Source organism: Anguilla anguilla, chromosome 13 (genome assembly GCF_013347855.1).
Source record: "Anguilla anguilla isolate fAngAng1 chromosome 13, fAngAng1.pri, whole genome shotgun sequence".
NCBI classification, from domain to species: Eukaryota; Metazoa; Chordata; class Actinopteri; order Anguilliformes; family Anguillidae; genus Anguilla; species Anguilla anguilla.
Window position 1 is genome coordinate 4,917,795 of NC_049213.1, and position 142,357 is coordinate 5,060,151.

The following is a 142,357-nucleotide window of genomic DNA, read 5'->3' on the forward strand; positions in this document are numbered from 1 at the left end:
TATCTTGCAAAAACGTACATCATTAGGAACAACTGTTCATACACTTAATTTTTAAGTATTTCCCCATTTTCATCTGTGCCATAAGTCCCTATTTTTATATTTGTTTAGCCGTTCGTTTTACAGTATTGTAAAACGCATAAATTGAGAAGGATTTGGGCTGAAAGGATGCTCACTTGCTTCCCCCGAATTTGCATCGCAAGAAAAACTACAACAACCAAGTAACTTGTTCTGTTCTGTAACGTCATGACGACATTGATGCCACATACGCTGATTGGCCACACGGTAATTTTAAACAATGTGCGCGGCCTTGTTTGTCGTGATGGTTGTCATTTGAATTGCAGTCAGTTCGTACATTGTTGTGTATTAAGCGAGGCAAAGTACCATCCTAGAACCAGACTTTAGCTAGTTTCACGTATTTATTGAAGTTTTTAGTTTATTTATGTTTTTAAAGGGAACGAGTACTAGCGCATCGATGTCCCGAAAAGCAACGGTAAGTTACTGTAGTAGTTTATAAGATATCTAGCTAGCTACCTCGATTAAGTTTCCAAACTGGTCATGAAGCTTTAACGTTAAATCACCTTGCTAGCAAAGTTAATTACTTGGCATTAGCCAAATGTGTGGAGATAACACTAGCTAGTTGACTTCCTGCAATTAATAACAGCTACGATAAGTAAGAACAAGCATTTGTAGTTGGATAAAACAGCTCTCGATATTTTGTTTTTGAGTGTTGACTGTGGTGTACACCGGTAGCTAACTATAGTATCGTGCTGGATTTGGCTAGCTTGAGCCACCATGCATTAACTTTCAACCAGAAAGTATATTTATGCTATCTAGCTGGCTGAGTGTTAGAATATGCTAAGATATTTGAATCGCACTAAGTTGTTTATTAGTTGCGTCGATAACATGTGAGTTGTCGGCTAAATTACTGTAGTTATTTACTCGAAGTTGATTCCACAGTTGTGAAAAAAAGCTGAGAATGAAGTGTCTGAAGGTGGAAGATTATATCAGGCGCACAGCTTGTCCGGATGAAACGCGTATTCTCTGCCGTGAACTTGAGGTAAGAAGTGTGCATCCGACCAGGGCAATTCGAAGTCTGTCAAGTCTTGAAAAGTTGTAATATATTGGTGTTCTTGGAGAGTCAATGTACTTGGCTAGGCTGATTAACCAACAGAGAATGAAATGCGTCTTTCTTGCCAACTTGCAAAGCTCGCCGGTATTTACAGTTCTCGTGAACAGCCACCAGTCCCTGCAGAGTCCTTGCTTGCTTGTAAACACAATACTTTAAAAGTAGAGAGTTTCCTCCTTATTGTCACTGTTGAAAAGTTGTTCTAATTCCTAAGGATCCTTAAATTTAATGCATGTATCCTTAAAATACAACTGCATATACAAAGTGTAAAAGTTTATACAGAAAATAAAAATCTCTTTTGAGAGGGGCCCCTGTAGTAGACATTGTTTAAAAAAAAAAAAAAAAAATTTTAAAAGGACTTAAATGAAACGCTAGCTGCCAATAACTGCCTTGCCTTGGACAGAGCTTTGTGAAGAATGGGCTGGGAGCGGCGGGCCGGACGGTGTGTGACCGCGTGATCCGGGCCTGCAATGAGCGGCTGGGGGCTGCTTCCCTGAGCGCCGAGCACCTGGACTGCCTGATGGGCCTGGTGGAGCTCGCGCTCCGCGGCTATGACAGCAGCACGCTGTCCGCGCCGCAGTGCGACCCGCTCTACATGGAGAAGATCCTTTTCCACGTACTGAAGAAAGTGGCTACGCGTGGTTCCCAAGCCTGGTGCCAGTTCCTGGGGGACTTGCTTTATGACAGACTGGCCTTGGCTGCACTGGTAAGGGAGGATGAAAGTGACGGGTGGTGGGCCTTTTGTAATTTATTTAGTTATATTTTTTAAATTATTTTATTGCTGCTGTATCTCGTGCCAATCCAAATGATGATATAGCTCACTGTGCCAAACCTAGTTCTTTGGAAGATGCATGTTCTGCTGCTGTTTGTTTCCCCGTTTAAATAAGCAACTGCTTTACGCCCCAGTAGGTGCATGAGCTGCATTAAAGGGGAATTGCATCTTAAAATTATATTAACCTCATTTAACAGATGAATGCGGGACTGATTAAGCACCTCTTAGTGGCTGGCCAAAGCAATCTCTGTACAGAAGTAGCGTATGTGAAATGTGCAAATTTGGTTGAGGTATACATCATAATGACATGCACCTGCACCATTTCTCATTTTTGAAGACCTACAATGGGCAGCAATGCCTCCCCCAGCCTCTCGCACTCGGCAAAGGGGGCATTGACCGAGCTAAGAATATATAAATCCTGTGTTCCTGATCCTTTGAGCTGAACAGCCATTTTGGGTGGGCAGTGCATGTTTTTTTTTTTTTCGTATGCTCCGTTTTGATTGGTTAACTGACCGGGAAAGACGGCACCCCTCCATCCACCTGCCCACACTCTCACTCCTGAAAAGCAAACAAACAGACATGGTGTCTGTAAATCATATGCTGCCCCATGTATGTTTGAGCTGGAGTTGGATCTCTAATTTAAAGCCACAGAGGTAAACCAGGGCCCTGCAGGAAGTGTCCGAATGGTAAGCTTTTTCCGTCCAATCACAAGCTATAGGTTGGCTGTTGCACACCTAGCTACTTGGCTAGAGAGCTGCGAGGCACTTTGACAGCTCGCTGTGCAGGCTGTCTGTAGCTCCTTCGCCACTGTCCTGCAAAACATACCGGGTCCGCTTTGTCCCCGACCTCCTCTTCCTTTTGAAGGCTGTGCAGTGTCGCGTTCGTTGACTGACAGCCTGTCACAGCGCATTTTACGGGGCCCGTTTTGCAAGTCTCGTCTGAAATCCGGCTCGCTTATTCGTTTGTAATTGCACTCCGCGGTTGTCAGTGCTAAATCATGAACAGGTGGGCGTTGCCTTATTCTTTTGAGCGGCTTCCCACGGGTGGTGGGGGAAAAAAACCGGCAAATGCCCCGGTTCTCCCGGACCAGGTTTGGGGAGCCCTGTTGTGGGCAGCTCCTCAAACGGTGGCTGTATCCGGAAACTCCCAATTTTTCTGCCTTTACTTCTTTCGCGCGAGTGTAGACGGGTGAAGGATATTTGGCATAACCCTGGCCTAGTTGATCAGTCCTGGCTGAGATGGAGGAGCAGTGGGAGGTAGGAGGGTGTGCCGCTGCATTTGGACAAGGCCCAATATGTCTTCCTGCTTCCCCACCCCCCACCCCCTCCCCAGACTGCTGATCGCCTCCTGCTGGCACAGAGCTGTTTTGCGGTGCTGTGGAATGAGCCCGCGGGGCCCGGAGGCGGCGGCGGCGGCCCTCAGCAGTCCCCCGACCGCTGGATCGCCAACCAGCTGAAGACGCTGCGCTTCCTGCTCCTGCAGCAGCGGGACCCCCAGGCCCCCTCCAAGGTGGCCAAGCACGCCGAGGACGCCTTGACCAAGTACGCCAAGGCCCGCGGGGTCCTCGGGGAGGACGACGCCCGCCACCTGCTGGAGCAGGTCCGGCTCCACCTGTTCGGGCCTCGGCAGCGGGGGGAGGACCGGGGGGGCTGGCCCGCGCTCTGCGAGGTCTCCCTGAGCGTCTGCCGGCTCCTGGGCCAGGCGGGCCTCTGGGACCTGGCAGCGGGGCACCTGGAGCGGGACGCCGGCTGGATGCGGGGGTCCCCCTGCCTGGCTGTGGCCCTGGACCTGGCCCGCAGAGCCGCCGAAATCCACCGCGCCCCCGGCGGGAAGCGCGGGGCGGCGCTGACCGAGTGCGCCCGCGGCCTCCGGGCCCTGCCGCCCGAACCGGGGCACCAGGAGCGCCACGCGGTCCTGCACGGCTGCCAGCTGGTCGCCTGGGTGCTGGAGGTGGGCCAGTACGGGCCACTGGAAGGCTCGACCCTCCTGGCCTGGTTCTCCTTCCTGGAGGGATACCAGGAGCTTTTGGAAAAGCACATCCAGATGGTGAGTACAGGCCGCCTGTTTTAGGGAAACGTAACAGACCTTTCAAATTTTAGCCTCCACATCAGTGTGGGTTGGAAAGGACTACGGATTTCTCAAAAGTGTGTTCCGGTTGGGAAGTTTTGTGTTCTTCTCAAAAAAAAATAAAAAAAAAAATAATATATATTATGGATGTAACTCAGGTAGGAAAATTGGCATTGTATCATAATCTACAAAAAAATTGTTCTGATGACAAGCTGTTTGTTATAAAATAGACCTCATAAATTTGACATTTCTTTCCATCTGTTCTCACAAGTGCTTCTGATACCACCTAGAAGAATAATGGGTGCTGCTGTTGCTTCAGTCTCCAAAAAGAAGCTAGTGTGAAGTTTTGTTTGGCCCGCATTGTACAGATTTGTAGAGTTCCCCTGAAGTGCAGTTAAATGTTTTTTTTGGCCCTTTCCCTAATTACTGTAAAAATGACAAGCCTAAACAGTTACATTGTACTTGTGAATATGGACTGCATGAGAAGCAGATGGGGTGCTTGATCCTTTGTCTGAAGCTGTTATTTGTTGCTGTTTTGCCCCAGTCTCCAGGGTTTTGTTTGGCTGAAGCTGTTATTTGTTACTGTTCTACCCCAGTCTCCAGGGTTTTGTTTGGCTGAAGCTGTTATTTGTTACTGTTTTACCCCCAGTCTGCAGGGTTTTGTTTGGCTGAAGCTGTTATTTGTTACTGTTCTACCCCAGTCTCCAGGGTTTTGTTTGGCTGAAGCTGTTATTTGTTACTGTTTTACCCCAGTCTCCAGGGTTTTGTTTGGCTGAAGCTGTTAATTGTTACTGTTTTACCCCAGTCTCCAGGGTTTTGTTTGGCTGAAGCTGTTATTTGTTACTGTTTTACCCCAGTCTCCAGGGTTTTGTTTGGCTGAAGCTGTTATTTGTTACTGTTTTGCCCCAGTCTCCAGGGTTTTGTTTGGCTGAAGCTGTTATTTGTTACTGTTTTACCCCAGTCTCCAGGGTTTTGTTTGGCTGAAGCTGTTATTTGTTGCTGTTTTACCCCAGTCTCCAGGGTTTTGTTTGGCTGAAGCTGTTATTTGTTACTGTTTTACCCCAGTCTGCAGGGTTTTGTTTGGCTGAAGCTGTTATTTGTTGCTGTTCTACCCCAGTCTCCAGGGTTTTGTTTGGCTGAAGCTGTTATTTGTTACTGTTTTACCCCAGTCTGCAGGGTTTTGTTTGGCTGAAGCTGTTATTTGTTGCTGTTCTACCCCAGTCCGCAGGGCAGCAGATGGAACAGAAGCACTACCACACCCTGTGCTGCATCTTGCAGCAAAGCCTCGTTGATGCATATGAGAGTCTGGAGGCCTCACAGGTAACTGGAAGGAATCTGCTCCTCACCAAGCACCACTCTCTTCTCGTCACTAAAATCCCAGTTTTCCTCACAGACTTAAACCAAATGAGGATTTGACCCCTTCCCTTGTAAACTTGGAAAGTTCAGCCTTGAATGTGGAACATGCTAGTTTTCGTGCAAAAACATTTTGCACTCCACAGCAGAACACAATGATTGGTACAGATTGGGATATCGCTGATAGCATGTGATTGCTCTGGCCATTTTTGGTTTAATGAAACCTCTCTCTTCCAGAAATGCTCATTACTTTAGTAGAGTCATGGAAGATTGTCTGAATTTTGTGGGTTGTGCATCTTTGTTTATGGCCTGGTTATACGAACAAGTCCAGCAATATTAGTTTATTGATGGTGTAAACAAATTTGGTGGCTTATTGGTATACATGAATTCACTACCAAACTTCATTGGTTTCTGAAGATAAGTGTACGGCCTTGTATTATTTCTACAAAATAATGTGCCTCCAAATGTACGTCCACCTTGCAGAACGGCCGCCATATAGCTTAAGACTTGCACAATAAAAATGTTTCTGACGATGTTTCTTTGAGGAAATGTGATTTGATTGGATGTGGCCTGCGGCTGTTGTTTATTGGCTGTCCCTGGTCCCTGCAGCTGGAGGAAGCGGAGTCTCTGGAGCGCGTCCTGCTCTACTGCCAGTCCGCCGCCAGCCGGCTAGTCGACGCCCTGCGGAAGCTGGCCAATGACGGCACCTTCGCCAAGGCCGGTAACGTACATCTCATTCGCTTCCCTGGTGTTTCTCGGGCTTCCATTGGCTGTTGAACTCGTTTCTGCTGTGTTGTGTATATTGTGTACGTATAGCATTGTGTCTGCTGTGAGTCCAACTCTGTTTAGACACAACTTTTTTCATTGTGGAGCGGTCTGAAGACTTGATGAGGAAAGTGCTTTGTGAAGTTATTGAATGGTGTAATTGCTCTGCGCAGTTGATTGTGCGGTTCAGCTTGTTTCTCTGTGCTAATGCGTTGCTTCCTGTTCGGTACCTGGCCCTTGGGCTTGTGGCTTTTGTGTTCTGTTTGTGCAGTGCCTTCTGATGAGGGCTTTGGAAGGCACTCTGGGTCTGTGTGTCTGCTAGATGAATAAATAGTATTGAAACTGTAGGTACTGGCTCACATGTTGACTGAATATATATTGACCCCCCTGTGCTTAAAGGAAAAAAAAAAAAAAAAAAGAAAAGGAAAAAAAATAAAACTCACTCCCAAGTCTTCTTTGCATGTTCTTTCTGCTCATAAGTAGCTTGATGTTTTGTATTTTTTAAAATGTTATTATCAGTGTTTGTTATGAATCAAGCAAATGCAAAAAAAAATTGGAAGTACGTCCATTTTATTTTGGAGTACAATTTAGAAAAACGTTACAATGTTTCTATAGTTCATTTGTATTGAGGACAGGCTCCCAGAGGGACGGAGGTTAGGGGCTTTCGGGGACCTTGTTCAGAGTCTCGCCCCAGGCCGCTGTGGAGCTGATGGACGGCGTGTTGTAATCCGTGTTCGTCTTTGTCTGGGCAGTCTCTGCGGTTAACAGCGTGGTTCGCGGGCTGCACAACCGCAAGCTGTACGAGCAGGCCTTCTCTCTGGCGGAGATCCTGTGCCAGGAGCTTCGGAAGGACCGCCACCCGTCCCTGCCCGTGGAAAAGGTGAGACGCTTCTGAATTTAGCGTTTTGAGCTGAAGCTCTGAATCGTATCTTATTGAACCTGTGTTTTGTAGTTGTCCATGACCATGAAATGCACTTCTGTACGTCGCTTTGGATAAAAGCGCCTGCCAAATGTAAACGTAATGCATGTGTGTTTGTTATATTATGGTTTGGTATATTGTGATTGTGTTCGTTTGATTTCATATTATTGGGTTAGGTTGTCAGTACAGTAACCAGTACTGCGTGGAAGTTGTTCACCCAAACCCTGAATTGCAAAAATCTATTGATGTGCTTGATCTTATGTTAGATGTGATGCCTCTCCATTGGGAAAGGTCTGCAGCTGCTGTTAGTCTGTATTCTGAGCACAAACGCTGATTTCTTTTAACGCCCGACGCGTCGCCTGCCGTCCCCCAGCTGAACCGGACCTTCATGCTGGCCGTCCTATGCTCCCGGAGGGCCGGCCGGCTGGAGCAAGCCCTCGACTGGGTGGGGCACTGGCTGCGGGCCCTGGGGGGCCGGGTCCTGGATCACATGGCCGAACCGGTGTCCCTGTGGGCCAAGATCAAGGCCGACGCCGCCCGGGCGGGCCAGGAGGACATGCGCCTTCGGTAGGTGGGGGGGGGTTCTGCGTGCGTGCTTGGGGGTTCCTGGTGCATTTGTGCTAGTGCAGCAGTGTGGTATAATGGCTAAGGAGTTGGTCTTGTAACCTAAAGGTCGCAGGTTCGATTCCCCACTAGGACACTGCCGTTGTACCCTTGAGCAAGGTACTTAACCTGCATTGCTCAGTGTGTGTGTGTATGTATGTATATATATATATATATATATATATATATCTCCAGCTGTATAATTGGATACAATGTAAGTCGCTCTGGATAAGAGCATCTGCTAAATGCCTGTCATGTAATGTTCTGTGGTTTGATGGAGTGACTGCTTGGAGTTTATTCTCCCTGGTGCTGCTGTTGGAGAGTTAGAAGGTCTGAGTTTTGTGTTCACTGTAAATTTGGCAACCAGCTCAGATTTGAAGAAAATCAGTGAGCGACTTAACTGTGTGATCAGCTGCTTTGACTGATCGATTTAGTGGCCCGGACATCGGGGGGGAAAACGGTGAAACTACTGAAGAGGTTTAGTCGTGTAAGCGCTGTACCAGGGAAGCCAGCACCGGCGTTAGCCATTTTGTGTCTGGGACGAACCCGTTGATCCACTGTGACCCGGTCGTGTTCTTAAACCCCTCCCACCCCCCCCTCCTTTAGGACCCTGCGGGACGGCCTGGGGCAGGACCTCCCCGGGGAGGCGGAGGCGATGATGTGCCTGCTGGAGGAGGAGCTGCGGGCGTACCGAGCCGGCGGGGGCGACACGGCGCAGGAGCGCTACAACGTGCTCTGCGACCTGCTGGAGCTCTGCCCGGAGGGCGGCGCCCGCTCGCTCCGCCGCGCCGTCTACCTCTGCGACATGGCCCAGGTGGTCTGCTTCCAGGACTTCAGCGAGCAGACGGACTGGTAGGCCCCGCCTTCCTGCCCCCAGGACCCCCCGGGCCGGCTCGCGCACGGCCGCCATCGTCTTTTAAAACGAGTTGTTGTTGTTGTTGTTGTTGTTGTAGGCATGGAGTGACTACTGAACTTTGAGTTGACTACTTTATAGAAAATGAGTTTGTCAATTTCATTAGCTAGCTAAAAGAGGAGAAACTAAGAATCCACACGACGGGGAACCTAGAAGTCTCTATTGCCGAGCTTTGTAATTGACCGTGCGGTTGTTTTTTCTGTTTTCCTGACACTGCTCGTACTGTACTTAAAATGGGGCACCTCCCAAGGGATGGGCCAGATTTGGCATCCACGCAAGGGGTTAATGGCAAAAAAACAGGCTTATTGCTTTTTTCTTCCTGTACCATTTCCTCATTGCTGTGGTCCAGTTCGGCCGTGGACTTCACCCAGGAGGCCCTGCGGCTGCTGGAGGAGGAGCCGGAGACGACGGAGAACTCTGATAGGCTGAAGGATCACAAGGCGCAGGCCTTGCTGTGGTTCTACGTCTGCACCCTGGAGAGGAACTTGCAGGAGGTACGACCTTGCATGGGTCTCTCACGTCAGTTTAGAAATGCCCTTTGGGTCCCAGAGTGAGAACTTTAGAAAGTAACACAAAAAAAAGAACCAGCACTGAAGTAATTTTTCTGTCTTATTATCCTGTCTCCTGAGTGTTCACTGTGATATGCTGTCTCACTTTCACTGCTGTCTGAACCCATCTCAACCAGAGGTATAACCATTACAGACATTGACTGTAGGTTTGGAGGAGTCATGTAGCTTGTATAACCGCTACAGAACTGGACTGTAGGTTTGGAGGAGTCATGTAGCTGGTATAACCCCTACAGAGCTGGACTGTAGGTTTGGAGGAGTCTTGTAGCTGGTGTAACCCCTACAGAACTGGACTGTAGGTTTGGAGGAGTCTTGTAGCAGGTATAACCGCTACAGAGCTGGACTGTAGGTTTGGAGGAGTCATGTAGCAGGTATAACCGCTACAGAACTGGACTGTAGGTTTGGAGGAGTCATGTAGCAGGTATAACAGTTACAGAACTGGGCTGTAGGTTTGGAGGAGTCATGTAGCTTGTATAACCGTTACAGAACTGGGCTGTAGGTTTGGAGGAGTCATGTAGCAGGTATAACCGCTACAGAACTGGACTGTAGGTTTGGAGGAGTCATGTAGCAGGTATAACAGTTACAGAACTGGACTGTAGGTTTGGAGGAGTCATGTAGCTTGTATAACCGTTACAGAACTGGGCTGTAGGTTTGGAGGAGTCATGTAGCAGGTATAACCGTTACAGAACTGGGCTGTAGGTTTGGAGGAGTCATGTGGCAGGTATAACCGCTACAGAACTGGGCTGTAGGTTTGGAGGAGTTTGACCGTACCGAACCCCCCTCTCCCCCCCCAGGCTAAGGAGAGGGAGCAGAGGCTGGCTGCTGCTCGGGAGCAGTCGGGAAGCCTGGAGCCCCTGGGGACCAACGACCTGGACTATGAGGACAAGCAGAAACGGCAGGACAGCCAGCAGGTGTACGAGAGCCTGCGCTTCAACCTGATGGCCCAGAGCAGTAAGTCTTACATGAACGAGTCTGTGGAATGATATGCAGTGTTTAAAACTGACATTTTCTAGGGTTAGGGTCTATAGTGAGGGAAAAATGGTACAAAAATGTAATGAGAATTAAAAAAGGATAGTCATGATAGGCACTACAGAAAAATAATCTCTCGGAAAGCTGTTCCACACAGGGGGCAACGCCCCTGGGTTTCAGTTGATGCAGCAAGGTTCAGGGCCCAAATAGTTCTGCCGCTCTGTTTTTCTGTGCAGCCATTTTAGGTAATGAGTCCCATAGAACAGGACAACAGGGCTGAGTTGGATCAGACATACATTACAACAATGCAAAAACAATTTACAAAGACAATAGCATGATTTATAACATTTTCTGAATGTACAACTGCATCATTGTTTTAAGAGCCCTGTGGGCAGTGTTAAATTGGCTGTCCTCATTAAATATTTTATCTTTTATGTATTTTTTTTGTGTGTGTGTGTGTGTGTTCCAAACTCTGACCAAGAAATGGGACTGGAGTTACTGGAATAGCTTTGTGTGCTTGTATGGGCCTTGATTTCTGGTTGGATTGTGTGTGATTTTGCCATTGGATTAGTGCCTCGAATTGAGCCCATTGACTCTAGTAGCAGAGTGCAAAACCTGGTACATTTATTGAGTGTCTGTACTGCTTTGACAGGGAGTCAATTGGGTGTCTGTACTGATTTGACAGGGAGATGTGGTATGTGTCTGTACTAGGGCTGGGCAATATATCGATATTATATCTATCGTGATATGAGACTACATATCGTCTGGGATTTTGTATATCGTGATATGGCATAAGTGTTGTCTTTTCCTGGTTTTAAAGGCAGCATTACAGTAAAGTGATATAACTTTCTGAACTTACCTGACTGTTCTAGCTGTTCTATTATTTGCCTTTACCCACTTAGTTATTACATCGGCATTACTGATGATTATTTATCAAAAATCTCATTGTATAATTTTGTGAAAGTACCAATAGTCATCCCCACAATATCATCACAATATCACGATATTTTTGACCAAATACCTCTATCGATATTTGGTTTTGTCCGTATCGCCCAGCCCTAGTCTGTACTGATTTGATGGGAGACGTGATATGGTGTGTCTGTGCTGATTTGACAGGAAGACGTGATGTGTGTCTGTGCTGATTTGACAGGGAGACGTGATATGATGTGTTGTCTGTGCTGATTTGACAGGGAGACGTGATGTGTGTGTGTCTGTGCTGATTTGACAGACACGTGATATGGTGTGTGTCTGTGCTTGTCAGAGCAGTGCCAGTCTCTGGACCGGGCCTTGGAGCTGTGGAGGGCTCTGCTGGCTGCAGGGCCCAGGCCGGCCGTGAGGAGCAGCAAACAGACTGGCTTTTCCATCGTGCTCATGGCGGCCCTGTACAAGCTCATGGGGAAGGTGAGGATGCTAAAGGGAATCTTGGCTGTTTGTCTCACTCAGGTTTATCATCTGAAAGTATTGTGAACCTGGCCTGGTTGCCACTGATGGTTCTGCCCTTCTTGTGGGGACGTACTGTAATGAAGATCCTGATAGCTGCTTCTGAGGGGTGGTCTAATTTGCACTAAATATTGTTCCAGCCACTGCAGGCGCTGGAGAGTTACCAGCTGGCCGCTGGTCTCGCCCGCGGAGCCGGCGACGCCCATAACTGCGCCAGCAGCCTGTGCCAGAGCGCGCGCCTGCTTCTGGAGCTGGGCGCCCCTGAGCTGGCACAGGTGAGTGCCCGGTCTCACACTCAAACCCGCCGCTTCCTCTCTGACAGCTGGGTTCCTGTGTCCTGGGTCTGTTCACAAGAGAGCCAGGCGCATTAGTAAACTTTTAGCATTTACATCTGAAAATCTCATTACTTTACAGAGGGAGGGAGGGGTTGTGCCTTATTTAGGCAGTTAAACTGGTTTCCCTGTGCGAGTGGATGTGATGAGACTCCTATTAGAGCAAAGGTTCCGCAGGATTTGGAAGCAGAGAAAACTGTAAAAAAATCTGTGACCCTGATCCCAGCGAGCGGAGCTGTTCTCTCTGACCCTGATCCCAGCGAGCGGAGCTGTTCTCTCTGACCCTGATCCCAGCGAGCGGAGCTGTTCTCTCTGACCCTGATCCCAGCGAGCGGAGCTGTTCTCTCTGACCCTGATCCTAGCGAGCGGAGCTGTTCTCTCTGACCCTGATCCCAGCGAGCGGAGCTGTTCTCTCTGACCCTGATCCTAGCGAGCGGAGCTGTTCTCTCTGACCCTGATCCTAGCGAGCGGAGCTGTTCTCTCTGACCCTGATCCTAGCGAGCGGAGCTGTTCTCTCTGACCCTGATCCTAGCGAGCGGAGCTGTTCTCTCTGACCCTGATCCTAGCGAGCTGAGCTGTTCTCTCTGACCCTGATCCTAGCGAGCAGAGCTGTTATCTCTGACCCTGTGATGCGCAGGTGCAGCTGGAGCAGGCGGAGCAGCTGCTGCAGCCGGGCAGTCCCGGTACAGAGGGGCCGACGCCTCTGGACGTGCAGGCTGTACTCCTGAGGGCCCAGCTCTGCCACAGCACTGGCCAGGTAAGGGGGGAGCAGCTTTGGGGAATATAAGCCTTTATAAAGCCTTTAATGGAACACTACATTAATGGGTGAGAATTGGCAGTCTTAACGGAGAGGTTAAGGGTGATTCTGACTGTGGTGCCTGGGCTCGGCTGTCTCTCCCCAGGTGGAGTCGGGCGTCTCCCTCCTGAACCAGGTGTTGGAGAAGGTGGGGGCGCACCCGAGGTCCAAGGCGTGGTACCTGCTGCGAGCGCAGGCCCTGCAGACGGTCGGCTCCTACCTGAGCCTGGACGTGTCCGCGCTGCCCCCCCACCTCCGCCAGAGGATCGCCGATCACGGTGCGTTAAACGTCCGTCTCCATGACGCCCACTCCCCCCCCCCCCCCCCCCCGCCTCTGTGCAGTGTTCGGTAAAGATGCAGTGCTGGCGGGCCCCCCCTTGGGCTCCCCCTCGGGCCCCCTCAGCCCACCCTCGGCCCCGGTCCCCGGGCCCCGGGCCCCGGTCCCCGGTGGCTCCCTGTGGGTCCGTCGGCCTGACCTAAGGTAGTCCTCACCCAGGGCAAGGTTCTGATTCCGGAGCACCTGAAATGTGCGGTATTCACTAGCAGCTTTGCTTCAGGCTTGCTCTGAGGGCGTTTAGGCCAGGGTAATTAACCTAATTAAGTACATACTTAATCCAGGCATATCTCTGCCTCTCCAGGATCTCTGCTTGCCTAACTGTCCTGAACCGATTTTTCTTCTTTTCCTACTTTTCCTACATTACATTACATTTATTTAGCAGACGCTTTTATCCAAAGCGACGTACACAAGTGCATTTCGTGGTCATGGACAACTACAAAACACAGGTTCCATAGCTCATTAACGGTATAAAACCAGCTGGAAAATCTTTGGCGTTGCATTCCTCCTCATGAGTTTGGTTTAAAAAAATAAATAAATAAACGAACAAAAAATCCTTCCCGTGACACTTTGGATGCTGGCCTGCGTTGAGGTGAAGGGAGGGCGTTGCAGACTGAGTTTGGGGAAGGGGAGGGCGTTGCAGACGGTGAGTTTGGGGAAGGGGAGGGCGTTGCAGACGGTGAGTTTGGGGAAGGGCAGGGCGTTGCAGACGGTGAGTTTGTTTGTTTGTTCTTCTGCGTTTCAGGCTTGAAGACTGCTGACACGGCTCTGGACGAGAGCATGAAGTGGCTGTGCAGTCTGGTGGTGACCCTGCTGGGGAACGGCCTCTACGGGGCGGGGAGCGCCGGCGCCGACGCGCGCTTCGTGGATCAAGGTGAAGCCGCGTCGCGCGTAGGTCTCGTGGCAGACCAAGGCGGAGAGACGCCTGGCTGATGATGATACGTTTTTGGAAAACCTTATGGGATTATAGCCATGTTCTGACCAGTCGGGTGTTCTCTTCTGTGGTTTGAATAGACGTGAGGCTATTATAGATTAGTTTTAAAAGTTAGCACTGTAAAAATTGGACATGGATGGGGACATTTAATTTAGAAATCTGTTTTCTCATTTTAAAAATAAATAAATAAAATTTTCCACCTTTACATTCACCAAATCACACACAACTGTTCTATAAGGGCCAAGTTAGCATCTTATTTAAAGCTCAAACTAGTACTAGGAGTACTAGGAGCTTGACCAGGTTGACCCCTTGATTTAATACGGGTCTGCCCTACTTCCAGAGATATGCCTTGCTAATAAACTATTAGTTGATTTACCTCTGGAAGAATCATTTTGTGTGACTGAGGTTCAAATTTGAGGTCTAAATCTAGGCCAACTAAACCCTTGACCAGGAACATAATGCTGACAAGCAGACTTGTTGGCACCAATCTGGTTGCAGGACACTGATGTTGTGAAGCGTAACCTCCCTTTGCCGATGCTGTGGGGTGCAGAGTTGTGGTGTTGAGTCAGGGTGCAGTGGCTGATGCTGAGCACTTGTGCCTGTAATGCAGGGGACAACGTGCTGCTGAAGTGGCAGGTGCTGTCGGAGGTGCTGAGCTGTTCGCTGGGCGTGGTGGCGGTGAGGAGCCACTGCGGTACCGTCCCCGAGGCCAAGGCTCGCTGCCTGGAGGCCCTCAAACTGGCCACCAAGCTGCAGACCCTCAGCCAGTGAGTTACGGGTGCTGGGTTAATAAAGCCAGTGGCATATGGGTGCTGGGTTAATAAAGCCAGTGGGTTATGGGTGCTTGGTTAAAACTAGTGGGTTATGGGTGCTGGGTTAATAAAGCCAGAGGGTTATGGGTGCTGGGTTAAAACTAGTGGTTTATGGGTGGCGGGGTAATGGAGCCAGTGGTTTATGGGTGGCGGGGTAATGGAGCCAGTGAGTTATGGGTGGAAGGGGAGAGAGGTAGAGGGTGAGTAGGGGAGAGAGGGTGGTGTGTGTGCAGCTCTCTGACCGCTGGTGCCGCCCCCCCCCCCAGCTGTGCAGAGCTGTTGGTGGCGAAGGCTGAGCTGGAGCTGCAGATGGCGGAGCTGGAGCTGAGCGGGATGGACCTGGAGCAGGTGGAGGGCCTCCTGGACCTGTGCACCGGTCAGTACCGCTCGCATGCACAGAGACGCCACACTCCGCTACACCAGGGGGCGCTAGAGAACCGCGCCAGCAAACCGCTTTGCCATGAGGGTCTGAACGTGGTGGAGCTTTGTTCATTTCCATTTTAACGAGTTAGACCAATGCACGTTAATTTAGAACGGTGACAGAACCTTTGCAGGCGCTACTTCGTAGCCAGGCGTGTTCGGAAAAATGATACAATGTCCCCGCCAATCAGAATCCAGTTTCCAGCCAAACCGTTGTACGTTTGTTTTGTGTCGGACAATATTTGTGAGTTGAAGAAAATTGTATGTGTGATATCTGACACTGACTGTGTTTGACGCGATAGGCTAAGCATCAAGACTCTATTATGATGGAAAAACTTGGGTACTATGTGCATTGTTACTCGTGTGGAATTTCTGTATAACAAGTGGTGACACCCGACCAGGATTCTTTCAAAAAATGTGTTTTCCCGTGCTAATAGTCGATTTGGAATCAATCCCATTATGTGGTCACTCGACCTGTGGGGAAAAAAAATGGGAAATCACCGTCCCTAGAAGGGAGTGATGACGCAAATTGCATCACGTGGATTCAAAGGTGTAAATGAATAAACTGAAAGTCACGCGGCTCTACTCTATTTTGCACTGCATTTTTTCCAAGGAGCACGTGCTCCAAAGATGAAGAATTTTGGAGCACACTAATGTAACCGAATTAGTTTTGCTCCTGAATAATTTTTCCGCTTGGCGCACGTGGGTTTTCCGGAGCAAATGCTCCTGAAGTGGGAGCCCTGTACAGCCCTTATCCAGCTTAACCCCTAAGTGCACATGCCAAATCTGTCCAATCCATGCCCGTTTAGGGGGTACCGACCACTAGGGGGGGTGTGCGCTAAGACGTTAAAGGCGTATAAATAAATGTGATTTCCCCGGTGCTTTGGCAGATTTCGGGGGCACGGAGAAGAAGGCGGGGCTCAAGATAAAGGCGCAGAAGGGCCGGCTGCCCAAGAAGGCGTCCCTGGCCCCGGGGCCACCGTCAGAGGAGGGGGAGGAGGAGGAAGACGGCGGCGCCTTCCTCCGCACCCGGGCCTTCCCGCGCGAGCCGGCGGAGACGGGCGGGGAGTGCGGCCTGTCGGCCTCCCCGCCCCTGAGGGCCCGGCCCGAGCGCTGGCTCTCCTCGCTGGGCCACGCGGCCGGCTGCGCCTGCCCCTGCTGCGGCGAGCCGCGGCTGGGCCGCGTGGTGGTGCGCTGGGCGGCGGCCCGGGCCGAGCTCACCCGCCGCCTGCGCCGGGACGGGGCCGAGGGGCGGAGCCGCAGGCTCTTCCTCGCCGCCCTGTCCCGCGCCGCCGCCGCCAGCGCCAGGCTAGGCGCCGGGCTGGTCCGGCTGGTGGGTCCGAGCGGCGGGGGGCCGGGAGCCTGGCAGCCCTCCTTCCTGCACGACCTGACCGCCAAAATCTACCTGCGCATGGCGCTCTCCGGCGTGGAGCCGCAGGCGGGCGGCGGCGGCGGCGGCGGGCGCTCCTGGGAGCCGCTGGAGTCCGGCCTGGCCTTCGTGGGCTCGCGCCCCGCCCCCGAGCTGGCGCTGGTCCGCGCCGGGCTGCTGGCCGCCCAGGCCCTGGCCTCCATCCTCGCCCTGGCCTCCAAGCAGGGCTGCCGGCCCGAGGACCTGTTCTCCCCCCGCTGGGCGTGGAACCCTCTGGCCTCGCCCAAACACAAGCCCGCGCCCTTTCCGTCGGCCAAGAAGACCAAAGAACCCAACGCGCCGGAGGCCAAGAAAGCCAGGGAACCGGCCGCCGGCGCCACCGCGGTGCCCAAGCTCAAGATAACGTTCCCCTCCGGCAAGCTCAAAGCCGCCAAAGCCTCCCGGGCCCCCCCCAAGTCCGCCTCCACCCCTCGGGACGCGTCCCTCGCCTTCGCCTTCGACGACGAGGTGCCCCGGATCGCCGCGTGCACCCCGGTGCCCAAGGTGCGGGCCCCGCGTCCGGCGGGGTGCGGCGGGGGGGCCGCCAAGCCGGGCCCCAAACTCCAGTTCCGGGTGTACGACGAGTCGTCCCCCTCGGTGGACGGACTGGGACCCGTGCCCGCCGCCCCCAAACGGAGCACCAGGTCCCGCTTTAAGGTGAGGAATGGGGGGGGTACTGCTGAGCCCGGTCCACAGCAATGGAAGACGCTCCTGAGGTGTAGATCCTCCTGGTCTGATTGTACAATGGATCAATACCATGTGGACCTGATTGATTGGTTCAATGGTGGATGGGGTGATAGATTGTTGGTTCGGTTGATTGGCTGGCTGTGTCTGTGATTGACAGGCGTTTGCGCCGTCCCTGTTAACAGGTGGAGTTCAGCGAGGAGAGTGACGCGGAGGCCGACGCCCCAGCGCCGGCTGGTCCGACACGCCCGCGCGCAAAAACCGCCCCCGCCCCCGCCAAGCCCAGCGCGCGCGCCCCGGCCCAAACGCCGGGAACCGCCGCCCCCGCCAAGCCCAGCGCGCGCGCCCCCGCCCCCAGAAAGCCGGGCCGGCCCAAGAAGAGCACGGCCCTCCCCGCCGACTCCGCCTCCTCCGCGGAGGACTGCGCCCCGGCTCGCTCCGCCCCCAGGAGGGGCCGGCCCCGGAAGCCCGCCGCGGGCGACGAGGAGCCGGAGAGGATGAGGAGCATCCGGGAGGAGGAGGCGCGGCAGGAGGAGAGGAGCCTGGAGACGAGCGTGGAGGAGCTGCGGGCGTCGGACACGGAGGAGCAGGGGGCGCAGGGTGGGTGCGGCGGTGCCCTCCTGGTACACTCCACACCAGACCTGGGTCAAATACGTATTTGTTTTGGATTCCAAGTACTTTTTTACGCTTTACTGATCTTGTCTGGTGTACTGGAACCAGTCAAATACTCTCAAAAAGTGCAAACCCTGCCTTCTGGTCATATTGGCAGGCTCGGTTACGCCAGGCAAGATCAAGAACCATAGCACAGAAAAGTATTTGAATCCAAAACAAATACGTATTTGACCCAAGTCTGCTTCACACCAAAGGAGTCCATTTATTTTACACCGTTTTCAACAAAGAGTTGAGAAAAAAAACAACAATCACGGTGAAATAAACTAGGGGGAATCCTTTGTCTGTGGGATAGAAAACGGGTTTTAGTTGATCTGAGAGTTGATTGATGCTTTTTTTACAGCAGACTTTGCACTTGGGAAAACTACAAATCCTTAGTTTTTTTGCAGTCCATGCATGTTGGAAATGAGAGCTGCCGCATTTGTCCTGCAAGGCGTCTCTTGACTTAAGTTATTCTAGCGGACACCGTACCTCTGTAACTTACAGCTCAGTTACATATAGCGCCAAACAATGCCTTGAGGGCTTGATGCCAGATGCAGCTCATTTGCCATGTAACACTCACCTTGTGCACTCATGAGCACCACTGTGAGCATTTACACGGACCTGCAGTTTCACAAAAGCCAACACATTTTTTGAAGTCAAAAAGGTTTTCAAGTATTCTCTAACCTGAAAGTTTAGCTAGATGGTGCGCTGAGGAGCTTGATGGAGCTTGAAGGTTGAACCTTTACTCTATTTCATGTGTTTCTCATGAGCCTAATGGCAGTGCTGGCTCAAATTTCCCTCCATCGTTTTAACAGGGTTTAGTCAGGGTTGGGGCGACATAGCTCAGGAGGTAAGACTGATTGTCTGGCAGTCGGAGGGTTGCCAGTTCAAACCCCGTCCTGGGCGTGTCGAAGTGTCTTTGAGCAAGACCCCTAACTGCTCTGGCAAATGAGAGGCATCAATTGTAAAGCGCTTCGGATAAAAGCGCTATATAAATGCAATCCATTTACCATTTAGTCAGGCCCCAAGATGTCTGGTTCTCCTCCTACAGTCTCATCCCATGTCCCAACAGGTGGTCTACTGGACGTCCCGGACAAGGATTTTGAGGTGTTAAGAAGGGAACCGGTGCCGCATCAACCGATGGAGGGCCTTTGGGAAATTAGGGGTGGGGTGCCCTCTGCCCCCCTGCCCCCCCACGCGACCTACCCCAACACTGGGCCTGGTGAGACCTGAGCTTTGGGATTAGTGTGCATATCACTGTGTCGTGCAAAAGCCGCCACTCGAAATTGCTGTTGAATTGTTCAGAAGTACCAAACTTTAATGCCCAATCACTGTGGATTAGTCACATGGGCTTTTGAACCTACCAACATTTCTTTTTAGTTATGAGACATTTACTGTAGATTGATTAGTGGAGGGCAAGTAACTAAGCAAGTGTAAACATTTGTTCATGACCTTTAAAAAATCCACACAAAAAAAAAATATATATATATATATTCCATATTGTTTGAGACAGACGTATTTTTTCTTGATTTGGCTCTGTACTCCACAATTGTAGATTTGTAATCAAATGGTTTGTGTGCATTAAAGATGCACATTATGGGGTGTGTCGTTAAAGATGCACGTTCTGGGGTGTCTCGTGGCTTAGCCTGTAGAGCACTGTCCACATGCTCATTACGAGCCGCGACGTCGGCGGTTCGAGTCCGACCGCACGACCCTTTGTCGCACGTCTCTCCTGCTCTTCCTGTCTCTCTACACTATTTTGTCCAATAAAAGCTGAAAAAGCCCAAACAAAAGCACATTCTCATCTTTTAGTAAAAGGTACAGCTTTTTATTATTAAGTACAGCTGCTTGATAATTCAAATGGCCTGCTCCTCCAATCATGGCTGCTTTAAGGGGTGTGACTGTCCCACAGGTGGTCTGTCTCTGGATGGGGTTCAGCACCTCCTGCAGGAGGCGCTGCTGTCCCTGCAGCACCTCCCCCCTCCCGGCCTGTACCCCCAGCTCTGCGGCCTCCTGGCGCTCTGTCTCGGGCAGAGCGACCCCGTCGCCACGGCGATGCTCCACGCCCAGTCCCTGGGCCTCACCGCCCGGCACCACATGATCTGCCATCTCTCCACCCGGCTGTGGTGAGCACCTCGGCGGTGAAGGCTCATGGGATATGTATTACGGGGTGGGGGGGTGAAAGTGTACACCATCAGTGCCACTAAAATATGTCAACTTGCACTGATTTGCGGAAATCTGTCTCCCCGTTGCCCAGGAAACTGAGGAAGGCGGCGGCCCCTGATCTGTCGGCCAGGCTGAGGGGTCTGAGTTTGGACGACCCCGTCCCGCTCTCGCCCCTGCAGCAGCGCCTCGCCCGCCTGGAGGCCATCTTCGCCTTCCCCACCGTCGAACCCGAGGCCTTCCCACACCAGCTGGGCCACGAGTTCACACAGCAGCTCCAGCACATCCCCCCCGGTGAGTCCACAGCACATCCCCTACAGCACATTCCCTCCCGAGTCCACAGCACACCCCCTACAGCACATCCCCCCCGGTGAGTCCACAGCACACCCCCTACAGCACATCCCCTCCACTGAGTCCACAGCACATCCCCTCCAGCACATCCCCTCCCCTGAGCCCACAGCACATCCCCTCCACTGAGTCCACAGCACATCCCCTCCACTGAGTCCACAGCACATCCCCTCCAGCACATCCCCTCCACTGAGTCCACAGCACATCCCCTACAGCACATCCCCTCCACTGAGCCCACAGCACATCCCCTACAGCACATCCCCCCCGGTGAGCCCACAGCACATCCCCTCCAGCACATCCCCTCCCCTGAGCCCACAGCACATCCCCTCCAGCACATCCCCTCCCCTGAGCCCACAGCACATCCCCTACAGCACATCCCCTCCAGCACATCCCCTCCCCTGAGTCCACAGCACATCCCCTCCACTGAGTCCACAGCACATCCCCTCCAGCACATCCCCTCCACTGAGCCCACAGCACATCCCCTACAGCACATCCCCTCCACTGAGTCCACAGCACATCCCCTCCAGCACATCCCCTCCACTGAGTCCACAGCACATCCCCTCCACTGAGTCCACAGCACATCCCCTCCCCTGAGCCCACAGCACATCCCCTCCACTGAGTCCACAGCACATCCCCTCCCCTGAGCCCACAGCACATCCCCTCCACTGAGTCCACAGCACATCCCCTCCCCTGAGCCCACAGCACATCCCCTCCCCTGAGCCCACAGCACATCCCCTCCCCTGAGCCCACAGCACATCCCCTCCACTGAGTCCACAGCACGATCCCCCAAGCCTCTTGTCCACCTAAAGCAGCAGATGGGCCAGAGGAGGCGCTGTTGCCCCCCCTGAAATCCCCCCCCACCGCGGCAGCCTGTTGACTCTGACCATCAGACATTTTACATCTCCCTCTCTGATTTCTCATCTACTGTAATAAAAATGGATACAGCTCTTGTACAATCAGTGATAATGTAACTGATGATAACCCTCCATGTTTCTCTGACCTCCCCAGGGGTGACTGTGTGCCTTCTGTCTGTGGTCAGCGGGCAGTTTGGGGAGATGGGGGACACCGTCCTGCTGTCCCGTCTGGAAAGGGGGTCCCCCCCTATCACCATGCGCATCCCCACTGCGCAGTGCGAGGTACGCAGCTCCCGCACCCCTGCCTGCCCCCATCACTAACACTGTTTCTGCAGAGCCCTGTGAGTGCTGTGCTTTAGGACATTAACACTGTTTCTGCAGAGCCCTGTAAACACTGCTTTAGGACATTAACACTGTTTCTGCAGAGCCCTGTGAGTGCTGTGCTTTAGGACATTAACACTGTTTCTGCAGAGCCCTGTGAGTGCTGTGCTTTAGGACATTAACACCGTTTCTGCAGAGCCCTGTGAGTGCTGTGCTTTAGGACATTAACACTGTTTCCGCAGAGCCCTATAAGTGCTGTGCTCCAGGAGATGGACAGTGTGCAGAAGCAGCAGAAGGTGTTGAGCAGCGTGGCTGACAAAGCTCAGTGGTGGGAGGGACGGAGAGCGCTGGACCAGAGAATAGAGGTAAAGGAGAGAGTGACAGATGGGTTAATAGGGAAGGACGTAGAAGTGTAATTTTACGCAAGGATCTGCATTTTTTTAAAATTTGAATAAACAAACGAGTTCGGATATTTTTAGAAATCTGAAAACCCATCTAGACTTGACATTTTACCTCCTGTCGAGAGCGGAGGTGTCCAGTTTTATCCGAAAAGGGCCAGTGTGGGTTCCGGACTCTGTTTTGGCCCAGGAGTTGAACACCTAATTCTGTTTAAGCAGGTCTTGATTGAAGGCCATGATTAGGTCATTCCTGATGCTGGTCCCAGTGAACCTATTAAGTGCCATCATATTGATGTCCCCTGTTTGGCTAGTACTTTCTTGTCAGTCCTTCTTGTTCAACTTGACATTTGAGGTAGTCCCTTTTGTTAAACCCCCCGCACCTTGGTCGTCTTGCTGTGTAACATTTTTTTTTTTTCAGTGATCATATTTTAAAGGAGGCTTGTCAGGGAGTCCCCAACCCATTGTGCTGTGTGCATATACGCTCACACGCGCGCACACACACACACACACACACACACACACAAACTTAATCCAGCCTGCCTGTTCAGTCCAAATAATTGATCCGTTGTGCTGAGTAAGTGTGAAAATGGGTTAGGGCTCCTCCTGTGACTCTCTGGGCCCAGTGCTGGGGTCCCCTGCTGTATGTGACTGAAGTCTGAGGGTGAGAGCGTGAGGTCACATGATTGGTTTCTGTGCTGAGGGACAGGAGTAGCTTGCCTCTGATTGGTTGTTTCTTTGCTCAGAGGCTGATGGATGAGATGAGGGACATTTTGGGCTGCTGGCAGGGCCTACTGCTGCCCCTGACCTCTGACCCTCGGCTCTCCGCCCACGCCGAGGCCCTCCTCAGGACTCTGAGCGAGTACGGAGCGCAGACCACCGAGGAAACGCTCAAGGTTTGGGCCGTAGCTACACACCCCTGCCGTACACCCCTACCGCACACCCTACAGCACACCTCGCAATGAACTCAAGGTTTGTGCTGTAGCTACACACCCCTACCGCACACCTCACAATGAACTCAAGGTTTGTGCTGTAGCTACACACCCCTACCGCACACCTCACAATGAACTCAAGGTTTGTGCTGTAGCTACACACCCCTACCGCACACCTCGCAATGAACTCAGGGTTTGTGCTGTAGCTACACACCCCTACCGCACACCTCGCAATGAACTCAAGGTTTGTGCTGTAGCTACACACCCCTACCGCACACCTCACAATGAACTCAAGGTTTGTGCTGTAGCTACACACCCCTACCGCACACCTCGCAATGAACTCAGGGTTTGTGCTGTAGCTACACACCCCTACCGCACACCTCGCAATGAACTCAGGGTTTGTGCTGTAGCTACACACACCCTGCCGTACACCTTGCAATGAACAATCAAGGACATGTTCAACGAAGGAATTGATCCCATTTTATATTTTCTGTGCTTTTCAGCAGCTTTACCGTGACTGCTCTGTGACTTTAGCCAGTATTTTCCATGACAAACACAGAGCCTTGATGATTCCCATTCCCTTCCAGGCTGTGCTGTCTGCTTCCCCGCTCCTCTCTCCACGAGACCTGCAGTCTCTGGCCCGCGGCCTGTGTGCGGGCAGAATGGAGGAGTCCCTGGCTGCCCTGCAGGGGGCAGTGTCTGCCCTGAAGGACAGGACTGAGCCCCAGGGCCATGTCGTCCTGGTGCTGGACAAGGTATGATGATGACATCGGTCTTCCCCCTTTTTTTCTTAAAGTGTGCAATCTCCATCATGTGTCCTAATGGGGATTTCAACATAAGTAAACGAAAACACTAATTTTTTTTTTGTCATTAGTCTAGCATATAAACTAAAGTAGTGAGATTTATAACCACCTGGTTGTCAAGAATAAGCCAAAGACAACCATATTGGGGGAATGCGTGTGTGTGTGTGTGACCCGTGTTTGTCTGGGTACAGTATCTCCAGAAGCTTCCGTGGGAGAACATCTCGTGCCTGAGATCCCGCACGGTCACCCGAATGCCGTCCCTCCACTTCCTGCTGGGCCACTGTGCTCTGAAAGAGGTGAGCCTCTGGGCCGAAAAACTCCATCACAGTGCGTGCGTGCTGACACGCCCACTGACACTGCTGCTATGGGAACAGGGGGTGCAGTCGTGTAGTGATGCTGCAATGGGAACAGAGGGTGCAGTCATGTAGTGATGCTGAGGGAATTGGGGTACCTGGGACTGCAGGTTTTATGCACTGATGTTGGTGCTGCCATTGTACCATGGCACGAGGAACTTTGCCTGACCTTGGCTAGAAATAGCTGTACAAAATAAGTATTGTATTTTATTGAACCTGTGTTTAGTAGTTGTCTGTAACCGTGAAATGCACTTTTTGTACGTCGCTTTGGATAAAAGTGTCTACCAAATAAATGTAATGTAATGATCTGCTTCAGTACATATTCATGTGTGTAAATGGATTGTGTGGTAGGAATGTAAACGGTGTCACTCTGGATCAGAGCATCTGCTAGATGGATGTTGTGTAAGTGTAAAATATGAACTGCGATTGAGTGCTTCTCACCCTGGCTTAGGCACAGCGGTGGCTTGCAGGCTCATTCCATTGGTTCCACTGGGGGATGAGGAGGTAAAGGGTTACTGAAAGTGTCATAATGTGCGACGTAAAGATGGATGTACCTCTGTGGGCTCCCTTCAGCTGGACCCGGAGTCTGTCCTGAACGGCGGTGTGGATCCGCAGCAGGTGTACTACGTGCTCAACCCCGACGCCAATCTGAAGGACACGGAGGAGCGCTTCAAAGAGTGGTTCACCAGGTGAGCGCGAGAGGGCGGCCGACAGGGGGCAGCTCGACCAATGAGCACCGCTGTCCCCGGTGACCAAATTCCTCCCGTGTATCCCACGGGCGTCGCACAGCCGACCGCGGGCTGCCCCCCGAGGTGTGCTGGCCACCCCGGGGTGGGATTCGACCCAAAACCACGGCGCTCGCTCTCGCGCTGCCGGTGGCGCTCTTACAGTTCTGAAACGGAATTGTCGCATCTGTTGGGTCAGATTATTTTTGAGGAAACGTCAAAATCACCCTTGGGTGGTTTCGCACAAGATTAATAGAGCTTGTTTTTATTCTGTCAGATAACATAACGACTCTACAAATGCAATATTTATGGCGCTGCTGGGTAGCTCGCTCGGTGAGTGAGCTCCGTGGTCTCGGATCGAACCCGTGCCGGTGCTGAGTGTGGCTGGCAGCCCCAGGGGAGCGGTGCATGACTGGCTTTGTGTCGCTCTGGGACGTAGGAGGGGCACAGTCGGTAGGGATGTATAGCACTGGTCACTGCTTGAGCGAGTTCAGCTGGCCGTCCGGGCTCCTGTGGCTAGCACGCTGGTTCATGCGCGGGTGTCTGATTGGGTCTCCTCCGCCCCTGCTCTGTGCGTGTGCGGCTTGTGGCTGCGGTGTGAAAAGAAGCGGCTGGCTGACACCGTGTGTATAAGAGGAGAACCGCGGATTGCCCTCACTCTCCCAAGCTAGCATTGGGGGCTGCATATGAGCATGCTTATACATTGTTGGTAAATTGGACACTCTAAATTCGGGTGGGAGTAAAGGGAGGTGGGGAAGCAATCCATGATGGAAAAACTCCTTTATCTATCGATCTCAAGATGAGCCACTGAACAATGTTACAAACGAGCTAAACTACACTGCAGCGACTTAATCAGGGTTAATAGCCAAAGGGTTCAAGCATTAAACTGTGAACCACATGCCGGGCCTAAGTTAATAAATGTGTATGACCACAAGGAGTTTTTAATTAATATATTAAAGTCCTCTGCTCTGACGCTTGGGTAGGTTAATCTTGCGTGCGCTGTAAAGGGAAGGGTTCCAGGGGAAGAAGCCCTGTGGATGGGAAAGAGGCCGCGTGGATTGGGAAGAGGCCCTCAGAGCAGTAGTGTGGGGCTCTGGGGGGGCGGTGCTGGTCTCCCGGGCCCACAGCTCCTCCTGAGCGCGGTGCAGCACGGTGTACTTCCAAAGTTCAAAATGAAGAAGTATTGTTGCTCTTTAAGTTGTAGGATATATGGTGACCATCCAAAACTGCTATTGCAGCCAGTGGAAAGCATTGTACTGATGTAATTTGGATATGACATGCCAGAACTGTGTAAAATACTGGTTGTGTTTCCTCAGAAGGTTGATTTTGTGTGTAACTAGCCCTCCTCTCCTTTAAGTGAGTCTGCCTGGCAGGGTGTGTGTGGAACCCCTCCTTCTCCAGACCAGCTCCAAGAGGCCGTTGCCACCAAGGATCTCTACATGTAAGTGTGTCACTTTCAGTTTTGCTAACAATTTTCAAAGTTGTAATAGGAACATCATACATATGTTTTAATTAAATGCACTTTATTTCCACTGCTCCATATCTGGAACCCTCCTTCTGGAACCTTCTTCCTGGAACCCTCCTTCTGGAACCCTCCTTCTGGAACCTTCTTCCTGGAACCCTCCTTCTGGAACCCTTCTTCTGGAACCTTCCTTCTGGAACCCTCCCTCCCTTTCTGCAGCTACCTGGGCCACGGGGCCGGGGCGCGGTTCCTGGACCGGCGCAGGCTGCTCAGCCAGGAGCTCCGTGCTGCCGCCCTGCTGTTCGGATGCAGCAGCGCGGCCCTGGCCGTCCGTGGCGAGCTGGAGGGGGCCGGCGTGATACTCAACTACCTCATGGCTGGGTGGTAAGAGAGGCATCCGTGTTCTGTACGCTCGCAGATACTCACACGGTCCATGCTAAAAAAAAACGGGCTACGTAAAACAAAACGTGTATTTCTCCAATCGCTGTAGAATCCTACTTATTTTCTTGCGGAAATCTTTACAATTTTGCTGTGCAAATACTCACTTGCCTGTATTCAGTTCCCTGCTCATAAGCTGTCCAAAGACGGTCGACACGTAAAGTGCTCTTCAGGCGCATTGTAGAACCAGTCGCATCCTCAGCCAATCGGTTATCGGTATCAGCCGATGCTGTTCGCGTGGATTCCATATCTGTATCGGTGCTAAAAAACGCGGATTGGAGCGTCCCTAGTTCTAGCCTCGTATAGCAGTATTGTGATCAGCACTGTATCTGTATCCACATTGTAATGTTGCATCAGTATTTTTACCAGCATTGGACAGGAGTCTCAGCATTGTGACTGGCAGTGATGTATGACCTCAGTATTGCTGTGTATATTGGATTAGTTTCATTATAATGATTGGTATCCTATGATGAGCTTGGGTATGTCTTCTCTTCCCTAATGGCTGTGCTTGTGTAAGTGTGTTATTTATGTGCGTTACCCCAGCCCGCTGGTGGTGGGGAACCTGTGGGACGTGACGGACCGGGACATCGACCGCTTCACCACGACCCTCCTGCAGTGCTGGCTCTCCGCGGGACGGGGGGCGGCTCTCCTGGACCACATGGCCCCGTCCCGCCAGGCCACGTACCTCAAGCACCTGATCGGGGCGGCGCCCGTGGTGTACGGCCTGCCCGTCTCTCTGAGATAGGGGAGTGGCCTCGCTCCGAATCCTCCACCCCCCCCTCCCCCAACAGTTTCAGTGATTTCTCTCTCGATCACATCGTCCTTCATGTGTCTGTAAATCAGAGTTTATCTCATTGCAAATGATGCCTGGTCTACATATTAGTGGCATTTGCTAAAAAGCCAAAGGGAGGCGTTTAACGTTCATATTAACAGTGTGGCAAGCAATATAGGTTTTATTTTTTGACCACGGATGGGAAAATAATTTTGGGTCACACTGTCTTCCCTTAATTGTGTATACTTTTTTACTTTATTCTGATTTTACCAAATCTATTTTATCATTCAGTTCCTCTTCCAGAAGAGATGGAATTAATACTTGGAATATGTATTTCGTAAATAAGTTTTATTTTTTGTTGATGTAACTTTTATTTGCCTTTTTAAAACACCATATAGTCCTGGTGGCTTCAATTCATTTTTAAATGGACTGAGACTTTCTTTAATTGCATGCATTTTGAAATGTACATTAATGTATTAATAAACTCTTGTATTAAATACCTAAGTGCAATGATTACTGATTTTGTGCATATGTCAGTTTATTTATGATGAGAGGTGCTTGATGCCCATTGGATTGATGCAGCTTTAATGAGTGTGTGTGGCACAATAGAAGTGCCTATTTAACTAGACAGGAAAGCACGCCTTCAGCTAACCTAAGCTTGTGAAGTCCCGGAAGTAAGCCTGTACTGTGCATGCAGAGGGCAAAACACTGGAGCTCCCTTTGAAATTAATGGAGAGTATCAGGAGTTTTGACGGCAAAATGTAACTTCCACAATGGTACTCTGAAACTCTTAATGGTAGTTATATTTCATATGAAAAGCTACCATCTCCAGTTCCTATGTATACTCTATGGCCTGGCTTCTTCATTCAAAATCAAGGTCACCTGGGTCTGCTAGCATTTCTATACATGCCACAGAGCTTGATAGGATGTTAATTGCTTAATTGTATCATGCAGTACACCTGTAAGGAAGCATCTGCATTTATGTTTCTCTACTCATTTATTCAGGTTTTATCTTTTATTTGTTACCTGTCTGTGTATATATATACACACACACATATATATATGCATATAACTGCTAACCAAGTGAAATGTCAATCCTTTTCTCACATTTGCAAAAACAATAGTCAAAAGTGGAACTTTATGGTTGACGTGGGTTCCATTATGTCTTCCGTAAAGCAAGTACAGCATTTCACAATAAGAATATCATGCCTAGGTGGTGTCAAACGTGGTGGTAGTGTGATGGTGGGGGAGGCTTTGCTGCCTAGGAACATGGACAACTTGCCATTACTGACGGAACCATGAATTCTGCTCTGTACCAGAAAATAAATTCTTAAGGAGAATGTACGATCCTCTGTCCATGAGCTGAAGCTGAAGCGTAATTGGGTTATACGGCATCTGCTGAATGGCTGAAACAAAATAAAATGAAAGTTGTTGAGTGGCTCTGTCAAAGCCCTGACTTCAACCCAATAGACATGCTGTGGCAGGGCCTGAAATGAGCAGTTCATGTTTGAAAACCTGACAATTTGTCAGAATTATAGCAGTTCTGCAAAGACGAGTGGGCTAAAATTCCTCCACAGCGAAGTGAAAGGCTGATATCAAATTATAGGAAGTTTAAGGGGGCAATGGTTTTTTCACATAAATGACATGTGCAAATGTTTTCAATTATAAAAAATAATCATATCTTTGTGTGTAAGAACATATGTGATTTATTTTTCTAATATAATGCAATACATTAATATTTGAGTGGAAGTGCTTCATTTTTGCTGTCAAAAAGGAATTGAGCTCAAGGGGGAAACTGGCTATTTGAGAGAAGAGCATAGATATCAGCAGGGGGCGACATTACATCCAGTGTTGAGGTTGAGAATCGAAAGCTGGCCAGTTGAAATACTGTGCTTCCGGTTTTCGGACGGTTTATATTTGCGAACGTTTTCTGTCAAATTAACAGTTCTTTAGCGGTATTAGAATTCTGACCACAGCTGATGCATCACAGGTTACATTTACTAGAATTATGAGAGTTTCCGCTTAAATCCTGAAACAACTTAAAATCTGTGTTTGTAAAACTGCACATTACTGCTTTCATGAGTTATTAAATGAATTAGTTATTAAAACGTGTACATTTTACAAAACATCATTTTTTTAACTTCATGGATATAATTAATTCATGTTTTTTTAATATTGCTTTTTATAATTATAATAAAATATTATGGATTCATTAAACATTGTATCAAGGGCAGGAGCGAAGCCAGCTCAACTTGTAGTGTAAATCTTTAAATATATACATATTATAGGAAGCTAAAGTAGAATATCACAGGAATAGCAAATTCTTAAATGTTGTACTCTCAACATTACTAAACTTGCTAAACTAAGTAAGGAAATTTCTTAATGTATTTTCTGTAGTGCTTATTGAATGTGTGGAATTCAAAATCTTAAAAAACAGGAACTAAATCATTGTGGTGTGATGAATCTGATTTTTCTAAATGTCTAGTTTTTAAATAATTTGTTGGGGTTTCTCACTGCTGTATTACTGTACAAATTGTTTCTGGGTGGGTTGTAATTATTATCTCCATGCAAATATTTCTCTTCTGTAAAATCAAAGGATTCTAACTCAGTAAGAATGTGGTGGAATGGGTTCCTTAATGGTCTACTATAAAGATCAGACAAGTTTCAAACAATATCCTTAAGCCCTAGGAATTATGACTGGGGTTTAACTACATCCACACTCATTTGCATTTTAGGAATCACAAAAAAGCAAAGAATTCAAAATTTGTTAAACCCAACAGTATTGTAAATTGCAAGTTCTAAGGGTATCTTTGATGTGTATTGTGCGATACTGGATAATATTTGATTTAATTATAGGATTGTTTATTGATCACAGGGCACGTGGTTCATTTTACCTCATAATTTTGCCATTCTATGGAATTTAGGAAAGAGTCTTTGATCCGCCACATCAAAATAGGATCTGCCTCATCAAAAATGGAAGAAAAAAAAAAAAAGCACGTCTGGCAGAGGCACCTCATATCAATGGCAGAGGATGCTACTTGGCTATGACGGGCATCTGCATCAGCAACATGGTCAGGGCAGTTGTACCGATAGTTTAAACTCCAACCATAATTCCAAGGGTGATGGAATTAAGAGTAACCCAAAACAGAGGGGCTAGTGACTAGGAGGTGAATGGGGACCCGGGTAACAGTAGACATCTGAAGAACCCATTTCAGCCAACTGACTGTGTTACAATTCTTTGCATTTCCTAGAGAACAATATTTGTTCTGGCTCACAGACTATAGCCAAATGTTGCATTAATAATAAATTTGGTTAACCAATTAATGAAATTCATTTATGAAGATTTGTTTGCTGGCACAAAAACTTGGAAAAAGCCGCAAATGTGAGCTACTATTGTGAAATTTTCTTCTCTCTCGCGCGTAACGGAAGTTACTTATCGCCTGCTTCACACTCCTCAGGCGTTCAACATGGCGGTGAATCTAACCGAACTATCTCTCCCACAGTTGGAAGGTTTGAAGGGCCAGCTGGAACAGGTACTTATTCACAAACATCTTTTTCATGTTTGATTTTGTGATCAGGTTAAATAATGCAAGAAACAAACGAAATTTTAATCGACGACAGATTCTGTGTGCAACAAATTGAAGCTGAACCCGGCCTCTACTTGGCTAACATGTCAGTTGATGCACAACGTGCTTGGCAAACCAGCAAAAACGATATAAGAAACCTTAGCCGTGAGTTCTCTTGATCATATTTATCATCTCCTCTTGATTGTGAGCTGCCTAAACAGTGCGCTATCGAGTCATTCTGTGTTCGGCGAACTGTGAAGCCAAGCCTGCCTGCTTGACTGTGTCAGTTGATGCACAATGTGCTTAATCTAGCAAGCAAGCAAAAACCATATCGTGCAGGAAACCTTAGCCTTGAGTTCTCTTGTTCACATTTCTCATGTCCTCTGCCTAAACGGTGTGCTGTCGAGTCATTCAGTGTTTGGTGAACTGCTTTAACTAGCTGCCTCGTTAGTCAGATAGGAGTGGTTTATAATACAGACATTAAACGAAATTATTCCCAAGGCAGAAATTCTATAGTGAGCTAGCATGTTAATTTGTCAGTGTATATCAGTATTTTATGTACTGTATACAATGCTTGGTAAAATAGCGTGCGAGTTTCCCAAGTCAATGCATAATCATCCTCAGTGACTTGTGATTAATTTAGTAATCTAATGATCATTGTGCAGGTCGTCATTAATTTCGTTTATTTCACAGCTGTAAACGCATAGTAGACCGAGCAAGCATACATGAAGTAACCACAATGACTGCTGTCCAGTGGTTTTATAAGCAAATTAACAAAACTATTTTACAGGAAATCGAGTTCTTGACTTCTTCAATTGGTCAACTGAAAATAGCCCAGACAAAGTATGTGGAGGCCAAGGACAGTTTGGGCGTTCTCAACAAGGACAATGAAGGTGGGCCATTACGACCAATTTGACAGGATGGATAATGTTACAGCTGTACATGGCAGTGATCTTATCTGAGCAGGGTACTGTGGTACTGTTATCAAGGGCAGGAGCAAAGCCAGCTCAACTTGTAGTGTAAATTTTTAAATATATAGGCTACATATTATAGGAAGCTAAAAAAAAAGCCAAACATTGCTAAACTTGCTATATTAAGTAAGGAAGTTTCTTAATGTATTTCCTGTAGTGCTTATTGAATTTGTGGAATTCAAAATCTTAAAAAATAGGAACTAAACCATCACCTCCCATTCCTCTTTCTCTTCACCCAGGAAAAGAGCTTCTGGTCCCCCTCACCAGCTCTGTATCCTTATGAATTCTCTATGCCATATGGGCCCTGCAGTCTGGCCAGCCCCAGCTTGTCAGACTTCGGAGTCTGAGATGAGCGTGCCTGCAGTGGGTTATGGGTAATATGAAGAGGAATGCTTCCACTGTGGATGATTTTGCGAGATATGGGCCAGTTGGTGTCTTTTTAGTGGCTGAACATAATGGTTTTTGGGTGGGGGGACACCATTGGCACTCTGGACACAGTTATGAGGGTTGTTCGTGGATTAAGGCTGTAATATTTTGTATTTGTCTTCGGCCTGTTTATTGTCCAGTTTCACTCTAAACTGCATTGGAAAGAGAAGGTGTGTGATGTTACAAATGTTTATGCTGTCAAATAGAAGCAAGTCGGTATCAAATAGACAATAGCTTTGTGATAATAGTTTTCAACTATAAGTATCAAATCAAATCAATTTTATTTGTATAGCGCTTTTTACAGAAAGCTGTCGCAAAGACTCTTCTCTGCTGGGGTGCCCGCACTTTTTTGACTTGTGATCTACTTTTCCAGCGATAGCTTTTCACTATGTCATGTCTACGCTCAAAAAAATTAATCTGTGCTTGCACACAAAAAAACAAGTTCAAGAACACACACTACAACTCCATTAAATTAAGAAATATGTACTTTTAAGAAGATGACAATGTAAGTAAATAATACAATCATTTTGAAGGTAAACAAAAATACATAAGAAATAAGGAGTAAATAAAATAAGTAAATGGAAATTCTCAGAAACAGGGAAACTGTAGGATCTTATCAAAATTCTTGAGAAAACATGCATTCTTGCAGTTGTCAATAAGTCTCAAGGAGTCCATAACTTGCGTAAAACCAATTTAAAAAATATTGACTTAAGGTATATTCTTTTGGAATTTTTGCTTATGAATGAAGAATTTAGCTGCAAGTACAATACTATTTGTAATCTTCTCAATTGCTTGATTACTATAACGAAAGTAGCAGACAAGGTTTATTAGCAAAAGAAGGCTGTGACAAACTGATTAAGTTGAAGATGTCACATATACTTAATTGCATGCAACCAGTGTCCACAATTTTATTAAGTAAATCTAACAATTAAGTTAATCTAACATGCTTAATATGGCTGAATGTTCATAGTATGTTTCATTTTGGAGGGCATTGTCGCTTGGCTTTAGATCGGCACTAATTGATACGTGTGAAAATTCTAAACGCGTTTGTTTATTTTTTATTGTTTTGTAAGAGTCTGTCCCATAGTGTTATGGAAGTCTTCAAAGCGGCATTGTGTCCCTTAACCCTTCTCCTTAAGATGTATGTTCCTGGGACTCTCAGTGATGTGGAGCACGTGTTGGTGGATGTAGGAACAGGCTATTATGTGGAAAAGGTGAGATGAAAATCTGAAACTACCTCCCGTATTGACTGTGAGAAAAGGAGTCTCAGAATATGGGTGAATGCATGAGTACCCAACTAATGCCCAACTTATGGGCAGATTAGATCGCTGGTTTTGAACATTCCTGTCTCTGATTGTATCTGTTTTTGATCTTATCTGTGCTTGATTTTATTTATTTTATTTTATTCAAGTTATTATTACATACTATGTTGGTTTTACTGTTGCTATATTCTGTGATCTTTTATTATACTTATTGTGTCTTAAATGTTTTTGTAATCTTGGCTACATTGATAATGAGGGCCTGGCCCTCAGTTGTACCTCCGAGAATTAAATAAAGGTTATGATGATGATGACATTGTCATTGCACCATATCATGGCAGGTTTTACGAAGCTTAGCCCAAAATTAAACCATATTCGTTTATTTATTTGAATAAATTTGGCACCCAACATGCTGCTATGCATGTTCAATTCACACCTTTATTTCAAATGCCCATCTTTCTACAGCTGAAGCTGCATTCACACACAAACCCCCCTGCCGATTTGGGAGGGTGAACTGCCGTTCTCCTCTGAAACACTCTGGTGTTGCCAGATGCTTCTTTTCGCACTACACACCACAGTCCATAGGTCCCCAATCGACCTAGGGGTTGCTGCTAGATAGTGTTGAAACACGGACCCCTAACCGACTGAACCCTCCTGTACCCTAGGCAACACAACCCCCAGTTGCATGATGCCCTGTGGACTAAACTATGTACATAAAAATGGATGTTGATTTTCTTGATTGTTTTACCCCAGAACGTGGAAGAAACCAGAGAATTCTTCAAGCGCAAAATTGACTTCCTTACGAAGCAGATAGAGAAGATTCAGCCGGCCCTGCAGGAGAAGCATGCTATGAAGCAGGGTGAGATTTTTTTTCTTGTTTCTTTAGCCCTCTATGAGCAGTTATTCTCCAGATTTAGAATGCTGAATCATACTTTTTGGCCCTGCTATTACTCCAGCATCCAGTAAATAAGATGTTTGTTGACCAATATTTTTGGGAAAAAGCTACCAGTGGTTATATGCCAGTATTCCATGCTATTAAATGTAAATGTCAAACGATTTACAAGAATGGGGACACAAAACTACCGTCAATTGACATTGACGTTCATTTTAAACCATAAGATAAAAAAGTACATAGAAAATCAATTTGTGGTCAAGTGCAATGCAATCCCCTGTAGTCTTTTAGTCTTTTGTGCAAAACTACTTGGAAAGTATTGATCATTGAAAAATGAAATGAATTTTTTTCATGGCACTGTTATCTAATGAGCCTTGCTATCACAATGATTTTTTTTTTGCTGTGTTATGTACTGGAGCTTTATATGCGGGTTGGGTATTCATGAATTTTTGAGTTCTTTGTGGGAAAAGATTGCTGCTCTGTTTACAAAATGTGTGACCTTTTTGTTCAGATTATTGTTTATTAGTCTACAGCTCATTAATTTTGGTGTACATTCCTATCTTTTAAGAAATACACATATATATAAATAATTTTAATGAACATATTAAAAATAAATATGAGCAGATGAACAACCAGTAAGTGGCAGCATAGACTGACAGTTTGTGACAGTGTTGCACCTAAATAATTTTCTCTGTTTCTTATTTTCCAGCTGTAATTGAAGTCATGAACATGAAGATTCAGCAACTGCACAGTCAACAGACATCACAAGCTGTGACTGCCAAGGCCTAAGAGAAATTCTGGGTGTGGGAGGGCCAAGGGAAGAGGGAAGGCTTATTAAAAAGTAGTTAGCGGACTTCAACACAGAATATTGCAATAAATTGTCATTGGAACAAGTAACACTCAGAAGAAGAAATTGCACTCTTTCAAGCTATGTTGGTTAAAGACAAGAGCTGGAATGCACACTGTTTAAGTCAATTGTCACTGAAAATGCATCATTCAAAGGTGTCCCAGGACATTGTGTAAATAGTCCTGCTAGGGCCTGATAGGAGTTGAGTTAAAGAAGTATCCCCCGTTCATAAGTATGTGGGATGGAGGAGCAAAAAAGACTGGAGAGGAAAGAAAGTTACCATTTCCTTTCATTCTTACTGTGTATTACATCTGAAACAAAAAGGTTCGCAATGGGGGGGAAAAAGTGATGTTAACACACTGAGGGGCAGGGTCTTGAGTTATTTGACAGTGTTCAATAGCATGGTCATCTTGCCTAATAAACTCTAAAGCCACAGAGACTCACTACATATAAATGATAATGATGCACGTCCTCAGTCGGTTAAACAATTTGGTTGGAACACATGCTCCCATGTGGTTATGTTTAGTTTGATGAACAAGCTGTTCTGCATATGTGTATCAGATGACATTGTTTTTGCGTCAGTGCTTTTGTGGCCTGTGGAATGTGATTAAATATTGCTGTCACTGCAGTCCAGTCATTTAAGAATTTTCAATTAACCTTTTTTTATTGTTGTACGTTTCTGTGTGAACAGAGGTGGGATGGCTCATTGCACTCTGGATATCACGTTAAATTGACAATATTTGGTGATTTCTTCAGCTCTTGACTGTTATAATACACTCACAATTGAATGCAATGTCTGAAGTTGAATAAAATGACTGTACTCTTATGTTCTTGTATGTTGAAACACCTGAAATACAGCAATGGACAAATAAAATTGCTCAAGTTTATTTCGAAGGTCCTGTACTGTACTGTAATGTAATGACAAAGATCTAATAATCAAAAATCTAATAAGACATAGAAGGACACTTAGTAAAGTCATTGTTGTGAAGGGAGGTGTACAAAAGTATTGAAAACAGGTGTGGCAATAATTTTGACATGTCTTTTTAGGAAAGAAAATTGTTGAAAACAAAACTTATTCTCTGAAGGATTGTATTTGTATAAAATGGCATTTCCCATTTGTAGCATTTGATATACACTACATAGCCAAAAGTATGTTGACATCCAATATCTCATCCAAAATTATGGCCATTAATATGGAGTTGTTCCAGCCTTTTCTGCTATAACACCCTCCACTCTTCTGGGAAGGCTTTATGCTAGATGTTGGAGCATTGCTGCAGGGATTTGTTTCTATTCAACCAGAAGATCATTAGTGAGGTTGGGCACTGATTTGGTGATTAGGCCTGGCTTTTCAATTGATCCCAAAGGTGTTGGATGGATCCAGACACTCAAAATAGTAAACCTGGATCTATATTTCTCTTCAAGATCATTTTGATTCCCTGTGATTCAAGAGCACCTAGTACTCGCGTTTGATACTGTTTTCTCCCATGTGAGCGCTTGGTTGTGCTCTCCATTGCCTGGTGTTGGATGGAGTTGAGGTCAGGGCTCTGCAGGCTATTCAAGTTTTTCCACACCATTCTTGACAAAACCATTTCTATATGGACCTTGCTGTATGGCTGGGGGCATTGTCATACTGAAACAGAGAAGGGCCTTCCCCTAACTGTTGGGGAAGCACAAGAGTCATCTAGAATGTGATTGTATGCTGCAGCATTAAGATATGCAATTCACTAGAACTAAGGGGCCTAGCCCAAACCATGAAAAACAGCCCCAACCCCAGACCAAGGGGTGACCAGATACTGTTAGTCATATAGTGTAGTTTATTACTTGTGTTGCTTATTTAGGCTTTTTTGCCATCTTTATCATTGGCCCCAGTAATTCTGGACCTGACTGCTATCTGAAGGTACTTTACATACATGTGTATATTGCCAAACCTTGTATACGTGTGTATATGTAACTAAAAATATTACATAAACAATTGGACTAACATACAGATCCTCACAGTGAACATTGTACAGTATGAATTTAACCCTCTTGTTCTGTTCATTTTTTAGGTACAGCAAAAATGTTCCCGGGTCAATCCCCATACAGGGGGGGTTTGCAAATACATGAAATGAACCATTTTCATTTAAAATGTTGATTACACTAATTAAGGCCAGTAGAAGAAGTTTCATACTGAAAAAATAATTTTAAGTATTTTTCCTAGATTTTCAAACTTTAAAAAGGGTCAATTTGACCCGCAACATAACAGGAGGGTTAAAAAGTAAGGAAAACCCCATTGAGGCAATGTGGGAGAAATATTCCCTGATACTTTCATTAACAATCGAGGCGGACCTGCCTGTATGACCATCTCTGCATATAATTTTTATTGAACACGACTGCTAAATGATTTCCAAAAGATAGTCGTTACAACGTTAGTCTAATAAAACTTTTAATACATTTTAAACGGCGTACTAATATTCCTGCTACATAATATAACTAATGTGTTTCCCCATTTCTTTTCACTAGATGACCAGCTTGATAAACCGAACCGACCTGTATAGCTTTGCATTGCAGAAAGCTGATGGTTGTCGACTGTCGCTATGCGGACTGGAGAAGTGGCTCGTACGTTGCTATGCGGCGTTGCGAGTGTTAGACGGTTGCTAGGGAAGGGAGCGAGAGCGAGGGAGGGCTTAACTGCGCGTTGTGTGACGGGATGGTGGCGGAGTGGGAATTAGCGTCTTATCGGTAACGTTAGCACTTTTCTGTGCTTAGGAAAGGTGTTCGTCCCCTGTGCCTGTTTCGTTGTCCGGCCATGAATGCGGGTGCTGTTTGGTAAAAGGAAATTAACCGACAACGCGTATTTCTAGTTGCCTCCTGTCCCGTGTTCACTATTTGGCTGGTTTGTTAATTTCGTTGATTTTTATCGCTTTTGGATAAATAATTGAAGACTAGCTAGCTAATTGGTTAGAGTAAAGGGCTGTTGCATTCGCCCGGAGAGAGGTGTAGAGCCGAGAGGAGAGGGAGCGGCAAGTGGGGGAAACGGGAGAGCGGCCGATGAGTTCGGAGCAGGGTGGTCAGCCGCAGCAGCAGGAGGAGGCCGAATTGGGACCGGACACCCAAGGGGAGGGGGATAAAACACCCAAAACCGGCAGAGAACAAGGCGACATGGTGAGTTGGGCCTTGCCCTGAATTAGTCTAAGTAACGTTAGCTAAGTAGCTGCTAAGCTAGTTGGCATGAGGCAAACTCTTATTAGCAGTACCAAACGACAGTAGCATAGCCCTTCCCACCGCCAACCGCCGATCCGACTGCAGTCGCCTTTTCCAAATATAGTTAAACTGAGCAGGCGGAACTAGAATAACTTGATAGCTGGCTAGCGCAGCTGTTATTCGACAAGTTATCTGGTAGCTGGCTAAATGACAATATGTAGATATTTTCCCCCTTGGCTATGGACAACTTATTAGCTAGGACGGTATACTAAAAGCAAACTTGTGAATCGACCTCGCTAGCTAACTAGCCACTGTAGCGCACTGAAGGTGATGTGTTCAGCTAGGTAACACACGTTTGCTAACGTAACGTGTTAGTTAGCATTTCGGTCTACGCCGAATTAATGTAGAAGTGACCGGCGTGTTTGACATGCATAATTTCCCATGTGGTAACGTTAATTGAGAACTAATCTAGCAAGATATTGCGGAAATTCCAGAAAACCCTGTTCTATGATTTGTAACCGTTTGCCGGCTGCCTAGCTAGCTTCCAAGTCAGCTGAACTAACGTTAGTCTAGCTAACGTGATTTTGTAGCGTTCGTTCAATGAACGCTTTAGCTAGGAGCAGCTGTTACCACAGAAGTGTCTTTCACGACGTTACGAGTCTAGTCGAAGTTGTCGCTTCAAACATTAGACACGATGTTTGTAATAAAAATTTAAAAAATCTATAACGGTATTGGCTGTTTAACTAAATGTCTGACATATAGTGAACATTTTGATTTAGTGTTGAATTTGGAGATTAATAGTGACAGTGCGCTAGCACGCCACAGAATACAGCGAACGCATTGCGAACTTCTAGTTCAGGACATTCTCCTGCACGCCACCCCCGTACCCTCTTGTGTAGATTTGAGTCGCAGTAACGATTATATATATTATTCATTTATCAATTAAATGTATTTTACGGCAAGTGTGTCTCGGGAATTGGCTAATAATTGATCAGTAGGCCTCTCCTTTCTCGGTAGGCCTTTACTGCTAAGTACTAGTTGAACTTCAGTAGGTAGCAGCTAGTAGTTTTGTCTCTGGGCATAGCTAAATAATAAGTCTTTTTTCAGGACTAGTAAGTTAACTGGAGTTTTGAACTTGTTTGACAAATGGTAAATGATATCTGACGTTATTAGCAACAGTAGGAGTAATTTCTTTGAAAAGTGTATTTGCATGACAGAAGCTGGTGCACGTTCATACGTGATGTGTCAAACGTGTTTCTCATTGTTAGCACTTTAACATTAGCTTGCAAGTTAGGCTATGCTATTTGCCTTCCTCGTGACTTACATTTCAATGTCAGTGCGTCTAGCAGTGCAAGTTGCAAGGTCCATTCTACTATTGAAGGTTAAGTATGGCTGCAAGTCATAGTAGAAACGCTGCATTGCATGCATATCTCTACTGGATGTTAAAAAAAAAACTTTAGTTAACCTGACATGTACACAAGATCACTGTAATCAGTTCAATCCACTATGCAGCCCAAGACTTGAGTCAAATGGCCGTTGGACTATGTTCTGGTTCTGTCTCATATTTTTGTCAAAACTAGGTATTAACATGGGGATGCTATTTGTCCTGTCATTTTGTTATTTGATTGATGAAATGCCAGAAATAACATTTTCTTTGAAACCATTGATACAGTACAAAACAATGCAATGCTATGAGACATAAATTAGAACTGGATATCTGAAAACTGCTAAATCTTCTGATTGAACCCTAAAGGCTTAGTCTAAGCTGTGGATGTGCATGCCCTTTGCATTACATTTATTTGGCAGACGCTTTTATCCAAAGCGACGTGCAAAAAGTGCATTTCATGGTCATAGACAACCAATAAACACAGGTTCAGTAAGATACAATACTTATTTTGTACAGCTATTTCTAGCCAAGAATACAGTTTAGTTCACACAGTGAACACTATTCAGACCTAACCTCTGCAAAGCCAACAAGGCAGAAGAATAAGCTACAGTATTAGGACAAATACAAATTACCAAAAAGTGCTGGGATGGGGAAACATGTAACAAGTGTCATGAAAGAAAGGGGGGAGGGGGGATTTAGAGTGAAATATAGGCCTACAGCGTGGTGGTGGTTAGTCTAGGTATAGTCTGAAGAGATGAGTCTTCACGCCACGGCGGAAGATGCGTAGTGAGGGGTAGGTTCGGAGAGGGACGGGGAGTTCGTTCCACCACTGGGGAGCTATGGTGGAGAAGCTCTGTGATCCCTTTGGTCGGGTGGGAGGGGTTACAAGGCGCCCTGCTGCCACAGAGCGGAGTGGTCGAGCAGGGACATAGGATCGAATCATGTCCTGCAAGTAGATGGGGGCTGTCCTGTTGGCTGCAGTGTAGACAAGGGTCAGGGCTTTGAACCGGATCCTGGCAACGACCGGTAGCCAGTGGAGTGATCGCAGCAGAGGAGTGACTTGGGAGAATTTGGGAAGGTTGTAGATGAGTCGGGCAGCGGCATTCTGAATCATCTGTAGTGGCTGTATGGCACAAGCTGGCAGGCTTGCAAGGAGAGAGTTGGAGTAATCAAGGTGAGAGGTCACCGTAGCCTGGACGAGCATCTGGGTGGAGTGTGTCGTCAGGTATGGTCGAATCCTTCTGATGTTGTACAGAAGGAATCTGCAGGACCATGATGTTGCCTTGATGTGCTCCTTGAGGTCCAGTTGGTCATCCAGGACCACCCCCAAGCTCTTGGCAGAGTGAGAGGCAGTCACTGTGGTGCCATCAACTGTGATTGAGAGCTCACGTAGTAAGGAGGTCTTGCATGGGAAGAAAGCAGCTCAGTTTTGTTGAGGTTGAGCTTCAGGTGGTGGCTGGCCATCCAGGTGGAGATGTCAGCCAGGCAGGAAGATATCTTATCATCAACCTGTGTGGCCGAGGGGGGGAAAGAAAAGAAGAGTTGCGTGTCATCTGCATAACAATGATAGGAGAAGCCATGTGAATTAATAACTGAACCAAGAGATTTGGTGTATAAGGAGAACAGCAGAGGACCCAGTACAGATCCCTGCGGCACTCCCGTAACAAGGGGATGAGAAGCAGAGGCAGACCCCTTCCAGGTACCTGGTAGGACCTATCTGCAAGATAGGAAGTGAACAAAGACAGGGCAGTCCCAGCAATGCCCATCTCAGCCAAGGTGGAGAGGAGTATTTTATGGTTGACCATGTCGAAAGCTGCAGACAGGTCAAGAAGGATCAGGACAGAGGAGAGGCGTGAGGCTCTTGCAGTGGCAAGTGCCTCCGTCACAGCCAGGAGCGCAGTCTTTGTTGAGTGCCCGGATCGGAAGCCAGGCTGGTGAGGGTCTAGCAGGTTGTTCTGATGGAGAAAAGAGGTTAGTTGTTTAAGAACTGCTCATTCAAGGGTTTTGGACAGAAAGGGTAGAAGCGATACGGGTCGATAATTCATTACATCAGAGGGGTCTGAGGTGGGTTTTCTGAGAAGTGGGGTAACACGAGCCATCTTAAAATCAGAGGGAACATGACCAGAGGAAAGAGAGGAATTAACAATGGAGGACAGATAGGGAAGGATCTCGCTGGAAATGGATTGGAGAACTTTGCCATCACTGTGACCACAACATATCTCTGCAGAGTAGCAAAACAAAGCAGTAATGTTTGGTGAGGGTTGGTTTTGTGTTGGTTCCTTCAAAACCACAGATCTATGCAATAGTAACAGAAAATCTGTGGTAGGGAATCTCTTTGTTTCAGCGATGCACAGACAGGTGACAAATTAAAGGGAAAAATCTGAATAAATGGGTGGAGAAACATAACAAATGCAGATGCTTCCATACAGGTGTACTGCATGATAGTTTAGGCATTAATATCCTATCATGCTCTGTGACATGTATAAAAATGCCGAGAAGGTGCAGTTGACCTCAATTTTAGATCAAGATTGAAAGAGGAAAAGATTGAAGTGACTTTGAACCATGGTTCATTATTGGGGCACAGATGGCAGGAGCTTCAGTCACAAAGACTGCTCAACTGGCTAGTGTTTCAATCGGAACAGTGACTAGAGTGACATAGCATTTAGATCTATGGGAAAGACATCAGTAAGTAGGGTCAGAAATTGTGGTCGAAAATGCACATTCGATGACTGTGATACTCGGGCATTGGTGCGATATGTCAGGAAAAACAGAAGAGCAACGCTTCTCGGGTGACTGAATGTTAATGTGGGACGTGATCAGATTGTGTCAGTAGGACTGTGGACAGCTACATAGAGAGGGATATTATACTAGGTTTTCAGTGCACAAACCCCTCATTACAAAGATGAATGCATATTTGAGAGTTCAGTGGTGCAATAACCACAAGGCATGTCGGGGTCACTGAATGGTTTGAGTGTGAAACTTATGTGAATCATGTTATGGCCTTCGCAGTTGCCAAATCTCAACCCAGTTGAACACCTAAGGAATATTTTGGACTGGCATGTTAGACAGCACTCTCCAGCACCATCATCAGAACACCTAATGAGGGAATATCTTTTGGAAGAATGGTGTTCCATCCCTCCAGTAGAGTTACAAAGACTTGTAGAATCTATGCCGAGGTGCACTGAAGCTGTTATAGTGGCTCATGGTGGCCCAACACCTTACTAAGACACTTTATGTCGGTTTTTCCTTGAATTTGTCACCCATCTGTACATGTTAATGAGTTTTTAATTGATCTTTCCAGGGGGAAGCCACTCAATGCTCCCTTATACTTGTATTGTCATTTTGTTTTTGTAGAGTGGACAGAAATGGTATAAATGTTCTTTAAGTAATCAAATCATTTAAGTAAGCCTTTCATTGATGCCACAACCAGCATTAATTTGGGAGCGCAAAGACTGCTTCCTACATCCCTTTAACAGTTCTTTGATTTAATTAGTTTAATTTTTGATTCAGTTTAAACGACTAACTTGAAATCTTGGAAGTTCAAAACTTTCATTATTTGTACAATTTATTACTTAGAGGATTTGTTTTTATATTTATGAAATATAAGTGAAATGGACATTGCATGTTTGAATCCTAATACTTTGAAAAACTAACAATTAAATTAGCTGAGCAGTTTGGTTGGGCAAGCAAAAAAAATTTTTATTAGAGGCAACATTTGTCAACACAAATTAGTCTGCATGTGAGAACATTCATGATGGTGAAGTCACATTATGGTTGTGAAATACTTCCTTTCCCACTAAAATTTCACAAACAATATTAAATTGGTGTCTGTAAAGTCTGTTATCATATCAGACCTTTAAATGGGTAATAAACATTTAATCAGGTTTTTCGAGTTCTAAAGCTGAGTATCTTGTTTCCATTTGATATATCACACTAGTCCTATAGTAAAAATAAATATATTAATAAATTAAAATCTAATTAAGCCCTGCCACCATCTTTTTTGTAAAAAAACAAAAAAAACAATGCACTGCCCACCCAAAGGTGAAATGCTCTGTTTCATTTCCCATGGAGCTCAGCCCAAATTTGTGACGTAGAAGTAGGTGAAAAATTCTAAAAGCCTGTTTTCGCTGTGTCATTTTGGGGTATTCTGTGTAGATTGATGAGAATAAAAATGAATTTAATCAATTTCATCAATTTTCATAAGGCCGTAGCGTAACAAAATGTGGAAAAAGTGAAGGGGGTCTGAATACTTACCAAAGGCACTGTACATTGAATTTCCTTTCTGACACCATGGCGTTTGGCCCCTTGCACATAGACTGTAGAAAAAATATGGCCAAAGTGACTGTGACATCAGCCATTGACTTTCCATGGGCAGTTTTCATGCCGCCATGTTGTACAAATTGTAGCCGGAGACTGCACAGTAGGCAAAAGCTGTGACCCTTATATGGTCATGAAGTCTGTGCCGGGCCAGTGTAAATGAGCTGTTACTCCAGAGTGTGTGAGATGCTGCCCCTCCCCGAGTGACTTGCAGTGATGCAAATTGTCCTTGATTGGTCCTCAAAATATTAAAATATTGTCAAAATGATACAACCTGTCACAAGGGTTGTCAGAAAAAATAGGCTCTATTGAAGGTAATCAACCAAAACAGCCTTGTGTTTGCTGAATGGCAGTTGAACTATGGCACTGGTCATCCCAGTTTTCTGGCCTGAGCTCAACTTAAATGGCGTGGTTTGAAGAAGGCCGTTCACAATCACAGGACAAAAAAGGTCCTAATGCATTTAGAAAAATAGTGCATCGAGGAATTGTCAAAGACCCCCCTCAATGTGTTTACAAATATGGTATAATATAGAAGACATTTCAGTCGTGTTATCATTGCAAAGGGAAGGTGCACAAAGTTCTGAAAGTGAGGTGTGAAATAGTAAATGTATAAATGTGAGAAGTTATTTCTATTCTGTTAGCTCTCATTTCTCAAAATGAGAATAAACCCATAACAATTTAACCTCCCCAATCTGTCTTGAAGTATCATTTTTGCAAAGTGAAAATGGCCTTCATAGTCAGGAGTGCAACATAATAGTTAGGGAAATGGGCTTTTAACTCTGAGGTTGTTGGGTCAATTCCCAGGTGGGGTACTGTTGTACTGGAGCAAGGTACCGGATATCTAGCTGTATTGACATAGAATGTATTTATACTGTATAAATACATTCTATGTCAATTTAATCTGTGCAAATCACTTTGAAGGAGAGCGTCTATCAAATGCCTAAAATATAATGTAATTTATGAATTGGAAATGTATAACCCACCAATTTTTTAAATAAAAATGTAAATTATCTTGCATTGCGAACAGACCTTAACTGAGCAAACGGCTGAACTGTTTGAGTGTATTTTTAAAAAAAATTATTATTATTAACTGAAAGGACTACTTCACTGGTGTTGCGACCTTTTGCGCAGCTTCTTACAACCACCCGTACGTGGGGGAGAGTTTTAAGAATAGTTCCGGAAGAAGGCAGGGCTTGCAGATTTGTGGTGTTTTAACCAATGGCAAGGCCGCGATTACGAGTGTGTTTGACAAGCGTGGCGAATGGAACTCCGGCAGTCAACGTGACTTTAACAGGGGAGAGAGCAGTTCTGTGAAATGAGAAGATCTTGAATGAGAGCCGGTGGAAGTTTTTTTTTTCTTTCTTGCTCGGGACTTGCACTTTCATTAACGTTGAATAAGTCGCAGTTGAACTTGGAATTTTTTAGTAGAGAATCGGAGTGTACACAGTTCTATGTAAAACAACTTGCCGCGTATCATAAATACTGGTAAATAATGATTTTGTTCGTTGAGGTGAGCACAAAAACTTTTTATGTCAAATTTAACACGCGGTGTTACGGGCTGCATGCTGGGTAGCTACATCGCTAACAGATTCCTAGCCATGCTCTTCCCAAGTTTTTCTTTAAAGCTTCTGTGGGGGGTAGTTGTTCAGTTTGTGAGAGATTTTATATTTTGTTTCCGTAAAATGAACCGTGTGGTTTTATCGCTGGCGAACTAACGTTAGTATTTTGGTTTCGCGCCACCTTGCTAGCTTGCTAGGTTAGCAAGCTCAAACGCCAAAAATTAACCCTCGCTAACCAGCAGACTGAAAGTTAGTTCCAGCTGAAATAGCTAGCGACCAATGTTCCTAACCATTCTGTTCTTATGTATGTATTGGAACCACGTCATTTTTTAACCGCTGAAAGTAAGAGGGCCCAATGTACCTGCTCCACGTTCAAACTTGTAACTTGGACTGCTGATATTTCGCATCGATTATTTGTAACGTTACCACACCGAGTACATTGATGATATCTACCTAGCTAGCTTGAACCGTGTCAATGCACTGACTGAAGTGTCACATGCCCTTTGTCAAAATTGGCAACTGAAGAGAATGCCGGAGGCTTTGGCAGACCGTAGCACCGTAGATATATATTTAGCAGGCTAAATTGTCACCTTGACCGTTTCACATTTACAGTTTAGTGAGCAACTAGACGGCAAACTAATCAGATTAGCTTTAGTGAAAGCAGAACTATTTAAAAACGCGTTGAGCCCTGCGTGTATGGACGCAGGGTACTATTGTATGCTTTAGGATCTTTTGTGTGGTTTTTGTTATGATGGATCCCGAATTAAAACCAGTACAATTTGGGAATACTCCAATTTACAACGTCACAAGTCAAACTTCAGCATAAAATGCAGGAGATATCCGCACTATATCTGGGTTCTGTTTGCAGGTATAGAATAGTTTTGAAATGTAAGGCTTTAGATTTTCGATTTTAAGTCCCATATCAAGCTTTCTTTTATGCCGTGTCTACATTTTTAACAAGTAATGTAAAACTAATTTCAGCTATTGAGGATTTTTTATTAAGGTGCTTTGGAGTTATAGTAACAAAACTGAATCCATTCAGAAAATTATGACACTTAAAAACAGTTTATGTTCAGATTATCATTTGGTGCAAAATTGCCGTGCAGTAATGGGTTCCATCATTTATTGTCCTGTGGCTTCAGGGTTTAAGAAGTAGGTGCCGTTTTCAGGCTGCGGCTAGCTGGCAAGTTAATAACGAGCAGTTCGTTTAGACCAGTGACAGGAAATGTCCGATGTTCCTGGAGAAAATTGAGGCCGTTTTGAGAGTGAGGGGGAGAGAGCTCAGGCCGTACATTTTTCACTTCGTTCTAACGGGGCCAGTAAAGTCGCTTACTGGTTCACGGTGCGCAAAGTTCCACGGCAGGTAATAAAAGCCTGAGCCGAAAATGGGGTTTGTGCTGGGGTTGAGCCACACGCTCTGCCCATTCACAAGCAAGCAGAGCCTTCTAGTAGCTGTTTCTACTGTTCAGCCAGCTCTGTTAAACAACCCTTATCTTAAATAAAGTGTCTTATCTTATCTTCTAAAGCTCAGTTCTCTGAAACTATTGGTCTTCACAATGTTTTTTTTTTTTTGTAATTGAAGACTAATACCTGGGAAGTTGAGCTCGGTAAATGTTAATCACTGTTTCTGAGTTGAGTGGTCTGTGTTGTTGTACTTTGGGCATTTAATCTTGGGGTTCATCGCTTAAACATTTACATTTGCTTAATGATTTTATTATCCTGTCCTCCTGCACTGACTGTTCAATTCAATTTTATGTGCAAACTCGCATAGATTTGTATGAGAGCGAGAAGTTCATTCTCCATGTTTTCTGTTGGGTCATTTGCTTCCACCCAAGACCTCTTGTTTAGTTTCTTTTTTTTGTTGCTGCTGTCTTGATGTATATAGATGGTTATATTCCATGGTTGCCTAAAGGCAGCTTAGGCCTTTTGAATTCCCTTGCGTGAGGTGTCTGTTTTCCCCACACGTGATGGAAGTATTCAATTCATCTCTGTGTGGAAATCAAGGCCAAGGGCACAGCTCTTGTGGGTGTGAACTGTACATCACAGTGGAACCATTATATTCATAGATTACATGCGCTGGTAATATTTGGGTGTATTTTGTTTTTCCCAAAAAAACGTTACTACTTTTCTTTTGAGGCCATCAATGGTTGCGGTAAAAAAAAAAAAAAAACGGTCCCGCCCCCTGAAGCAAAGATTAGACGAGGCGGGTGCTTTATGGAGAGAATTTGCGCAGAGTTGTAATGACCGTTTTTTTCTGGTTCGTCTCGTTCTTCCTGTCAGGTGACCTCGAAGGGAGCCGGCCTGAACCCCAACGCTAAGGTGTGGCAGGAGATCTCCGCCCTGCCCAGCGACGCCCCTGTCCCGCTCTCCGATTGGTCACCGCCCAGTCCCACTGGCACCACTGAGGGTGAGCTCACAGTGCTGGCCATTTCTCTCTCTCTCACACACACACACACACGCACACACACACACATACACACTCACAGTCAGTAAGTCATACACACATACTCTGTTACACATTAACATACATAGGCATGCAAACACTCACTCACAGAAACGCACACAACACATACTCTCTCAGGTGTGCCCATTGCCAAATTGAGTCATGCACACACACACACACGTGCACACGCTCTCAGAAGCGCACACACACACACACTCTCACAGTAACATGCTCTCATACACTCACAGTAACATGCTCTCATACATGTGCGAGTACTCTTATACATGTACACGCAGTAGTGGGATCTCAAAGCTTTCTGCCATGCAGGTAACTTTGCTGCGTTTTTTTCACCGCTGTAAATTGACGTTTCCCTCTTGGATTGGGCTCGAGGGGAGTGGACACTGACTCGCTAATGGCCTGAATGTTTCTCTGTTGCCAGGTCACCCCGAGGCCCCGCCCACTGAATGTAGTAAATCCTACATCATTGGTCTTGACAGTGCTGGGGAGAGCGGTCCCTCCGCGCACCCTGAAGGAAGCGTCAACGGCGTGGACTCTCCAGACTTGGCGTTCTCCCCCCACGAGCCAGCGACTAGGCCGGATGGTCAGTATTGGGGGGAAAAACGCCGTCCGCCCAACCCAAAAGAATAAAAAAAAAATGAAGATGCTGAGGTCGAGAGTCGTTTTTTAAACTTGCGTGGAGGTAGTTCTGAAGGGAATCGGGAAGGCGAGCTCGATGGCGCCGATGCTAGCTGGAAACCTGAAACCCTTTCCGTTAGCTCGGTTTTTCTGCGCCGCCGATTCGCTCGGGCAGCGTCTGCACGCGAGCTGACGGGCTCTGTCGTTACAGGCGAAGGGGAAGGGGAGCCGGCGCAGGATCGGCCTGTCTCTGCGGAGAACCTGCGCGAGTCTCTGAAGAAACAGCTGGAGTTCTGCTTCTCCAGGTAGGGAACCTTCCTCGGGTCCCCCCCCCTCGGTCCCCGGCTCTGGCTCATTTCTGCTTCTCCTTCGCTAATGTGCGGCTCCTACCCTTATTTCGAATCAGGAAAGAGGGCGTGCACTAGCCCACACCTCCCTGAGACTGCTTTCTGCAGTCCTACACCTCAGCTGCCTGTTTGGGTACCCAATCGGTTTACTGCCGATCCAGCAAGGCCAGGGCAAGCAGGGTGTCAGGCACCCTCTCCACCAGAGGAGGCGCTGTTGAGCGATGTGGCCCGGGAACACCCTGCCGAATGTAACCATCGCTCTCGGTGAATCTTTGGTGTCGGCACACTTGTTGCCTGGCCACCGTCGGGACTGGCCCTATCCAGACCCTGGCACGCGTCGCTGCTGACAACAGGCACCTGGTATTTTTAAACCTGTATTTATGTGTAAATGGCTTTTATCATGCCCCAGGGAGAACCTCTCCAAGGACCTATACCTGATATCTCAGATGGACAGTGACCACTTTGTTCCCATCTGGACCATCGCCAGCATGGAGGGTGTCAAGGCACTGACCACGGATATGGACCTGATTCTGGATGTGCTGAGAGGTGAGTCTCTCTGCCAGTGTTCTTGCAGCATAATGACTGGTTCTCACTGCACAGGAATAAAGAATAAGCTCCAAAAGGGTCTACCATGTGCTATGGACAAAGTTTTGCATGATGGCTGCATTTCAAAGTACTGCATTTCCGGATCACTGGAAGTCAGTCTCCAGCTCCCTCGAACAGAAAATTGAGCTTGCGCAAAACGTACAGAAAACATACACCATACTACTGACTTTTTAAAGGTATTGGGCCCCAGGAAATGAGCACTGGCCTTGGATTTGCATGAATGGCATTCACCTCCTGTGGAATTACGTCACATCCAGTGTGTCCCCTAGAAAAGGTTTATTAGTGGAAAGGGTGGCGCCCCATGGTCACTTCCAAGGACTGGATGTTTGGCTGTTACAAAGCCCTGCTTTGATTATGCGTACTGCTGCTACTGCAAGCTGCTATGTTTGTCCATTTTTGCTATATTGATCCTAGGTATTTGCTAGATGAGTATTGCAACTAACAAGGAACTAACTGTAAACAAGGAGGTGGAGAGAATCCTTGCTGTGGTAACCGTAAGCTACGTCTACGTCGTTTTATTTACAAGTTTAAATACAAGACTCTGCAACCAAGGTCGTTATGTAACACGTTAGCTAGCTAGAGTAAGTGGTAAGAGTTTGTGGTAAATGTCACTTTAGCCTGCTGAAATAATTTACAGTCTTTGTTTTTAAGAGTTATTGATTTTTGTAAATCGATGGCCGTTGTGATTCTGCTAATATATATTGGGCTGACCCTGATTTGTTTAAGTCCTATAATGAAGCTCTACAATTTGCAGTCTACCTGCAATATACTGCCCTTCAGATACAAAACGAGACGTGGAAAACATTGTTGGGTTTCACATTAGATAAATGCTTCTCGTTTTCTGCTGCCAGTGCGTGTCGGAGTCATTGGACCAAACTGACCTAATATTTCCTCCCCCCCCCCCCCCCCCCACACCCCCGGATGGGCAGCCTCTCCTATGGTCCAGGTGGACGAGAAGGGGGAGAAAGTGCGACCGAACCACAAACGATGCATCATCATTTTGAGGGAGGTGCCCGAGACCACGCCCGTGGAGGTGAGGCGGGGTCTTTCACGTCTTGCAGATTCATTCTGCAGAACCGCTGGCTTTCAAGTTCAACTGTGCTTTATTACCTAACATCTGACGTCTCAGATTCTGTGTTAACTTAGTTTATATTTATGGCTGTTGCTTTTGTTGTTGTTTTTTGTTCCTGGAAAGTTTGACTGAGGGTCAGTAACTCCCCGTCCCAGTATTTTAGGAGAAGGGATTCTCTCCCTTGTGGGGTGAGGCGGTCACAAAGAAAACGCTTCCCCGCCCTCACATCCTCCTCGTTTATTTCCAGGAAGTCGAGGCCCTTTTTAAAAGCGACGATTGTCCGAAGGTGCTAAGCGTGGAGTTCGCACACAACAACAATTGGTACATCACATTCCAGTCGGACACCGACGCCCAACAGGTGAGCGTCTCCGAGCCTGCAGCTGTGGCTTGAGCTGGCAGTATACTCAGTAAGCAGAAAGAACTTTTTGATTGAGGATTGAGAACCACCGGCGAACATGGCGGTATACTCTGTGAGAACACCGCACCGTTTAAAGTCACTCCACGCCGCTGGGGCGTGAATAATTACGAGGCAGCTATTAACCGGGGCTGGAATCTCGCCCAGACCTCCGTCTTGCGGCTGTAAAGAGAAGGGCTACGCGAGATCACAACACAAAACAAAAAGTTTAAAGTGTTTAAAGTGGCTTTAGTTTATCTAGCTATGCAAAAGAAGAAAAAAGGCGAAGATGGTACGTTCAGTTTTGTCTGTACATTCGGCAAATGCGGAGTTTAGACGAGGGGGTCCTCTTTCTCTTATTTCCGAATGTGTGCTAGGCGTTTTTGATGACTTGCTGAAATGCGTAGCACCATTCATCAAACATGCGGGAACTCGCAGAATTTCCATCTCTACAGAAGAGAGATGGGCGTTGACTTTCCGTACATTAGCATGTGAAGTCTGCCGTCTGAACTCTCAACCGTGACGTAACCAACCATGTGATATTTGGACCAATAGCTGAGAGGGGGAGGTCGGAGTACAAGAAAGAAGTTTTCCAAAAGTTCTCCCTGGAGGCACACGAACACACAACACCGCGTCTTTTTGTTTGTCAGTTGTTCTCATTGCTTCGTTTTGCTCAAAAAGTTCTACTTCTTACGAAGTGTACTGCCTACTTTAGTCAGAGAGACACTGCTGCTGTTTTTTAATGGCCTCAGAAACGATACCTGACCTTCAGTGTGCGTTTTGGGGATTGTTGTGAAGCCAGTGTGTTGTTTCCCCGCAGGCATACCGGTATTTAAGGGAAGAAGTGAAAACGTTTCAGGGAAAACCCATCATGGTGAGTAGCTCTGTGGCGTTGGAAGCATTGAAGGTGAATTGTGCCTGCATGTGTGCGCATGGTTTTGATAAGATGAGGGGGGACTTCAGCCAGCAGTAGTATCTGTTGTTTAAAGTGTGCCCCCCCCGAGCCTTTGCTTCTGCAGTCCGTGGGCAGCACTTCCTGTTTCAGTTCTGTATGAAGTAGGGCAGAGGAACATACCGGGACGATGGTTTTCGAACGCAGTAATTGGCATCGCCACCGCATGGCGTATTACCTTTCTTTCCGCCTTTTTCTTTTTAATTATACCTGAAGCGCTAGTACTAGTGTATGAGGTGCAAGTAAAGAGAAGACCAAAGGAAAGGCAATACCAGACATGGCGGCGATGACCGTTATAACGTTCGATAATTATCATTGTGATGTATCACCCAGCCATAGTATGAAGGGTAAACACTGCCCAGGATACGTGGAACTGATGGTTGTGTGTGTTTGTGTGTTTGTGTGTGTGTGTGTGTGTGTGTGTGTGTGTGTGTGTGGTTATAAAAGTCTACACACCCTTACTGAAATTGCAGGTTTTTATGAAGTAAAGCCTTCCGTCCATCCATTTTCACACGCTTTCACACAATCTTTCATGTTGTTGTATTTAACATTGTTTTAGGTTTATGTAGGAACGCATTTGAATAGAAGCTGCTCCGTAGCGGGTAAATTAAAAACGTTTAGATGGCGGTAAAGAGCCCCCTGTGATGATCAGTATCGCGCTTGGAAGGATCCAGGTCACTGCAGCTGTGGAGGCTGTTCTTTTTCCTCCTCCTTTTCTTCCTCTCTTCGTTCTTTTTCCTCCTCCTTTTTCTTCCTCTCTTCCATCTCTCTTTCCTCTGCTCACCTCTCCTTCCTTCTCTCCCTCCTCCTTTCCCTCCGTCAGTACAGTGGTCCTGCCCTGATGACCGTGAGATTATGAGATCTGAGGGGAAGCTCACACATGCATGTACACAAACGCACACACACACACACACACACACACACACACACACAGCACAGTTCTTCCCAAAAACAGGTCGTTTCTTGAGACTAGATGAGTTGGAAATGTCCTCTGCAGGACGTTGTCGCGTTCACATGCGCACACGTTTGCCTGAGGGCGTGACTCACACTGCTCCCGAACGCCAGGCGGTATCATTGTGAGATTCCAGCACGGTCACTGTGGCGCAGCCCAGCTCTGAAAAGCTGTGGATGAGAAATGTCCATTGTGGGGGACAAACCCATGCTTTACATCATGACCGGTTCACCGTACTGGAGTTGAGCTGACACTCTTATCCAGAATGACTTCGCGCGGGTGCGGAAATTCCCTAGTAGGGGAAGCGTGGTCCTGAGAGAGCCACCAAGTGCAGGAAGTGCAGGCCTGACTCCACTTGTCAGCTGCTCAGTTATGCATACATACTGTACAGAAACAGAACTTAGTGGTTAGGGAGTTGTGCCTGATTAGGGCAGGCTGTAAGTGTAGTTTTTTAAATATGATTCTGTTTGGAACTGTTGTTACCGTGTGTCTGGGGTTCTCAGGAGTCTGTTCAGGATGGTCAGGTGAGCAGAAAGTGAATTTAACCCCTTAAAGCCAGCTTTTCCTGCATTGTGTTTATACTCTGCACTTTATCTCTCTCTCACCCTCGCTTTCACCTCTCTTCTCTCCTGCATTTACCTCAATCTTTCTCTCTCTCTCTCTGCTCTGTCTTTACCTCCCCCCACTCTCTCTTTCTCTCTCTCTGTCTCTCTCTCTGCCCTGTCTTTACCCATCTCCCTCTTTTGCTTTCCCTCTGTCTCTTACTCTACCTGTCCTTTTCTCTCTTTCTCTCGCTCTCTCCCTCTCCCTCTCTCTCTCTCTCTCTCTCTCTCTCTCTCTCTCTCTGTCTCTGTCTCTCTCTCCAGGCTCGGATAAAGGCCATCAACACCTTCTTTGCTAAGAACGGTTACCGCAGCCTGGAGGGTGCTGCGTTCTCTCAGCAGACGCAGTCCCCGTCACAGTACAGCTCGCCCGTCTACATGCAGCAGGTCTACAGCCCGCAGCAGCAGTACCCCCTCTACGGCATCGTCCCCCCGACCTGGCCTTCCTCCCCAACGCCGTACTTCGAGACCCCCCTGGTGAGGCCCCTCCCACCTCACGGTGGCCTAGCTCAGGGGACCGGCTTCGCGTCTGAGCTTCTACTGTATTTGGACCATTGAGTATTCCCATTTTAAACCTGAAACTGAAGAGGGATTTCTATGCTTTTGGAGATCGAGTGAACAGTAGAGCTTTTTGTATTTGAATGGAAGGCTTATTTACCGGACTAAACAACATTTAATTTACTCTCCTATTTTCGGAGCTTAGTAATAAGGTATTGTGTCGCTAATACAGGGCGGTGCTTTGTATATATGGTGCAACAGCCTGACGTTAGATGAACACTTGGGAAGCGGTATTCTTACAGGGTAGAAGGGTACATACAGTATATGAACTGGAGATTCTGTTTTATGCATTGATAAGGTGACGTGTTAGCTGAGGGGCTCTCTGGTGCATTCTGGGTAAGCTCTTAAAGGGCCTTTGGCTGCTCAGTGCCAGGCTGCTAACGACGCGCGCGCGCGCCTCTGACATTCCAGGCGCCGTTCCCGAACAGCGGCTTTGTGAACGGCTTCGGCTCGTCCGGGGGCTACAAGATCGGCGGCGGCTCCCTCGGCGTCGGCGGCCGGCCCTTTCCCCGCGCCCGGTACGTAGCGTCCGCCCCCCTCGCTCCGCTCCGCTCGCCGCCACCGGCTCACTTCCTGTCTGTCGGCCGCCTGAAGCCCCGCGCAGACGCGAGCTCGCAGTGCGTTTCTCCCCAGCGCCAGAGGTGGAAAATCCAGGTTCAGGAAGTATAAAAGTCCTTCCCCAGTGTTTTGTTCCAACCACCTGGATTTGCTGATTAGCGCTGTTCTTCAACCAGGAGGTAGAACTAATTAGTGGTATCAGCTGGCTGAGTTCACGGGTGGAAGAAACACATGGCAGGACTCTTACTTTCTGACCCCTGGACTTTCCACCTCTGCCCAGCAAGGCACAGGCCTGAGGTGGTCAGCTGCAAGCTGGCTAGTGGGGCGATATCGCCAAACTTTCAGCTCATTGGGTCGAGAGAGAGGGCGTGGGCAAAGCCCGTTTTCACATAAATTACTTCATGAAGTTTTGGGCAGTTTGGCAATAATGCATGTCCTTGGTACTTCAATGTGCTCTCAGTGTAATACTCTTTTGGTACTGAATGTAAACATTTTTTTCTGCCCAGTGTTGAGAGGGTTGCAAGAAAAGGCCTTGGTTTTCTTGCAATATTTGTAAAAAATAAATAGAAACTAAGAATTTCTTCCGAGCAGAGTTGGGGGGGTCGATTTCAATTCAGTGAATTTGGACAATCAGGGCATGAATTTAAACTTGAATAATCATTCATTGAACTGACTTGAGCCCTGTTTCCAAATAATCAATAATTGTGACTGGTGTGTATTTAATTTTGATTTCTGATTATGGCAAATCTCCTTAACACCAGTACCTTGACTAAAAATGGTACGCTAACTTTAAATGCTCAAATTACGAATAACCAGTTAGCCTGACCCCCTTCCTTCCCATTGTTTTTGTTGTCCCCACAGTGTCCCGCTTTATTCAAGAAAGAATGTAATAAATGCCTTCAGGTATTGTTATTTTGTCCGTATCCACATAACTCAAAATCATTCATCCTTCTCATTGATCATCACTTTGGTTGGTCAGTCTTGGGTTCAGTTGTGACTCTTCCTGGCTGTGTTTTCTGCATTTTTTTTTTACCTCACAAATCCATGGGGGGTGTTTGCAAGGACGGTTGTGTTGTCCTTTAACTTTTGATCTCTGGTTTCTTTCACTGGCACTCGACCGAGGGACTTTTTATTTTATTATTTGAGTCATCGTCACTAACCAGTGTTTCTTTGTGTCTTTCATTTTTTATTTTTGTTTTTCGTAACAGACCGCCTGTGAAAGTTCATTCTAACTTGCGAACTAGCACTCCCTGCCGCATTCATGAGTATGTCTTGAAATTTTAGTTTGAATAGTAAAATGCCTGAGCTGTGAAAATAATTGTTAATGTTTATATTATACATAAAGAACAAAAGAAATGTCTTGATATTAATCTGAGATTGTGAATGTATTATTTTTATCTTGAATGCTCCGGTATGCTTTTGCACTGCTACGGAAGTGCAAAAGAGCTGCGTCCATGTTTGCTTCATTTTGCATGCATTGCAATGAGTGTTCCTCATTCAATATTTAGTTTGTTCCCCATTCTACATTCTTACTGTTCCGCATTCAACATTATGGGTCTTCCCCTTTTGACATTCCGAGTGTTTCCCTTATGACATTCCAAGTGTTTCCCTATGGACATTCCGAGTGTTTCCCTTGTGACGTTCCAAGTGGAGTGTTCCCCATTCCACTTTTCGAGTGAAAGCACACTAGGTTTGTACTTTATGCTGTCAGGTTTGTTTACTCGGAAGCCACGGAGTGACTAGTTGTAATAGCGTAGGTTTCTGCAAATAATTGCAAACGAGCCCTTGCGGGCGAGTACTTCACCCCAGCCGTGTTGCTACGGCAGCGGTGGGTGCTTTTCACCTGGGGCCTGTGTGGCTGCCTGTGTGTTGCAGCGACTTGATTTATTTATTTATTTTTTTACGAACTTCCTCCTCAAACAGGAACCACGTGAAGCCTCACCCGAGGCCCGGCGACGGGGCCCCTGCCTCGGGGACAGCCGTGCCCCTGCTGCCGGGGCTGGGAGGCCCGGTCCTGGGCCCGTCCGAACCCAGCCCCTCCTACCCTCCGAGAGACGGGCACCTCTCTCCCACCGAGGCCAACGGCGACGCCGGCGGGGCGGGGCGGGGCAGGTGAGGGGCCGCCGCAGAACGCTTATTTTTCTTTGGTGTTGGGGCTCGTTAACAGCAAAATGCGCTGTAGCTCAGGAGGTAAGACCGGTTGTCTGGCAGTCGGAGGGTTGCCGGTTCAAACCCCACCCTGGGCGTGTCGAAGTGTCCTTGAGCAAGACACCTAACCCCTAACTGCTCTGGTGAATGAGAGGCATCAGTTGTAAAGCGCTTTGGATAAAAGCGCTATATAAATGCAGTCCATTTACCATTTAGCTATGTTAAAAGCTTGCATTAGGTTAGTTTCCCTCGCATATTCCCAGCTTAGTGGTAGTAGGGCTTTCATTGCTGTGATGTTTATTCTCTATGTTTAGCCGTTGTTGATGGATTGGCTAGTCATAGCATTAGAAATATTGCTGCCAAATTTTATGAACTCCCGCCTGCTATTTTTGGCAAATCGCACAGACCAACCTGAAAGTCGAAACCAGTGCGTCTGGCGGGATTGTTCTTCAGGGTCAGAATTTGTGGTGGCTGTCGCACTAAGGCTGTCGCACTGCTAGCAACACCATGCCCAGCTGCACTGTGTGCGTGCAGCCAGATGTAGGTGTGGGTGCAGAGTGTATGCACATGTTGTGTGTGTGTGTGTGTGTGTATATGTACGTGCATGTGTGTGTGAGTTGTGGTGTATCAACCAGGGAGAGAGGGGTTAAGTCATTTCTGTCTTATCGCACATTGGCCTAGTTCCTCAGTATGGTCATGTGTGCTCCTGTAGTCCATCTGCACCATCTATACACACACACACACACACACACATATATACACACGCCCATACACACACAGCAGTTAACCTCTACACCTGACCCAATCAGCAGTAAGGTCATGAGATTTGATGGTCTTTGGGGGGAGAGTCTATACATGAGACTGAACCAAGGTACAGATCCTTAGGGGAAGTAAACCATGATTTTGCTCCTTCCACAGAAGAGGCTCATATCGAGGCATGAGGAGGAGGAGAGAGGAGGAGCGGACTGCTGTAAGTGCCTTTAATATGCGTGCGTACGTACAGAAAGCAATGCTGCACAAACGTACACTGGCTGTATTGCAGGGTTTAACGTTAAAAGTCATCTGGAAATGGACAGGCTTTCATTTAGGTGTTTAATTAGACTTTAATGTCTTGTATGTCCCTATGTTAGTCGTAGCTAACTTTAAAGAGAGTTCTGATCGACGGGACTCCTCCCTGTTTTTCCAGAGGCCGCCGCCCCTCGCCGAGACCCAAGCCCCGCCCCCCAAGTTCGACCTGGCCTCCTCCAGCTTCCCGCCGCTGCCGGGCTGCGTGGCGAGCGCGCGGGGCGAGCCGGCGCTGGAGAACCGCCTCTCCGACGTGGTGCGCGGTCTGAGCCGCCCCAAGGTTAGCCGCGGCCCCGCGCGGGCCTCCTCCCGGTTAGGGGAGGCCTCTCCTCCCACCCACTCACAGGGTTCAGTTTGACTGCTGCGAGTGTTTTAGGGAAGTGTGTAATTATCTTCATATTACATTTTGTCCTTCGTGTCAAACAGCTCACTGTTTGGGGGGGAAACCCCTGCCCTGGAGAACTATATAAAATTTTGGTGACTGGGCTGCTGCCCAATAAGTTAGGCAGGGCATACCCCATTCCTGTATAACACTGAGAAGCTTGGCCTTTTATGGCTTCCTACAGGATTACTGACAATAACCACAGACTCTAACTCCTTACAAACATTTTGTCCTGCATTGTTCATAGTGCTGGATACGCTCTTGCCTGGCATTACATAATTTCCCCACATCCAGTGAAGATAGTCAGTGTACTCAACGGGAGTTTTTTTAGTTAGTTTAGTGGGCAGTACCATTCACTGATTGCGTAATTAGCTGTAGCCTTAGTAAATAAGATATGCGCTCTGAGTTATATATACGTACGTCTAGCACCAGGTATCTTAAGTCTTTCTTCTTGCCTTTTATCTTTTGTACTAGGAACCAATTTAGTTGCCCTTCTTTGAACCTTTTCCAGAGCTTCTATCTTCCTTAAAGCAGTCTGGGTGACCTTACTATATGTGATTTATCTAGTAGTTCTTCACCCCCTATCTCAATATCTGCTAAGGCATTCTGAGTGCTGAATGTACCTTTTAGCCTATTAGCAGCCTTCTCTCTGGTAACAAACGACACCCAGGTCCCTCACGTGTTAACAAAAGGCTGACTATCTTTTTTCCAGTATGCAGGCAGGGAGGCAGACAGACACAGACAGACAGACGGCAGTTGCTACAGATTATAATGTCCTGGTCTCTTGAATGGTTGCGTCAGTATGAATGTTTAATTAACATTTAATTCCTTGGTTGCATGTTGCACAACGTTATACATATTTGGTACCTACATTTAGCTAGATACACTAAAAAGTACACCAAAAGTATGTGGACACCTGAGATCCAACATCTCATCCAAAATTATTGGCATTAATTTGGAGTTTGTCCACCTTTTGCTGCTATAACAACCTACACTCTTCTGGGAAGGCTTTGTACTAGATGTTGGAGCATTGCTGCAGGGATTTGTTTCCATTAAGCCAGAAAAGCATTAGTGAGGTCGGGCACTGATTGGCAATTAGGCCTGGCTCGCGGTTAGCTTTCCAGTTGCTGAATGGGGTTGAGGTCAGCGCCCTGTGCAGGCCAGTCAAGTTCTTCCTCATCGTTCTCAACAAAACCATTTCGTCTTTGAAAACAGACCACCCACCATAGTAGTTCGGATTTTAGCTAAACTCAATTTTTTACATAAACAGAACTACAGCATCATTTTTTGTTGGGTACCAGGTCATTGTGGTATCTATGGAAATGAACAGGCTGACATTGCTGCAAAGGAGGCCAAAAGAGTCAGGGAATGTTTACTACCACCATCAGCCCTCAGACCTTGCTTACATGCTTACATCCTAAACAAGTGGCAGGTGGAATGGGACCAGTGCGAAGGTAACAAACTGCATGGAATTAACCCAGAAATTGGAAAGAGACTTGTGTTTTCTTTTAAAAGCCCATGGGACCAAATTGTTTTTACAAGGTGTCGGATAGGTCACTCAAGACTCACCTGTGCCTTTTTATTGAAGGGTGAAGAACCACCATCATGCGACTCCTGCAGCATTCCCTTGACTATCAAGCACATTTTACTGAACTGCCCTGCCTTTAATACCACAAGACAACCGTTTCATTCAGGAAGTTCCATGAAAGATGTTTTTAACAAAGTGTCCCCTGAAGGAATTTTAGAGCTGTTATCAGAAGTACACTTGAAACATCTTATATAGGTTTTATTTAATTTTCTGGTTTTCTATTGATCGATTTCTACTTTCTATATATTGAAATATTATCAGTGCCATGTTCTCACCATGAAATGGCCTTAGATGCTGACATGGCTCTAAATAACAAAAAAAAAAGAAAACAAAACCATTTCTGTGTGGGCCTTGCTGTGTGCCCAGAGGCATTTTCATACTGAAACAGGAAAGGGCCTTTTCCAGACTAGGGGGAAGCACAGAATCATCTAGAATGTGATTGTATACCGTAGCATTAAGATTTGCCTTCACTGAAACTGAGGGGCCTAGCCCAAACCATGAAAAACTGCCCCAGACTAAGGGATGTCCAGATACTTTGTGTATAGCAGTAGGTTAGGTTACTTCCTGCACACTTCATAGATGCATAGAATCCCTAGTGACTACATCTCTGAATGACTACCTTGGTGTTGGTGTTTCTTAAGGAGTGGCACATTAGCAAATGATATGACTACAGTATATTTATACTTAGCAGCATGGTGATTTCTCTCAAGTGGACTTTTTAGTGGACACAGTAGGAAGAACAGCTTCCTCCTCTTATCAATAGTAGTACTCATGTTAGAGAACCAGTCTCTTGCATTAAGTGTGATACTCACCAGTGTGTTTTAATGATGGCCACTAGATGGCAGTGTCAACCTATTATACAGCCTAGGTCTGAAGCATTCATTCATGTGCATGCAATTAAAAAAAATAAAAAAAAGTGTTATCAGCAACACTGGCCCGAGTTACTTGAACTAGTGTTAGAAAATGTAAAAAACATTTGGGGTACGGCTTGTTTGTTTTATCACCTGTGCTGACATTTGTATTACAAACCAGTAGTAGGGTGACTGGATCACGAGGAAGGTGGCTGCTTTCTGTGAGAGAGTTCGTCCGAAGTTCAATAAGCGCATCGGTCAGAAAAGTCATCGTTGTGCGTCTGAGCGTTTTCAGCATTTTGACTTCCTGTTGTAATTTTGCCTCGCCGTCTCTAGCCGGAAGTGAAGGATTCTGCCTGCAGTTCCTCCGGCGCCCAGGAGGAGGCGCCGTGCGTCCCCAGCCCTTCCCAGCCGGTCTGCAAACCCGTTCCACCCGCTTCTGATCTCCCCGCTGCCAGGTACAGAGGGGCTGTCCGCTCTTTCGTCGGCCTAACCGCCAAGATGTCTCGTCTGCAGAGTGTTTGTTGGCCCTGCTTCTCCGGCTCATGTCCCACAGTGCTTTGCACCTGCCCGGACTTTTAGTCGCTACTTCTGATGAATTCTGATCTCATCTACTTGCGTCTCCGATTGGATGCAGAACTTCTGATCTCTAGCAACGCTAAGCTAAGCTCGACTGAACCAGTAGAAGCGCTATTTTGGTTCAGAGAGTTTTATTATTATGATGGTGGTTCCAGCACTTCAGAAAGATAATGCACTTCAAAGGTAGTTTCGTACCTCTCATCCTACAGTAGCAGGGACCCAGAGTGCTTTGCACCGTGTTCAACAGAGCGGTGATTTCCTCCTTCCTTTTATGCAGTCAGAATGTGTGCTCGAGCTGAGTCACTCAAGTGAACACTCTTCCTCTCTCTCTTCATGCAGTAACTTGAATAAGAATCTGAAGATTACTCATCTTGCATGCACACTAGAGTTTGTCCGCACCCTTTTCACTGTTACCCCCGAAAAACGGTGAATGTGAGCCCCTGGTGGGGTTTGAAGTATAGAGCTTTTGCGTTTAAAATTTTTTAAAATCTAAATGCACATTTAAAAAATTTTTTTTTTACATTTTTTTTGCTCGAAATGAAACTTTTTAAAACTCAATCACGGTTTGTCGGTTGAGGGATAGTTTGACAGAATCTCATATTTGTCTGATCAAATATGCACTCATTTCGGTTGGTGCTGTCGTAGGTTTTCTTGAACCTGATTGGCTCTTTCTTCTTTTACTCAGCAGTGTTTCCCATCATGACTCAAAGCTGGAAAAGCCTGATGTCCAGAAAGCAACCATACTTACACCGGGCCCTGCCCCTGGCCCCGCCCCCGTGTCCCCTCAGCCCAGCCATGCCCAGTCAGGCCCCGCCCCTAAACCCTGGAGCTCCTCCTCCTCTGCTCCCATAGTGCCCGCCCCCAGCTCCACACCTGGGCCGGTAAGCCATAAAGACCAGTTAGCCTTGTTTCAGAGGTTAGACGCAGTGCTTGTGCGTAGCCAGTTACAGCTGCTCTCTTTCTCCTCCAGCTGTTTAAATTGGCTGTGCATGCTCAGAGTACTACGGTTTTTAAACTGGCCGTATTATTTTTGTTCTCCCTCTGCCTCTCTCCCCCCCCTTTATCTCTCCCCCCCTTCCTTTGTTCCCCTCTCTTCCCTCTCTCCCCTTCTGTCCTCCCTTCTCTCTTACCCTCTCCCTCCCCTTACCATTCTCTCTCTCTTTCTCCCCCTCCCTATCTATTTCTCTCTCCCCCTCCCTCTCTCTCCCCCTCTCTCTCTTTCTCCCTCTCTTCCTCTCTCTCCCCTTATCCCTCTCTCTCTCCCCTTACCCCTCTCCCCCCCCTCCCTCTCTCTCCCCCCATCAGGAGCTGCGCAAGCTGAGTTATGCGGAGGTGTGCCAGAGGCCCCCGTGCAGCCCCTCCCCCGCGGCCGTGCAGCCCCTCCGTGAGCTCCGCGCCAACAAGGCAGAGGACTCCGCCCCCGGCCCCACCCCCAACGGACCCTGCCACAGGCCCGACATCCCCCCCGCGGACAGATCCGGAGAGGGCCGGCCCTCCCGAGCGGGCGGGGCCCCCAGGGCGGGGCCCGCTGGCCTCAAGACCCGAGAGCAACAGAGACGCCCCCCCGTGGCAGGACACGGGTCCCCTCTGCGGGCCCCCCGGCGGGGCAGCAAGGAGCAGAACATCCCGCCCAAATCGCCAAAGTGAAAGCGGAGGAACTGAGTGCAGGGAAATACGAATATTACACACAGATATATGCATATATACAGGAGGCCAGAGAGAGGGGTGGAGAGAGAGAGTGTGTGTGTGTGTGTGTGTGCGTGTGTGTGTGTGCGTGCGTGTTGTCAGGCGAGAGCTGCTGGAAGCAAGGTGTGTGTGTGTGTGTGTGTGTGTGTGTGTGTGTGTGTGTGTGGTGGGGGGGGGGGGGTAATCAAACAAAGCAAACCTAAAAACAAGAAGAAAAAGTTGTGACTTGAACTTGTTTAATCAAAGCAATCAATGAGGAGGGAGAAAATGAACTCATCTCAATTCTTGCTACCTTCAAATGTTTCTGTGCTCCTCCGAACGTCCGTATGATTTTTAAAAAATGATAATTTATGGATTTTTTGTTTTATTTTTTTGATGTTTGGAAAGGAGAGTTTCTGGCAACAGAAACAGACAAAGCCATTTTCCCTTTCAGATGGAATGTTTTTGGTTGGAAGAGAAATGCACTACGAAGGGGAGAACATGGATGCCCATTAGGCAGTGCATCCTCCACTTTCAAACGGGATTATTGTGATTCGTTTTTTATTATAATTTTTATTTCGCAGAATCACTGAATTGGAGAATTTGGAATGTAATTTGGAGTGATTGTGAAGGTTGATTTGCAGTAGTGATGATGGTTTTACTGTTATGAAACAGTAGTTGTACAATTTTATTTTTAGTTTTCGTGGGGTGGGGGGGGGGGGTCAGGTTCTTATTTTTATTTTTTTTGGGGTAAAGAGTGATGGTTTTAACAGAGGCAACAGGAATTGGGCATAGTTACATAGCCGTTGTAGCTCAAGCTATCATTGCTTGTCGTGAAATCTCTTGTATGGATGAATCAGCATTTGAAATCGGTTCATGTGAGCTCTCCTAACTCAGCTGGATCACAAGCAGTTGAGTTCTGAAGGTCCGTCCGAGTGGTTCTGATGGTATCCGCTGTGCCCAATTCGTGAAGCACGGAGGGTTGCTGTGACGAATCACGGGGTTCACAGGTTTTCGTGCAAATTTGGCGAAGATTAGGCCAAATAGCAGCGCCGCTGTCATGTACATTAGGCAAGAGGGGTGATCCAATAGCAGAGCCTTAGCCATGCAAATTAGGATGGAGTTGGGCCAATACCGGAGTCTGAACCCTGCATTAGTCCCGCCTCTTCTGTTCCATGCATTCTGACATTTTTTTGTGTGTGGGGATTTCCCCCCTCTTACAGATTCTGAATGTACTAAACCACTGGTGATCAGTCCTAAAGCCCCTTTTTTCAACTTGCCTCTCAAAAGTCGCTTTTCCACCGCATGGCTCAACTCGACTCTACTCGACTTTTTTGGTTTTCCATCGGGCAAAAGTTGTGGATAGTACCTGGTACCTGGTACTTTCTTTGGTATCACCTCCGTCGAGGTTCCAAGCGAGCTGAGGCGATACCAAAAGGTGACGTGAAAACACTGCAGACCACCGATTGGTCAGAAACGGCAGTTTCATGCGGCGTCGCTATGACGACCAGCTACATTGACAGAGGTACTATCTGCAGTGGAAAACGAAGTACCTGGTACCAAAAGCGAGTCAAGTCGAGTTGAACCAGTGCCATGCAGTGGAAAAGCAGCAAAATTGGGTCCTTCAGGACCTGGACATCTGTTGTATCCCAGTTCCCTGCCCAGGTGTAATTGCAGCTTTTTTGCTTTTTTTATTGTCAAAAAATACTTTGTAGCTCAAGTTAGTGAGTGTTAATCAAACAATATTATAAATATTTGACACGACTGACATTTGTAGAAAGACAAAATTCAGTAGATGTTGCTGGTTAGGCTCATTGAAAGGATGAGGGAAATTAGCTAACATAACATGATATAATGAAGAGAACAGGCCACTCAGCCCAACAATGCTCGCCATTTTCCTAACTGAATTAAATAACGCTCTGATTACCTGACTAGTACTGCTGCAGGTCATCGGGTTTTAGATGTTCCCGCTGAGGCTCGTTGAAAGGATGAGGGGAAGTGAGGTCATCGTGTTTGGACTGAAGCGTAGCGATGCGTAGCTTCTTGGATTCTTGCTGGTGGGAGAACTGGAAAGGCTGTTCTGAGTGTCTGGGCTTCGTGGGCTCTACTTGTCCTTCCCTGACCAGTACCGCTGCAGTGTGTGTAGGAGTAATTTCTAAATATATATTGACTAAATTTATTATCTGTCATTGGATTGGTCCTCCACGATAAAGCTCCTTCGAAAGGTCAAACTTTGGGAAAATGGAACAAAGCATACCCTTCAGATAAATTTGACAAAAGACAAAAATATATTTGCGTTTAAATTCTTATCAGTGTTCCGTATATTCAGAACCTTCTCCATATGTAACCCTCACAGTTCATAAAACATCAGCTTAAATTGTGTACTAATCTGAGTGATGCTTATACAAGCATCTTTTAGATTGCTGTCCAGGAACTTGGGTCCCCCCCCCCCCCCTCATCGCCACTTAAATTCTGGCTTTGGTAAAATAAAGAAAAGACTTTAGTAGACTGTTTTAAAATTAGAACTGAAAATATTACGTGTAGTCATATTACTGTGTTTAAAACCGTTGCTTGGTGTAACTTAAATGGCAAGAATGTTGCACTATGCAAGCAAATGAGATTACCTTCCAGGAAAGTGAAACACCTGTCAGTATTCTTCTTTTCTCTAAGGAGCTGTGGCATTGAATTACCCCTGAAGTACGGCTATCGGAAAATTGGTCGTTTTACGTGGCCGTAAACGTATACATATTTTTTATAAGCTAGAGCAACCAGTGCTAAATGGTGGCCTAAATGGTTGTTAGAACGGTCCCCTCACTTGTTTTTTGGTCGTCTCCCAGACGACAGTCCAAGCTGTTCCCCCCGATGTCTTCCTTTTCCGACAGAGGCATGGATTTTTGTGATTTCCTTTATGGACTGTAGGCTAGTATCTGTTTTTTGTAATTATAAATGTTTTTTCCCCTGCCTGTTGTGTAGCCACATCAGCCACATGTTTGCTTAAAATGAGTTTGCTTAAATCCACGCACAAACACTTCCAGGCACACCTTCCAATGTCCTTTTTGTAGACTTCGGTGTGGACACTGAGTTATGTGTTAGGGCTACTTCCTGAAGTAAACTACTGACTTATAAGGGGGGGGGGGGGAGGGGGAAGGAAGAGAAGAGAGGGAAGAGATGAAATTTCAAATGAATTTGTACAGGGTGTTGGTCCTAACATGGTACAGTCATATTCTGTTTGTGTAGCTGAATATTTAAACAGCCCTTGGTGTCCGCGCCTACCTTTATTTACGTAATCGCTGGAAAGTGGAGTCATAGGGTGGCAGTTCAGTGTAATGGCTTCGAGGTTGGTCTAGTAACCAAAAGGTTGCAGGTTCAATTCCCCGGTAGGACACTGCTGTTGTACCCTTGAGCAAGGTACTTAACCCGCATTGCTCCAGTATATATCCAGCTAATGTAATGGAGCCAGACAAAGAGCCAATTTGCCCTCTCCCCCTCCTCATGTCATCATTCATGCCTTCACTAGCCTGCAGTTCAGTGTTATCCAGATCAAAGGCTGGTGGCAATCGGGCGAGTTGCTCATCTTCGTTTGTTTTCGTTTTTTGTTCAGCCCAGAATTAGGACAGCCCTTTTTCTGGATGGTAACTGGTGACAAAACATTGTGTGGCTTTGGATTATTTTTTTCCCCTCAGCTGTAGTATTCATTTAAAAAGACTGGCAAAGTTTTTAGAGTATTATAGTTTTGACTTCTGTTACGGCTTTTAATTTTAATCCCTAGGTGCTACGCTCTTCATCAGTGCAGTTTGTTTGGTAGAGTTTGTTAAAGCTGCATGTGAAAATAGTGTTGGGTTTCTACATGGTTATATGGTTTCAGACTTCCATAACCATTTTCAGTGCATTGAGGTGTAGCATTGCAGTAAAACATTGAATTAAAACACTAGGGCCAGTTGTTTTAACTTAAGGGCAGCTTGTAGTCATAAACTTGTTTTAAAGATTTTTGTGTATTGTGTAAAATAATTTTTGGTGTGCATGTGTAAGATGACATTGGTTTTGCGGAAATTCGCGTAAACAGGGTTGTTTTACAATGGAGGCTAGGCCCAAGTAGTGAGCAGGGGAAATTTATTACTATTATATGTGTGAAGTGCTCCATGATGCTAAATTAGAAAAATCTTAATAGAAACAGACTGTTGCAACAGAAGTGTTGTGATCTCATTCTGGCTCTGAAAAAGTGTTTTTGTTTGTTTGTTTTTTATTTTTTTTAATCCTATGTTGTGTGCAGAGTTGGCGTGCGCTTGTGTGGGGAAAGATGTGTGGTGTTTTGGGGGTGAAGTAGCTCTGTGTGATCTGTCGGTCTGCACTGTGTCTGGAGGTACCTGTGGTCTAGTGCTGGGTTTGCCTCTCGACCCAACGTTTGTGAGTACCTGTGGTGTTGCAAAGAAATAAATCTGGGCGTTTTATCCCAACACTAACGTAAATCTTTTAACCAAAAGACCTTGACGCAAAGTGACCCAAGTGCCTTGTTGCTCTCATTGGACTGGCTGTTTCAGTGGTATGCAGAGAAAAATGAATCCCCCTGAATTAGATGGCGTAAGATTTGTGTTCCTGTGTCGCCTGCACGGTCCACCTCACCTCACCTCAGCAGTTACGTTGGGGCTTGAAAACTGGTGTTTATTGTAGGGCCAGTAAAATCTTTAAATGATAATGCATTCAACGCCGTTGGGCCCTTATTGGGCAAGACCGGCTCCGTAGACTATACTTTTTTTTTTGTTGTTGTTTATAAAATTATTTTTATTAAGAGCTAAAAAGGCTCTGTTCTAATCATGTGAATGGCTCTCCGCCGTCGGGTGGATCTGGTGAAGACCAGTCCCAGAGCACAGACGGTTTGGTGGGTGTTTGGCGCTCGTTCTGTTCGCGGGTTGAAGCAGCCTGCGGCAAGTGCAAGTGATCTGGCTGGACTCGTGTGAGGGGGAGAAACGACCTAACCAGAGGTTGCGTTGCTCTCGCGTACTCTGTTTTTCTTTCTCTTCAGAGGTGCATCTTGAAGAAGCTCTCCGTGTGGTACGGAGGCAACGTGAACATCGATGCTGAGAGCAGCATCACCCACATTGGAATGTTGGTGAGGTTGCAAGCTCATTGTTTTTGGTCCTTTTTCAATGTAGTTGGCAAGGGGAGTGTTTTGAAATCCACAGTAGACCTTTAACATCAGGAGTGTGCTGTTGTAGGTGTCGGGTGCGTGCGGTTGTAGGATTCGGATGCGTGCGGTTGTAGGTCTCGGCTAAGTCATTTGAAGCAGTCTGGATCCTGTGACACTACATCTATTTGAATCAGTCTACCAGGCATTGGTGCCTTCACTGCCTGGTACAAGCAGTGTAAATGAGTCTGTTAACTGTGTCAAGTAACGTTGAGTGATTTTGTTTGTTCATTTCCTTCATTTTTATTTTTTTCCCCTTTGTTCTTCCCAACTTTGGGATGACCGATTTTCTCCCACGCCTATTGGTGAATCTTCCACTATTGATTTGAGAGAGCCTGGGGCTGAGGAAAATGCGTCCCCTCGTCTGGAGTGGGGCTGTACCATATATCCAGTCACGGTTTTTAAGGTGTAATAACCACTGCCATGGGACGTGTAGGCCATTTTTTGTCTTTGTTTTATTGTTTGTTTTTATTTTAGAATTCTTGATGTGGTAGTAAACAACCAAACATCAGTGGCCACGTGAAATGCTTCCTGGAAAAGACATCACTGATATCTATTCAGGGTTGGCAAGTCAGCTAATCAGCAGCAAGGTTATACAGCTTCTTGGTGATTGTGATTTATTTATTTACCTTTTTATATCACGCTGTAAGCTGCAAGGCCTTGCTGCTGATTGCCCATCTTATCAGCACCCAAAAGATCTTGGTGTTTTTTTAACCACTTACAACAGTTCCTTAACAGGATAAGCCACCCAGCAGCACAGCTTGAAGGGATTTTGAGTGGTGGTTATCATTTTGAGAAGAAGGGTATTCAAAGCATTGCTTAACTGTTCATTAGGTGGTGGTGGGGAGGGGTGATTTAATTTCCCTTGCTTTCTTTGAGTGGAAATTAAGTTGTTTTTGAAAGCTCGATCATGGACGTGGTCAGGAAAAGACATATAGATTGATATTGACATGGTTTGTGTATATGAAGGCTGTTACACTGATTGGTTATATTTTAATGGGAACTATCATTTTATCCTAGCGCAGGAATATCATATCAGTAGCTGCAACTAGAGATATGTAGACCAGGATCAGCAGTCACATGGGGACTGAACTGTTTAATGTGGGGTTTGGCAGTGTGGAATTGGCACGCTTGGGGTAAGCCTTTTAGGCTTTTGTTTGTGTGCTTAAATACAGAATGAATGCTGTCTTTAGAACACCCATTTTCCCATACGCATATATTGCATTATCGTGTCCTATCCAGTCCAGAGCGTTTTGGACATGGGAATGACATCACCATTTACTTTTTTTTTGTTTTGTTTTTTTTACATGAAATGATCTTCCTTTTCAGTTCAGGTAACCATTGACTTTCTTATTTATTTTTTTGTGATCTGAAATTTTCAGTGTTTTAAATGTATGGGGGGGGGGGGGTGGCGGCCGGGACTTGAGGTCTTTGTCAACTACCAGTGGTCCCCCAAGAAAGATTGATGTTGATGCCCAATTTCATGCTGGGGTTTATTTTGCTTTTGTTTTGTAGGTGTTTTGTCAAATATCTGTATATATCTTTGTGTTTCTGTGTTCACACATGATCAGCCTCTTGCAGATTTTTCAAGCTCCAGACCAAGATGGCTGCAGTTTCCTTTTCATCCGCAGCAAATTCAAGCCTTGGAAACAAGTTTGGCTTTAGCCTCTTTAGGCAAACAATGACTTTAATTTAGCAATTAGTGACAGTTCATTTTTTTTGGGGGGTTATTTCAGTTGTAGTGTGTCTTTTTGATTGGGTCGCACAGCTTTTATCTGTGTAGAAGAGCACAGCTTTTGGTGTGCTAGGAGACAGGTTCATTTTTCCTTGTCAGATGCCGTTAGTATCTTGACTGAAATCAATGCAATTTTTTTTTTTTTTTTTTTTTGAGAATTGGGCAATGTACACACAACCTCTGGAATTATACTTTCACTGTACAAGCTGCTTAGGAGTTGAAGTGTATTTTTTGTTTTGGAGCACAAATCCCCAGATGCCCTCATTATGGCCAAGTTGACAGGCCATCAGAAACCTGTGTAAATATCTAAAATATCCTTCATCGCACTCACAGGCTATCTGGGCCAATCAGAAAACATAACACTGAAACTGAAATCATGTTGAAAATGTGAACTGTAAGTGTTGAAACACCAAAAACCAGCAGGCCAAGGAACTGAGTAAGGTTCTCGGCCTAACGGATTGAGGATGGTTGGGTTGTGGGGGTCATTGTTTTGAAACTTCAGGAGTGCGTACGAAGAGAACTCGACACATTTAAGCCCGCCATGGAAAATTAGAAAAGAAAAAACCCGAAGTGTAGCTGCTGCGCAATTTCAGCCAGAGAAACATTCATTTTAACAGCCTCTCAATACCAAAGCTGACACACATATGGTGGGAGGTTTGGAATGTCTAGAGTGTGCGTGTACTTGCGTGTGTAACATTGAATTTGTTGACGATACACTTGCACTACTGTCGCTTCAACCCGTACTCGCGTAGATTTCACTGCGGCTTTGTACTGTAGAGACTAGGTGCGTGAGGTTCATGCAATGACTTGCTTTGTTTAAAAAAAAAAAAAAAAGAAAAAATTAAAAATAGGTCCTTAAATCTAACATGAAAGTTATCGTACCGAATATCAGAATGCTGATTGTGTTGTATCATTGCAAAGGTGGGAAACAAAAAATCTAATAAAAATTGAGCTGTAACCTTTTTAATAAATGTTCTTGTTTTACTGTTTTTAATTTTATTTTTACTTAGCCAAACCTGTGGACAGTAACACTGTTGTGCATTAAACATCCCAGTAACACTCTTGTACAGTAAGTATCCCAGTAACACTATTGTGCAGAAAGTATCCCAGTAACACTGTTGTACAGTAAGTATCCCAGTAACACTGTTGTACAGTAAGTATCCCAGTAACACTGTTGTGCAGTAAGCATCCCAGTGTTAAGTTCCACTGTGTCCGCAAGCTTCTGCTAAACCATCACACCTTCCACAGCCTGGCAACCCTCTGGCAGGCCCTCTAAGATCAGTCCCCACACTTACAAAGTCTGCTCTTAACGCTGGGTGCCTGCTCAGTACTGAGTGGAGGGAGGCTGTAGTTCAGTCAACCCATGTACATCTGCCTACACCACCATACACCTGCTTACACCCCCATTCACCCCCTTACACCTGCCTACACCACCCTACATCTACCTACACCACTATACACCTCCCTACAGTACCCTACACCCCCACACACCTGCCTACACCACTGTACACCTCCCTACAGCACCCTACACCACCATACACCCCCTTACACCTGCCTAAACCACCCTATATCTGCCTACACCACTGTACACCACCCTACACCTGCCTATACCACCCTACACCCCCTTACACCTGCCTACACCCCCATACACCTGCCTACACCACCCTACATCTGCCTACACCACTGTACACCTGCCTACACCCCCATTCACCCCATACATCTGCCTACACCACCCTACATCTGCCTACACCACTGTACACCTGCCTTCACCCCCATACACCTGCCTACACCACCCTACACCCCCTTACACCTGCCTACACCACCAGACATCTGCCTACACCACTGTACACCTGCCTACACCCCCATTCACCCCCTTACACCTGCCTACACCACCCTACATCTGCCTACACCACTGTACACCTGCCTACACCCCCATACACCTGCCTACACCACCCTACACCCCCATACACCTGCCTACACCACCCTACACCCCCTTACACCTGCCTACACCTCCATTCACCCCCTTACACCTGCCTACATCTGCCTACACCACTGTACACCTGCCTACACCACCATACACCCCCTTACACCTGCCTACACCCCCATTCACCCCCTTACACCTGCCTACACCACTGTACACCTGCCTATACCACCATACACCCCCTTACACCTGCCTACACCACTGTACACCTGCCTATACCACCATACGCCTGCCTACACTACTGTACACTTACCTATACCACCATACAGGATTCAGGTCAGGATTCATTCATCATACTCGATCTCTGGCGGCACGGTAACTATGACCGCAAATAACATATAGGGAATTTGGCTAATGCAGTTTTTCTTTTGGCCCAATTTTAACCTTCATTTTCAAGGATCACCGGAATATTCCGGTATTTTCAACTTAATCATAATCGTTTTAGTATATTTTTGGACATGGAATTAATACGTATTCAATCCGAAGCTTATGCAGCTGATTTAAAACTGAGGAATCATTCCATTTTATATAATTCAAATTAAAATATGGATAATTATAAACAGTCTTTTAACCATGCAGTGTTTATAAATTATACAATCAAGACAAATTGTTTTGGTCATCAATAAAGGGAAGGCAATTAATATGAATATAGTGTACAAAGAATAAACATTGGGAATTGTCTATCCTTTGTCGACTATAATTTTTTACCAGCTGTATAACAGTTTTAGGTGTTGAATCAGTCACATATTCCTTTTGACTGCAGAATAAGTTATGTCATACAAAATTCTTGATATAATGGTATATTTCCTAGTGGATCTGAAATGTGTGCAATTGACCTGATGTCTCTTTCTATCCAGTTTCTATAATAAATGGATTTGTGCCTAAAATGTAATGTATCTGTTCCGTGCCTAGTGTACTTCTTGGTTCTAATGTGGTCCCACTCCCTGATACAATTCATTGCTTCTACTGAACTGTTCTTATACAGGTCTGTATGGGCTCCTCATAGGTTTCTATTGGCATCGCTGTCTCTTCACACCTTGGCGGGGCACGCCCCATATCTATACAGCACTGAGAGTTTGGCACTTTTCAGGGTTCCCCACAGAAATAACTGCAACAGCCACAGACGCTCAGCCCTTAAAAACATTCGTTTCGGTACATTCTGTACCCATTTTAACAGACAATTCATAAACCACTTCACAAAATATGTCCACACAGTAAAGCTCCAAAGGGATTCTTCTTCTTCTCCTCCTTCTCTTTCATCATCTCTTCCATCTCCATCTCCTCCTTCTCCTTCTTCTCCTAGGCGCAGGCTATATTGCTGTTCACATGGTTAGTTGGCTACGTTACAGTGTGTTCTTCACCAACCATGTTATAAAGCTTATATATACATTGTGAAAACTGGGCTTCGTTACTTTTAATGACATTAATCATTTGTGTTAGAGAAAGAATGCGATACAGAACAGTATTTTAACGTGCTTGGTAGCAAGCTTCACTGGAGTACTAGCAAGCTAAGCCAGCTGAAAACGAATGTCTCCGTATGTGGTTAGCTAAAAGCTATTACATTTTGATTGCAGTGAAAAAGAACTGCTTCTTTTCATTAAAATGCATGGTGTCACCCACTGCCACCACTTCACATCACAGGCTTGCATAGAGTGGAGTTGGAGGAAGACCTTTCATATGCGGCTTTGTGCAATCCACTGGCGCCTGATCAACCAGCGGGCGCTGCTTGAGAGGGATGAAACGCGGGCCCCTAACCGATTGAGCCCTCACATACCCTGGGTGATGCAATCGCCAATTGCGCGTCACCCTGTGGACCTACCGGCCATATTTGGCCCTAGCACAGCCCGGACTGAGTTTGAGACCATTTGGCTATCCATGTACCATAGAGTGTGTGCCTTAACTTAATTCTGACTAGATCATGTATCATAACTAGGGACACCAGTTTCAAGGGGAGTGTTCTCGCCAGAAATTTGGTTATCCCTCTGCAAGAGCTTGATGGAGCCTTCTTGCATGTCAGTAATCACATTGCCGTCTCCAGTAATCACATCTCCAGTAATCGATCAATGGCCACAGACAATGACTGGCAGCAGTGTTTCCATGCTGTCCTGCTGCTTACACTGCAGACATGCAGCTGCTATTTTATTAGCGTCAGGTGGTAACATTTATTGAATTTTTTTAAGCAACGGGGGCATTAAAATTGTGATTATATGTATAAAAATAGTTCATTAACATCAATCATAGTAATTAATTACTTTGCAGTAGATGTAGGCTTATAAAAAAATGAAAGGCTAGAACTTTGCTAAATTTCATCATGGTCAGTTGCTTAAGGGTCCTCTGTGATTCTTTGGTGGTGCTTGGTGTCCATTGCACACTTATTAATAGGTAGATACACATGTTTCTGTCAAAAAAGAGTTTATTGGAACTGACAAGTATTTGTTTTGCTTTCTGCACAAAATTTTGAATATTTTTCCACCTCTGCCCCGGAACTCCCCAAGTGTTAGAACTTGGCCTGGTTCGAGTGCAATATGTAATCAACTAGTTCAGAAGTACAGTACTCTTCAGACCTTGGAAGTGAGTCCAATGGCAGTGTTGTCAAGTCATACAGCAACTTGCTTGGGGTTAAAACCTTGGACAGCCTCAAGGAATTACTGCACTGGATTAGAAAACCATGCTGTCTTTTGGGGTGCATTAGGGTTATAATTTTCTCAGCTACGGCTTTGAGTATTTTGATGTGTCTACCACATTAATAAACCATGTTTATTTAGGTTTCAGATATTCAGAGCATTAATTGCGATGTGTGTTTGTTGAGTCATTGTTCGGTATTCATTTTCTGTTGTTCTATACCTTATTGTATAATACTTCATATATTCTGATCTCTCTACTGTCAAACCATCCATTTTGATTACAATTGTTTCATGTTCTGCATTACATTTGTGCTGTGCCCTTAAACTCTTTTTGCACATCAACTCCTACAGCTGTGTCAGCACAGCAGTGTTTAATGTGCTGTCCATTTCTCTGCTGGTGCTGCAGCCAGGAACTCAGGCCTGTGTAAAATATCATGCAGACTGCGCTTATGTTTCTGCCGCAATACATAACACGAGCTAGCTACGTATCCTACTCACATTCTGTCAGTCATTTCGAGACATTCCTTCTCTTTTTTTTTTTTTTTTGGCCCACCACCACCCCCTACAACATATTCCAGGTGTTCCCCTTGTGCATACACACCCACCCAATTTATACTTCCTATATACAGATAATAGTAATACTAAAAAGTAGAAATAATGGTGCTGCAGATATTTAGTCTGCCCCTTCGCCCTACCCACAGCCAGCCCACCCCGCCACCATGTGTTAAACATACTGTACAGTGCCGTGAAAATGTATTGCCCTTTCCTGATTTAATCTGTTAGCCTATTGTATATTTGTCACACTAAATGGTTTGATCTTTAGACAAATGTAATGTAATATTAGACAAAGGGAACCTGAGTAAAAGCAAAACACATTTTTAAAAGAATTATTTCATTTATTTAATGGAAGAAAAGTTATCAAATACCCATATCACTCATTTAAAAAATAATTGCTCCAGTTAGTCACAAAGGACAACGAAAGCAGCCTCGCAAACGACAGGTTAGAGCGTTACCTATTCAATACCGGAAGAAATCCACTTCACTGAGGCTGCTGCGTCAGTGGAGCACTGAAGTGCCCTGGAGGCTCAGTTTTGATCAGTTCTGACTAATCGAATTTTGAGCCACTATAGATATAAGAGATTGGAGACGAGTCCATAGACTTCCTGTTATAAAAAGGTATGAAAATGTAATATTTCCCAAAAACATCTGGACCAAAACAATCATTGTCTCACAAACTAGTACACATAATTAAATTGGATTTTTTTTTTTTTAATTGACCAATCAAGTTTTCATGGATTGTCAAACCAGTTTAGCTTTTTATATTTAAGCAGAGAGTTTTAGCTTAAATGTATCTCTGATTTAAGTAAATGGGCAGAAATAGTATAAAAACATATTTTATATTAACTGTATAAAAACAAGTTCTTATACAGACGTCGGGCAGAAAAAGCTCTTTCGCACACAGCACGCATACTTCCGGGTGCTTCACTGCCTGGCCCCTCCCACCCTAACTTTCAATCTCGCGAGATTTCACGAATAGGTCAGTGTCGGATTCCAGTGGATAGAGGGAAGAGGGTGAGAGAGGGGCGCTTGGGTGAGTTTGTAAATACTTTACGGACTAGTGACAAAACACACGGTTGTAAATCATCCAGAATATGAGCAGAGAGGCTCCGCAAGTATCAGTGAGGTATTAGTGGGACAATGACAGCCTCATGATGTTTCTCAGTCGCGGTCACAAGCTAACATTAGCTAGTTAGCTAGCTAGCTTGTTATGTTTTCAACTCCGCTCTGTCGATTTTGGCTCTGTCTTTTTCCATTTCGCTTTTTTTAACCTAGTGACGTCTTTTGGAATATGACTTGCGAGACAGTTATGTAGATTTTTGACGCTAGGAAAGGGGCTCTTCAAGCATGGTGAATGGCTGTTGGGTTTGTTGTGGCACATTTGCCATTGCACGGGGCCTTCTGGGTTGAAGCATTTGGTGAAGGGGGAAATTCCAACCATTGATAGGCACTTCGAGGACCCAGTTATAGTCAACTGTGAGTCACTATTGACAGGTACACGTCCAATGAGCAGGTGGTGTTTCGCTGTTCTTCTGTAATAAGACCAATCAGGAAGAAAAATAGGCGGATGTTGAGTGGATTAGGGCAGGGTCATGGTGGTCCTGACACATTCTAGTGGGCTGCTAGCTAGCTACTAGGTAGCTATTAGAAACGAGCTACCATTAGTTAATTTGTTCGTTAACGTTATATAGATTGTTAGCATGCACGTTAGCTAACGGAAGTAGAATTAATTTCGCGATGCCACTGAAACTTTAAAATAAGTTCTTCCGAAGAGAATTTATTCACCACAATCCTCACAGGTGACATTAACCTTTAAGCGATTTTTGTATGTGTTACTGGCGAGTTTGGTTTTCCTATTATCCTCAGCGGTAAATCTAGCCCTACTTTGAATGCTTTTGTTAAATTGGACCACTATATATCATTTACCACCAGACTTGCAATGCATAGGCCATAATTTGCACGCAATCAGTTGGATTCTATTAGTATTATTCTTCTTCTTATTATTATTCTTATTATTATTGTGATGATGATGAGGCAGTCACCCATATCCAAATCGAATTCCAGTGCACAAATACATTCTCATTCAAGTTTATGAAAGTTTAGCCTGTCAGACATTTTTGGTTAAAACTGTTTAGTAACATTGCATAACTATCAGTATAGAAATCCTGAATAGATGTCTCCCCTTTCTTTTTTCAATAAATTTAATTCAGTTCACTTAAGTTTTAATTGTACAGCACTTTTTACAGACATACTGTCTCAAAGATGCTTCACAGTGGAAATACAAAAGAAATTCGAGCAAAAAAACATGATCTGCTACTTGGTCAAGGATGCAAGAGTAAGCCTACAACTTCTGCTTTTTTTTTTTTACATCAGTTACGTTTCAAGTACGCTGAAAAACATGGGGGACGATCGGCCTTTTGTGTGCACTGCCCCAGGCTGTGGACAGGTAAGTACCTGCTCTCAACTTTGGTCCTGGAGCTGTCCACGTGTGTGTGTGCGTGCGTGCGTGCGTGCGTGCGTGCGTGCGTGCGTGCGTGCGTGCGTGCGTGTGAATCACCAGCCTCTGCAAAACACTCTTAGACCTCATAACTTAAGTTTACTTGTTTATTTGAGGAGGTTCTTGTGTGTAACGTTTTGTTCCGGTGATGTCTGGTTTAGTGCGCTTACTTTAATTTTTCTGGCTCTGCTGTGCCTTCTATATATATTTTTAAGATAAACAAGAAAATAAGATTACATACTTTCAACAAGAGCCAGTGCTAAGGATACAGAGCTGACGATCTGGATAAAACATTGATAATCTGTGGTTAAAACTTCTTGTCATCATTTCAACACAGTGTCAATAATGTACAGTGAAATTGTACTGTGATCTGGGTGGGTATTTAAGGTAGTGGATGCATCAAACCTTGCCTTACAAGAGACATACCCTCAGCTGGGTAGAATCATCCATATTTGGAGAGAGACATGACTTGTTCAATTTTGTTTTCTAATTTGTTTTCAATGTAAATTTTCTAATGGGGAAAATAATCTGTTATTTAAATGGAGAGCGTCATTTACTTTTTTGATGGCCAGTTGGTAGAAAAGCTACCGTCTTGAGTTAAAGTGAGCCTTTTCAAACGTTATATTGCCTTTCTTTAATCGAGCAAATGCTCTCCTCCAGAGCAGTTTAGAATGAAAGAGAATGTAAGTGTGTCCATCTGAGCTATATGAGCAACAGTATCAGACCTGGTTAACAGCATTTCTTAGGCCATGCAAGTGTATGTGCATCATCACCAACCACTAAATGGAAGTTAAGTTACAGTGACAAGAAAAAGTATTGACTGATTGCCTGATTTTCTCTGTTATTGCTTATTTGTCACACTGAATGGTTTCAGATCTTTAGACAAAATGTAATATTTGACAGCGTGAACCTGAGTAAACGTAAAGTACGTTTTAAAAATTATTATTTAATTTTTTTAATGAATGGCCAAAAGTGTGTTAACACCTGACATCCAACATCTCGTCCATAATTACGGGCATTAATATGGAGTCGGTCCACCCTTTGCTGCTATAACAACCTCCGCTCTTCTGGGAAGGCTTTATGCTAGACGTTAGAGCATTGCTGCAATGATTTGCTTCCATTCAGCCAGAAGAGCATCAGTGAAGGTGGGCAATTAGGCCTGGGTCACAGGTGGCTTTTTAATTGATCCCAAAGGTGTTTGATTGGGTTGAGGTCAGGGCTCTGTGCAGGCCAGTCATGTTCTTCCACATCGTTCTCAACAAAATCATTTCTATATGGACCTTGCTGTGTGGGGGCATGGTCATGCTGAAACGGAAAAGGGCCTCCCCCAAACTGTTGGGGAAGCACAGATTTGCCTTCACTGGAACTAAGGGGCCTAGCCCAAACCATGAAATATAGCCCCAGATCACGGGATGTCCAGCTACTTTTGGTCATATAGTGTACCTTGTACAAAACAAGTTCTCTTGTATATCCTACCTTATGCTTTAAAGCACCAGAGACAGACCTGCCTATTCAGCTCTATTTCTTTGAATACAAAGTTTGTTGTTGTGACATCCCTAACGCTATTGGATACGACATGTATAAATACATGCTGCATGTAAATGCTTTCTTAGGCTATTGGTGATCAAGTCAAGTCGTATTTGTGGTTTTGTTTGATAATTTGTAGCTACTGGTCATGTAAAAATTGTGGGTGATTTACTTGGTTTCACAGGAAATTTGCATTTGACCAATCAGAGAAGTACAGGACTGCTAGCTCCACCCAGTAGTTCCTGGTACCTTTTTTTGCTACCTCTGGAAGGGTAGCAAAATTTAGTTCTGAGAACTTTACACCGTACACTTCTGCTGGCAGTAATCATGGTTTCATGGCATTGGACGGTACAGCAGTGGAAAAGGGGGCTGTGCGTGAGGAAAAAGTGCTCGGGAGTGAGAGTGGGAGAGAAGGGGGGATACACAGATGCCACTTAGTGGCAGAGCAGAAGGGTCTAATGGTGTTTAAAGGTAGACGGAAGCTAGCTGTCCAGTAGGCCTCGTGGTGGCTGAGCAGAGGGATCTGATGGTGTTTAAGGGTAGACTGAATCTAGCTGTCCAGTAGGCCTCGTGGTGGCTGAGCAGAGGGGTCTGATGGTGTTTAAGGGTAGACTGAAGCTAGCTGTCCAGTAGGCCCTGTGGTGGCAGAGCAGAGGGGTCTGATGGTGTTTAAAGGTAGACTGAAGTTAGCTGTCCAGTAGGCCCCGTGGTGGCTGAGCAGAGGGGTCTGATGGTGTTTAAAGGTAGACTGAAGCTAGCTGTCCAGTAGGCCCTGTGGTGGCAGAGCAGAGGGGTCTGATGGTGTTTAAAGGTAGACTGAAGTTAGCTGTCCAGTAGGCCCCGTGGTGGCTGAGCAGAGGGGTCTGATGGTGTTTAAAGGTAGACTGAAGTTAGCTGTCCAGTAGGCCCTGTGGTGGCTGAGCAGAGGGGTCTGATGGTGTTTAAGGGTAGACTGAAGCTAGCTGTCCAGTAGCCCCTGTGGTTTCTGAGCAGAGGGGTCTGATGGTGTTTAAAGGTAGACTGAAGCTAGCTGTCCAGTAGGCCCCGTGGTGGCTGAGCAGAGGGGTCTGATGGTGTTTAAGGGTAGACTGAACCTAGCTGTCCCGTAGGCCAGCGTGGTGTCTGAGCAGAGGGGTCTGATGGTGTTTAAGGGTAGACTGAAGCTAGCTATCCAGTAGTCCCTGTGGTGGCAGAGCAGAGGGGTCTGATGGTGTTTAAGGGTAGACTGAAGCTAGCTGTCCAGTAGTCCTTGTGGTGGCAGAGCAGAGGGGTCTGATTGTGTTTAAAGGTAGACTGAAGCTAGCTGTCCAGTAGTCCCTGTGGTGGCAGAGCAGAGGGGTCTGATGGTGTTTAAAGGTAGACTGAGGCTAGCTGTCCAGTAGGCCAGTGCAGTTTTAAACTTGGTGTGAGCTGCAGCTGGGAGGCAGTGAGGTGCGATGAGGAAGAGTGTGACGTGAGCGTACTCAGGAACGTTGTGCGGCTGTGTTCTTGAGCAGGGGCACTTATTCCTTAAACAGCATTAAAACCTTGTCAGAATTTAATTTCCCAGTTCAGTCTGCACAGATAGGCAAATACGGTGTAGGTTAATGATAATACAGTAGAATCCACTTAATCGCATATTGCATTATCGCGTAATTCGTGTATTTGCATAGAATCACCATATCTCAAAACATTTCCCACTCATTCCTTTTTATAGAGAGTGCGTGTTTGCATAAACCATTGGAGCATATTTTGGATATTGTCATGGAATTATGTTCAATTACATCACACAATGATCTATAAATATACGTTATGTTGGCAGGTGCGGTATAAACAAACCGACAATTGCCTCATAAAGACACAAAGCCGCAAAAGACATTTCAGTGTAGGAAAAACCTGATCATATCCCATTAAAAAAATCTGAAACATGTTTGACCTTTGACTAGATTTTCTGGTTGAAAAGAAAATTAGCTGAATGTTAGCTGAATATTCAGCTTGGCTGAATATTCATTCACTTGAATAGGGTCTGTCCACTTAGATTACAAAGTGCCATCATTCATACAAGGCTTTGCAAGGAAGCATAATGATGAGCATCAGTCCATCTACGCTCATCAGTCGCCAGAAATAGATATAGTCTGAATCTGATAAGCTCTGTCTGGTTGAGCTTGGTGTTTCCTATGTCACGGTCTAGGTGTTTGTGTTTGCTGACAATGAATATCAGAGCTGGTCGTGTTACGTAAAATTGTTAGCCTATATGTTGCTTATTACTCGTTATTGCTTTTAAAAAAGCAATGTCTTGTATTCCTGTATTACGTTAGAATAATGGTAAGGCGTTGTATTACTTTATTCTAATGCCACTAAGCCCATTTGACCTTACTTATTAGTTGAAATTGTGTTCAAGTATTTTATAGATCGCTGCTACTCAAATCATGGCCCTCGAGGTCCAACACCTGCTGGGTTTTTACCCTCCCTTTACCTGGGAGTCAGGTGTGAATACGGTCTGGCCAATCGAGAGCACTAATTGTTCAGTTAAATACCTGGGAGAGAAGAAGACCAGGGCCGGATTTGGATTCAGGGTCCAGATTTGAGTATCCATGATTGTAATAACTTTTTAGCAACTGGCAAATAGCCTAGGCCATTCCCTATTATCAAGTGGACGTTTCGCCAGTGATAACAGACAAAACAGACACACAGAACTGTTGTTTTTAATTCATTTTCTTAAACTCCTTCAGCTCAGCACCTCTTGACAATTTCAAATGTAACCAGAAACAGAAGAGATCTATACAAATATCCAAATAACCAATATGGTCACTTAAAATTTTTTTTCTCCCCTTCCTCAGTTAATCTCAAGTAATTAGAGTACTTCTAAAAGCAAAATGTTGGACGTGCCTCCACAGTTTCAAAGTCTGCGTATAATATGCGACTGTGGGTTTTATTTTTTTAAGTCTTGAAAAAATCTGAAGTGGCGTGTTGCAATTTTTTGGGCTTGTTTAAAAAAAACTGGACCTGGTTTTTCCACATTTCTGGTTTGTGGACACACATTTATGGACAGTAACTAGCTTGCTTAGATATTGTACCCCCCCGCCCCACCCCCCGGCGCTCACTTCTTCCTGTTTTGTTTTCCTTTTAAAAATCTGTACTCCTCAAAGAAAACATCAAAGGGGCAGTTAACCCAAAAGTGAAATGGAGGTGTGTCTCCATGAATATGTCCATCCAGATAACTTGTCATATTTCAGCGAAGCTCTCTAGATATTCTATAAATTTTGTTTTCTGACCTCAAACCATTTTATCAAAATGGTAGCCCTGGAGGCCCAGCTCACCATTTAGGCTAACTCCTGCTTTCTGAACGTTTTCTTTTGGCCTTTTTCTTTTTCTCTTTCCGTCTCTTTCTCACTGACGTTATTCGTTTTGCTCTTTTTTTCTCTCTCAGAGGTTCACCAATGAGGACCACCTCGCCGTCCACAAACACAAGCACGAGATGACCCTGAAGTTCGGACCCGCCCGGACCGACTCAGTCATCATAGCAGGCGAGTCCTGGTCCCCTCTCTCTTCCCTTTCAGACTGACCCCCCATGCGGGTATGCTGGGTGCTTTTGTGAAGGGATCGTCAAATCAAAATTGTTTTTCTTACATTTTATTTTGTGCAAGAGCATGATCTGTGTAAGATTCCTTTTTGGAAGCTATAGTGTAGATGCCTACAAATTATGCACCTTTCTGGAATGTGTTTTAAAAAAACAAATTTTAGGTCATACAAATTTGTATTTTTTTCAGAAAAGGGTTAATGACCGACCAGCCTAGACTGATACACATAAAACATTTTAGATTTAGATTTCAGTTTACTTACGTGGTCAAAATGAACTTTGTTTACTTAGTAGCACTAGTGCTCCTAAACTCAAATGTTTAGGAGCACCAGCAACGATTTAGGAGCACCCACCAAAATTCCAGAAGCACCAGCAATTTTATATTGATTTAGTTGTCTTTTCTGAGTAGATGTCTCTTCGTTTTAAAAGAAGCTCTGACTAGTGAGCAAAATAAAGTGACAGCCTTTGCAGCTGTATGTTTTGAACGCGATATGCACCCATTCACATTGGTCAGCCCCAGTGAGGTAGGCTCTACTTGGGTTACACTAGATGTGATTCTACCTTAGCGTGATGGATACGGGGCTCCACGATGACGTAGGGTATTGGCTACTCTGCATTGGCTACTCAGGGGTGTGGTCTAATCACCATGTAGCCAATAGGGGCTGCTTGTCTATCAGCATTAGTTGAATGTCACCTTGTTCGGTCAAAAATAATAAGAAAAATAGCATTTAAATTTTTGTTTACATTTTTATTATTAAAAAATAAATCACACTAGGGCAGAGCCCTCTGGGCATGGCCCCATTGCACCATGGGGGTTGTGCTGGGGTGTGCTACACCAGTGAACCTGCTGTGCTTAATAACTAGCCTACTCGATTGGAATTAATCCAGTATAGATGGATCTGTATGTGGTGAGCCTCATCCGTGTGAAACTCGAATGACTCTCCATAGTACCATTTCCAAGTTATATGAGGTGAGGATAGAATTTGAAATTTAATTTACATAACTGTAATTGTAGTGTAGGCTAATAGAACTGATCACAATCAACCAGTCCATCACATAAGCCATGTTGGTAGATTGCATGTCTTTTTTAAAAAAATGCATCAGTTAAAATTCATATTCTTCCCGTTTTTATCCCCCTTCCCTGTGGCTTCCGACTGCCCGACTGGTAGGCTACCCTTGATTGACGTGAAATGTGGCCAATCTGCTGCTGAGGACTTTGTTACAATAAGTACGCCTATTCATGGTATAGATACGATTGTGCACTCAAAACGTTGTGGTATGGTCGCGTAAATGTCCAATATTGCGTGACAGTTACACAATAACTTTGCCAACGCAATTTGGCCTATATTTCTATGTGATGGTAAACCTTTCTAATGTGTTTCATATGCCGCAGGACAGTCGTGGTGGTGAAATTATAAAACTGGTCCATTTTAGGCAGGGCATTTTTCTTTCAATAGCTGAATGTTGATGGTGTTTTAAATCTAAAAACTGGGATATTTCTTTGTTCAGATATGATTCTGGTCTAATGATTTTACTTTTATGCCAATACAGGTACAATTCTACTTGATTTTCTAAATAGGCACTGAAAAATGCAGTTAAGCTTTGCCCTATAATAGATATATTAGATATATTATATATATTACACTGCTCTGCTCAAAACAGAAAACATTGCATAGCAGTTGCACACAATATTATTAAGTAACCTCAAAAAATAAATCTTTGTAATTATTAAAAAAAAAAAAAAAAACAAGGTTGTTGCATTTACGTAATAAAATTATGGACAGTGGACCTGCTTCACCTTCATTTCGGATGTAGTCTGCAAGGACACAGTTAAATATATGTGACATTTTCAACTTAATCAGTTTGTCACAGCCAACTTATTAATATTGCGTGAAATCGCTGTCCCAACGATAAATTTTTTTGTGTGTAGAAACGACGTTGCGAAATCTGCTAGTTTAGTAAGCGAGCTGTGGACCGGTAATGTCTTGTCGGAGTAATCGATGGGAGACACGCACTGGTTTGCAGTGAATTTGCGGGTCGCCGCCTCACCTGGTCTGACGTCTGCGTTGCGTTTGAACTGTTGATTTGGCGGCACTGTGCTGATGTGTGTGGCTGAGCCAGTCCAGAACGTTCCGGAATGTGACCGTGTTCCGCGCGTCCTTCCAGACCAGACGCCCACGCCCACCCGCTTCCTGAAGAACTGCGAGGAGGTGGGCCTCTTCAGCGAGCTGGCCAGCTCCTTCGAGCAGGAGTTCCGCAAGGAGGACGATGACAACAACAACAACAGCAGCAGGACGGCCAAAAACTCGGTGAGCCAGCGACATCGGTGGTGGATAGGCTTTTTTTTCTGGTTTGGAGATGACTGTACAGATAACGTTATGCACTTCCAATGAGTGGGTGAAGCAGAACTGAGATACTTGCCACTGTTGCCCCAGGCGTGCTGTTTGGCGGGGGGGCGTGGTCCAAGCCTGGATCTCTGCTTTGTGACAAATGCTCTTTGTAAAATACACTATACAAATAAAATGTAATTGAACTGAGATACACTTGCCTGCTCTCACACTTTCTCTAACAGTTAATGAACAGAACAAGAAAATAATAAGAATATTGAAAATGAGATAAGTGTCAGGAAAGAAGAGTTCAGGTCTAATTAATGGAAAGACGCGTGTTCATGATGAGTCTGTCTCTGAAGCGTCTCTGATTGGCTGTTCCCCAGTCTTCGGCCGTGCAGACTCCCTCTGACGTCAGGGTGAAGCGGGAGGCGTCGGTGGAGCTGGACTCCTCCCCTCCGAACAGCCCCAACTCCGTCTCCAGCATGTCCGACTCGGAGAGCAGCGAGCCCACGGTAACAACGATGTGGATGTCCAGACGTCTCAGTTAGCACCCTGTTTAGCTTTAATAGAAATATCTCAGTTAGCACCCTGTTTAGCTTTAATAGCAACATCTTAATTAGCACCCTGTTTAGCTTTAATAGAAACGTCTTAATTAGCACCCTGTTTAGCTTTAATAGCAACGTCTTAATTAGCACCCTGTTTAGCTTTAATAGAAACATCTTAATTAGCACCCTGTTTAGCTTCAATAGAAACGTCTTAATGAGCACCCTGTTTAGCTTTAATAGAAACGTCTTAATGAGCACCCTATTTAGCTTTAATAGCAACGTCTTAATTAGCACCCTGTTTAGCTTTAATAGAAACGTCTTAATTAGCACCCTGTTTAGCTTTAATAGAAACGTCTTAATGAGCACCCTGTTTAGCTTTAATAGAAACGTCTTAATTAGCACCCTGTTTAGCTTTAATAGAAACGTCTTAATGAGCACCCTGTTTAGCTTTAATAGAAACGTCTTAATTAGCACCCTGTTTAGCTTTAATAGAAACGTCTTAATGAGCACCCTGTTTAGCTTTAATAGAAACGTCTTAATGAGCACCCTGTTTAGTTTGAACCAGCATAAGCAGTCTTTTCATCTCTTTGAGGTCAGTAGCTAATGGAATGATTTTGATGTTTTTGTGAGTTGGGTCTCTTTAGCAGTTTTTGGCGTGCAGAATAATTTCTGCCGAAGTGTCTGTACGTTGGTCTCATGTTAAACGGCTGTTAGTATTTCACGGGGCGCTGCCTGTTTTTCCGTTTGGTCTCTGAGGTCAGTCTTGGTGAGGAAGTGCACAGCTTTATCGCTGTGGTAACTGTGAGCGGGAAGTGGCGGGCACTCACTGCGCTGTGTTGGTAGCAGGTCCCCCAGCCGCCGCCCGCGCTCAGCTCGGCGCCCACGCCCACCATCGTGCGGCCCGGCTCCCTGCCCCTCCACCTGGGCTACGACCCCCTGCACCCCACCCTGCCCTCGCCCACGTCCGTCATCACGCAAGCCCCGCCCTCCAACCGCCAGCTGGGGTGAGTACTGACGGAGAGCAGCGCCCGGAGCCTCTGCTCATCTCTCCTGATACACGTGCACACTGACACACGCACACACACACACAGACACACGCACACACACACACTGACACACGCACACACACACATGCAGGATAACGCACACGTGCACACTGACACACGCACACACACACACACACACATGCAGGATCACGCACACGTGCACACAGACACACGCACACACACACATGCAGGATCACGCACACGTGCACACTGACACACGCACACACACACACACACACATGCAGGATAACGCACACGTGCACGCTAACACACACACACACACACATGCAGGATAACGCAAACGTGCACACTGACACACGCACACACACACACACACACACACATGCAAGATAGCTTCGTTGGGCTGTGGTGGAATATCAGCCCCCAGTTAAGCAGCTGCTGCAGTTTGCCTGGGAGGGGTCTGTACAGCCTGCGCTTCTCCCTCCTGATTGGATGCCTCTCTCTCTCTCTCCAGGTCCCCCACGGGCCCATACCCAATGATGATGCACCTCCCCAACGGTCAGACCGTCCCTCTCCTGCCCAGCCCGGGCCAGATGGCTTCAGTCATATCAGTAAGCGCCGGAACCGCCTCCACCTTCTCCACGCACCTGCACTAACAGTCACATTCAGACTTCTGTCTCTTACCCACGTACAGAACCATACAGGTAACACAGCAATGCACAGTGCCAGATTATAGGACGAGGTCGATTCTGGGAGCTATGTCAAATGTGTCATGCTAGTGTTCAGTCGCTAGCGCAGGGGACCCCAAACCTCGTCCTGGGGAGCCAGGGGTTAGGAACAGGTTTATTCCCCAGAGACCTGTTGAGCTGAGGTGTAATTAATCTGTTTTTTTGCGCAACGTGTCGATTAACGCAGTAGAACCTGAGAGACGCAGACCCGTTGGGAAACGGGGTAGTTGAGAAGATGGAATTGTTTGTGAAATTAAATTTATCAATATTTATTTCAGTCATTTATTGATCACCTGCATTCGTCTAGCCTTTTTGACGGGCTTATATTTTAGCTTTAGGTCTTTTTAATAATTTAACCAGCAGTCATGAAGGTTTGCGAGCAGGATCCCATCAGAACATTCGTTTTTTTGAACACGCAGCATTAATATGAGGCATCATAAGTCCGCAGTTTACGTCGGTTAAAAATGCCTCGCCTTCTCAAAAGCGAGAACATTACGAGCTGTGAGATCTACGGTAGCTTTTGTATTACGTTACACCGTTCCCTCAGAAACTTGCTCTCTGCCCACTCAGAAGAGACGGACTCAGCACGCAGTTACTGAGGGCGACGTGTATTTCCAGTTCATCGGTGGAAAGAGTCGCTGTCTTCGCTCTCGCGCTCCCTTTTTTTAACGCTCGACAGCACAGATCTTTTATGTCTTGTGTAAAAAAAAAAGCGGCTGATTGGCCGAGCCATTTCTGGGGCTCCGTGCCCTTGTCGAGCTGGCGGCTCAGCCTGTGACGCGTGTGAAACCGTGCGTGGGCGGAGCCTCCGGCGCGGTGGGCATGTCGCGGTTTGAGATTCGCTGAGCGTGTGTTTTCCTCCCCCCCCCGCAGCTCGCTCGTCCGCTCTGCATGGTGCCCAACGTTCCCGGCATTCCCGGCCCCCCGTTGGGCGGAGTCAGCAGCGGCTCCTCCTCCCCCTCCGGATACAGCGCTCACTCCGACGCCAAGATGGTAAGCTTTGCGTCGCAAATCTTTTTTTTTTTGACCCTATATTTTATCAAAATTTTTATTTAAACTCCGCTGGGCTTGTTGATCTCCCTCTGCACCCCCTTCCTGCCGGCGTCAGGAGGAGAGAGGACACACGCAAGGACTCCTTAGATTCACGTGACGCCTGTTCTCGCGATTTTCTGATTATATGCCGCCGGTGTTGTTGGAGGTCAGCGTATTCTCCCTCTGTGCGTCTGCAGTACCAGCGGTGGCCTCTGGAAGGCGATGAGATCAGTCATTCCCCAGGGCCAATTTTTGCCTCTCCAATGCAGACCTCTGTCCTCAGCCAGCAAGGGAGATTATCATTGTGTGTCAGAGAGAGAATCACTGGGTTTCAGGGAGATTATCACACTGTGTGCAGCAAGACTGTTGGTTTCAATTAGATTCTGATGTTCTTTGACAACGACAACGGTGACTTGGGGTGAATGCCATTTTTGACGGAGTCGCGTCGTTCAGAAAAACGTCAGTGACAGAACGGTTACGCAGCCGCGGACTGGAGCGTTTGTCGGCCGAGAGACCGTTGCCCTGGTGACAGAGTGTGCTGCTTCTCCCTCACAGAGGCTGAAGGCGGCGCTGTCCCAGCAGGCCGCGGGCGTTCTGAACGGTGCCGGCGGCGGTGGCGGCATGGCGGTGGGCTCCAGCCCCATGGTCTCCCAGAGGCAGGAGCAGGGCCAGCTGCTCTCCCAGCACCCAGACACGCCCTCTCCCGCGCAGCCCCAGGTAGAGCCCCACCCCCTCCCCCACCCCCATTACACAGAACGTGCTGCTCCCCTTCTGCAGCGGAAGAGCGGCCTCCAGGAGCCACCTCACTGTGGACGGATATGCTAGGGCTCTGCTCACAGTTATCAGCATGGCTGCATGTCTTAACTGAACACATCAGCAGCGCATGTCATGTTGTTTATAGTTACCAATGAGGTGGTCTTCCAAATGCAGATGTTTAAGTGCCAAAACTAAAGCGAATCAATCATAAACGTCGCATTTTTATTTGTTTATAATGTATTATGTGGAAGCTCATTGAACTTCAGAGACTTTTTAAAATCGTATTTCTTTGTTGTTCTTGGATGGAATTTTATGGTTCGTTTAAATTTCCCAATAAGCAGCTGTTGATTTGTGCCTCAATGGTATCTTATTTGATTTTTAAAAAACTTAATTGAAGTTTGCATCCCCATGTGCATCAGGATGTGTGCTGCATTGTGAAGCAGTTGCCTATGCTCAGCCCTAATAGGAGATGCTCTTCTCAACATTTAGGGGCTCGGTACTGCCCCCTGCTGTTCAGAATCGCAGTAGCACTTCTGGTTATCTCAATCACATGCATGGGTGGCAGTACTGTATGGTTCAGTACAACATTACAGTACAGTATGGAATAATTTGACTTTTTCCAGACCCGTTTTATACCAACCTGGGACTGACCTTTCCTTACCATAACCGTGCCATCCTTCACCCTCCCTCTTGACTGTACCACCCGTTGGTCTGTGGGCAAATACATCTAGCCTGCTTGTGACATGCCATAAAATGAATGAAGCTGAATCTCCCAGAGTATCCCATCTCTAACTATGAAGTTGATGTTTAACTGCCTGTATGGTTTCTTGGGGGTGGAGCCAGATTCAGGGAGTTGACATCAAAATTATTGCAGTTTTGCTGGAGGATATCAGTGGCTGTTGTGGTCGTGGACGTATGTATCCAGGAAGGGGACCCGTCTTGTCCCGAGTGTCTCTTCGCCGTCATCTGACGCCTGATTGATGGATGGCTAGCCTGTGATAATGCTCTGAGAGCTTGGCCACAGCCACTGGTCAACCTCAGTGGGTGGATACTGAGGTTTGAGTGAATGCGCTTTCCTCCTCTTCTGTCCGCTGAGACGCAGTGCCTCTCGCCGGACCTCTAAAAGGGGCTGTTATGTAGAGTGTACTGGGGCCCTTCCACCCGTACTACAGCTGCAGTGCTGGAGCTCCTTTCAGGAGGCATCTCGCTCTGGTTGTTCATCTCTTCTGTGAAGTTAAAGTCAGGGCAATGGTTTTTTTAAGGTGTGGATCTGATTATGCGTTTATATAGGGTCATGGGGTCACTGCTTTGTAAAGCTGGAGGTGTCAGCCTTGGTCTTGGTGTGCGGCACAGGTTCTGCTGGGGTAGGTTGCAATTTGGACTCAATTGGCCTGCGAGTCCAATTGAGTCCAGGGGTTTTTCTCAATGTCTGTACTTCTGCGCTCTTGCGGTGTCGTGAACTCGTGTGACATCATGTTTAACAGCCCAAGTCCTGTAAACCAAGAACGCATAGAAGCAAGAGCGGTTAAAGATCCAGGAGAGTGGTCTTGGTTCCCCTCAAATGTCGAGTCTGCATCCGATGAATCCTTGCCCAACGAGAACGGACCGAATATCCCAGCATTCATTGCGCGATGGCAGATGAGACGGGCCAAGCTCACAATTCATTTTTTGTTTTTGTTTTCTCATTTCACTTATAAATGTTTTGAAAAGCCTACTAAGAATGAAAATGAGGTGAGAAATATATGTTATAATATAAAACGTTCAATTCGAATTGGAGAACTCATAGAGTTTAGTTTGTTATCTTGGAGACCAACTCAGGGCCAGAGGATAGTATTACGTGTTAGCCGAGCCGAATTACACTTTTTTAAGTTTTCATTTCACCAATAAATGTGATTAAAATCTTCTACGAACGAAAGAAAGAGGCAAGAAATAGGTGTTAAAATAGCTGTATTTTTACTCATTTTAAATATAGCTTCTTTGAGTAAGTATCAGCTTGTAGCCAGTACTGGCCTGTGTTGTGATGTGGGGTGCATCAACGGAGGCAATCGGAGTTGTGTGCTGTAGCAAACGCTGACTTGATGTTGTTAGCTGATACAGAGCAATTTTAAATGATTGGAATGGCTCGGCTAACTTGTTTTTGGCGCTAGCTTGACTGCAGCGAGTTAGCCAAGCCTGCCCTTGTTGCTGTAAGCGCTAGGTAGATTTGTGTCGGTATAGAAAGTAATTGTGAATGAAGCCACCGACATGTATTAACTAGCTGGAGAACAGCGGATGAAAGAGACGTTTGTTTCACTTTCATAGGCTTTACAATTAACGTTAGTCTACAATTGAAATAAAACTATACCCCCAAACCAATGTAAAGCAGCCTTTGAAAGAAACTAGAATACACCGAGGACGGTGACTGTCAGGTAGCGTAACCACACGTCACAAGCACGCATGGTATCTCAAATACATATAACAGCGTTCTTTCTTCTGTGAGCTTGCAAGTGCGGCCTCTCACAAGAACAGACTTCACAAGATCGCAAGTCCGGAGTTCGCGTTCTCGGCATTGAGAAACACTCCAGGACTTCTGCTTTGGACGTTTCATTTCCCTGTGCCTCTGAGCGTAATCACAGATTCTGTAGACTGGCCGGACAGTGTGCCGAATCGTTGACGGGACCCTCTCTCCCCTCCCAGGTGTCCCCGGCCCAGCCCACCGGGGGGCGGCGGCGGCGGGCGGCGGAGGACGACCCGGACGAGCGGCGGCAGCGCTTCCTGGAGAGGAACCGGGCGGCCGCCTCGCGGTGCCGGCAGAAGCGCAAGGTGTGGGTCGGCGCTCTGGAGAAGAAGGCCGAGGAGCTCACCTCCATGAACGTCAATCTGTCCGTGAGTACCTCTCTCACACTCTCTCTCTCTCTCGCTCTCTTTCTTTTTCACTCACTCACTCACTCACTCACTCTCTCTCTTTTTTTTCTCTCTCTCTCAAAATCTCTCCCTCCTCTCTCTCTCGCTCACTCTATCTCACTCACTCACTCACTCTCTGTCACTCACTCTGTCGCTCTCTCTCTCTTTCTCTCTCACTCACTGTCTCTCACTAGAGAACAGTTCTGACCGATACTTAATTCACAGTTACTGAGTGACTACACAAAACAATGTTCAGTTAACCAAGAAAAGAGGCAACTGAAACAATGCAGAAAATTATACGTTTATCTGAATACCACAAGTAGAATTTGCAACAACACTGAATAGATGCACTCTGCCACTTAAATACTCTTAGAATTAGCAATACAATAGTGCGATACTTAAATTAGTTACCGCAAGGTCCGTTGTATCAGGGGTGAGCTACAGCGGATATCTAGAAAACTCATCAGATCTCAGCGATACTGTCTGGATGGCACTCTGGGTAAATTTAAGTTTTTAAGTTTTATTTCATTTTTTGGTGAACTGCCCCTTTAAAAAAAAGGGGACCTTAAGTTATGTTACCGTGGACCGAAGACCCCACCGGTCCCCTCTCATCGCTCTGTGTTTTAACCTGTGCTGTGCCGCTCTGTCCGTCAGAACGAAGTGTCCCTGCTGCGGAATGAGGTGACCCATCTGAAACAGCTGCTGCTGGCCCACAAGGACTGCCCCGTGACCGCTTTACAGAAGAAGGCCGCCTACCTAGGTGAGAGCTGTCAATCAAGCCGTCGGGCCTGTTGGGGTTTTACCGTTCAGCCGCTTGAGGACTGACTCTCGGACACTGGCGGTCTGTGGGTCACGCACTGCCAAAATGACCTGTGGGCTGTTTTACTGACTAAAGCCCCTTTATTTCCCTATCGGTGGAGTAAACACTGAAAATTCAGATGACTCTTCACCAGACCCCCCCTCATGTTTTTTGCATGTTTGCATTCACTGGCTAAATAATGAATTTCTATTTCTGTGAATCTGGTGGATTTATGGACCTGGCACAATGGAACCAAATACATATTGCTGAATAAAACCAAAATGTTTTCCGTGTGTACTTCAAAAGAAAACTCTGAATCTATCATTCACCAAAGCTGCTGTTGAGGAGATCTAGCTGGCCAGTAATTTTCCAGGGTATCTTTCTGACAAGGTTGCATGTGTGTACTGTGCGATTGTAGTCTTGAGTGTATTTGCAATAACATAAGATGGCAAAGGAAAGTAATGATGGGATTTGTGTTCCTACAGTCAGCTGCCAGTCATTGACTCGCTTGAACCCGTCAAAAACGTTTGGCTCTCTGAAAGCAAAACACAATGGTTGGTTGAACACAATGCTTGGGGCACAGGAGACAGTAAACACCACAGATTCTTTAGTCTCACTCAGCACTGTGCGCTTAACATTGTGAGTGCTGTTTGCCTTCCCTTGGAGGAGACAAAATTAATTGGGGTGCCTCTTATGTGAGTCTATGATGGGGGAGTTCATGAAAGTACTTTCAGAGGTGACTGTAGTATGTTAATGATCTGCATACAGATTGTATACGGATGGATTATTCTTCATGAAGTGACTGATATTAGTACTTGGGGTTACTGGTTACAGTGGGGAAAATGCAGGAAAATAATGAGCTACATTAGAATCACAGATGCTGTTAAATGGAAGCAGCACAGACATGGCGGATAGGCGAGATCCGTATCTGTGAGATGATCTGGACTACAAATGGCCATGACTACAAATACAAAACTTTATTGACCACACGTTGGAAATTTGCCTTTGGCTTCTCTATAAAAGACATAAGAGAAACATACAAAGTACAAAATACAGTTTTGAAAGTCGATCCAAAAAGTACCGTTGCTGTATTTTTGGATTGTCTTTTTTTGGGGGGAGCCCAGAAAACCTGTCTGACTCGGCTTCTTCTGCTCCCCCGCAGGAGAGGAGAGCCCCAAAGACCCGACGGAGCCCAAGGGGTCCCCGGCCCCCGTCATCCAGCACAGCTCCCAGGCCCCCAGCCCCGCAGGACGGGCCAACGGGCTGAGCCAGCGCGCCCCCGCCGAGGTGGTGGCCATGTCCGTGCTGGCCGGGATGGGCGGGCAGCGGTCCGAGGGGGGCGGGGCCTCCCAGGTCATCGTGGCGCCGCAGTCGCAGCCCTCCACCAGATGATGCCGGGGGGGGCGCCCCCGTGGAACTGCTTTTAAAAAAATAAAATAAAATGAAATAAAAATGACTCGCCGGAGGGGGGGGCGGGACGGACGCTGCGAGAAGGAGGCGGGGTCTCCCTGCGTCGCGCCGCGACAGGGCCCCCGCCTCGTCTTTTAAGCGTCCGACCCCTGCTCCCACGCTCCCGACCCTCTTTGGCTTCCAGATTCGCGGGAGTGTCGAACTGAACTGAGAATCGAGAAATTCCTTTTCACCATGCCATTGACTATGTGGGCTGTACTATTACCCCCCCTTCCCCCTCCCCCCTCCCCAAGCGGTCCTCCTGACCCAACTACGACCCCTAGTACCCAACCTCACGATGACTGCATCCTCTGTCCCAGCAATGTACTCTGATACGCGCACGCACGCACACGCCTGTGGGTAGCAGACGACTGTATCGTTTTTTTTTTTTTGTCCTGTTGGTTTTGACTGTTAGACGAGCAGCGTTCGATTTCCTACGTCAGCAAGCCCTCCCCCACGGAAACGTGATTTTGGGAATGGCTTTTGGAAACGTGGTTTTGGGAATGGTTTTGGAAATGATGGTGGTGTTCAAAGCTTTCGTTTCCTAAGATCCTTCAAAAGAATGTCCGGCCGAGATGAACAGACGAGTGAAAAAACAGTCCTTTCTTGTGACGCAGTTAAAAACCATATCCATTGTTTCATATCGGCACCCTCAGTGTGTGTGTATGCATGTATGTGCATATATATACACGGATATACATATATACAGTACACACATGCGTACATACATGTGTTTATGTAAAGATCAGTATATACCACTATATGCAGATGCAGTCAGATGCACTAATGCCTGGTTTTTTTTAAACATGCTTTACTTTTTAGCTTATTAACAGTTGGGAGTTCCTATGTGTGAATGTAGCTGTGTGTTTAGAGGCTAATTTTTGGTTTTATATAAAATTGCACGGCCATGACATCACTGTCATCAGTGCTATTAAACTGGTGCAGTTCCCTTTAGGTTTTAATTGGCTAAAATTGCATGGCAGGAGCATCCATTTATTTCAGGAGTGATCCCATTTCTGGAAACATTTTTTATCCCTCTTGGACTGAACGTGAAACGTCTGCTTAGGCGTCGCTACTGCAAGTGTCGGTAGTTGCAAAGCTGGAAGGGTTGGAATCTTCTAGAATCTGGTGTGTTCTGTCTCGTAACGATGTGGACCTGAAGCAGAGGGGTCGAGTTAGCTCTCCAGTGCCAGTGAGGCTTGATCAACAGGTGCTGGGGTTGGGATGAAAACCAAGCAGGTGCCGCTCCTTCAGGGAGGTAGTTCTTGTGCTGCTGCTCTCTCTGATCCTGTCCTCATTTCATTGGATTTGCAGCAGATTTGCCACACAGCGCACGGCTGTGTTCTCTGTTCTCTGCCCCGTAACATTCGTGCTTTTGTCTTTTGGGTAGGAGTACCCAACTTTAGTCCCTGTAACATTTGTGCTTTTGTCTTTCGGGTAGGAGTACCCAACTTTAGTCCCTGTAACATTCGCGCTTTTGTCTTTTGGGTAGGAGTACCCAACTTTAGTCCGAGCGGGCCGCCGGGTATGCTTGTTTCTGTCGTCTCTCGGCACTGAACCAGTCGACTAAAGAAGGTTATTAGACATTTCACTCGCTTTGCCCTGTTTCTTGGGTCAGGATTCAAGGAGGACAACAGCAGGCCCTGCAGATATCCAGGACCAGGGTTTGGGACCCATTTCGTTGGGCCTGTGTGTCCAGCTTTGGCCTCTTGTGAGCTGCTTATCCCTCCCTTCTATTCTTCTGACTATTGCGGTTTATAGCATAAAGCCAATTCACAAATCTCCACCATTTTAAGGATAGGTAGCATTAGGTAGGAAATTGTATTATTTTGAAAACTTGAGTTCAAGGGAGGCTTAGGGGGTTTGTGACATCACTTCCTGTTGTCACCCCATTTCCTGTGGCATCTTGTGTATTATTTATTGGGGTGAGTGACTGTGTAACTGGGGGGGGGGGGGGGGGGGAGGAGGGGGGGGTTCCCTTGTTTCAGTGGCTCATTCTCGATATCATTAGATCACTGAGCTAAAGACCAAGGTACCTAGCCAAGGGAACCAATCGCGCACTTGTTTTTGCTCACAGGTAATTACTTGAGCTTCTGCTGCAAACTATCATTCGTGCCTCTAAACTGAAACCTTCGCTTCATTTTGCATATATGCCTACTTAGCTGCTAGCTGCATTATGATGGTAGCTTGCATTTTAGCTGACTTACCTTAGCTCATCTGGCTAGTGTTGGATAGTAACACCTGTGCGTTAGATTGATGAAATATTAACTTTCATTAAATTTCATTGTAAAAAAATTATCAATTACATTTTAAATCTTAGCAGACATTTCATTTTATATACTGTATCTGCGATTACATTATGACAGTTTAGCTACACATTTACATACATATTTCTTAATTTGAAATCTTTTTAAAAACAGATTCCCCATGTGTTGACATTGTTGGAATTTTCAAGCCAGTCTTTTCTCACTTTGTGAAGCAGACTGTTTGAAATACCACGATGGCTAGTTGGTAAATTATATACAAAGATTAGCTGACCTCAATAGTTTGTACTACATAAAAAATAGAATGTTTGGTATATGCAGGCTACCTGTATTGCCTTACTAACTAGCTAATACCATTTTATCTTGCGGGTCCTGGAACTTGCAGGGCTAGCTAGCTTGCTAACCTACATAGTTTGAGTTCGCTTGCTAGCATATTCAGAAGATATAATCTGTTGAAGCATTAGCTAGGAAGCTAACTACTCACAGACTAGCCATCCTCCCTTTGAGGAAGCTGATGTGCTTTTTAGCCGGCTGTCAGTCTTTTTAGCATTGCAGTTTATTCTCTGTAATTCTGCATTAGTACACACAGTTTAAGCCATCTAGCAGTACTCCAGGGGTACTGCTGTGAATAAATGTGACTCATTCATTCTATACCAGTGTTCAATTTAAATTTTAAAGAAAAATGGTCATTGCTTTTTTTTAAAATATACTTAAACTAAAATTGTGCTTCTCAACAATGACGAAAGAATTACAGCAATGTCTGGCCTTGACTATTTGGCCAACTTTTAATCAAGGTGCATGTTGTGTTAGTCTACATGACCCAGTTAGGTTAGGTATTATTGTAGCTTTCTTGCTAGCTATCTACTATAACTATGCTTCCTGTTGTGCAGGCTTGTCAAGTGTAGCCTACTCGGAAAAACCTTTTAAATTTAGAGTACAAAAATGCTGTGAAAGGTCCTCTTACATATGTTTAATACAAACTAACGTGCACCTAGTTCAATTTTTTTTTTTTTTAATCTTTTTATTTTTTACACAAAATCTCCCAGCAGCCTCCTTGAATTGCAGGATGAATCACAGAAAGGCAGATTAACTTTTTTTTTTTAACCTGGAAAATGTCAGACCTAGGCAAGGTGTAATCAACGCTTAACGAATGTTTGTGATCAAATGCATGTTAGCCCTCATTGTACATGTTTGTGTGGTACATGTAGTATGTCATGTAAATGTATCAAAAGAGTGCCTGTGCCTCTCAACATTGAGAGGAGGAAATCAAATTAACTGAGACATGGTTTGGCGATGGTTGCCAGTTAGGCCAGGTGTAACTAAATGGGTTTGCTCAGCTGTATACAGGTGTATATGTACTTATGTACTTACAGGGTACTGTCAGTAAGGAGAGGGTCTGTGTGGAGTTGTTAATGTCCTGTGAAAAACCGAGCCTTCGGCTGCTATGAAACATGTTACAGGTTGCGTGCAGGGATCCATCCCTGCTGTTTGCCTGCACGGAACAGAAACGGAACAGTCTATAGCAGTGGTCTCCAACCCTGGTCCTGGAGGGCTACGGGGTCTGCTGGTTTTTGTTTTCACCTTAAAATCAGCACCCAACTGAGACCCAAGACACCAGGTGAGCTGTGTTAACTGTGTAATCAACTGCTCTAATTTATTCATGAAGTGCAGAGTCAGTATGAAAACCAGCAGACCCTGTAGCTATCCAGGACCAGGGTTGGAGACCACTGGTCTATAGTCTAGTCTTCTGTCCTTCTGTGCTGTTGGAGGAATATGTAATCAGTTTGTCAAATTTTACTGCCCCATGGATTTCGGGGCTCCACGTCTCTGCATGTTCTCTCCTGGTTTGATTCGAATGTTTGTCCATTAGCCCTGATTTGCTTGATGTTGCCTTTATAACACTATTTCTACCTTTGTCACACGCAAAGACACTCATGCACACACCGTAACGTCTTGTGTAGGTATAAAAGAAGCTCAATCTGCCTAAGAAAGTCCTACTTGTACTAGTACCCATTAGGACTCCCAAGTTTATTTCTGTAGTTTATTTTTAAGCCGCAAATAATTTGTTTCGTTTAATTTTGTTGGTACATGTAGACAGAACCATCGTGAGGAAAGGCATACAATAAGAAAAAAAATACTACATTTGTATAGGCCTCTGAAAGATTGGAAAACTACCCTCTCATTCAATTGTGATTTTCCTTCATGCATCCACTGGGAACTTGAAACTTCCTTGGTTTCACTGCCGGCTTAACTAGACTGTGATGTCATCCCTCCCCCTGTGACACACCTGTACTGGACTGGACTGAGGAGGAGGAGGATGAGGAAGGCCCACAGACACGCTTCCGTAGAGGATCACCCCCCCCCCCCCCCCCATAACAGTCTCTGTCCAAGCACTGCTCAGAAATATAACATGGACTTTGTTTTTTATTCATCACCCATTACGAGCATCATGTGTTGTGGTCGACACACATTGTGGCCACTGTATAGATGGCACCAGAAGTAGTCTGGAATGCAGTGGCATATCTCGACTTTGTCGACGTTTGTCCAGGACCTTGCTTCCGGACGGTTCTTTCCCCGGCAACTCGGCTTCAGTGTATAACCAGTGGAGCCCCCATTGTGCCTGTACCTTGATGGCATTCCCTCGAGTAAGCCAGTTAAATGCAAAACAATGAATATTCCTTATTCAGCTTTTCAAGTTCGTAATAGTCATTGACTTTTTAAAATCTTTGTTCTTGAATAGCTATTGTTAGAACAATGGAAATACCATGTTTTATTAACGCTTCACTTGTATGTTTTTGGCTGTAATTAATTTTTTTTTGTTTGTTTTTTTTTTTTTCATTTCGGGAGGGCATCCACTTTCTTCCTTAAGATTGTTCTAGTTTCCTAATATATTAAAATGTGACTGAAAACGGGTCTGATTGTTCCTTAAGGTTTTATGTTGATGTATATGTCTGTACAAATGGTCCAGATTCTCTGTTCTGTTTGTGGTCTCCTCAATGCACCATTTTCTCTTCTTTTGCACCGTTTCTCACTTAATATGACTCGCATCACTTTTTATCTGTAACAGACGGTGGTAAGGTACAGTGCCTTCGGAAAGTATTCAGACCCCTTCACTTTTTCCACATTTTGTTACGTTACAGCCTCATTAGAAAATTGATTAAAATCATTTTTATTCTCATCGGGGATTATACAATCAATCGGGTGTAGGAGGTGACTTTTTAGTTAGATGTAGAGAGCACCAAAGCAGGTGCAACCCAACCGACCTTTAGTTGGGTATCTTTGTAATTCGCCACACGATCTGCGCAGCCACTGTGACAGAGCTGAACTGCTTGCGCAGTTGGCCCAGGTAGGCTAGTCAGAGTGCTTCATGAACCAGAAGATTCACCAGTGTACAGCTGTGTATGGCTTTCAACTCCGTTCTGTTAAGTGCGTAGCATTAGAGTGATGCACATTTGCAAAGGTCAAAACCTACACTTGTTACAGGCACCACATCCATTCTTGTTGGTTGTGCATCAGGTCATCTTGAGCTCTCCCATTCTCACCGGAAACTTAACAAAATGCTCATATTAGGAAGATGGGAGGAACATATTTTATTTATTTATTATTGATTGATTGATTGCTCCAGTCACATTCCAGTACAGGCTAATGATGTAATTGAGCTCATCTGCTGTCAATCAACCAATTGCCCAACCCTAAGTGATCCACCCTATATAAGCCACCTCCACAAGTTTTTTTTTTTTTTTTTTTGTGTGTGTGTCTGTGAGTTGTTACTTGAATAAGCTATTGAATGGTTAAAGCTGCTTTGTGTTTAGAGTATGTTTACCTGAATCCTCCCCGGCACCCGACCCACGCCTGACCCAGTGATACTATGGCACCCTCAAGATCCACGAATGTGCAGCACTTCATCATGCCGGAGGAACCTGAGGGAAACTTCAACGTTCTTTGCGAACACTGCAGCAAGAGCATATCATGTTAAATGAGGGCTCTCTCTAATCTGCATGCACATACAAAGGATCGTATGCCCATGTGTGGCATTGTTGATCTCTGAACTATAAAAAATATTTGAATGTATCTCTGGGCAGGATTTAATCGCTTTGCGATATGCTGGTGTTATGTTTGATTGATCACCTGCGAGCGGCACTTGATTTTAATGAAATCAGCCCGACTGCTTCCGTTCTGGGGATATCAGGCGATCAATCCAGCATATCACCAAGCATATTAAGTCTGGGCCTTTGCCTGTTTCCTTTATTGCCCTGAATACACTCACAGCATACCTATACAGGACAGCAGACTGGAACCTACTCAGGCCCCTGTATCTTTACAATATCATGACCAAATTTCAGCTCATCCATTTGAATGGACAAGGATCGTCTTGAGTTCAGGTGGAATGACTCATTTATTTTACATTTATGGTCAATTAAAGGAATACTTCACTTGATGAAAATAATAATGATGATAATACCACGAAACATTCCCAGAACTGTCCGTCATTCTATGCACACAAGCTGCCCTCATGTGTGGCCTCTGTCTGGAATCCTGTGTCCTTCTCTGCACCAATCAATCTGTGCATTGTATTTAGCACCAAAAACCGGCTCTTGGAAAAACTCGGCAAGTTTATTGACAGCGGGTAACATGATGTCTTTTCCTGCAATTTGCTTTTTCCTGATCTCCTCTGGCCTGGGGGTTCCTAATCTCCTGTGGCCTGGGGGTTCCTAATCTCCTGTGGCCTGGGGGTTTCTAATCTCCTGTGGCCTGGGGGTTTCTAATCTCCTGTGGCCTGGGGGATAGCGAGTGAAATTGGGTGAGTGAATCCGAAAACCACTTGCACTCCTCGCAGGTATTCATCTCGGTGAGCGGCACATGCACGACTTACTGGGATAAGTTTAGCCAAGCTCTGTCCCTCATGTCGGAAGGTTCTGGGTTCAAATCCCAGCCGGGCCTTTCTGTGTGGATTGTGCATGTTGTCCCCGTGTCCATGTGGGTTTCCTCTGGGGACTCCGGTTTCCTCCCACAGTCCAAAGACATGCAGGTTAGCAGAATTGGAGAGTCTAAATTGCCCTTTGGTATGAATGTGTGAGTATGGTGTGTGTGCTCTGCGATGGATGAGCAACCTGCCAAGAGTGTATTCCTGCCTCTTGTCCAGTGTATCCTGGGATAGGCTCCAGCACCTTCTACAACTCTGACCAGGAATAAGCAGGACTAGATAATGGATAGATGTCCCTCCTGTCTATAAATCTTTCAGGTAGCTTATCATTTGTAAGGTCTGTTACTATTTAATGACTGATTATTTTACAGTATCAGAAAACTCTATTTTGAACTTAAAAACTCCATTTTGGACTGCAAAAAACATATATGCAAAGAAGTTCACACCGTGTAACAAAAGAAAACTGCACTGCTTGATTGTTTTATTACTTTTGATGTCAGTCTGGGATTGTTTTATCTTAAACTTTGTTAAGTAAGCCTGTCACTTACAATGAAATTTACATCCATGGTTACAACGTTCACCACACTGATCGGCCTAGGAAAGGAGGAAGCATTGCTATTTTCTTGAAGACCAAGTTCGACACAACCATTATTTTGTTTCAGTCTATTTAAACAATTTGAGCTAATGGCTCTGAATCTGGAGGTGTCTACAGATTATCACTAACCTGTGATTGACTCTTACAAACCTATCCACACGTATGTTTGCCCCATTAATGTACTGTATGCTTGTACACACAGGGCCCAGTTACTTAAAACAATTTGGAATACTTGCTTAATTTGTGTGAGGTAAGATAGCCAATATTGTTTCTTGTAACTTGATGTAATTTTTTTATCAATACTTTTAATGGAAGGCCTAAATTTTGCCAGTTTGAATTAATGACTTATAGATAGTGCTTTGTATGTGTGAGGTACTTGCCATTTTTATACGTGCTTTTCATCAGATATAATTTCTTTTTGTACTGTGTTTGTTATGAGTAACTGATAATAGCAATTCATATATAAATGTAGGCTATGACTAGCATGCATACACATACATGCATGCAAACACACCTAGCCTGCAATCTGAAAAAAGCACTTAGGCGTGGATTCAATCATGAAATTAAAGTGTATGTCATATTTTTAAATGGAAGTGTTTTTAAAGGGCTATTGTACACAACAGACCTACAAATTGTTTGTATGTCGGTAGAGGATCTAAAAGACTAGCTAACATTCATTTAGAAATGTGGTGAGAGTAGCCACAGCCATTTAAAAGTAGTACAGGCGCAGCAATGAATATGACTTAAAGAAAATCGATACCTGGCGTGAAGTCCTATCTTGAGGCATTTTCTATACGACCAGTAACGTTACTTACGGGAGCGAATGGCAACGAAGGTGTTGGAGCTTAATTTCGGAGGCATCTGTATCTGTACTAACGTTATACATGCGGTCAGTCGTCTCGTTAGCAAGGTAGCTAACATTAAACTCGGTGAAAATGCCGAAAGCGGAACTGTCTAAAGTGTGGGTGTATTTTATTTGGATTTCAGAAACATACATGTTTTTTCCCACAAAGATTTTACAGATGAAAAAGCAATAGTTTAAATGTTTTATTTTTAGTTAGCCAGCAAGCCAGTGTAATGAGGTAGAGACTTCAGGCTTCAGTCCTTTGTACCCGGAGGTGTCACTCTGCAAATGCACTACCCAGTGAGCTATGAGGGAGGTAGATGTCAGGACTGCCAAGTTTTGCTCTTTACATTACATGCATACTTGTATATATGTCCAACATAATTTGTGTTTGTATCCAATGTTTTTATTGGCTGATGTACCAAAATGCCCAATGGGGAGAATATTCTTTATGGGCTTGGAGCATTTGTGATGATGTAATTAGGCAGGAAAAAGAAGCAGAAGGACAAATGCAAAATCCCCTACGTCTGGGGCTTTATTATGTGGACGTGTGAAGTTGTTTGTGTATTCTGTCTGTTGGAATGCGGTCAGAAGGTACAGAAATTAAAACATTAATTTCTGTACCTTCTGACCCATTAAGGAGAGAGAGTCTGTGGTCGTGGTTATTTCTGTAGGGAACCCTTCAAAATGCCAAACTCTCGGTGCTGTATAGGTATGGGGCATGCCGCCCCACCAAGCCATAACTTGGCAAATTTTGAGAAAACCGTTAAAGAGTCGCAAAAATCGACACACCCCTGCGTTGTTCTCAACAGACTTTTCAATGGATTGGTGCCTCATACCAATCCACTGTTATTCTGGATGGCACACGGCAGTGAACTTCCTGTCGGCTACTGAGCAAATTTTCATCTAGATACTTTCATGTACCTGCAAACCTCTGCTGCCACAGAGCATCTTTTTAGCATTGGAGGCCACGTATCGAGACCAGACTGCTGTTCATTAATGAACAAGTGTATGCCCTTTTTGAAACACTGATGTTCTTAAAATGTAATATGCAAAGTGTCCCCCTCAATGACGAACAAATGTAAAATATCAGTTGAATAATGCCCACTTTTTCCTGTCAAAGTGTATTGTGAATTGAATCAAATTAAAGTTAAATGAGACCAGTGAACTTTGTTTCTTAAATTGTAGCAATTAAAGGTATAAAAACTATTTCAAAATACATCAAGCAATTCAAAATTATTTGGATAAAAATACTTACAACAAGATCTCTTTTAAATTACTTCAAATACTTGCGATTTTTCCAAAATACATTTGCATATTTTTTTCTCTTCCAAATGACCGTTTTCTGTTTACCTTTGCATTCGCTTGACTGAAATTGAAATACCTAATAGCATTTCGACACAGGTCATGCATTTTACCCGGTGCTAAGTGAGGTTGTAGTCTACAGATTTACAGGTCAGGTTCAAACACAACACACAGGGCAATTGGAACGCCCATCTTTTGTCATCAAAAATGTGCAACATAGCCTATATACGCATTAAGACGTTCGTCCGTCAGTTCGTTTTTTTTCGGTAATTCTTTATTATCTTGAAATTAAACCTTGAATTTTGTACTTCTGTGAAGTTAAACCATTTGACCTATGATATTTTAAAAATGTTATTTTAAACGTTGAGGACGAACACGTGTGTATACAAAACACAGCTGTCAGGCAAACAAAATTCGCAAATCCCCCTTCCCATTCTTTTACACTGTCAACAGTTGGCTATTTTTCAGAGGTGGGGGTCCCAAACCATGATAATCATTGTTGGTAGAAACCCAGTACTATGTATTTATAAACTAGAAAGCGACACCAGATGGAGCAAAAGCCACTTATATCCACGCGGCATCATCATACTGCGCTTAGCCACAACTCGGCTCCTGGTTGTTCGGGACTTAGCTGGGTTAGCTTGCTCGCGCTTGGGAAGCGATATCATGTGACAGATTCCACACGGTGAAATTCCCCAGTATGGCGGAGCCAGAGAAATGCACTGATGGCTTGTAACCCGATTTTCAGTTCAGGTCTTGTCTCACTAATATCAGTTTTTGGAATAGTTTAAAGTCCAATCTGTTTTAACGGTTAGAATCGTTACTCTTTATATTTCCTACAATTATGGCGGACCGAGGCATGGATCTATCGTCTCTACCTAAAGAGGTCAGGGACCAGTTGGCTGAGTTGGATTTGGAGCTATCCGAAGGTAAGGCTGCGAGGAGCCCGATAAATCTAAGCAAAGGGGACGAAAGCTCGAAGATATTATTTTTGTGATTTTTCTGGATTTGATATGCGGTTACTTCGACACGCTTTACAACAAATACATAAATAACATTGAAGCGTTTCTAGTGCTGTGCCCTGTAAATGTCAATGCTTGCTAACTTAGTGTAGCGGACAGGCGAGAGGATTGATGTTGCTGTAGCGAGCTAGCCCGTTCCGACAATTTGGTGCATTGTACAAAAATCAATGTTAGCTAGCTAGTTGAATACTTTGTGATTTAGAAACAAATTTAGAAACAAATGCAGAGCAAGTTAACGCCATGCCTTGAGCTAGTTAGCTAGCTAAAATCAACTAATAACTGTAGTCTCTTAACGGCTTGCATCATTACCCATTGTTGGCAGTTACCAGTGGCGATTTAATCAAAAAATGTAGGCTAACACTGGCAAGAGTTTCTTTCAATATCCGAGTATCAGTCTAGCTGGATGGCAAAGTTATTACAATACTTTTTCGAGACAGAGTAGCCAAACATGAATGGCTAGCTTGCTAGCTGCTTGCCCCAAGGTATCGAGCAATTGACATCAACGCTGTTGTGTCGACATCCGTTTGTCAATATTTTATTTGCCAGCAGTCATGTCAGTTGTCTTTAATATTCAGTTGAACCAAACGGACTGGGGTCTTTTGGCGTGAAGGGTAAAACAAGGATGAACAAAACATTCTCCACCCCGTTGAAGGACGAATAATGATTATGAGTTGTGGTGCTGAATAGGGTGTTATACAACTCCAATGTGTCCAGGACAATAATGTTAGCGCATGCTGTGATTAATGAGGGTGCTGCTTCGGGAAAAATAATTTGGGTATAAAATGAGTTGCGTCAGCTGAAGGATCTTTGTTCTGCTTTTGGTGTCGAGGCGGAAAAGACCTAATATGACCTCTGGCACGGTGCAAATATTATTTAGGAAATTATTTAGGATTTTTATTATGGCACATAATGGCCATTTTATATACTTTTATTTAACCGAAGTGACAGTCGATTTAATACAATTACATAGAATAAAATTAACATGTTTTGTTATATAATGTGCCTTTGGTGAGTCATTGTGTGGTGTGGCCCTGTGTAGGCTCCTGGCCCAGGGTTTTGTGAGTAATGCAATGTGTGGTGTGGTGGGCAGCATGAGTGTATACACACTGCACAGAACTTTGTCCCGCGCTGACTGTAATGGTGTCTTTGGAATAGTACTGGCAGTAAGCGTGTCCCGAAAGCTCCGCCCACTCACCGGCAGCTTCAGGCTCTCTACGGGAGTGACTCAATCCATAGGAGAGGTTTTTCTTCTGCTATAACAATGGTTACCAGGAAGCATGCGATAACACACTTGGCAACATATCGGATTTAGTCCCGCAAAAGTGGACAATGCTTGTCTGTTTGCTAGTGAATAGCCAAACAGTCACGAAAGGAGCAAAAATGTATTTATACATTGTAAATATACAAAAATAAAATAATAACAGGGACATCTGCTATTTCTGCAAAGGAAAAAAACAAGGCTCATTTAATCTCTGTGGAAATCTTGGTTACCTTGAATGACTGAAGCCGCTTACCTCAAATTACATTTGTTTTAATTTTGAAGCCTAACATACACCAGAAAAAGGTAACTGAGGGACTGTTCACCCAGAAATAAAATTAAGCTCTATTTCTATTTACCCAGTTCTATGTATCCATCCAGATAGGATTGCAAGGTTTGACGGGTTTTCTAGATATCTGGTGTCGCTCACCCTCATACAACGGATCTCAACAGTGCCAACGTACGTGGGGCTCAAACCACCAAAAATTTACGTTAAAAAAACTCAACCGCAATGATTGTGCAATCAACAGCAGTCGACACCAAATGTATTGACTCAGTTACTCACGCACATCCACAGACCTTGATGTGCGTGGTTTCCTCGAAAACTACTTTATGCCGAAGTACGCCAACTGCATATCTGTGCAAAAAGTCTCAACCAAAGCACAGCGGTATTCTGGGGCGGGGTGTCACCATTGCTAAAACAGTGTCGAAGCAACGTTGTAAAACGACGACGACACTGCGCCTCATGTTACACGAACTGAACTGTGAAGTTTAGTTTGTGCAATATGGGAAGAGTGAAAGGTCGGAGCATGCGCTTGGATGGAATGTAAGATGCACACTACAAAGAGCATGACTTTAAGCAAACAGGTGCAGCAGCATCCACCTGGTGCACAGCACACCTGGTTTTATGCTGTGCAGCTTGCAGCTTACCAGTAATGCATGCAAAGAGGATGACGGTAGATCAGCAATTTAGGACAAACGCACATGCATCATTTCAAGTCCAATATCAACGTTCAATTCAGCTGGGGAAAAGACACCCTTGATTGGCGGCTGGGTGTCATTCAGGATTGTGTTCCTATGTGCGAATATTCCACTGGGAAAAAGTGGAAAATCACATATTGCATGCATCTTTAAACATTCGTCATAAAGGGTCAGCTGGTAGAACTCAACAGCTTCATCAGAAGTGTACCCCACAAAATGACTGATGGCGTATGTGGCTACAGATTAATCAACAGACAGGACAGGTAGTTATTTTTGAGTTATTTTATTTGGTCTTAAAGGAAAATCTGTCAGCTGATAGCCTACTTGCTGATACTCTGTATCACAACACTGTGAATTAATCCTTCCCTTGTGGATTGCAAATCAATGTCCTGCACAGCAAAGACAAAACATTGAAATATACTTCCAAATAATAAAAAAGGCAAAACGGTGCTCATCCATTGTAACCAACCATGTGGGTGCTGAAAGATCTCTTCATATGGATGTTTTTACCAAGCATCATTCATCAGTGACAGAAGAAACCAACACTGATTATGATTAGAGATGGGTATCGTTTGGATTTCATAGAATTCTATTGATACTTTACTACTACTTCTCTTATCAATACTGATTTTTGGTTTGGTTCTTTATCGATACTGTTATTAGGGTCATGGTGGTAGAGGGAGGAGGGGTGGACTGGGTCATGGTGGTATAGGGAGGAGGGCTGGGCTGGGTCATGGTGGTAGAGGGAGGAGGAGTTGGCTGGGTCATGGTGGTAGAGGGAGGAGGGCTGGGCTGGGTCATGGTGGTAGAGGGAGGAGGGGTGGGCTGGGTCATGGTGGTAGAGGGAGGAGGGCTGGGCTGGGTCATGGTGGTAGAGGGAGGAGGAGTTGGCTGGGTCATGGTGGTAGAGTAAGGAGGGGTGGGCTGGGTCATGGTAGCTGGAGCTTCAGTCTGACTGTCTATAAGTTGCCAAATCTTTAAACTATATTGGTAGCTAAATGATTGGCTTTCGTTCATTAGCCAATTTTTAATAATTCATTATTAGCCTTGCGAACTCTGTATTAACGGTTCTAATACATTACATTACAGGCATTCAGCATATGCTCTTATCCAGAGCGACTTGCACAACTCTTTACATAGCATTCACATTGCATCCATTTGTACAGCTGGATATACTGAAGCAATGCAGGTTAAGTACCTTGCACAAGGATACAACAGCAGTGTTACTAGCTGGGAATTGAACCTAGGATGGCACCATGAGAGATGGAGAACCGTGAGCAAAGCAGTTGAAATCTGCACATTTCTGCAGAGTTTTATTATGTTTGGTTGGCAGATGCTTGGGTATTGCTTGCATTGCCTCCCTTACTGGAAATAGTCTTATTGCATTTGTGAAACATGACCGCACGTGACCGTTTGTGTGTCTCGTGCGCTGGGGTTGTTTCATGAACGCGGTGGACATTTGGTCATTCCACATTAGGGGTGGGGGAGAGAGGGGTGCTTCCCTTTCATGCGATCTGTATCCAGATGTCTTATCAGGATAAAGAATAACGCAATGCAAGGTGTAAATGGGGTCAGAGAGGGAAAGCAGCAAGATTTTTTGTTACGCTGCGACAAATTCCTCAAAACTTGGCGCTATGGAAATCTCACGCTATAATTTCTCCGGTACCAATAGCAGAACCGATAATGTTGAACCTTATCAATACTCCGGATTTTACTCATTTTGAACTGGTTCCTATGTAGAACTAGGTTTCCAGGGGCACCTATGATCCAATTTAATCTTGAATTTTCATTTAAAATGTGTACATTTATCTTTATTATTATTGTTTCCATCGATCCATCCATCCATGTTCTAACCTGCTTATCCCTGGTCAGGGTCATGGGGGGACTGAAGCCTATCCCAGCATGCATTGGGCAGGAGGCAGGAATACATCCTGGACAGGTTGCCATAATATATTCACTCAGACACTCATACCTAGACTTTCCAATTAGCCTACCTGCATGTCTTTGGACTGTGGGAGGAAACCGGAGTACCTGGAGGAAACCCACACGGACACGGGGAGAACATGCAAACTCCACACAGAAAGGCCCAGGCCAAAATTCGACCTTCTTGCTGTGAGGCAGCAGTGCTTGGACACCATTCCACGCTTTATTATTATTTAATAATCCTAAATAATCAGGACCAAATTTAATATGTGAATAGCCTATCCTTTATAAACATCACTGCAAATCCCTTTCTGTCCCTGATGAGTGGTAATTATCTATGATAGGCGTGGTGCCATGTTTGACGCCTGGCTTGACAAAAAGGTGGAGGATTGAAGCAAAGACTAGAGCACAGAGCAAGAGTCCTCTGGTTACACAGGTGCTCAGTCTGCCTGCACAGGTGCTCAGTCTGCCTCTACAGCCCAACACTGAAGGTTACTCCTCACACCATGGCCATGCCTGCTCAACAGTCTGTTTCGCACTGGAGCACCTGAAGCCCCAAAACCGATGAAGGACATCTAAGGTAAAACGAGACCCCCAGTGGAGACAGGAAGGGCGATACTCAACATGAGAACGGACTATTCTGTCGAATACCATACGATTTAAGGGTGGAATGAAGTCTATGATGCGAGAAATGGGAATTAAAAGGGAGTGAGTGTCACCTGTAGACCTTGGACCTTATGAATCAAACAAAATAATACAAAGTGTGAACGTCTTTCCCTGAACCAGTAGGGGGAAAAGCAAGCGTCTTTTTAAAATTTTTATTCTTTGAAGGTAAAGTTTTGCCAAATGGGTTAAACCTCAGGAATATACTTAAGGTGCTCTGTTGTCTTCATGGATTCGGATTGGACATAAATGGTTTGGATTAACGATGGGCTTCTTTTAAACTCCAGTTAACCAGATAAGTCAGGTGTGACCACATACCCTAAGACCTCAAAGAAACGGCTAAAATGAAACTTGATATTAGGCGAGGCTAGGCCTTCGGGCAAATTACTACGAGGTAATGTTGCAAGGACCTCACTCTCATTTATACCATTGAATGATATTTCTCTTTGTTGGACGTCAGTCGGTAGTAGTTACAGTGGGATTCTGGGTCCACGCGATTTCATTAAGAGTTAAAAAAAAATATTTTAAATGAAATATTATAATGAAATGGTGCGTGGGTGCTGGTCTCCCATTTGGAGACACAGTGCCGGCATTTTTATGTTCAGTTTTAACCGTGTTTCTTTGCGATACACACCAAAGACTGCTACTGGAGGTGTTTATATTTAATCTGAGATTTGAGAGCGCCTTCTAGGAGAGAGTGGTCTGTGCTGTGAAAGAAACTGAGGGTGTGCTTATTCACTGCAGGGTCCACTGTTCTGCTGCTATAGGTGACAGGGAAAAAACCCAAGTTCTGTTTGCTGGTTGGATATGAGAGTAGCAGACGACAAACAAATGGTGTAACCATGGCCTTCCAGGGTTTTATCCTCAGTGGGTCAGTGCTGGAGAGAGGGAAGGAGGGGGAGGGTGAGAGAGAGAGAGAGAGAGAGGGGGGAAGGTGAGGGAGAGAGGGAGTGAGAGGAAGTGAGAGGTACAGAGTGGTAGAGAGGGAGAGTGAGAATGGTAGAGAGGGAGGGAGGGAGGGAGAGAGAATGGGAGAGAGAGAGAGAGAGAGAGGGAGAGAGAAAATGAGAGAGAGGGAGGGAGGGAGGGAGGGAGAGAGAGAAAAGGTTTCCCGGGAGGCAGTCAGTGTGCTGTGGAGAGCGAGCAGAAGATCGCGGCTCGCGTTTTCCCATCTAGGTCACGGAGCGCTGGGAAGGCAGCCTGCCTCGCTCATTTGCAGTCTGAGTCACGGCGCTCGCCCGCGCTCGCACGGAGTCCTCGGCATCCGGACGGATCTCCCGCTTTATCCTCGCGCCTGGATTACATCATCGAGCGCTGAGGGGGGGTCGGGATTTGGCAGTCCCCTCGGTAGAGATGCGTGTCATATTCTCAGAATATCGGAGGGCACTTCTAAACGACTGCCTCTCGACAACAATACGCGCCGCTTAATTTCCAAGTCATTTGCGGCGTGCGATTCATCTCTCAAACACGCAAATTTAATGCTGATATTACGTGGGCTTCCAGCGTAATGGCGTGAACGATCTCCGGGAGACCTGCTAGGCTAGTGTTTCTGGAATAGTAACTCAGTGTCTGGAAACCAGTACCAGCTTTGGTACCTCAGTATTGATGCCAAATCAATACCGCGGCAAATCGCTGATAACCAAAAATTTCCCCTTAAATGAAATGTGACCTCAACACATCTTTTCATAAATATTTATGAATACAGTATCTGATGCAGAATATCATAAAAAAAAGTCACTCAAGATGTGAGCTCTTTGTCGACAGTGTTAAACCCTGTTAAACCACCGAAATACCTTCATCTACACTTGTCATGCACAGTGCGGTGAAGAAGTATTTGCCCCCTTCCTGATTTCCTCTAGTATTGCATATTTGTCGCACTGAAAGGTTTCAAATCTTCAGATAAAATGTAATATTAGACAAAGGGAAACTTGAGTAAACACAGAACACATTTTTAAGTTATTTCATTTAGTTAATAGTTAATAGAGACTTTGGTGGTGTCACAACTTCTGTTTATTAGCTAAAAAACTCGGCACACAATGTTTATGTGAATCTTCTCTGTCGCATTGTGCCAGGTGTCTGGCTGTCCCTCTGTTTTGCTTTTCAGATGAGGAGCTGACACCTGTGCCAGGTGAACTGCAGGTGTAGCTGGGGCCTGCAGGAGAGAATGGGGCTTAGCGTGCGCTCCTGGCCCGCACGCGAAAAACGCCTTTTTCCTTTTTCCCTCTTAGCTTTACTACGTATCATTTTAATTTTGTTAGTATCTTCACGGCCAAATCAACAAAATAACAAATGCCGAATGAACTTAGTTGAGAATTGAAATTTACCTTGGTTCGTTCTTTGGGGAGGGGGGAGGAGGAGCGGGGTGTTATTGGAAAAAACAAGTGTGCTTATTTGTTTTTCAGTAGTAATCCGATTAGTGAAGTAAAACCTTCGGCTTAAAAGTTTGAATACTGTTACCCCACTACAACAAATATGGTAATACCCACCAGCACAGTGTGTTTCTGGCGCAGTGTATCTGCTGTGTCCTTCAGTGTGTTTCTGGCGCAGTGTATCTGCTGTGTCCTTCAGTGTGTTTCTGGCGCAGTGTGTCTCCTGTGTCCTTCAGTGTGTTTCTGGCGCAGTGTATCTGCTGTGTCCTTCAGTGTGTTTCTGGCGCAGTGTATCTGCTGTGTCCTTCAGTGTGTTTCTGGCGCAGTGTATCTGCTGTGTCAGTGCTCCCGTGTCGTTTAGCGAACGCGGGCTGGCGGTCTGTTTACCGCGTGGCTGCGCTGGGACTCGGACACGCGACCAGCCGGTTACTCAACACCGGGGATCGGGCTCTCCTCAATTCTTAATGAACGCTCCCATCTGTAGGGTACCGGGCCATCGCTGTGCATTTCAGAAAGACCCTGAATTATTAACGCGCCGCTTTTTTAAAAACCCCGGCTGCATCGGGCTCACGTGCGAAGCCTTCGCCTGTACGGTCACGCGGTCCCGTTCACGGAGACTGGAGGAGCGCCTCGGAGACGGACGGTCACATGCGGTCCTGCCTCCCCCCCCACCCGGGCTCATCGCCAGAGCGCGATGTGACCCCACCGGCCCAGCTCCGGGAGGCGGTCCGACCGATTATCGGGATTCTAATCCCCGAGTCTGTTCCTATTCGTTCGCCCACCCCACTGGGACTCGATTGGGTGAGAGACAGGTTAGACCAGAACTGTCTGTGTCTGACAGCCGTCTGCTCGGGCAAGCCGATAACTCAGAGATCTGCTGCTTCCTGCTTCAGGCAGACTGTCACAATTAGGGAGAAAAATACTCCCCAGCACACAAGGGCTTACAGACTTTCTTATCCCCTGACACGCTTAATCAGTGAACGCAGAATCATTCTCCGCACCTCTGCGCGTGTTATGCCGTTATTATAACAGATTAACATGTCTTAAAAATATGCGCTTAAAATATGTTCCTGTCAAAACAACTTGAGGGAAAGCACTTCGTGTCCAGTGAAATGTGAATGACGGTAACATTAAACAATGAGGATAATTTTTCAGAAAAAAATATGTTTCACGATCTTGCCTCAAACTCTTGTCACATTCATCAAGTGGGGCTTTAACCCTCTGTTTGGAACCAGGGCCCTGAAGTCTTGTGCAGTGCTTCATTTCGCAGTGTGTTTACTTAGAAAGAAAAAAGGTATGTTGTGGTGGAATTCAGGGGGTTGAGGGGTGGCATACCTCTAGAAAGTCAAATCTAGAAGTCTTGGAATGTCCCATCATTGCAGAAAGTGACAGAGAAAGTGTACAAGCGTCTGTGAAGTTACTTTTATACTTTCCTTTTCTCTTGACCAGGGATGGGAAACTCTGATGATAGAAATGGTCATTAAATTTTGGTCCCCGCTACCACGGGGCCTGATTGCAAATCCACATGCTCACCACCATTACTCAGTTAGCCGCTCGTGTTCGTGATTATTATACTGATGCTTTAGTTGTTTCAGATGCTTTATGGTGTTCAGTTATAAAGAACAAAACTGCTGCTGAACAGAAACAAGAGGTCCATGTTTTCTCAGTTCCGCACATTAGTATTACTGCAGACAGACAGGATTATCTCAAACTCATCATTCTTTGAGATTTGAATTAAAGGCTGCAATGCATGGTACAAAATTGAAGTAAACCCGAATACTGAGTGCAATTAGCATCTTTCATACTGCAGTTCCACTCTACCCTCCCACTGCCTGACATTCTTAGTGCATCAACTCAAAGATCATTCAGCGTCACCGAAAGACAACTCTGTAGGAAGTTCTGTCTTAATTAGTTCTGTCTTAATAGGCACACAATAGACTTGATGTCAAATTCAGCTTCAAATTAACATCTCTCACCTGCTACGGGACTACAGATGAAAATGAGCTCTTGAGCTAACTCTGGCACTGTACCATTTGACGCAACTGCGGAAATGTTGATTACTGTGTGTTGTCCCTTTAAAATAAATAAATAAATAAATAAAAAGCTTCATTAGCCAGCCTGTTTCTTTTGATGTGCTTCGCGGTTGTGAAGTTGCTCTCGCGGACGTGAGTACTTTCCGAACACGTTGTCCGTTGACGGCGCGAAACCCAGGAGGAGTGGGAAGCGTTACATTACAGGCATTTAGCGGACGCTCTTATCCAGAGCGACTTACATTGTATCCAATTATACAGCTGGATATACACGCAGGTTAAGTACCTTGCTCAAGGGTACAATGGCAGTGTCCTACCCAGGAATCGAACCTATGACCTTTTGGTTACAAGCCCAGTTCCTGACCCACTGCGCTGCACTGCCGCCTCCTGTCGAAACGGGACTCCTTGCAGGTGGGCAGGCGTGTCGGATCCGGGCGGTCGGATGAAAGGCCGTCTGTAAAAAGGTCTGGTTCATTGTCGGAATGCGTTTTTGTGTGCGTTGAGATCAAACACTTTGGTCTTGTCCTTGCGAGCTGCACATTCAGGCGATTCAGGCTGTACGGTGATATCTGCCAGGAAGGCCACGTCACAGAGAGTGTATCCCTGCATTCACTGCAGCCAGCGCCTTCTGATGCAGGATTTAAAGAACTTCTCCGAGCACTTAGCCTGGCTCTTCCATCTTATCCCTGTGTGCATCAGTAAATCTCAATAAGGAGAATGCTCCTCTCGCAAAAAAAGTCTGTTAGCTTCCTGTGACTGAGAGACCTGTCCCCCCTCTTAGATCTGATTGGCTCAAAATAGGGCTTAGGTGCTGACTTTGCATAACAGCGACTGCGGTTGGGTCCGGCTTTACTGCCTGCATCAACTCAACGTGTCATCTCCCTATATTTAGCTGCATTTACAATGCACTGTTCTGGTTTTCATACAATAAAATAATATTCCACTATATCAGAAAGATGTTGCCAATTTTTGAGCTGCTCATAAACTGGTGCATCAAACTCAACACATGACTGAGCCACCAGTGAATGCTTACACTACAGTATGTGAAATGCCTGCATTAGAGAATAGTGCAAACCTCATGAAAGACTCGGTTTCATTGCGGTGTGGATTCTAACAAAGCAAACCACGACAAGCCACTGTGCTAACACTGCCCAGGGTATGCTAACAATTCCCCAGCTATTAGTTAGCCCCCAATACAAATATGTAGATTATTAGTAGCCAAAGCTTACCTCTTTAGACCAATGCGAAAATAACAATGTCAAAAATATGCTGCAACATAAACTATTTAAATGTTATAAGCGGTAACATGGCAAAAGTTGGCTTTAGCCATGCTGATGAGTTTGCAAAATTAGTAAAATATTCCGGAAAAGAAGTGCTGTAATTTCTGCGTGGTGAAACCAAAATGTGTAAAAAATACCCTTTGAGTAAAGCTGAAAATGTGCACTCTGACCGCTTGTGAATTGTTTGATTGTCTGACATGTCTAAAATTGTGGAGTACAGAGCCAAATCAAGAAGAAATATGTCTTTGTCCAAAACCGTATGGAGTTCACTGTATATGTTTTAGGCAGTGTGTAAATATTTGAAATGCCTCTCATGCTTTGTGTCATTGTAACTCATACCTTTTGTTCACGGTGAAGGTTTGATTAACTTTGGTGTCTAGAATTCCCTTTTTATTTCTTTTACTGGCCCCCAATTTTGGCTTATCTGGTTATAACACCAGTGCACAATTCCCTGATCTAACACCTTTTAAAGGATGGGAGATTTAAGACTGGGCACGTTGGAGAATGAGGCATTTCTCAACCCTGGCCCTGGACCCACGTAACCAGCAAATTCCTGTAATTGTAGTTTTTTTTTGCCGAAATTTAGGATTTAAATATTTAACACATGGAAAAGGCTGCGTACAGCTTATGTAGCTAATCCAGCGCAGGTAACGGATGAACTGTGTAAATGTTATTATATGCGGAATTTATGGCATGCGCCCGTTGTTTGTTTCGTTTGCGTCGTGCTCTGATTGCCTCACGTTTTTGGCACCACTGTTATAAGGATTTATGGAGGGTATGCATGCCTAAAATTCCAGTAAATTTGAAAGACTGATTTGGGAACTCAGTAGAGATTTATTGTCTGGGTAAGCAGTAAGAGTGATTATATAACGAGCACTAGAAAGGTGTTAAATGGAAGGTTTAATGAATAAATACAAATAAATTTGATGAATGGGACTGTGCTTGGTTGTTTTCTTTCTACCACGTAGAGACACAGAAAAAATATTTTTTTCCGGCTATAGCCTAAATGGCCCTTTTTTTAGCTGCGACCGCAGCTCTGTACCTCTGTCTGTTGGTTGGTTGGTCGGTTGGTCAGTTGGTCCACAAAAAGTGTCCCACCCCTTAGTGGCCACAGTTTTCGCCCCAGGAGGCTGAAATTTGGCATGGACGTTGGTCATGACCGAGGGTAGAGCTGAGTAACTTTCAAGGCCGATCGACCAAGAGGGGGCGTGGCGATGGGTGTGGCCTATCACAAACAGGCGCATAACTCCCAAATGGAGTCACATGTTTGCACAAGATTTTGTGGAAAGGTTGGTCATGAGCCAAAGAAGAGGTCACGTGTTTGCGTGAGGGTGTGTGCGTGGATGCGTGCACACATGGATGCATGCGCATGTGTAGTCGCAGCTATTGCGGATTCGCGCTTGTTTCCTCCCTGCTTTGGAATGACATTCCCCCACTGATCTGGGAGAGCGCAGACCGGCCTGGGCTCTCCTATAGGGCACAAAATGGCGTCTTGCCAAATGCTTCTGTTAAAACATCGACTGCCTTGTTCATTACTTTAAATTGCCGAAACGTTAGAAACCACATTAGAAATGGCCTTTTCACAATGAGTCTCTTGTTTTTCTTCCACAAAATCCTGTAGCTAGCCAGCAAAGCCACAGTTCTACAGGTCACAGAAAAGCCCATAGCCCATAGTCAGACATGGCAGCCTCCATGAATTGGCTTCATGCACCATCGAGCAGCTTCCATAGGAATCTATGGAACTGGTAAATGGAAGCTGTCTCCAGTTCTTGTATATCTCGATGGTACATACGAACTCTAACATGTTTCATGTTTTGAATCATTGAAACTTATGTATTTTTTATTATACTGCCAAATTTGATTGCCAGTAAGACTACACATGCAAAAAAAGTAGGCTAAACTTCTCTATACCTTTTAAAAACCTGTGCAGAATTTTGGTGAATATGGAACACAATAGGCATGGTAAGTAAGCCTATGACCTCATTCTGGTGTAGGGGTCTTTCTTTATGAACATATGGAATCAGTCGGAATTGTGCATCAATGAGGGCATTTGGGTCAGTCTTCCTTCTGGAAAGACTAGACCTCATTCTCATTCACACATTTTGATCACACATTAATATAAGTGTGAGATTTTAACGTTGTACGCCGTAGCTGTATCGGTGTACTGATAACACCATGTCTGTTCAAGTAGGAACAAGATGTGGTGACTAATGGGATTCATCACCCCGTCTTGTTCAGTGAACACAAATAACCATTCCTTCACAGGAGAGTTGATATGGATATTCTCCACTTACATATACATGAATATACTTCAGTAAAATGTCTGGCAAAAATAATCATGTCTGTCTCTTATTCATTCATTTCTGTTTTTTTGTTGCGTTTTCTGAGGCCACACCTGTCTGTTCTCTTCTGCAGTAGGCTGTCATTTAAGGGCACCATAATGTTTGGGAAATATTGACCCCAAATCTGACCAATCCTTGTCCATTTAAGGGGTGTTTTGTTTAAGGCTTCATAATTATAGGTGTGAGCATCACAGAGACTTGAAAAGTGGCTTAAATAAAGCAACATACTTTATTTACAGGACTTCTGGTATTCAGATTTGTTTATATTCATAATTTAGGTAAAAATAAAGTGGCACAAATGCAATTTTCTTAGGCGAGAATGAAATAAATTAAGTTGTTCCTTCAATTTGAAATTTAATACTGAAAGATTGCATATATAACGAAGGTAAAACTATGCATGTCCTGGATCATAAACTCCTTGATCACAAGTGTCCGAAGTCTGAGGGTGATATGCAGAACTACTAAAGATCTATGAAGCCAACTTTCAAATAACATTCAAGGTGTGTGTTTGGCGGCCAAAGGCTGGAACTGGACTCAGCCTTCCAACACTGATAAAAATGGGACAGATAAGCTTTGATGGAGGAAGCACAGTTAACCAGCACACTCCGTAGTATTTCTTATGGTAAATGGTAAATGAACTGCATTTATATAGTGCTTTTATCCAAAGCGCTTTACAATTGATGCCTCTCGTTCGCCAGAGCAGTTAGGGGTTAGGTGTCTTGCTCAAGGACACTTCGACACTTATTAGCCGCAGAGGCTATAACAGCTAGGTAAGAGGATGGTTACAGTTGATACACCCGTTGAGGCAGATAGGAAAGCACACTACTAAGTGTGCTTTTTCCACTGCGTCCTCATTCCTGGCTGATGTGTCCCATTTCTATGAGTGTTGGAAGGTTAGGCTCCAGTTCCTGCCTTTGAGGCTGGTTATAAAACAGACACCTTTAATGTTGCTTGTTGTTAAGTTTAGTGCAGCCTCTCAGGCAGGTAATTAGTCAAATAATGCCTTGCGTGCCGACGCCTGTTTTTCATAGTATGGTTGCTGGACTCAGTTGCCAAATTTGTGGAGGAGGGTGGTGACGCGCGATTGGCTGAAGCTCTGGGGGGTGGGGGTGGGGGTGGGGGGGGGGCGGGTTGGGGGGGAGCCTTCAAGGCTACAGCCTCAGAGTCGCGTCAGGGCAAACAAGGCATGCTGGTTACTGGGAAACAGGATGCAGTTCCCACGACTCAAAAACCTGTTGTCGACCTGCTCCCTTCTCTCTCTCACACACACACACACACACACACACACACACAAGCCTCATTGTGTCTTTATGTACAGTACTTCTTTGAGACTAGCCCAGATTTGTATCTTTGTGAAATCTTGAGTGATAATACAAGTCCGTGTACAGAACCTGCCGAGCGTACGTTACAAAGCGTGCGAGTTTTCCCGCTATAGCGTTTGAATGACGGTTTAACTGTCATCCCAACCTTTATCGCTACCTTTCGGCTAACCCGGGGAGCGTGATTCACCGTTGTGGCACCACTCCCTCCACCCCACCCAGCCCAACACGCTAAGGATCTTGTTTCAGTTTATAAGCCGTATATGCTGAGGAACCCATATCAGCGTATAAGCCATCTATGATGAGGAACCTGTTTCAGTGTATAAACCATATCCTAAGGAACCCTTTTTAGCATGTATGCCATATTTGATTACAAACCTGTTTCATTGTATATATGTTACCTGTTTCATTGTATATTAGTTAGGCTATATATGATTTGGAACCTGTTTCAGTATGTAAGGCATCTGCTAGCAGGGTTTTTCCTGGCTGAAACAGAGCTTAGGTGGGGACTTGGTGTGACGGCGACTGCAGTCGAGCCAGCTTTACTGCCTCCGTCAACTCCACGTGTCGTCTCCCGATATTTACAATGTACAGTCTGGCCTTCCAGAAACTTCCACAATGCATTGAGATGGTGGCTATAAAAAAATAAAACGCGTGACAAAAAATGGGAACAATTAAAATATTTATTGAAGGGTTAGCCTACATATTGTAGGTGACAGAACTGGGGGGAAAAATAATATGTAATATAATATATATAATTAATTTTTGTCCCTCACACTTATAATATTTATATATATAATACCCTTTAACTGAATTAATCTGCACAAATGCCACCTTAATCTATTCAGATTGTTTTTATGCATTCACAGAACCATTCTTTTTGTCACTGGTATCTGCACAGATAGGCAGAAAACAGTAGCCTATAGGTTAATACAGTAGAATCCACTTAATTGCATAACCATTTCTCATTAATTTCGTAGTAAAGAGATTGCATGTTTGCATGAACAGTTAACGCATATTTTGGAATCATGTCCTATTACATTGCATAATCTATAAATGTATATTTAATGTCGGCAGGCTGTTGTAGCATAAATAAATCAAATTGCCTTACAAAGACACAAAACTAAAATATCTAAAATATATTTATTAATGGTAGATGGACTGCATTTACATAGCACTTTTTTCAGCAAGCACAACTACACAAAGTGCTGTACGATTAATGTCTCTCGCTCACCCATTCACGCACACCGACGGAGAAAGGCAGCCATGCAAGGCGCCAACCAGCTCGTTAGGGGTTTGTTGTCTTGCTCAAGGACACTCCCCCCCCCCCCCCCCCCCCCCCCCCCCCCCCCCTCCCCCGCGCCTTCCCCGCCCCCCCCCCCCCCCCCCCGCAGGGGGCCTGAGCTAATGTCGTCGTACCAGTTTCAGTGTGTAAGCTTTAATAAGGAAACCTGTGGCATCATTGATAAAATAATCTTGGAATTCATAATGAAATGTGAGTGTACGGTAGTCTCCTAACATGTTCCTACGAGCGGTTTGTAAAATATCCATACACACAAATAAATGTCAAAATCCTTCCTACGCATGGTCTGTTTAGAAATAAAAAATCCATCCTAAAATTATGCGCGCGTGAATGAGCTAATCAAATCCTCCATCTGAACACCCCCAAATATACGTATATGGACTGCGATATATACTCCCTGCACCATTACATTTATATGTGCCCGTTTTATATTTTATTATGCCTCTGCGATGGAAAAGCCGTGGCCGGAGGCATTGTGTTTTCGGGTTGTCCGTCCGTCCGTCCGTCCGTCCCATTCTCATGAACGCGATACCTCAGGAACGCCTTGAGGGAATTTCTTCAAATTTGGCACAAACGTCCACTTGGACTCAAGGATGAACTGATTAGATTTTGGTGGTCAAAGGTCAAGGTCACTGTGACCTCACAAAATACGTTTTTGCCTTGAGGGAATTTCTTCTAATTTGGCACAAACGTCCACTTGGACTCAAGGATGAACTGGTTAGATTTTGGTGGTCAAAGGTCAAAGGTCCTAGCTGGCCTTCCTTAACAGCTTGTTGAGACTGCTGATCTCCAAGCCTTGATACCACTACCCCAGCACTACACCGTGAAAAACAGAGCACTGGCTACTGGTTGACGGAGGCATACAACCGCAAGGCAGTATTTCTAGTTTTATATTTTTTATGGATATATTTTGTATTTGTATCTTCTTTTCCCCCTTTTTTCACTGCACTGAAATTATTGCAACTGGCCCTTTAAAAACAATTCAGTCAAGACCCTTAACTGCCTTCAGTGTAACACAGGTGATCTGTATATAGAGGCCTCCTTGTGTCCTTTGTGATTTACACTGAAGAATGCCAACACTGGAAAGTTTGTCTTCGTCTTCTATTAGGCTAAAACTTAGCCTAAAGCGTCAAGCTTGTATGAGGCTTCTTTTGGTCTGCGGACCCTTCTGTTTTGCTTTTTTCTTTGTTTCATTACTTTTTGCATTTTTAAATATATTTTGTAGGACCATTTTTCTTTTTTTTAACTTATTTTTTTAAATTTTTCTACAGTTATATTAATGGACAAGGTGGCAACCATGAGGAATAGTTTGTGCACATACTCTAGAGTTTGCATATGCCCAAGTTTGTAGTTGTGTAAATCTCAGTCTTCAAGCAAGATCAGAGCTGTTGAACTCCAGATCAAATCCATGAATAGAAACATTTTATAAACGAGGCCCCTGTTTTAGTGCATATGCCTCATATACTAAGAAACCTGTGCCTTTTGGTGTATGATTTTATGGGCCATGGCTTGTGGGAGATGTGAATCTGGTAAGATTTGGGCGGAGGTGGGAGGAAATGAAGGTAGATTGAACGGAAGGTGCTGGAAGTAAACAGTTTGAGGAATGTTAGTGTGGGGGAGGCAAGGGGAGCGAATGTGTGTGGGGATAAACTCACAGTCCTCACTGTCTGACACACACTCAGAGTGTGTGGGGATAAACTCACAGTCCTCTCTGTTTGACTCAGACTCAGAATGTGTGAGAATAAACTCACAGTCCTCACTGTTTGACTCAGTCTCAGAGTGTGTGTGGGGATAAACTCACAGTCCTCACTGTTTGACTCAGACTCAGAGTGTGTGGGGATAAACTCACAGTCCTCACTGTTTGACTCAGGCTCAGAGTGTGTGGGGATAAACTCACAGTCCTCACTGTTTGACTCAGAGTGTGTGGGGATAAACTCACAGTCCTCACTGTTTGACTCAGACTCAGAGTGTGTGTGGGGATAAACTCACAGTCCTCACTGTTTGACTCAGACTCAGAGTGTGTGTGGGGATAAACTCACAGTCCTCACTGTTTGACTCAGACTCAGAGTGTGTGGGGATAAACTCACAGTCGTCACTGTTTGACTCCGACTCAGAGTGTGTGGGAATAAACTCACAGTCCTCACTGTTTGACTCAGACTCAGAGTGTGTGGGGATAAACTCACAGTCCTCACTGTTTGACTGAGACTCAGAGTGTGTGGGAATAAACTCACAGTTCTCACTGTTTGACACACACTCACAGTGTGTGGGGATAAACTCACAGTCCTCACTGTTTGACTCAGACTCAGAGTGTGTGTGGGGATAAACTCACAGTCCTCACTGTTTGACTCAGACTCAGAGTGTGTGTGGGGATAAACTCACAGTCCTCACTGTTTGACACACACTCACAGTGTGTGGGGATAAACTCACAGTCCTCACTGTTTGACTCAGACTCAGAGTGTGTGTGGGGATAAACTCACAGTCCTCACTGTTTGACTCAGACTCAGAGTGTGTGTGTGAATAAACTCACAGTCCTCACTGTTTGACACAGACTCAGAGTGTGTGGGGATAAACTCACAGTCCTCACTGTTTGACTCAGACTCAGTGTGTGGGGATAAACTCACAGTCCTCACTGTTTGACACAGACTCAGAGTGTGTGGGGATAAACTCACAGTCCTCACTTTGACTCAGACTCAGAGTGTGTGTGGGAATAAACTCACAGTCCTCACTGTTTGACTCAGAGTATGTGGGGATAAACTCACAGTCCTCACTGTTTGACTCAGACTCAGTGTGTGGGGATAAACTCACAGTCCTCACTGTTTGACACAGACTCAGAGTGTGTGGGGATAAACTCACAGTCCTCACTTTGACTCAGACTCAGAGTGTGTGTGGGAATAAACTCACAGTCCTCACTGTTTGACTCACATTGTGTGGGGATAAACTCACAGTCCTCACTGTTTGACTCCGACTCAGAGTGTGTGGGAACAAACTGTCGTCACTGTTTGACAGAGACGCAGAGTGTATTGCCTCTGGGCCTGATCAGTCACATGACTACGCACCGAATGCGTCTTGATTTTTCACGACTGGTTCTTAAATTTGTCAGAGTAATTGCTCGAAGGTAAATTGCCCCATCATGCTCAGACAGGTTACACCATACTTCTGTCAAGAATGAAATATCTCATTTGTGTACTGAGAGCTGTACTCTGTGTTAGTATCTACTCGAATATCAGGTCTTCACATGATTGTGAGTTTTGCACTGCTGCGTTATTTTGCATTTCTGAATTATCTTATGCTGTACCTGTGTGTGCTCTGTACTGTATCTGTGTGTGAGCTCTGTGCTGTACCTGTGTGTGTGTGGGGGCGACATAGCTCAGGAGGTAAGAGCGGTTGTCTGGCAGTCGGAGGGTTGCCGGTTCGATCCCCCACCCTGGGCGTGTCGAAATGTCCCCGAGCAAGACACCTAACCCCCAATTGCTCCCAACGAGCTGATGGGTACCTTGCATGGCAGCCTTTCACCGTTGGTGTGTGTGTGTGTGTGTGTGTGTGTGTGAATGGGTGAATGAGAGGCATCAATTGTAAAGCGCTTTGGATAGAAGCGCTATATAAAATGCAGTCTATTTGCTCTGTGCTGTACCTGTGTGTGCTCTGTGCTGTACCTGTGTGTGTTCTGTGCTGTACCTGTGTGTGCTCTGTGCTGTACCTGTGTGTGTGCTCTGTGCTGTACCTGTGTGTGTGTTCTGTGCTGTACCTGTGTGTGCTCTGTGCTGTACCTGTGTGTGTGTTCTGTGCTGTACCTGTGTGTGTGCTCTGTGCTGTACCTGTGTGTGTGCTCTGTGCTGTACCTGTGTGTGTGTTCTATGCTGTACCTGTGTGTGTGCTCTGTGCTGTACCTGTGTGTGTGCTCTGTGCTGTACCTGTGTGTGCTCTGTGCTGTACCTGTGTGTGTGCTCTGTGCTGTACTATGCCTCTCTCCAGTACTGCTCCATCTGTAGATGGCGGCAGCTTGTCGTGCTAGGGAGTGGTGCTTGTCTGCCCCGTGGGTGTTTTTTTTGTTTTTGGACATAGTTTCCTGCCCCACTTCCACAGTGGAGCCTTATGGGTAACTGCTATGGTGAGTCAGAGTGCCGTGGCTTTGATTGGCAGCCCTGTCGGCGGGGGCAGAGGCCTCGTTGGCGACAGGTCATGTGACATCCGGGGAGCGGGGAGCCGGATCACATGACGGGAACGAGGAATTGACCCAATTCGGGAATTTTGAGCTTTCCCCTAATAAGCTTTGTGTGCAGTCGGCTAAGTGCCTTTGGGTTTTTGCCAATTTAAAGAAGTAAACGCTCAAAGCTGCAGTCATTAAACTGACTTTAAAGACAATGTGAACCCTAGTGATTGTACTGTCAGTGAGTACAGTCTAAGGGAACATTAGGGCATTCATCTGATTTGTACAAGCAATTGTGCCCTCCCTGACTAAAAACATTTCCAGACCAACGGTTATAGGCTATATGTAACATTAGCAGAACATGAATGCAAATTGACTGTACTAACCTGGGTACATCTTGAGCATGTGCTACGGCTGTTAAATTTAGATTTGATAGTTAAATATATTTTGCACAGGAAAAAAATAATACACTTGAATTGTTCAAATTAATGTTTGAATATATAACCACATCTGCAAACTGGAAATGTATCTTGTTCCTTGTTTCAGAATATTAGCTCTTGCTTCTGAATGACCCAGTTTTCACTTGCGCGTGGTCGGTTAAACTAGCCTATCACGGAAGAGCTTGTTCACGCTCACACACTGGGCATAAACATGGCTGAAGTCATTCTGGATAAATGAGCTAAGCCTGCTTTGTTCTGAAAGCCAACGTAACAATGAGCTGAGAAGCCGAATGTAAGCTAACCGCTTGATAACTAAAGTAGTTTTCTGAATAGCTGATAACCATTTCTAGGTCAATCCTGAGTTAGCTGACCACAAAATGACTTTTGTGATGTCCATCTCAGTCACCAGACTTGAATCCAATTTAAATTTGTGGTTTGATTTAAAGAATGGTGGTCCATTATCAGATGTGTACGATCTTGAAGAAGTCTCTGTGGGCAGTGGTCAGAGATTACATTACAGGCATTTAGCAAATGCTCTTATCCAGAGCAACTTACACAGCTTTTATTACGTAGCCTTTACATTGCATCCATTTGTACAGCTGGATATATTCTGGGGCAATGCAGGTTGGGTGTCTTGCTCAGGGTTATGGTGGCAGTGTTTGACCTGGGAATTGGACCTGTGAGTCGGTTACACCAGCCCCTTACCCATTATACTACACTGCAACCCCCTGCCAATGTTCTCCTGTCTCAGTAGAAGATCACCCGTTAGTGTTGTGTTTGCAATGGAAGGTGCACAAAAGTCCTGAAAACAGGGGTGTGAATATTTTTAACCCTTTTTTGATTTTTGGATTATAATTTTTGCAAACTGTTGTTTTGGTACATTGTGTTGAATATATTATATAGCCTATAGAAAGAGAATATTTTCCATGTTTGAACATGACAATAATGCCCAGTTCTCGTATTACTTGTTTTCCCTTTTATGTGTGTCTGTATGCACACGTATATTTATTAAGGGTGACAGTGAGAACCTTTGGAGGGCACTGTGTGCAGTGTCAGTCCTTATACAAGAGTATATTGTGTTAAAATGTGGGTAATACAGACTGTGCACGTTTTCCTACATTTAATTTTTTGTGTAAACGTACTTCCAGGCTACAGGCATTTGTGGAGGTTTCTGCCCTGGAGCGTTTTGAATGGAAGTAGGCCTAGTTGATATTTCCCTGTGTTTTTTGGCAGCTTTACACAGAAGGTATTTGCACAATGGCTTTGCAGTAGTGCCATGCTTCATCACTCTGTCCCGTAGAGAAGTGGCATGTTCCACCTGCCACCTGGAGGCTTGACATTCCTTTTTTTAAAAATCCCTTTCATAAGCCCTTTCAAAAACACTGTCTGGATGTGATTTTCTCAAGAAAAGAAAGAAAACTTTTTCATCCGGAAGTCACAGTTGCCTCCCTTGCTTTTAGGGAAGAGCTGAGCCTGTACTTGGTAGTAATAAGCATGACTTTTTGCTGTTTGTGTGACACCCTTTTTAAAAAAATTTTTTTTAAAAAGACACTGTCAGTAGGTCTCCCCTCTTTGACATTACAGTCCCACCTTATTTCCCAAGTTTTTGGTGGTAAGTTGTGAATATGTTGTTCTTGTGATTTTTTTTTCCTGATTGCAAACGCATGCATGCTTATCTTCTGTGTGCTGATCGTTCAGTTCCATCCGTCAACGCTGCATTTCCGGGTTGCCAAATATGTGCTTGTCTTTTTAAGGAGAAACAAAAATTCCAGCAGCATCATAAATAGAAAATCAGCTCCTCCTAGCCTGTCATGTTTGAATCAAAACTGCATGGCAACGACACAGCTGCATTTTAGTATAACCCGGTTTGCTCTGTGCCGCCAGAGTCGGCTGTAATAGCAATTTGAGATGTGCCGAAAAACCTGGATCTCGGAGTAATACCGCTCGCCTTGAGCGGCCAGCGCAAAAGGGATACGAGTTGCCATGGGCTCAGGCAACACATATTTGCATGATTAGAGAGATAATGTGGAATGTGCTGTGTAGCTACCGATGGGAAAATCACATGCCTTAAGCTGAAACATCTGTTAGATGAGAGCCTTTGAAAGATGTTACAGGATCTCTTGTTGTGGCTCCCTTGAAGCGTGAAGCCATGATACCGTTTGCTCAAGCTAACATAGCGCGGCATTTTGCCCCTCAACGGTCGGATAACCGTTGAAATGCGCGCTACACGCTGTGTATTAAGAATATTATGCATATTCCTGATATGGTTCAGTGATGTAGGCAGCGATGTCCAGTTCCACTAACCCAGGGTGTCTCCGTGTTAGTTTTGACCCAGGGTCAGAAATGCAGGAGTTTGCATGCGGCTTGTGACCTTGCTGAACTCTGGAAGCGCAGGTAGTGATGTGCATCTTCCTCAGTTTCCTCGGCTGCTGTCTTGAGTCTTTATTTTCTCTTCTGTAAACAAGCTGGATTGCCTACGTGCATCACCGGCTTTGGCCTGGCTCTTAAACGTGTGAGTGGGACATTCTCTGTGAATTTGGACCAAAAAAATTCACTTGTCAGATTTTCCTGCAGTTTTCTCGAGAAAGGATGTTTGGAAGCATATTTGATACGATCACGTTAGTTTTTATTTGGCAGGATTGTTTTTGTCTGATTCTGATTAGGAAAATGTGATTTCAGTGCTAGTTTGTACTTGGCATGATTGTTTGTTTGTTTGCTGAACAGGTTACCCTACAGGGTTGGAGTCCTGATCTATGTTGTCACTTCTGGCACTACGATCTTTACTTCACTCTAGTGTGTTTCTTTTGCACCTCTGCACCTTGAACTAATGCACTTGTTGTACGTCGCTCTGGATAAGAGCGTCTGCTAAATGCCTGTAATGTAATGTAATTTACATCACAGATATGTTTTTTGAGAGAAATATAATTTTAGTACCCGTTTTGGAGAATTTCTGACCCTGTAAGTGCCTGCATTAAGACAGTGTCATTTTTTGACCGTACATGGTGTAAACATACTAGTATTGTAATCCTTATAGAGGGCATTCACAATTCCCCAAGATATTTTTGTACAGTTATTAAGTTTGAAAATGATAAATATTAATGTTTCCAAAGTACCATTTTTGATTTTGTTTTTGATATGTTGTGTAAAGTTTTTATTGTTAATGCAGTGTGGGAGTTCTAGTACTTCTTGATCAACAGCACAGTGGGCACTTTAACAGTATTTTCTCGAAACGTATTTGTGACACAAACCTCATATATGCATCAAACATCCTTCCTCGTTTTTGTGTGGAAAATTTCTGGAAAATCTGAGACGTCAAGGGAATTATTTGTTCAAAATCACACAGGGGTGTCCCTCCCAGTCTCTTCGAGCTCTTATGAGCCATGACTCCAGAGTTAAAAGCACCGTGGTGATTTGGTAATGTGGTGATGTGGTGATTTGGTGAAGGAAAAATCCCCTCATAGAGCCCCGCCTTTCAGGTACAACGGACACAAATAACAGCGCCATCTGCTGACCACAGCCTGCGGCCGTTCTGTCCGCACGACAGGGCATGCCAGCCGTGAACCTGAACGACGCGCGTTATTCAGAAGTAGATTTGGAACAAAGTGGTGGCAGGCATTCGCTAAGTGTCACGCATTTCACGTAAACTCTTTTAAACATTTAACAGGCTAACGACTAATCTCATCCACATCTACACTGGCAATATCGACTTAAGACGCGTTGGCTTTTAGCATACGTAAAATGTGCAGTTATCATTGTGGTATATCGGCCCTCCCTAGATCACAGTACAGGAATGGAGACTTGAACTCTAGGCCTCGTGAGTGAGATTTGTACATGGGTTGACGGTCCAAGAGAAAAACACTGCAGTGGGGAGGCTGTGGTGCACATTAGCCCTGTTGCGTTTGATAAACTCCACGGTACTCTTGTGAATTAGAAAAAAAAAAAAAAAAAGAGCTGTTTTCCAGCTCCCCAGCGCTGGATATTCTGTGCACCAGGTGTTCTCCCCACGGCTGAAGTTTAACGTGTTCCTTGACAGAGAGTGGAGGTTCACTCGTAGGACATTGGCTCTTAAGGGACTGCTAGGCTTTGTGCCTTTTACGAATTTGATGGAACCCTATGTGTGTCATGGGGATACAACTGACAGCTTGTGCAGTGTGGGTGGGGGAGGGGGTGGGGGCGGGGGGGTCAGGGTGGGGCTCGTGTTTTATTCCAGAGCTTTTACCAGAACACTGAGAGCCTTTCTTTTCTCACAGAATGGCAGGAAGCTGTGTGAAAGGACAGAAGATTCCGTTCTGGAGAATATGACATCACCGCCAGAGAGGTGGCAAGAGAGGAAGTGCATTTCAGAGAGAGAGATAGAGAGAGGGAGAGAGAGACTGCAGGGAAAAGCACATTTTTGTTGCGAGAGAGAAGCATATTAAGGGGGAGGGGCATTTCTTTTTTTATTTTCTTGGGAAACTTTTAGGATTAGAATATAAAGCGTGCTGGCCCTTAGGGCTTGGGCCTGTCAAGCTAATTTGTCCCAAACATTATGGTGCCCTGAAATGGGGAGGGGGGCTATGTATAAAAAGTGCTGTCATTTTTACATGGTGAAACCAAAATGTATAAACCCTTTAGCCTAATAGAAGTTGAGAATTTGCACTTTAACCTCATGTGGATTGTTTGATTACAAATATAAAATTGTGGAGTACAGAGCCAAAAAAAAAAAAAAGATTTGTCCCAGCTGTTCTGGAGCTCGCTGCATGTGCAGGTGAGCTTTCATTGCACAAAAGGAAGATTGTTCCCCTTGGGTGGGGGGGGGGGTCCCGTAAGGCTGCTGACTGTTGTTTGGCGGAAGTGCACACATGCCAACCGATCCCCAGTTCCCCGCCCTGTCTCTTAACTGGCCCCCACTCGTAACTAAAGAGTAATATTCCCCCGTAGTCCAAGACGACCTTGAAGAATGGCCTGGTCTCATCTCGTATTTCAGCTAAACATGCTTTCCAGCAGTAAATCGACTTGCCAAACAGCAAACCAGTTCAACTTCTAAACAGACAAATGAACAGTGCACTCTAACTCCCCGATAGCAGTATACCTCCTCGAATATATACTCAAATTAAAGATGCTTTTCTGGCAGGGTGAAGTCTGAAATTTGAACATTAAAGTTAGACCCTGGGAGATGACGTTGAAGCCAAACGAGTGGGGTTAATATGTTAAAAAGCTGCATTGTGTGCTCAGCAGGTTGTGTTTTGTTATTTGGGTCACCTGCAGCATTTTTCTTGTTTTCCGTTGTGCTTGTAGTGTGCAAATTCCCTGTGGGGCAATAATTATCATTTATTAATTAATTCATTAGTTTGTTATTATCATTGTAAATTGAGTAAATGAAACTATAGCTTGCTAGCTAGTTCAAAATAGAAATGAAAATTATGATGCTTATTATAGCTAGCTAGCTAGAAGATTATTATTTATTATTATTTTTTGTTTGCTGAAACAGTAAAATTATGCTGAGAACCAGAAAAGAAAATAGTTACCGCCTCTGTTGATGACATTGTGCTGAATAATGTCTTTATTACCTTGCGCAAGAAAATACAATATAACATAACCATGCTATATTTTGTTTTGTGCATGAGTTTGCTTTCCCCTGCCTTCGGGCCTGGTCTGTTTGCTTCAGCCGACGCACAAGGATTCTCACTTTAACGGTGACGCTCTGTCAGGCCGAGCAGTGCTGTGAAGCTGGTGAAGCTCCTGTTCGCAGTCGCTCACTACAAGATCTTTGCTCTGTTTGCACATCGTAACGCTTTAACACAGATAAATAATCAATGAACTGAAGCAAACAGAACGAGAGGAGAGCTTCATTCAGCTCTCTCTCTCTCTCTCTCTCAGTCTCCCTTGTCTTCTCTCTCTCTCTCTCTCTCGCTGTCTCTTGCCTTCCCTTTCTCTCTCTCTGTCTCTCTCTCTCTGTCTCTCTCTCTCTGACTCATGGGTGCACCTCTTCCTGTTCTGTCGTTTTTCCCACAGAGTCTAGTTGAGTGTTTATTTGAGGTTGTACCGTGTCATTGTCATTAGTCACGGTGTTCAGACAGCGCTGCCACGCCCCTCACAGTAAAAATCCTCGATCTGGAGTTCTTCTGCCCTATTGAGGTATGACAAATGCCTCAACGTGCAGACCAAGTGAAAATCCTGACTCCATTTTAGGGACACTCTAGGGCTTTTTGCAATGCCTCTTTTTTTATATCTTTATCTTTATAATATCTAGAGTCCTTAAATAAGTACTGTAATTAGAACGGCCAACCAAGGGTATTATCCACCCCCCCTCCCCCTCGGGCTGTGTAGTGACAGTGGAATCTGTGAATAGGCCCGGTTTGTACACAACGTTGCAACCGTCCCCTTCCATGCATTATGTTGATTGTGTTTCATTGCGTAACGTGTCACATGACGGCCTGAAGCCTTTTGGGGGGAATGAATGTAGCCCTCTGTATATGTGAGGCAGCAGCGATATAAATTCAGCGAGCTCCATAATGTTTGGAACAAAGAAATATTTTTTTTCTTGATTCGGCTCGAGTAAGCCACAATTTTAGATGTCTAATCAAACAAATCCACATGTGGTTAAAGTGCAGAATCTCAGCTTTTATTAAAGGGAATTTTTAGCATGTGGAAATTACAGCACTTTTTGTACACAGCCCCACCCCATTTCTGGACACCGTAGTGTTTGGGATGTGTTAATGTTATGTAAATGAAGGTGAGTCATGTTAGCACTTTGTGGCATATCCTTTGCATGCAATGACTGCTTGACGTCTGTGAGCCATAGACATCACATGGTGCTGAGTGTCTTCTCCTGTGATGCTCTGCCAGGCCTGTACTGCAGCCATCTTCAGCTCCTGCTTTTTTTCGGGGCTAAAAGCTAAAAGTACCACTGACCCCGTGTTGCTTGTGCAGTGATGTAACCTACCTTCCAGAATCATGTTGTGACCACGCTGGGGTGGTTTTGCGTAGCTGGTTTTTTTTGCATAGCACGCTGGTTTTTTGCATAGAGAAAATTAGTTTCGGAGGAAAGATTGTGTGTGTCCTTTTGCTGAGGTTCATCAGAGATCCCTACTTTCAAGCGGAAGTTTCAGTCACAGTAAAGTGCATTCGGAACAAATCAGCATCCAGGGATAAAATAATCCATTTTATGAAGTCAAGTAATAAAATAAAATGGCCGTAGTGCGATTGTGTTTTTTCTGTCCACAATACTTTTCTGTCCTCCTCATAATTAACTGGGTTTCCAAAACATCACACATCAGACAAGTTGAGGGTTTTCTATTTCAATGGGCCTGTTAGCACTGGCCGTGATTTCTGCTTGGAGTTGCAGTCTTGTTGAATGAATGAGTGACGTTGCAATCTTGTAGAATGAATGAGTGACATTGCTGTCTTGTTGAATGAATGAGTGATGTTGCTGTCTTGTTGAGTAAATGAGTGATGGTGCAGTCTTGTTGAATGAGTGATGTTGCAGTCTTGTTGAATAAATGAGTGCCATTGCAGTCTTGTTGAATGAATGAGTGACATTGGAGCTTTGTTGAATGAATGAGTGACGTTGCTGTCTTGTTGAATGAATGAGTGATGTTGCTGTCTTGTTGAATGAATGAGTGATGTTGCTGTCTTGTTGAATAAATGAGTGATGTTGCAGACTTGTTGAATGAGTGGTGTTGCTGTCTTGTTGAATGAATGAGTGATGTTGCAGTCTTGTTGAATAAATGAGTGATGTTGCAGTCTTGTTGGATGAGTGATGTTGCGGTCTTGAATGAATGAGTGATGTTGCAATCTTGTTGAATGAATGAGTGATGTTGCCGTTTTGTTGAATGAATGAGTGATGTTGCTGTCTTATTGAATAAATGAGTGATGTTGCAGTCTTGTTGAATGAGTCATGTTGCTGTCTTGTTGAATGAATGAGTGATGTTGCAGTCTTGTTGAATGAATGAGTAATGTTGCCGTTTTGTTGAATGAAAGAGTGACGTTGCTGTCTTGTTGAATGAATGAGTGATGTTGCTGTCTTGTTGAATGAATGAGTGATGTTGCTGTCTTGTTGAATAAATGAGTGATGTTGCAGACTTGTTGAATGAGTGGTGTTGCTGTCTTGTTGAATGAATGAGTGATGTTGCAGTCTTGTTGAATAAATGAGTGCCATTGCAGTCTTGTTGAATGAATGAGTGACATTGGAGCTTTGTTGAATGAATGAGTGACGTTGCTGTCTTGTTGAATGAATGAGTGATGTTGCTGTCTTGTTGAATGAATGAGTGATGTTGCTGTCTTGTTGAATAAATGAGTGATGTTGCAGACTTGTTGAATGAGTGGTGTTGCTGTCTTGTTGAATGAATGAGTGATGTTGCAGTCTTGTTGAATAAATGAGTGATGTTGCAGTCTTGTTGGATGAGTGATGTTGCGGTCTTGAATGAATGAGTGATGTTGCAATCTTGTTGAATGAATGAGTGATGTTGCCGTTTTGTTGAATGAATGAGTGATGTTGCTGTCTTATTGAATAAATGAGTGATGTTGCAGTCTTGTTGAATGAGTCATGTTGCTGTCTTGTTGAATGAATGAGTGATGTTGCAGTCTTGTTGAATGAATGAGTAATGTTGCCGTTTTGTTGAATGAAAGAGTGACGTTGCTGTCTTGTTGAATGAATGAGTGATGTTGCTGTCTTGTTGAATGAATGAGTGATGTTGCTGTCTTATTGAATAAATGAGTGATGTTGCAGTCTTGTTGAATGAGTGATGTTGCAGTCTTGTTGAATGAATGAGTGATGTTGCAGTCTTGTTGAATAAATGAGTGATGTTGCAGTCTTGTTGAATAAATGAGTGATGTTGCAGTCTTGTTGAATGAGTGACATTGCTGTCTTGTTGAATGAATGAGTGAAGTGGCTGCCTTGTTGAATGAATGAGTGAGAGTGACGTTGGAGTCTTGTTGAATGAATGAATGAATGAGTGACAGAGTCTTGTTGAACGAATGACTGACATTGCAGTCTTTGTGAATGAGTGATGTTGCAGTCTTGTTGAATGAATGAGTGATATTGCATCTTGTTGGATGAATGAGTGACATTGCAGTGTTGAATGACTGTGTGATGTTGCAGTCTTGTAGAATGAATGAGTGCCTTTGCCGTCTTGTTGAATGAATGAGCAAACTCACAATTATTTTAGTCACATGGAACTTTAGTCCCATGGAACACATGGTTTTTCCTGTCGGACTTTTTAATACTGGGAAATTCTGTCTTTTTAAACTGAATTAAATTAAAATGAAATAATATGCTAATATCTGAGCCTCAATTTGCCTGTGTGTGTGTGTGTATGCATGTGCATGCGCATGTGTGCGTGTGTGTGCGTATGTGTGTGAGTGTGCGCGCGTATGTGTGCTCTTTATAATAATAAAGCATCCTGCTCATCGCTCTGGGGAAATAACTGGGATAGGGCAGTAGCGTGGCTGCTGCAGATAAATGTGTTCCGGAACATTATGGTCTGTTTGGATGTTTCGGGGGCGGGTGGGACATACTGAGGAAGTGTAAGACTGGAATGGCTGAGTACCGCTCAGACCCTTCACTGTGCCAGACCATTCTGGGTTGCTTTAAGAGACTGAATGTTTTCATTGATGAATTAAGATGCCGTTTATAATTAGCTGATCAAAGCTGAATTCAGACATGCTAAGCGTGCGCCCCACCTGTGTAAAAAATGCAGGCGGGTGCTGACCTGGCTGGTGTTGAGCAGGCTTGTGTTGAGCAGGCTTGTGTTGAGCAGGCTTGCTTTCAGCAGGCTGGTGTTGAGCAGGCTTGTGCTGAGCAGGCTTGTGTTGAGCTGGTTTGTGCTGAGCAGGCTGGTGTTGAGCAGGCTTGCTTTCAGCAGGTTTGTGTTGAGCAGGCTTGTGCTGAGCAGGCTTGTGTTGAGCAGGCTGGTGTTGAGCAGGCTTGTGCTGAGCAGGCTTGTGTTGAGCAGGTTTGTACTGAGCAGGCTTGTGTTGAGCAGGCTTGTGTTGAGCAGGTTTGTGTTGCTGCTGCCGCTATTCCCGGCTGCCTTGGCTGAGAGGAATCAAGAAGAAAGCAGCCTGGGATTTGTAGTTTCCCGTGGTGTGGAATGTAGTGTAAGGGATGGCTGCGTGCGGCCTGGAGCTCGGTTGCTCCGGTGACACTGACGTGTGGATATTTGACGGAGGCCATTTTAATTCCACCGTGGCCCAGCAATTACAGGTTTATAGATTTTGTTCTGTAAGTTACAGTGCCAGAAACAAAAATTTTACTGTTATAAAATGCCGCTGTTGACTGAGATTGACTGCATTGTAATGTGATCAGTAAATTTCTTTCAGTGAACCTGCCATTGAATAGAATGATGTAACAATTTAAAATGGCAACACGGATGTTGAGGGTTTTTATCAATTTTTTTTGCATACTTCCTGAGAATATGATTTTCCTCTGTAGTTGTCTACGTTGTTAAGTGCCTGGTTGAGCTTAACAGTGGTCATGTTAATGTGCTAGAGGATATGTGTTTTTTAAAAAGGCAGTACGTTAGTACGCCAGGTTTGAAATCTCTTACTGCAGAGTAGTTTGTGCTGAAGGATTTTCATTCTTTGGTCCAGTGTCAGCCATCTTGAAACTCAGCTGCGCGTCCACGGCCTAGTATACCATAAGCCTACATTACTAACCTTGATCAAGTAGCCTGAATCGCAAACATCTCAATTAATATTGTGACAAGCACTACACAGCAGCAGTTGTATAACTGACAACCTGGGCGGGGTTGAACAATTGTGTCCCTTTCTTGCTCCGTTCCCTTCGATTTCAGTTGACTCTTAAAAATGCTCTGCTACCTCCAGACTTTTCCGGGCAGTAAGCAATGACTGCTCCACCCTGTGTGGTGTCTGTAATGTGTTGGTCTGGTCTGGTGTGGTCTGGTCTGGTCTGGTGTGGTCTGGTCTGGTGTGGTCTGGTCTGGTCTGGTCTGGTCTGGTCTGGTCTGGTCCCAAAAGTTAAAGACAAAGAGACAGCGGGGGTGAGAGCTTCGCCGGCGTGTTTTTGAGCATGAGAACGGGGTGAAAGTTTAGTCGGTTGAATAAAAATAAAAATAACAATCCTAGAAAAAAAAATTAAAACGGGGATCCTACGCACGCTTGGTGTGTGGTCCCCTAATTAAATCCTCTAACACAAAATCGCAAGCAGTGAAACCTGAGTAAATCTTGAAGCTGGTGAACAGAGAAAAGCATGAAGCTGGTGAACAGAGCAAAGCACGAAGCTGGTGAACAGATAAAAGCATGAAGATGGTAAAACAGAAAAGCATGAAGCTGGTAAACAGAGAAAAGCATGAAGCTGGTGAACAGTAGTTCTGGTTAAATAATAAGTCTTGTTTATATTCTCTGTGGTGTCCCACTTGCTTACTCACTGTTCCTCAGGCGATAACAGACTCTCTCCTACTTAATCCCGCCCTCTTCATTTTCTCTTTTTCTTCTCCTCCCCCTCCAGCTTTACTGATTTATTCATCCTTTCCTGCTCGCTTTCTCTCTAGTTATCGTGTTCTTCCTTTTTTTAATAGATCCTCTGCACTTGATCCTCATCTATTTTCGTTCCAGTTGTTCTTCTGTTCCTCGTGCCACATTTCTCTTCTCTGTAGTCTCTCTTCATTGTCTTGATCATCTGTGCTTCTGCACGCCACATCTCATAGGCAAAGACCTGTGCTTTTATGTGTAACCATGTTAAACAGCACTAAATGTAAAGAGAGGACAGGCCATTTCAGTGTATAGGCTAAACCATACGTGATGAGCAACCTGTTCTAGTGTATAAACCATATCCTAAGGAACCCTTTTTAGTGTGTATGCCGTATTTGATTACAAACCTGTTTCATTGTATATCAGTTATATATGATTTGGAACCTGTTTCAGTATGTTAGGCGTCTGCTAGCAGGGTTGTTCCTGGCTGAAATAGAGCTTAGGTGGGGACTTTCTGTGACAGCGACTGCAGTCGGGCCAGCTTTACTGCCTCCGTCAACTCCACGTGTCGTCTCCCGATGTTTAGCTGCATTTACAGTCTTCTAGAGACCACCACAATGCACTGAGATGTTGGCCATAAAAAATGAAATGTGAGGCAATCATAAAAAATTGGAACAAATTAAATATTTATTGAAGGGTTACACTTTGTAACTGCCAGAATTGGGGGAATATAGCCTGTATACCAAAGGATTAAAACATTCATTCTACTGTAATAGTGTATCCATATTTGAATTGCAATATATCTTGAAAAGCATTTCATTTTTGTTACTCAAAACGTAGGGTACAATATTAACCTTTTAACTTAATGAATCCACACAAATGGCACCTTAATGTATTTAAATTATTTTGATACATTCACGTAAAGAATTCTTGCACCATTCTTTTTTGTCACTGGTGTTACTTGTACTTGTACCTGGCAATGTCTCTTCAGAGTCTGGATGCATATGATATGGTGATTTTGATCTAAGAGCATTTAATTAAGAGTAGGCTATTTAATTTCTAAATCAAGTATAATTTTATTAAACCATTCAGTGCTGGCATAATTCATGGCAAGAAACAAACATTTCAGTTTAATGTCAGTTTTTCCTTGGAATATTACGAGAATGGTTGAGCTGCGGTAAAAAAATAAATAAAATGGCTATAATACGGCATCGTACGATGTGGTGTATTGGCGTGTGGTGTATCTTATATCTGTTGCAGCAGTAAACATCCAAACTTCAGAGGCTGCCTGAAATGCTTTCGGGGAAAAAATGACTCCACAGTTTTCTGTTGGGTGTCGATAGACAGCCAGTCAGCAGCAAGGCCTGACAGTTATTGGTGGCTATGACAGTTATTGTTATTGCGTCCAATAATTATCCTTGCGGTATATCAGCCAGCCGTAGCTAGTATCTATAGCGGTGGTCCCCAACCCTTGTCCTGGAGAGTCTGCTGGTTTTCATAGTGACTCTGCACTTCATGAATCAATTAAAGCAGTTGATTACACAGTTAACTCGACTCACCTGGTGTCTCGGGTCTCAATTGGATGCTGATTTTAAGGTGAGAACAAAAACCAGCATACTCTGTAGCTCTCCAGGACCAGGGCTGCAGACCACTGATCTATGGATTAATGATTTGTACCCTAACCTGGTGTATGTTGTGAGGTGTGGAGGTGAAAGAAGAGAAAGCGTAAACGAAACGCAGCACGTCTGCCAAGGCAGCCCCGCTCTTCCTGGTCATCCACGTATGGGACTGATCTGCACTGCCTCTGGGCCAACTGACCTCTGCCATTATTTCTTCTCCTTTGTTACGTTATTAGTTTTGGTTGGGAAAAGGATGATTTTAAGGAAACAAGCGAACGAGAGCACGATTTTTGGGATGGTGAGACAAGACGTTGGTGGTCTGATTGTGGAGGCAGGTGTTCCCAGTGTTCTTTGTACAAACAGATAAAATCCAATACAAAATATTTATATTGAACAAAATCCACTGGCAGCTAGCCTCTTAAATGCCATATCAGGCACGCAAAGCTGTGTCAGCCTTCTTATGAAGTGACTCTTATTATCTTTAACAGCATGCGTAATACACAGTAATGAACACAACTGTCGCAAAAGTCTGTCCGTAGTCTTGTATCCCAAAATGCCACTAAATGCTGTTGCCTCCTCCCCTTCCTGTCCGATGTTCTTTTAAACCTCCTGCTGAGGGTGGGACTGCCCTGTTAGGAGTTGTCGACGCAGTGTGCCAACTCAAAGAAACAAATTGTAAAACGTGTGTTTTGAGTGAGCAAGTGACCCTATACTAACAGCTGTTCTGTGCTCTGAACACTATTACGGTCTGAACACCGCCATGGCACTGTTTCAGTTTAACTATGATGCTCTGTGCCCTGAACACTGTTACAGCCTAACTGTGCTGTCCTGTAGACTGTGTTCCAGCCTAACTGTGCTGTCCTGTAGACCATGTTCCAGCCTAACTGTGCATTCCTCTTGACTATGTTCCAGCCTAACTGTGCTGTCCTGTAGACCGTGTTCCAGCCTAACTGTGTAGTCCTGTACACCATGTTTCAGTCTAACTGTGCTGTCCTGTAGACCATGTTCCAGTCTAACTGTGTAGTCCTGTAGACCATGTTCCAGCCTAACTGTGCTGTCCTGTATCTCTCTCCAGGTGACATCACTCAGAAGGGATATGAGAAGAAAAGAGGGAAGCTGCTGGCTCCATTCATCCCTCAGAATCGCAGTAAGATGATCCTGGCCTTCATCATCTCATCAATCAATCATTCAATCAACCAGTCAACCAGCCAGTCACTCGGTTGACCGGGCACTCAAACGACTGATGGGTCAATCAACCAATGAAACAGACTCAATAAACTAGTCATTCAGTCAATTCATCAGTCAGCCTTTCCAAAAAATCAGTCAGACCATGTTTTTTTCATATCTGTTTGCCTGGAGGCAACAAAACAATAATGAGCTTGAAAACCATGAGGTGTTGGGGTGGGAAGAGAGGTAGGGTGTGTGTGTGTGTGTGTGTGTGTGTGTATGCATGCAAGTGTGTGTGTGTGTGCTTATACACGTGTGAGTGTGTGTGCGCGCGTACGTGCATGTGTTTGTGCGTGCACACGTGTGTGTGTGTGCACGTGTACGTGCATGTACGCATGTGTGTGCGTGTGCGAGAGTCTGGGCTGTGGCTGGGGCTAGTGGTCTGAGGCTAGTGGTCTGAGGCTAGAGGTTTCTCCCTTGGGAAGGGGCTGGCTCTAAAAGCCTAACTACACTGCAGCACATGCCCAAAAACAAAAACGGGAAAGATGCACGCGAGAGGTGTGTCTGACACAATCACAACAAAATCAGCTACGGCTGCTGAGTCACTTATAGCCACTGTACCTTTTAAATGGCTACCCTTTCAAAATGTATGAAAACAAAAGGTAATTAGTTACATTTCCCAGAGGGCAAATAGTCAGCCACCTCATTTTAAAAAGTATTTGGGAGGGAGAGAGTGTGAGGTAGAGAGAGAAGCAATGAGAGAGATTGTTATGGGGCACAGTAAGGTACTTTACTGCTTTATGGTATTTTTATGGTATATGGTAGCCTATTTCTTTGGCTTTATGTTTATCTCCTTAGGGCTTGTTTTGGGTGTTGTCTGCATACATTTAGAATGTGTATGTTGGTTTTTGTTTAGCACTTGCAGTTGTGCATCTTTAGATGGTGCACCTTTACTCGCTGTTCTGGGAATGTTGTTAGCCAGTTCTGGCTCTATCGCTCGTATTAATCCGATTAATGCACTCATTTTTCTACAGTGCTGTAAGGTGCTCTTGAGAAGAGTGCCTGCTAAGTGAATGTAATGGAATGAGTTGGAGGAAGACATTTTATGTGCGGCTCCTTAGGGTGGAATGGGTGGTGCCTGACTGACCAGCCCACTATGCACTAGAACATCTATGGTTGAGCCTACCTATGCACTACAACATCTATGGTGGAAACCGTCTATGCACTAGAGCATCTATGGTGGAAACCGTCTATGCACTAGAGCATCTATGGTGGAGCCCATCTATGCACTGGAGCATCTATGCATCCTGCAGCCCTGTGTGAAATACCGTAAACTTGCCCACACAATCACAACAAAATCAGCTACGGCTGCTGAATCACTTATAGCCACTGTACCTTTTAAATGGCTACCCTTTCAAAATGTATGAGAACAAAAGGTAATTAGTTTCATTTCCCAGAGGGCAAATAGTCAGCCACCTCATTTTAAACAGTATTTGGGAGGGAGAGAGTGTGACGTAGAGAGGGAAGCAATGAGAGAGATTGTTATGGGGCGCAGTAAGGTACTTTACTGCTCTACCAGAGTGACAGGAAAGGTGATAAGTAAGCAGGGGGGAGGTGATAAGTAAGTTGGGGAAGGTGATAAGTAAGCAGGGGAAAGGTGATAATTAAGCAGGGGGAAGGTGATTAGTAAGCTGGGGAAGGTAATAAGTAAGCAGGAGGGAAGGTGATAAGTAAACGGGAAAGGTGATTAGTAAGCTGGGGAAGGTAATAAGTAAGCAGGAGGGAAGGTGATTAGTAAGCAGGGGAAAGGTGATTAGTAAGCTGAGAGAAGGTGGTAAGTAAGCAGTGGAAAAGGTGTTAAATGGGGGAAGGTGATAAGTAAGCGGGGTGGAAGGTGATTCATTAGAATAATTAAAATTCTTGTTCAGTGTCTCCTGGAATAACACATAAGCATTGCCATGGACACAAGAACATCAGGAAAAAATTTTTTTATACATTCACTGAGCATACATACTAGAAGTCATTAGCAGTGAGTTTTTTTTTTTCTTCTCACAAACATGTTTTACCCCCCTTATATTACAGAATAGAAGAGTTTAAACCTTGTCAGAATTGCACCCGATCATTTACCTCAGTTAAGGTCACTACGGCTCCTATGAAAATCCGGGAACATTCTCATCCTGCCTCCTGTGTGACATTATTGTAGATCTAGTGGTGTGCACTGGTACTGCATGGCCATTTCACTAGAGATCAGCAGAGCTTTATTAGTGCAGTCACACGTTTGGGGAAATATTTTTCAGTACCTTGATCCACAGATTAAACTATACTAACTCTGCCTCTAATTGGCTAAAATACGATAAAAAATGGTGGATATCAGTTATTTAAAAAAAAAAGATATTTTGGAGATGATTTTTGTCAGCATATGAACATCACCTTTGGAAAAAAAAAAGTATGAATGAGAATTTTTAGGTTGCATCACAATGTTGTCTTTTCCCCGGACCAAGTAAATTCAGTAATTTAAATGTAATTTTTTCGTTCAGCTTGGATATATTTTTAAGTAAATACCTTTGATACATGGGTGCAAAACTTTTTAAATGAATTGTAAAATGCTTACAAATGCAAAATTATGAATGCCTAATCTTATTCATGAGCACTGACTACTTAAACCCCCCTACAGTGCAGTGAGAAAGTATTTGTCCCCTTCCTGATTTCTTCTGGTATTGCAT

The 142,357-nt window shown here is 45.1% G+C and overlaps 5 protein-coding genes across 11 annotated transcripts in view; all 5 read left to right on the forward strand.

The window, feature by feature from the left end:
* The first annotated feature begins 309 nt into the window (after positions 1-309).
* espl1 (extra spindle pole bodies like 1, separase) lies at positions 310-27,944 on the forward strand. Its single transcript, XM_035388516.1, has 32 exons — positions 310-490; positions 958-1,057; positions 1,530-1,832; positions 3,231-3,944; positions 5,187-5,285; positions 5,928-6,039; positions 6,836-6,963; positions 7,376-7,569; positions 8,212-8,457; positions 8,868-9,012; positions 9,879-10,035; positions 11,315-11,454; positions 11,634-11,768; positions 12,463-12,582; positions 12,728-12,899; positions 13,701-13,829; positions 14,500-14,656; positions 14,968-15,077; positions 16,012-17,186; positions 17,399-17,813; positions 18,937-19,086; positions 19,777-19,990; positions 20,122-20,321; positions 21,384-21,511; positions 21,793-21,915; positions 22,692-22,841; positions 23,465-23,632; positions 23,872-23,976; positions 24,607-24,722; positions 26,116-26,199; positions 26,440-26,604; positions 27,202-27,944. The coding sequence occupies exons 2-32, from the start codon at positions 977-979 to the stop codon at positions 27,401-27,403; spliced, it is 6,537 nt and encodes a 2,178-aa protein (XP_035244407.1). The 5' UTR covers positions 310-490; positions 958-976; the 3' UTR covers positions 27,404-27,944.
* A 2,891-nt stretch (positions 27,945-30,835) lies between these two features.
* On the forward strand, positions 30,836-36,281 carry pfdn5 (prefoldin 5). Its single transcript, XM_035386709.1, has 6 exons — positions 30,836-30,963; positions 31,787-31,889; positions 32,207-32,238; positions 33,533-33,607; positions 34,406-34,511; positions 35,254-36,281. Exons 1-6 carry the CDS (start codon positions 30,898-30,900, stop codon positions 35,331-35,333), a joined length of 462 nt encoding a protein of 153 aa, XP_035242600.1. The 5' UTR covers positions 30,836-30,897; the 3' UTR covers positions 35,334-36,281.
* Positions 36,282-38,028: 1,747 nt separating this feature from the next.
* On the forward strand, positions 38,029-63,380 carry LOC118211292 (la-related protein 4-like). 4 transcript variants are annotated; one of them, XM_035388382.1, is made up of 17 exons: positions 38,029-38,535; positions 48,118-48,244; positions 48,720-48,881; positions 49,128-49,221; positions 49,673-49,809; positions 50,799-50,902; positions 51,189-51,299; positions 52,156-52,209; positions 54,106-54,318; positions 54,811-54,917; positions 55,819-55,860; positions 56,881-57,069; positions 58,024-58,075; positions 58,292-58,450; positions 61,328-61,449; positions 62,256-62,451; positions 62,876-63,379. In XM_035388382.1, the coding sequence occupies exons 1-17, from the start codon at positions 38,422-38,424 to the stop codon at positions 63,215-63,217; spliced, it is 2,325 nt and encodes a 774-aa protein (XP_035244273.1). In that variant the 5' UTR covers positions 38,029-38,421; the 3' UTR covers positions 63,218-63,379. The 4 variants fall into 4 exon arrangements, with proteins under 4 accessions (XP_035244273.1, XP_035244275.1, XP_035244276.1 ...); XM_035388384.1 differs by having other exon boundaries at positions 62,259-62,451; XM_035388386.1 differs by lacking the exon at positions 38,029-38,535 and adding an exon at positions 45,451-45,788 and having other exon boundaries at positions 62,876-63,380.
* A 12,882-nt stretch (positions 63,381-76,262) lies between these two features.
* Positions 76,263-97,954, forward strand: LOC118211341 (cyclic AMP-dependent transcription factor ATF-7-like). Of its 3 annotated transcripts, none has more exons than XM_035388491.1 (12): positions 76,263-76,348; positions 77,689-77,761; positions 82,749-82,845; positions 85,065-85,207; positions 85,612-85,740; positions 86,617-86,777; positions 87,295-87,391; positions 88,382-88,501; positions 89,096-89,257; positions 91,973-92,161; positions 92,834-92,939; positions 94,141-97,954. In XM_035388491.1, the coding sequence occupies exons 2-12, from the start codon at positions 77,714-77,716 to the stop codon at positions 94,368-94,370; spliced, it is 1,482 nt and encodes a 493-aa protein (XP_035244382.1). In that variant the 5' UTR covers positions 76,263-76,348; positions 77,689-77,713; the 3' UTR covers positions 94,371-97,954. The 3 variants fall into 3 exon arrangements, with proteins under 3 accessions (XP_035244382.1, XP_035244383.1, XP_035244384.1); XM_035388492.1 differs by having other exon boundaries at positions 86,620-86,777; XM_035388493.1 differs by lacking the exon at positions 89,096-89,257.
* Positions 97,955-104,981: 7,027 nt separating this feature from the next.
* Positions 104,982-142,357, forward strand: part of LOC118211896 (disco-interacting protein 2 homolog B-A-like) — a 78,266-nt gene continuing 40,890 nt past the window's right edge. Inside the window, exons 1-2 of one of the 2 annotated variants that reach the window (XM_035389461.1) lie at positions 104,982-105,288; positions 139,543-139,614. In XM_035389461.1, coding sequence (XP_035245352.1) covers positions 105,204-105,288; positions 139,543-139,614 — 157 coding nt within the window. In that variant the 5' untranslated portion in view covers positions 104,982-105,203. The remainder of the gene's footprint in view (positions 105,289-139,542; positions 139,615-142,357) is intronic. The other variant, XM_035389462.1, reaches the window with a different exon arrangement.

Excerpts from the sequence above, each read along its gene's own strand:
- LOC118211341 (XM_035388491.1), top strand. The coding sequence starts at position 77,714 with ATGGGGGACGATCGGCCTTTTGTGTGCACTGCCCCAGGCTGTGGACAG. Across the intron at positions 85,208-85,611 it reads GCAGGACGGCCAAAAACTCG|TCTTCGGCCGTGCAGACTCC; the intron begins GTGAGCCAGCGA and ends GCTGTTCCCCAG. Across the intron at positions 87,392-88,381 it reads AGATGGCTTCAGTCATATCA|CTCGCTCGTCCGCTCTGCAT; the intron begins GTAAGCGCCGGA and ends CCCCCCCCGCAG.
- espl1 (XM_035388516.1), top strand. The coding sequence starts at position 977 with ATGAAGTGTCTGAAGGTGGAAGATTATATCAGGCGCACAGCTTGTCCG. Across the intron at positions 5,286-5,927 it reads AGAGTCTGGAGGCCTCACAG|CTGGAGGAAGCGGAGTCTCT; the intron begins GTAACTGGAAGG and ends TGGTCCCTGCAG. Across the intron at positions 14,657-14,967 it reads AAGCTGCAGACCCTCAGCCA|CTGTGCAGAGCTGTTGGTGG; the intron begins GTGAGTTACGGG and ends CCCCCCCCCCAG.
- LOC118211292 (XM_035388382.1), top strand. The coding sequence starts at position 38,422 with ATGAGTTCGGAGCAGGGTGGTCAGCCGCAGCAGCAGGAGGAGGCCGAA. Across the intron at positions 52,210-54,105 it reads TTCAGGGAAAACCCATCATG|GCTCGGATAAAGGCCATCAA; the intron begins GTGAGTAGCTCT and ends CTCTCTCTCCAG. Across the intron at positions 58,451-61,327 it reads GCGGTCTGAGCCGCCCCAAG|CCGGAAGTGAAGGATTCTGC; the intron begins GTTAGCCGCGGC and ends CGCCGTCTCTAG.
- pfdn5 (XM_035386709.1), top strand. The coding sequence starts at position 30,898 with ATGGCGGTGAATCTAACCGAACTATCTCTCCCACAGTTGGAAGGTTTG. Across the intron at positions 30,964-31,786 it reads TGAAGGGCCAGCTGGAACAG|GAAATCGAGTTCTTGACTTC; the intron begins GTACTTATTCAC and ends ACTATTTTACAG. Across the intron at positions 32,239-33,532 it reads TGGTCCCCCTCACCAGCTCT|ATGTATGTTCCTGGGACTCT; the intron begins GTATCCTTATGA and ends CTTCTCCTTAAG.